At 37.4% G+C, this 132,470-nt stretch overlaps 1 protein-coding gene across 3 annotated transcripts; it reads left to right on the forward strand.

Moving 5' to 3' along the window:
• Positions 1 to 30,933: 30,933 nt before the first annotated feature.
• pdzrn3b (PDZ domain containing RING finger 3b) lies at positions 30,934 to 121,636 on the forward strand. 3 transcript variants are annotated; one of them, XM_079882529.1, is made up of 10 exons: positions 30,934 to 31,794; positions 35,448 to 35,534; positions 37,407 to 37,514; positions 112,913 to 113,166; positions 114,059 to 114,146; positions 115,679 to 115,777; positions 115,919 to 115,981; positions 116,065 to 116,166; positions 116,254 to 116,370; positions 117,490 to 121,636. In XM_079882529.1, the coding sequence occupies exons 1-10, from the start codon at positions 31,081 to 31,083 to the stop codon at positions 119,023 to 119,025; spliced, it is 3,168 nt and encodes a 1,055-aa protein (XP_079738655.1). In that variant the 5' UTR covers positions 30,934 to 31,080; the 3' UTR covers positions 119,026 to 121,636. The 3 variants fall into 3 exon arrangements, with proteins under 3 accessions (XP_079738655.1, XP_079738657.1, XP_079738656.1); XM_079882531.1 differs by lacking the exons at positions 30,934 to 31,794; positions 35,448 to 35,534; positions 37,407 to 37,514 and adding an exon at positions 71,903 to 71,952; XM_079882530.1 differs by lacking the exons at positions 30,934 to 31,794; positions 35,448 to 35,534; positions 37,407 to 37,514 and adding an exon at positions 99,376 to 99,699.
• Positions 121,637 to 132,470: the final 10,834 nt, after the last annotated feature.

Here is a 132,470-nt window from a genome sequence, read left to right on the forward strand (position 1 = left end):
TTTTTTTTTTTTACATCTTCCTCTTCTTCTTTGAATTGAGAAATTCTTACCAACATGAACTTAACTATATGCACTCTTTTAACATTCATGATTCTTTTTGCTCTGTGAAAAAAAGGACAATTGAACAATCATCAGGCCTTGAGACTAAAGGTTACCCTATTCCCTCATGAAAAGCGTTTTTTGATCAATATTACACAATGGCTCAAGTGAAGGAGAAATATTTATTTGCAGGTGTCCTTTCAGAGCGTTTGTGCCAAGTATGCAGAAGATTTTAATAAAATTTAAATAAAAAAAAATTATATTTCAGTTTTGCTTTTAAAGCTAAAAAGACAACCTTCAAGCTACACATTAAATGGCTTTCCCAACCTATTTACTTTTAAAATGTGCTTCAGAATGAAGCAGAATATTCAACAGAAAAAAGCAGGGTGGGACTTGAATGGATTGTGAAATATTCTCTATATGTGCTTGTGTAACTGAGGCCAGCTAGTAAGAGTTGTGCGAGTAAACCTCACTCCCCTGACCTCAAGAGACGCACTAGCGACTGACACGCGAGGCTACGGTCTTTAGCGTCCTTGCTAGTGCATCTGCCTCCCATGCTGGAGACGCCAGTTTGAATACCTTTTGGAGCAATGCGAGTGAAAAGGGGAGGGGAGGGGAGGGGAGGGGAGGGGAGGGGAGGGGAGGGGAGGGGAGGGGGGGGTTACTATAGGGGCTTTCGACCCGGAGGAATCTTTTTATATTTCCTAGAACTAATGTTGGAAGTACCCGCTTTTTTGCATGTCTGTAATTGTACGCTTATTGGCCGAAAGCACGCGAAACACCAGCACCCGCCATTTTTAAAAAAAGCTGTGTACATACACGGATTATAGCCCATATATTTACTCCTACACAAACTAACTCTACAAACATGGAAAACAGTGCTAGATGTTTTAGCATAAAGGTTGAGATGACCTCTCAACCTTTATGCTAAGCCAAGGAGAAAGCCCAAAGCAACTTTGAGGGGACCAAGCGAAACATGATTATGTATTTCTGCGACATTGGGCATCAACTACACGGCAAACGGAAAATACTTTTTTATCCACTGACTTTCTTTGCATAACAGTTCTGTCTAATAACGTATTAGACAGGACTGTTAAACAGATCGTAAACTAATGAAGAGGGAGAACTACCTAGAACCTAGTTCCTAGCACTACCCAGTGCGAAATGGGCTTTTGGTGCCGTGACCCAGATGGAAGTGAAGGCAATTGCTGTTAGCGTACCCACCTCCCATGCCAGAAACACAGATTCGAATCCTGCTCAGAGCGGTGAAAGTTTAAAAATAAAATAACTTAATGATGTCACTCAAAAAGAAAAGTTGTCTCAGATTTTGATGAAATATTACTGCACATTACTGCACAGGTGATTACTTTGGAATAACGTGCAATGAATTGTTCATATTAATACAAAGAACCTACATTAAACTATCCCTTTAAAAACATAAACAGACTTTAATCAGACCAAACTTTCTTTCTTTTTTTTTAATTTTTTTTTTTACATATACACCAATCAATTATTAGAAATCATCTGATAGCCTAATGATTACCAAGCTGATGAAAATCTTTGAGCACAAAGCATCATCCTCTGGATATAGGCTGAAACAGAACTGCTAGCAGAAGGAAAGGACAGTGAGGGCGCTCCCTGATGAGTGATGCATGATGCATGATTCTCATTTGACAACCTGCTGATTGCCCTCCCAGGGAACAAGCAGATAAATCTGAAGAAACTGCCTGCATAAGCAGATCAAGTGTTCTTATACTGCCCCCTTGTGGTTGAAATAAATGCAAGGTTGGGATTCACTCATAGATTTTGGAGCAAGGAACAGGACTGTGACCCATTCACAACTGAACTAAAAATGCCTTTTGAATTCTAATTCAATTCATGAAAAATTTTGAATTTAAAGAAAGTCATTTAACAGCTTCAGTTAGTGTATTTGTAAAAAATACTAATGAAACAAATAATAATACTAATACTACTAAAATATGATTTTCAGTTTGATTTACCTACAATGTTTATTGAATTAATTTGAATGTTTATGAAATATTAAAATATTAACAATAATACTACAGTAGTCAACATTTGAAGTGCATCAAAAAAGTTAATCAAAGTTGTCCTAAGACAAGAACGAGTATTGTTCAAAATGTATGTATAACTTTGATGAAAGGTTTTGATCCACTTCAAATGCTGACTACTGTGTGTATGTATACATACATACATGCATATACATACACACACACACACATACACATTACATACTTACTTACTAACTACTGGGTAGTTCCATCACAAATCCCAGTCTGGGAAACCCTGATTTTTGTCATATTTAATGCACTTTATTTTGTTAATAGCACAGAATGGAATACATTTTCTTTCTCTTTGTATTTTTATATCAATATGATACAAGAATATCCTCTTCAAATCAATGTGATAAACGAGTTAGGTCAAAAGTAATCAGATAACCTTAAATGCAAAATGTAATGGATTACGTTACTAACAAAAAAAAATGTTGTCAAGTAATTTGGAACCAGTAACTGACTACAGTTTGTAAGTAAAAACACACACACACTAATCATAGCATTCAATGGCCAATTCTATTTAAATTCCAAGTCATGAATTGAACAAGATCCAAATCTTCAATTCTGATTTTATCCCACGCAAGCCTCAACCAAACCAAACTAATCTAATTCCATCAGCAAAGCCATATTTATTTTCTCCTGGTTTGCCACATTACAACTGTAAATCAGAATCATCACAAATATGGAAACGGTCAGTTACGGTCTTGTATAATTTTGAAGACTGCAACTTAAATAAACACACCTAACCTTCATTTATAGCGTGGAAACTAATTGTAACATTTAAACTGAAAGTGTGGGGACTTGGGATTTGGTAAACCAGTCCCAGATGTGCTCGTGCAGCCCCGTCCAAACCAAATGCTCCTGGAATGCATACAGTAGATTGTTGCAGAGAGGTTCTGCAGCACAGCGCAGTTCAGCTGAGGTTAAGAAGATTATTAAGGGGGTTTCCTGGATGTGGACAAGGCGGCCAGGGACAGTCTAAATGCTGAGAGGTCAAACATGATTCTGGAAGTGAACTAGGAGCGCAGTGAGCAGTTCACCAGAGGGGGGCGATGTAGTGCTTTAGATGTTTTGATCTGTCTCATTCATGTGTTGGCCCTTTTTGCCATCATGTTTAAAAGAACATTACCCTGCATAATGCCTGCCCTGCCTTTAAGGGTTTGGGTTAAGGGCTCAGGCAATTTGCCCTGTGGGCTTTTGCCATCTCTATCTATGCTAACTGAATGAGACGGGAGGGCAATAAGCACTTCTGATAGTGCTTTAGTATTCGCCTCCGTTTGTTTGCTCTAATTTTCTTTTTAAATTACACCAGCCTTGTACCGAACAAATCCACCCTGATGTTTAAGGCATGAGAAACAAAATAAATATGGTGAGTTTGGAAACAGAACAGAGGAGAAAATGTCTCAGTCAGCTTAACCATATCCTCTACACGTCTAAATTTAACAATCTTGCACATTGATTATATATGTCATCTCTTTTTAATGAGAGCGGTTTTACACACACAAGCCCAAAGATACACAAATATACCAATACACACACATTCCGACTCACAGCCCAGCAATAACTACTTCATAAATCTGACTGAGGTTGAGCATTCAGATGTCTTGGCCAAGGACACAATCCTAGACATTCAGTTGACCCATATGCTAATTAAAAGATTCATACTCTCCAATCTGGGCTGTCCCACCAAACTAAACATGCCAGCCCATTTTCATTAACATCCAGAAGACTATCAAAACACATTTGTAGCCAATATATACTTAAAGGAGAGGCGAATTAAACCAAAGAGTGTTCTTTCCATGGTCTTTTTGAAAGAGAATCTGGTATAAAGTTCGGTGGGTGATTTATCTTATTAGCTCTTAAAAAGGTAAACTGAACCTCAAACTCTCTTTCCCTTTTTCTCTCTTCTTTTGTACTCGTCTGGGTTCAACAGGTGTTGTTCTGTTGACCTCAAATTCATTACAGCCCTTCACATCGTGACTTTAATCACATATATACAGAGAGAAGTGAACTATATATGTAACCACTCATTCATGACTATATCTGAGGCTTTTGGCACCGAGCAATAATCTTTTATGTTTTAGCCTGTTATTTTGAGGTTAAATGTCAAAATACGTTGTTAAATTAGGAACACATTTAAAAAAAAAAAAAAAAAACCTCAAATCCACTCTGACAGAACATCCCAGCTAAGATTCAGGACATTCATTTAATTTTGGGACCAGTGTCAAACAATCACTTGCACTGTAATTGATACCTAAAGGTTGATGTGCACTGAGTTTACTGACACCTATTGGTGTGAATGCAGATTCACAAAAAAGCAAAAGTATTCAGTTATTAATGTCATTATAGCATTTTTCAGTCTTTCACGACTGATCACAACTGTCGCTTATGCTCATCAAGGTTGCATTTATTTGATTAAAAAAAATGCAGTAAATGTAAAATAATGTCAAAAATTATCACAATTTCACTGTTTTTGTCGTACTGACCCCAAACTGTTAAACATTGCATAAACATTGCATTAACATGCTAAACTTTTCAACTGAAATGTCATACTAGGTTTTAATTTGGGATAATTTTCAGTCTATCATTTGCACAGTGCACTTTTTTGATAACTCAATTTCCTTGAAATTCAGCATTCCATGGGTCAAACTGAAGCCTCACTCAATCTCAGCTAGGTCCAGTGCACACACACACCTCTCAGATGAAAGTACTGCACCTGGTCTCCATCATCCAAAACCGACACAAAAGGCCAGATGACGCGTATCCTTTTAAAGGGTCATGTTTTAAGATATCTTTCCGCCCTCTGCTTTTTTTCCCCTCCGCCTGTACATGTGAAGAGGTGCTCTAGCACTTATGAAAAAAGTGGCAGTTAAGTGTTTGGGGAGACAAAGGCGCTTGTTGCACGAGTCTATTCACAGTGGGTGCAGTGTGAAAAGTAGAACGCGGAAGGAAAGAGAATGAGAGAGAGTTTAGCTGCGGTAAATGGAGCGGCGGTTCAGTGATGCTTAAACGTTATCTCTTTGGAGTTAGTCATGCATGCATGTTGAGAGACGCGAGGTAGAGAGGTGTGGCGTCAAGTTTTGAGTTGATTACAGGAAACAGGAATGAATGTGCTAATGAAGGGCTGTATGCTCTCCACGTACTTTTTTTCTCTCTCTCTCTCTCTATTTGATATGCTCAATCTGTCGCCCATTAAACTTCAAATATCTGTTCATGTAGCTCAATGCAATGCTCTGGCAACTCCAAGATTATCAGTTTGATTCCCAGGAAACACACTGATAAGCTGCATACCTTGAATGCAAGTATGTAAATATCTCATGATGTCACACACACTAGGTGGGACCAAAACCAGTGTCTTCGATTTGAGTCGTGGCTTGGTTGACGCATGTGCTTTTGATTTCCCTGTCCTGTATCTACTGTGCCTATCATCGAACACAAATTTGTATGTTGATATGTCACTGATAGACTCAAATCCAGATGTGACACCAAAATAATCACCTTACAAATACATTGCAAGAATATCTTCATTGTTTGTTCAGTTACTATTTGATAAACTAACAGCAATAAACTTTTCTATCGACCTTATGAACCGGAGAAACCAGCGCGCAGCCATCTTTAGAATTTTGTGTTTGAACTTCTGTTTTTGCGGTAGCTCTGTATATTTATTACTGTAATGAAAGTTATCATGAGCATTGTCATTTTTTAAGCAGATGTCATAGCAAATGTCAGTAGACTGGGAAGGTTTTAAAACAAGCGGTTCATTCAGCCACCAGATCTTACCTTCATGCTGTGGAAATGTAAACCGCAAAAGACAGAACACAACGAGCACAGCACTGAAAAGGGGCGGAGCTACATAAGGTCTACTTATTTTAAATGCGTTATAAAATTGCATTTCTTTCTTTCTTTCTAAAAAAAAAAAAAAAGAATAAAAAAAAGTAACTGATTGCATTAGTTTTGGCACACCAAAAGAGAAACAAATAAGCCTCAGGCTGAAGGAAATTCAAATTCACACCTGTCCTGTAGAGGGCGCAGCTCAAACAAACCTTTCAGCTGTGATGCCATTCTGGATCACAGAAGAATAGGACGGACACAGGAGAAGAAAGTTCAACACTCTTACTTCAGCAATAAAAACAAAAAATGAAACACAAATGTGATGTTTATCTAAAGTCATTTTTGCTTAATATTGTTGAACTGGAACATCGAAGGCCAGCAGCAAAGACACTGGTTAATAAAGTGAGAGTAAATACATAAAGTATATTTGTTAAATTTAACATATTTAATTATTGCTGGTTTGCATAATATTCTGAGTTTGCATTTCACTGCTTTTATTTTGTGCAAGTGAGATGAGTAAATGCATGCTCACATTTAGTCTAGAGCTACAATAACTATCATGTTCACACAGCGCACACAACACCTCTGCACTTACTCATGATTTCTCTCAACATGGGGACAGGAGAGGTGTCAGTCAACACATGGGAAAACAAAGTCACCTGCGTTACTTATTTAAAAAAGTAACTAAACACTTTACTTTAGTTACTTGTAATGCGTTACCCCAACAATGTCTATAAGTTTGTCAAAATGAAACACTCTATAAGGGTGTACTATAAACTAGGTAGAGAAAAGGATTCAGTTTGAATTTAAATGTTAGAAGAATATTAAAACTTAAAAAACACTGGAGAAGTAATTCACAAATATCAGCTCTAAAATGAAATAAGCTTCACATCTGTTAAAATCCCCTGACACATTTGATTTTGATTATTGGACGTCATACATTTCTCAAACCGGGAAACATCTGTAAGTAAATTTGGTCTAAATGCTAACTGTTGCTTCTGGGCTTTTTTGCAAATCTTCTGATACCTCCTTAAGTAAACAGCATGTAATTCCAGAACATCACCCTGTGGCTAACCATTTCCCATGTGCTTTATTTTGTTTGTTAGTCTGTAATATTCAGCATATAAATTATATCATTATAGGTCAGACCCTGCAGCTATTGGGGAGTGACACTCAAACCATGTACTTATTGGCTGGATGCTTCTTCCTACTTCTGTTCAGACATGCTTCCATTTCCTACACTGATCTGAATCTTTGTATTCAACCACATTCTTTTCACTCCAAATCCTGTGAAATTCCAGCATTCCTCAAAGTCATTCCTTCCCCTGTCTCTATCTGTCTCTCCAAGATTGTTCGTGCCAACACTATAGATCAACTTCAGCTTTACCATAGCTATCTCTTGGGAATTTTTTTGTGTGTCAAGTACAACTTTACAGCTCAAAACATGCATAGCACACAGATATATAATTATAAACTTCACATTTATTAGTCAAAAATATGATTGATTTGACTGCACTGACACTATCGGATGAGAAGAGAACTGAACTGGACGATAAATATACGATAGATAGATGAAATGAACTAATTTAATAATTGATTATCTTTACAACAGAACTGAATGAACACTGAACTGACTTCAGCTGAACAATGACAGTATTTTCTTTTGCTTAACAGTCAAAATGAACTCCGTTTGCATCATTGAATCATTTCAATCTCTGTAAAGCTGCTTTGAAACAATCTGTATTGTATAAAGTGCTAATAAAGGTGACTTGACTAGACATTTTGGCTTTTAAATCCTCCCCCATATTGGCCCCATTTACTTCCATTGTAAATGCCTCACCGTAACCTTGATTTTTTTTTAAAGACAATTTGAAATTAATTGTTGTAGTTATTAACAATATGCCAACAAATGCTGTCAATTTATCTTAAAGGGGTTATTTTTTATTATTATGTTCTTTGAGGCCCACTTATATAGTTGCAATAGTGACGCATGGTAAAATATTGTTACGCACACACGTGTCGGATCCAGTATAGTCGCCACTAAATCTTTTTTTTACTCTGTCTCTCTGAAAAGCAAACGTCGAACTGTGTCTTGTTTAAAAACGAATCCGCAGTAACATGAAGCGAACAAACTGTAATCCGGAACTTTGTAAATTGCAATCCTCACTCCTCAGAGGCATCTCTGTTGTTTTGTTGCTTTAGTAATCCTGTGTTTGCGCGTGAATTGATGGGCGGGGCTAAATATCTAGGCAAAGATGTAGCAGTAGGCGTTAATCTTCTTCTGCTCTGGTGGTCTTTCATTGCTATTTCATCATACTGAGACAAAATCCGAAACGAGTAATTTTGGGAGCTTGGTTTCAATAAAAGCTGTTTATGGACTAACGAGGAAGTATTGAGTTCTAAAACTTACAGGCTATTTTTTTATAGTACAATGACCTCTTATATGTCAAAAGATCAAGGAAAAATGTATTACTCAATTCATGACCGCTTTAAGTAAGACTTAAATACATTTTAAATGCACTTTCATAATTACTTATTGGTATAAGTGTAGTGCCAATACTGACAAGCTTTTATGCTAAACTAAATGTAATTTCTGTATGTCAAAAGTAAATGTTGATTTCTCAATTCATGATCCCTTTAACTTCCCAAGTGAAAAAAAAAAAAAAATGCTAAGTATACTTGCAGCCAGACTAATTATCGGTACACTTCAAGTGTGTTAATGATTAGTTAACTTGAAGTGTGCTATTTTGAAACAACTAATTTGTACCAAGTATATTTTAGTTGTAATAAAATTGTAATAAAGCATAACTTTAAGAGTATTAGTGTACTTTTGTGTACTAAATTGGACCAACTTCAAGTATACTTTAAGTATATGACTGTGTAGGGACTAATTACATGCTTGATTAGTGATTTTAAGGTGTACTTTATTTGTGTTATAAGTACATTACAAATTAATTATGAGTGTCTTCGAAACATACAAGCAATATACCATAAGTGTATTTACATTTATTTTTTGCGTTTTCACCTTTTATTAGGGTAGGACAGTAGCTAGACAGGAAGTGAGGTGGGAGAGAGAGAGGGACGGGATCAGGTGGTCCACGAGCCGCGACTCGAACTCGGGTCTCCTGAAGCACATGTCGGTGCACTTGCCCACGAGGCTAATACTACAAACTGCATACTTTGTCTTCAATAACAAATGTACAATATTAGACAAACAAAACTTAGCTATACTTTTACAAAATACTATTGTATAATGTATTTTGAAAGTATACTTCAATGCATTGTTACAATGATCATTTCCAGCATACAGTTAAAATATTTTCACTTTAAGTATAGTTTTCTAAAATATATTTTAAGAAAATTTACTAAAGTACAATTATTTTAAAGTGTGTTAAAGGTTGTATTGTGAAAATAGGTAAAATTGTGAATATACTTTTAATATATTTAAAGATAGTACAATTGTTGTTAGTATATTTGCAATGTACTATTGAAAAAGGGAATATATTTCAAATACAATAAAGTATATTTTTGTTTCACTAGGGTTGTACTGAACTTAAGATGTCATTTAAGCTGACTTAGCTAAGAGAGTTGTCCAGCAGCGAATCAGTGAAAAGACATGCTATCCATTCCCTTTTACAGTATTCAGTCCTCCTGCTGTCATTTCGCAATTATAGTTCTCAAAATGCCTCAACGCTAGCAGTTATCAGTCATCAGGAATACTTAGGCAGAATTTCAATGTTAAATAATTTATATCTATTTAGAAAGGAAAAGGTTTGTCAGGAGAAGCCTAGCCGCAAGCCACCTAGACAAATAAGAGGACATCTTTCTACCAGATGTGTGTTCATTTCCCCCATTTTTACATTATTGTTGTTTCATTTTTAGCCTAACTGACAGGTCTTGCTCATTCTATTGCATCTTAACGTTCAATTATTTGGTGCCGGGATGTCTCAGGCCTGCTTCAATTTGCTGATTTTCACATTTAGTCATATCGAGCCGCCTGGCGGACAGAGTATTAGCTGTATAATTTTGTGGTCTGCGGACTGATGGATTGCGCTATCTGATATCTCTAGAAGAGGGAGAATTTTTCAGGTCAATAAATGTTTATTTTGAGAACCCTCCAGACTGGATAACAATATAGAACAGTTTTGATGGTAAAGGATGATTAAGTGATCTTCGTTATTGAGAACGCTCTGTCTCTCTTCATGTCTAAGCTCCGTCTCCGTCTCCTCGTTTCACCCCTCATATCTCTCTGGTTTCCTTCACCCTGCACCTCTCGGCTCCATAGCTTACGGTTTCTCCTTCTGTCTCCCACTCAGATGAATGTTTTATCTGATAAGCTATTTCATAGCCTTGTAAATCTTCTATAGGCATTGTCAGACTCTCGCCATAAGGCCAAAGTGCCCACCCTCATAAGAAAGTGTACTCTTTGAACTTGGCCCGCCTGCTTGTTCGGCAGTGCGACTGCCGACTTTACGAGACAGAAATATTTGGAGCGCATGACGGCGAGAGACAGAGAGACTCCTGTAGGTTATGATTTTGGTCACTCCGTCAATACCTTCACGGTAACATCATGTAAGAAGCCGGGAGCTTGGAAATGATCTAGTTTAGAAACTGTTAAACACATTAACTGTTGAAATCAACTGCGCTGGATAACCTCCGCGCCACTAATTTTCGTCCAAGCTAACCACCAACTCCTCATCGCTCTTTCTCTGTTGGAGAGGGAAAGTCCCCTCAATGGTCTTTCAGTACAGCCTCAATGTTATCTGAAGTTTCTAATTAGTCTCAATGCAGTCCAAAGAGATGTTGGCGTAAAAAAAACAGACTTGGCTTGAATGTCTCCAAATGGCCTTTCATCATCAGAACACCAAAGCTTCTTTTAGTAAGCTTCTTTTTATTCTAAAACCTCAACAAAGGTTCCATAGACTTATTTAAGTAGAATGTAAAGAATGCAGCTGGTCTCACCAAACTTTATGTGTTTCCAGCAGTGCATGTTACATGCATGGGCTGAACATCTGCACAGCTGTAAATGGACCCTAAACTTTCATCAACTGCTCAGTTTCAAGCATTGGTAAAAAGTCATTGGGTTCAAGAGTTTTGTGGCAACTTCTGAACAGGAACGCCACGAGTCATTTAGCCCAGCTTTACCTCAATCTTGTAATCCTCAGGTCACTTTAGTTTAGGTTTTTGATGTGGACTTTAAAGGATGGAAATATTTTCAAAGTCCAAATCATTATAATGATTATATGGGGGGGGGGGGGGGGGGACTACAATTTTACAAACAGTGGCTTTCAATGTGTTTATTTCGGCGATAATTAAATAAATAAACAAACAAACAAGATGGGTTTATGCTCATTCATTGCAAATCTGTATTTTTTGATGAATCAATGTTTATTTTGAAAGTATTCACACTTAAAATGAATAGTTCAATTCAGATATCAAAGTTAGAACACAAAAAAGAAGAAATAGAACAAAATCTATCAGACTCATAATAGTTGGTGGCAAAACATTGCAAAAGACAAAATATTGCAAGAAACAAAATATAACACAAATAACGAAATATAATGTTAGCATTAATGCAACTAATAACATGGACAATCATTTTATAGCATTTGCTAATCTCAAATCATAATTTAATGTTGATTTTTTACACATTCCAACAGATTTTTTTTACATTTTAAGTACAATGAATACACATTAATATAACATTAATCTTGATTATAAACTGTAAAATTGTTGTTAATGTTTAGTACTTTATACTTAATTAATGTTAATGAACCTTACTGTAAACTGTTACTAAATGTTTTATGGTATCAAATAATGGTATCAATAATGGTATCAAAAGGCAATCAAAGCCTAAACTTACATTAAAAAAAAAAGATACAGATCCTGATATTAAATGGACAAATGCTTCTTGAAATAATCCAAGGATTAGTTTTACTGCGGTCATATGTTAAGGTCAGTTCACGGCACTCGGCTCAGTGAGGTGGACAGCTGATCGAATGTGCTTTCACTCACCCTGCACTAGGAAGCAGATGTGTCCTGAGGTTAATCTGAGGGAAAACAGGATCTTTAATCATTCAACCAATACCTGAGCTCTGTCTGTAGCCATCTGGTTCTTCAATTAACCCTAGCATTGTTCAAAAGTAAAAGTACAGGAGACGTGCTTTCACAAAAAAAAGTCTCCTCACCAAACTCAAACAGGCATGGAATGACTTCACTTGCACTGGACTTTAACACAAGCATCTGTAAAGAGTTACCACCTCAGGTTGTTGATTATAAATGGCACCTTTTCAAAATGGAGAGAGCCCACGTGTTTACAGTTAAAACACATAGTCTGGCTTGTGTGTCACTGGCCCCCTGTTTTTCAAAAGAGCCATCCATCTGTTTCGGATCATTCTGTATCACTCATTCTCTTTTGAAGGACATGTACTGTAGATTTCTCTTCATGCTGAAGAGTTGCGTTTCAGGTCATTTGTGTTGTGGCTAAAAAGCATAGGCTTTCTGAAAGTGATCTTAAGTGGAAAGCTAGATAACTGAGGTCTCTTTGCTTATCTAACCCAGCTGTCATCCTGAAGATGAAATGGTGACAAGCATAATAAAGGTTTATGACTCACAGTAGTGGGTGATCTTTATTTTATCTTCTTTTTTTTTTCCTCTTTTTTTTTTTTTACAAAACTATTTAATAAGTCATATCTAAAGGTTCAGAGAGCTACAGTTATTCATGAGACATTTTCTGTTACGCTGATTTATACTGTTACACAAGGCATGAATGTGTGGATATTTCTTGTGAGACATGGGAGGTTTTCATACTTAACAAAACGCAAATATTTGCCCTGTTGACCTCCATGGCTATGATTATAGGCCTTGTTCAGTAATTCTTCATATAGCTTCATTCCCTTTTTATTCTATGAAGCATACATAAAATCGTACATCTTCTTATTGACGCAGTTGCTTGCAATAGTAAGAATTGTAAACTTTGCTCTTTTGAATTGGTTACCTAACCACCTGCAACATTTTAGCAACCACAATGAAATGACCACAGAGAGTCAGGGCCTCTGTTTTAATGTCTCATCCAAAGGACGGTCTTTGACAGTATAGTGTCCCCATCACTATACTGGGATGTTAGGACCCACACAGACCACAGGGTGAGCGCCCCCTACTGGCCTCACTAACACCTCTTCCAGCGGCAAACTAGATTCCCCAGGAGGTCTCCCATCCAGGTATTAACCAGGCTCAACCCTGCTTAGCTTCAGTGGGCAACCAGTCTTGGGCTACAGGGTGATATGGCTGCTGGCTGCTAGCTTTTAGTTCCATTTAACACAGAAAGGGAAATATATAATTCCATATAAATCCAATCAGCAGACTTTCCCCTAAAATCATGCAGAAAAAGGCCTGCAGATTCCATCTGGGCCTGATAATGGTTGTGAGAAATCTGTACCACCTGTCTGCATAAAACCATCTGCGACGAGCTTCAACCTGACAGACTTCTTGTCTTCTCAATCTCAGAGCTTTTTCACCCCAGGTACAAGAGCGTACATGAGAATGTCCTCATTCCCCCGCATGCATCCCTGCATCTGTGTGTGTTTTTTTATGTGTGCGGCACACAGAAAATGAAGATGGGCCGTTTGATTCCTGCACAAAGAACAAGAGATCACTGATGCTTCTCATAACTCAGGCCTGATGGGGACCGACGATAACGTCTCCTCATTCCTGGACGTCTTCCCAAAGCTAAATCTGAATTCTTCCACAGGTCTACTGTTTTGCTTTATGGCTTGGCAGCATTTTTTTTTTTTTTTTTTTGCATTTTTCTTTGATTGCACTCTATGATACCATCACTGTCATCAATTCATATTTAAAGTCTTCTGACCAGAGTTTGTCAGGAGGCTGTAAGGGTGGATTCCTGCAGTGGTTCAAGCTGCAAGACAGCCGAATGACTAAAGAAACGTTATTAGCAAGATGGTAGAAAACTGCACATTTCTTGTCTATTCCACCCACTGCCACTTATACCAACGACGGAAATAAGTGCAGTTACAATAGCTTAATATGTGGGAGAGCGTTGCTATAGAGTGTGACGATATTGTACTACTAGGTAGCACTTCAAAGTCAATACCAAATCAAAACTAGTTAGCACATTAGTTGTAATTGAAAAGGTTTAATGACAAAATATGGTTATGGTTACACTAAAAATAGTTACAAAATAGATGTATGAGTGATGATAACTTATATTATTAATTATACCCAGCATATATGAAAAATGTTACCAGAGAGAGAGAGAGAGAGAGAGAGAGAGAGAGAGAGAGAGAGACCCAAGAAAGGGACCCAGAGAAGAAGAGAGCCAGAGCATCAAAAGAGACAGAGCAACAGATTCAATCTTCTTTTATCCTTTCCTGACCATGTGACTAAAACCCAGATGTGAGACATTCAAACTGACCAATCAGATAATTACACTGCCCACACTGTACTAAAGGTGTGACAATTCATCGACCCCCAAAGTACAAACATCTTGGCCTACAGGCCTAGATCACTATCAGAAACCTCTGTGCCTTTAGGAACTCCAAATGGTCCTTGTGAAAGAGGGGGTGGAAACAGTAAAGCAAATATCTTTGTTCATTTAAAATATATTGGATTATTTTCAATCCTACAAGGCAGTCACAAAAAATGACAAAACCACTTTGGAAATATTTCCAACCAGATAAAGATGGTGTGTGAACATGTAACTAATCAATCAATCAATCAATCAATCAATCAATCAATCAATCAATCAATCAATCAAGTGTGATTGCTTATAAACTAAAAACTGAACAAAAAACACTAAATAAAATTAATATAGAAAAATAATACAAATTATACACAAACTTTTATTTTGGATGCGACTGTATATATATATATAGTGCTGGGCACTATTAATCACATCCAAAATAAAAGTATGTGTGTGTACTGTGTATAATTATTTTGTATATATAAATACACACATATGCATGTATATACTGTGTATATATATATTTAAAAATAATTTATATTACATATAAATATAAATATTTTATATATAAATAACCCACCTTTAATCACCAAAAATCACAAATCTAATCACTTACGAAAGTAAAAGCAAACCTTTTCTCAACAAGCTGCACAATTTAAGGTATTGTTCATGCCTGTAGAACAAACAGTGCACAAAATTTTAACACTTAGAACAAAACCCTGATCCAAAGTATGAGCAAAAGCAGCTGTCACACATGCCGTAGAAAACAACAATTAATATTATGCAAGTGAAAGTCAAGAGAATATGGAGAGGGAGGGGGGGGGGGAAGCATCCATAATGTCTCTTACACTGAAACTCTCCATAAAAATACCACACTTAAAGTTTACATTCCAGTATGCTGTCTTTCTCTCTGTCTTCTCTTCAGTTTACATATCCCAGGGTTGTTCCAGATGTTGCAGATGATTAGAAGTATGCATTCTGATAAATGACTTAAAAAGCAGTTGTGTTGAAAGCTTTCATCAGTGACACACATCATTACAGATGATGTCTACAACTGTCAACATCAAGTCATTCTCTATGGGATGTCGTAAACAGAAACAGTTAACTGCTGTGGAAAGTTTTACAAATGCAGTTGCTTTCATTTGTTAGTAATTTGCTATCAAAACAGTGTTGTCACATCGCATTAATCCATGACCAAAATTTCCTGTCACATCGAACATCACTGTGTGTTACAGAATGTCAGAATGCGCATGTTAACATTGTAACTCTCAGTAGTTTAACCACAAAATCATAACGCAGGCCAAAATAAGAACTATTCATCATCTAAGGGAATTAAAAGTCCTCTACAAACAATTAATCATGAGTAAAAAGTGTTTTATGAAAGAAAGAGGCTGTCTCTGGACCTTCGCAAGCACATATTACTCTGCAAAACAGGGTGCCTGGCATCTGCCACATATTTAAAGATTCCAGGCTTGATTAAGACACAAATAATGATAATCGGACCACCCATAGTTTGGCGTGCTCAGTTTGTTGATATGTCTGATGCGGGGCAGACTAAAAGTCCTTACAAGATTTGGAAGGAGGCCACTTTGGTGGATATGACCTGATATGTTTGTCTGCTGCTGAAATGTATGTTACAGATAGGCTACTCTTTTCATATGAGGGAGGAAAAGTGTGATAAATAACACGAAACATTTTTCAATAAACATTCTCTTTGTACTTCCTTGTATTTGATTTTATGTGACTAACCAATCATACATTTATCATTTTTATTTCTTGTGCTCTTAATGGAAGGTTAAATGAGATTTATAAGCTAAAAGAGGAGAAAAAAACACAGATAATCAAAAATTACAGTAAATTATTCTTCTTCTTCTTCTAAATGGCTGTCATTAGAATAAAAATTGCTTAGTCTCTTCTGGAATTGGTTTAAGATGCGCGTGTAATTTGAGACCATGTGGTACCTCAGCCTTAACCAAGACGTTTCAACTGCCTCTTTTGAAAACGTTCACTTCTGTGGTAAATGATGATGGCTCCCTTTTTCTCTCTTCCGTCCACTGACAACTTTGATGGTCTATTATATTTAATAAACAGTTTTAGTGCTGAAATAAATCAATTTCAGGAGTGCCTAATCCTCAACTCAAGCAGACTGTAAAGCCACAAGTTCTGGAGAAATGTTTGAGACATCTAGTAATGGAACACATATGTCACATAGAGAGGGCCTTTGGGAACCCTGTATGTACCAGTACTTTACTTCAGATGGTGAGGCTTTAAAAAAAAAAAATCAAAGTGTCTCCGGTGTGAAAAGCCTTATACAGACATCTACTAGGATCCTCATCACTTTAGCTGTCTTTGGTATAAAATAAAACATCTTTGGTGCAGTGCCTCGCCTTTTGGCCAATCAGAATCAAGATAACAGCATCTTTTCCATAGATTAAGACAAATTTACTACAAAGTACTACAACAATTCTGAGGCAAGTTTGCTGCCAACATGTGATGCTTTTAAAGTAACTTAAAGGTGCTCTAAGTGATGTTGGGTGACGTCACTTCTTGTTGACGTTTAAAGTATTGTCAAACAAAATGGAGGCTAGCTAGACCCTCCCTCCTCCTCATCCGCACACTAACCCCCCAAACCCCACCCCAAATCCTTCTTTTCGGATATTGGCTGGAACAGTTTGTGTTTCGTGGTGCGGGTTAGCCCAGTTTGTTTTTCTTGCCGTTTGTGGAGCCTGGGGTGTCTACAGAGACCGCGTTTTTTTAGGGGACAGGTAGCTAGCGGATGGTGAGGAGATGTTTGCTGTATGTGACAAAAAATGTGTTGGCCTAAAAAACGTGTGACATCGCTTAGAGCACCTTTAACCTTACATTTTTCCTAACGTTAACCCATTAAACTTATCCCAACTTGTAAGCTTGTTAGCACATAAGCTAACATCAGTGTATTACAACGTCAGTTCAGAATGAATCAGAATACTTTTGCTGAGTTTAAGGCTTATTTTCTGATTTTAATGTCTGTCATTGTCAAAAGTTATGAGGGAAATAAAAATGTACACGTAATGAAACAAGATCCACTGTGTTTTAATGAGTGATTGTGTTGACCATGGTTACGTGTTTGCATGATCAGTGTTGTTTGCTAATTTAGCTAGGTAAAAGTAGTGAACCTTTTTTCTTCAGTTTCAATTTCAATGTCTGGAAACAACAATTGGTTGTTTATTATTTGCATATGAGCTTCACCTTGGTCATATATCATTTTATTAGCTGTAGCTACATTAGGTGTCATGTTGCATGAAATTAAATGTTGCAAGAAAGAGGCACATTGAAGAAGACTGAAGAAATAAACTTTTTGACCAGAGTTTGAGTTAATTAATGTTATTATATAAATGAATAAAATTATAATATGCATACATAAATAATGTCTGTATTTGAATCTGGATTCTGTTGCATGCTGCACAAACACACTCACACAAAAGTACATGTCTAAAAAAAAAAAAAATCACAGCAATAGCATGGCACTTTTTCTGTAAGTCATCCATGTATTGTGCCATCTGTGTCCAGGAAACTGTGTTCCAGGCCTGTTGTACGTACAGTAAGCATTGGGCTTTCTGATTAACCAGTCATCTCCTCATAGCCACCATCGTGTGTTCCAGCCGCATGTCTGAACTCATGCGGTAAAGAGGCTTTAGTTTACAAACTGTTGGGTTAGAGGTTTACTCCTCTCTGCCGCCTGGTTTAGCTGGAAAAACCCAAAGCTTCTTCTGGCACTTGTTCAATCGACAGCAGAGTCACTTTGAACAGTCTCAGTGGCACAGTTGCTTAATACAGAGAGTGTAGGATAAATACTGCACAAAGGTCAACCAGTTCAACTAAGACTTCTTTGCTAATATATGATCGTTTTTTGGGGGACTTGGTTTCCTGTTACGGCTGACTGGTATCTTTATCAACTCATGATTACAGAAGAGATCCAAAACCAACATACTGTAGTATAACAAAGTAAAAAAGAACAAGCTAAATTTGTCTTCTGAAATAATCAGGGCTGCCAATGGTGCCAATGGTTTCTACAATCCACTTAGGCTCACAATGCTTTTGGGAAACATAGCCCAGGCTGGTTGGCTTGGCTGTATCGTAAATAGCCATTTTTCTGGGTAAATCTGAAGATACTTGTAGAACTAGTTAACATGTCAAATAGTATATAATATATTGGACTTATATCTGCTCCTTCACCAAAGATAATATATCTGTTCTGTAATTAAGTGTATAGAAATGATATGCGAGCGCACCCACTTCCTGGACTGGCCTCATCCTCCCAAATGCCTTAATGATTTGAATGCTCTGTTTTGTATGGTTGGTTTTGCATCACTAAGCAACCGTGGAAATGTTCAGTTATTGCTGGGGAGCATCCAAGAGGTTAATGAGAAAGGGGTTGACCACTGGGCTTTGCGATCTTTCCTGCTTATCCTTTGTGGTTTACTGTCAAATGTCTTTAGCATGTTAAATACGGTGGAGGAGTCGGGATAAGATAATTTCACTGCCAAACTGGAGGACACTAAAGATTTTCCTTCTACAGTACCAGTCCTGGATAAATTATGTTTGTAATTAGACATTTGTGCTGTACTTTGTAATAAAAGTTTTTTTTTTAAAAAAAACATTCCTGGAATCAGTAGCTACAAAGACCAAGATTAACTACTACATATGAGCCCTGGCCAAATGCTTGCTTACCATATGTGTGATCCATAATAAAAAAATACAGCTGGTCTTGTTTAAACATTTTGGGCTTTCGGAAGTGTCCTTAAAAAGTTTTTCTTATTAATCTGGAAAATATTTTTTTCCTATCTATTGGTAGAATACAGAGAGGGATGTGGTTAGTATCCGTGTGATTTAAGGACACACGTGTATGGCAATATGAAGAGCCAGTCATTATTGTAAATCTTGATCTTATTTTACTGGCACTTGCCAAAATAAATAAATACGAGAAGTCATCCAAAAAACAAACAAAAAAAATAAAAAATCAGTCATCCTTTGCTTGCCCTCAAATCGTTTTTAAACCTGTATGAACTTAATTCATCCGCGGAACACAGAAGAATATATTTTGAGGAATGTTTGAGTCTAAACAACAGTGGAACCCCTTTGATTTTCATTGTATGGACAAGAACCCAGACAGCAACATAGTGTCTGCACAGATCCGGGCCACATCTGGTACACGTGGATTCAATGCGTACCAGATGTGGGCCGACGCTGTCTAGAAACACAAACATATTTTATATAAAGTATCTTCATTTGTGTTCCACAGAGGACAAATTCATACACATTTAGCAACATGAGTTCAATAAAAGATGGAGATATTACCCATTACTTTAGTGTCAGATGGATAATAAGCCATAATAAGTCATTGTAAGGACAATATCCCCCACTACAGAATCATACAGTAGTTCAATAGCAAGGCCCACTGCATACAGCAAAACACACTTATTTACACTCATTGACCATATGATTCCTTCTTTCAGTAATGAGTCTTACTGTGGCGAGCCATGTTAGCTGATTAGCACAGCTTTTATCCTTGTTGCTAAACTCCAAGCCTTTGATGTTTCATGCCCCAGATATTATGTCCCTAACCCCTGACATACACGCTAATCTCATTAATTCAAAAAAACTGTATAAATGCTTTAGTTGGGAGCTCAGCTGTTTTGCTTTTACTTTTATTATCATTGTGAGGAAGACTTTAATTGAAGACTCATTAAAACCGGAAAACGGTGGTATTTAATTCTTAAATTATTTATTGTGGTCCCGTTTTACGCGCAGACAGTACAGTTTTTCGCAATATTACACGTTATGACTTAATTAGCGCAGATCTTAAAAAAGCCTTTAATCTCTTAATTAGTCTTATTTAATCACTTGCGTTCACTCACAGCTGATGTTGTAGCCATTTTAATTCACCACAGATGTTATGCTTGAGTTACTTTACCATATGTCTGCATGTTTACATTTAAAAGCGTATGGGGCACATTAGTGGACAGATCTGAACGGGAGGAAAGCTTCCTGCAAGCAATATGAACACACTAAACAATATACCTGCATGTTTTATGTAAAGCGGTTTTAACCTCACGTCATAGAATTATTAGTTTCTATTGCTACAATTTAGCCTTACAATCAACATTTAATAGCCGTTCACCTCATAGCAACTAGCAGGAATGGCATTTCACTACTCACTAAAATGAGTAAATAAAACAAGAAAATAAGACGTCACGCAGGGAGGACATGCTTACATGCTGTTAATGTTTCCTGTTTATGTGGTCTGGAAAGGATGAACTACTTTTCTCTGAGCCCATGTGCTCGCCAGTGCTTTGCAAAAGGTGATGAGACGTCTGCCGCATTTGATCAGGAATATAAGAGGCAAGTCCATGTCACTCTGATTATCTGAGGCGAACTGAGGCTGTGTGACACTCTCGCACTTAAAGGCGAGTGGAAAGTTCAGATAGGCCCACAGGTGAAATCTTGAAAAGTGCAAAAGCTACCAAAACGGAGTAAAAATAACTCCGTAATCTGAGATTTTTGCATTATAGTAACATCCTGTGTGTGTCTGTATATACTATGGGGCTGAAGGCACACTTTAACAAAAATGTGCTTTTCACTACTCCCATAGTGTATGATTCCAGAAAAAAATATACATGTTTTTTATTGAACATTTATGGAGCACCAGATTTAGTCTGAAAATAAATCATAAACATAATTTCTTTTGTTTAAAAATCTTAAAATTAATGAGGTGGCAAGGTAGGCCTTTTACCCCACAAACAGAGTACTAAAATATGCAGAATATTACATGTTCTAATACTTTCATGCACGGTTAGCTTCTGAAGCGCCATCTGTGGGACACCCTTAGCTTGTTACCAGCGTTCAAAGTGGCAAATGAGAGTAAAAATCGGTGTTGAAATGGTGTCAGTTGCCTGGTAACTTTTTTTATTCATTTTGACAATGCGTGGTTGTGAAAATGTGACATGGCTTATGCAATCATCAAATCGTAAATATATAGTCTGACACACTGCATGTTTCAGAGTAAAGCCAAAAGCACAGCACTGTGTTCATTTTCAGTTTCGATTCACAGTAAACGCTACTCTGCAAGTGCTGTGTTTGAGTCGCTTATAATTTGCATTTGGGGACGTAAAGTGCGCCAAACATATATCCAAATTCATAATAAGAATCGTTTATAAATCGGTTGTTGTCAACAAATAGAAGTCTTAAGGTCTCCCTGTTGTTTTCTGCTAAAATAAAAGCTCAGTGGTTTAATGTTTAAAGGCAAAGAAATAAAGACAACCATAAATGTTAGTATTGTAATTTTACTGTTGTTCTGTAAAATGAAATAAAATACAATGATGATAATTAAAAACACGTATTGTATTATAATATAATATATGATTGTTATTATGATTATTAATTTTACAGTACAATAGTATGTATTATTGCAATAGTAAGATATTTCTTTATTCATTTTATAAAATAATATTTCTATAATTGCTGGGGGGTGGGGGGTTGTCAGGTTTTCCTTCTTTTTTGTCTTTAGCTGATACCTTAAATATGCATCTGTGGAATCTTACACTAAATGGCACACAAATGAAGAGAAATTAAGTTGTAGACAGACAGCAAAAGGAAACTCTCGTCATGTCTGGTATGTTGTTTGTTTTTGTGCTTTGTGCAGCACATTGAGGAAAGAATCACTATCTCTAGTCTCATCTGGTTTAACAGAAGGGGGCAGAGGTATGGCAAGAGGAAAGCAGAAGATGGAGTCCAGGTATTTGCCTCTGAGGCATCTTCCTTTAAGGAACTCTCCACTCATAGGCCGGATTGCTACTCTAAGCCACAATAGACCAAAAGTTCCCAGAATGCACTGCGGTGGTCACGACCTTGCAGCGTAGCTTGAAATTTACAGAGTATAGGAGGTCACTGACCACACCTAAAAAGGGAAAGTATACTTCAAGTGTGCTTTGAGAAGATATAGAGTTCAGATAATGACTAGAATAGAAAGAGGTAACCTGTGATGTGGTGTATACATAAGTTGTATAGAAGTCATTCTATGAAACAGGTGCTTTTTTTATTCGAAAATGGAATTTGAGTAAATTTCCATAGTCGTTCAAGAATTTTATCAGACAGAGGAGAAATTAATCCATTTAATATGTTGGAATCGAACTATTCCATTGGCTCTTTTAATAAAATGGACTTTTATTTATTGTTAGTGAGTGTGTGCGTGCGTGCGTGCGTGCGTGCGTGTGTGTGTGTGTGTGTGTGTGTGTGTGTTGCGTGCGTGCAACTGTACTGTAGATCATTTTAAGAAATAACATTAAAACTACAGGTAAACACACTGTGAATTGCTCAGTGGTGCCCTGTTTGAGAAGTGTTATCTACACAAAAATGTTTTCAGGTATCCTTAATTCAGGTAGACATATGTCAAAATACAGTGTAATGTATTTGTTGGTAGAGCCAATTTATATTTAGCCTGACCTGCCAGAGAATTCCCCTCAAGGGACAGTAACAATGGTCATGACTTCAGCTCGTTATTTTGGTAATGGATAATTAGAGCGGGGTTGTTTCCGATTAGCTCCTCATGTTACTGAGGCAGACTGTTGCCTTGTTTCCGTGCTGATTAAATTATACCGCTGTGAGCCACTACGACAGCACTGCAGCTGAGCATTACGCTTAATATTGCCCACTAGGACTTTAGTTAACTGCAAGCTTTTGTTTGCATGCTCTCAGAAGCCTTTGAGCCATTCGTGTTTGCTAACAGAATTCCTCTAAATTGCATAAACGTGACATTTATCTAATCACTAAAAAATAAAGGAACGCATCCTTTAGTGAATAGTCGTCAGGGTTTCTTTGAGATGCTGCATCAGTCCTGACAGTGTAAACATAATGAAATAAAGTCATCTTAAAGCTTTGTGGCTCCTCAGAGCCGAGTCACATGTAGCCTAAATAAATGCTCTTTGACAACTCAGTCCCTCCAGGACAAAACCAAGGACAACAAAGACAATGTTTGTGTTGTTTACATAAGATTGTTCTCGGTAGCTCAATGTCCTACAGGCAATGGTCCAAAGCTCATCGTGGAGAACTGGTTCGACTTGACGCTGATCCTGTTCTTCCCCCAACCCTTTTTGTGACTTTAGATTGAGCAATATTCTGACATATTAATTCACAGGGAGATGTTCTGTGTTTGATAGGCGCATATTCTCTGGATCTCCTTGCACAATATTTAAACCTGGAATTCTGGTCGGAGGAATGCCGGTAAAGAGAATTTCTAAAAGTAAATCATTCAGTCATTTTATTACATATTTCGATTTAACTGGCCTTCTAAATGCAACTTTAACCACTATAGGTAAAAAACTGCTGTCTTGGGTAAAAAGATGGACCTGTGAATTAATAAAAACATTAAGGCACTGCATCTGTTTCATAGATTATGTTTCAAGCATTAGGGACACAGTGAACATATGCCAAACTATTCAATATCAGACCTAATGGTTTTTGTCATTATTTATTTAACAAAGTCATCATTATTTAACAAATGTGATCCCAAGGGCAAAAAAAAAAAAAAAAAAAACGATGTGAAGATGCTTTATGAAGGTATTGTATCCCATAAGCACATAATGGTTTCCTCCAATTCAACACGAGCGCTTAGCAGAATGTGAGAGCTCAGCCTCCCTTTCGATTTCTCATCAGATATAACAGCTCAGCAACTTACAACAACTGGTCATCTCAACAGGCTGAGACACATCTCTAGTTCCAACACTGCTATCACCTTCTCTCAGGTCTCAGATGCTGCCAAACATCGGGATCAGCCTCCTACTGAAAAATCTCCAATTACCTGAGGTAGAACATGGAGATGATAATGATATCAGAAACATTGTGAGGGTCAGATCTGAAGGCTGAATGAGCAAAAAAGAAATAAGACATTAGAGGTTGTGCATTACAGTGCTTTTACCAGATTAAAGGGGTGATTTTAACATGGTGCACAGTCTCTTGTGACTTACTGAGTTCATAAAAAGGGGCAATGTTATGATATAAAACAAAGTTCAATATATAATTCTCACAATCACAATTAAACAATTTTTCCATTAATATAGTTCATTTGCCTAACTATAGGTGATTTATTTATTTATTTATTTTTTGGCTATTTTTGTTTTGCATACTTTAGCACAGTTTACATTACAAATGATATTATCAACATAACTTCAAGTGCAGAATCTTAAATACTTCTCATTCCATTTAAGCCATAACTTTGCATTTCAAAACACAAAAGCTTTTAAACTGTTTATTTCCAGGTTTAAATGAATAAGTCCCAGATTTTCAATGTGGTCTCAGACTTTTGGAGCCATTTGTATAATTTAATTCATGTGCAGTGACCGGCTATTTTACGACGGCATCAAATGTGGCTTGTCTAATCAGTTTTTAGACTCAGAACTATACTTTTTATAAAGTTTTTTAATAGCCGACTTCCAAAAAAAGCAATGGAACATTACTGCAAGCTTAGTTAACAGAACTTGTTTTTATTCAGGGTCAACTGAGTGTTTTGAATAATATGCTGAACTTTGAAATCAATTCAATCAAAAAGAAACAGATGCGAGACCACACAGTAAAACAAGCCTAATCAATTCTTTATGTTTCGTCTCTCAGGGATGTATCAAAACAATGTTCTTTAACACTGCAGTTTTCAGTTGTTTTTCTTATTTTGCTCTGTTTCGAGCAGTTGGGGTCATCCGCTTTGTAAAAGAAGTCATCTGTTTCTAATATTACACACTTGTTATTTGGGAAACTCTGTGGCTAATGCACTATGCTAGCTCAGTTGCCAAAAGCATCTAATACAAGATGGAATTCAGACCCACTCCGCTGATGAAAGATATTGCGGAGGAGGTCCCAGAGTTCCAGGACCTATTGTACTGTACATGTATTCCTGCATTACATCAACACTGAAGTCAACTAACGTAAGACTTATGTCATCTCTGTGTCTGACTTGAAGTTCATCGCTAAACTCTCTAAGGAATAAAGGATGCAGTTCATCTTTCCCTCTCATTCTTGTTTTCTAAAACACAGCTGTCTCCTAACCACCCTCTCCATCTGGTTAGTTCTGGATCAGTCTTCCCAGAAAGAATTTAATTTCCCTCTAGACTTGATTTTGCACTGTCAGCAAAGTCCGTCAGCAAGTGGTTTGCACAAAAGGTGCAGGCATAAAGTGGAATTGAATGTACCTTTGATCGTTCACATTACTAAATGTTCACAGATGTCCTAACAAATGGATTTTTTAAGGGTCTGTATTGTTGTTAGCCTTGATTGGATAGTCCCTAAAAGCTTTTTGAATCTTTTTGAATTTCTGTATAAATAATGTGTTGGTCACGCACTTGTGAGGTAAACTGAGATAAACAGTTTCCAGTTTCATCTGAAATACTGTAAAAGCAAAAGTATTATCCCTGAAAACCTCCTTAAGCTGAAGTGTCTACTTTCAATGCTACAGTATCTCACGACCAATTCGTATACGAGGTGGCTAATTCATACAAATTCACATGACCCCACTCGTACAAGTTTGTACGATTTGTCTAAACCCCAGCGATGGGTAGGTTTAGGTCTACGAATTGCCCAATTCATTCGAATTAGGCAATTTGTAAAAGATTTAGCAAAAATCGTACGAACTCGCACGAGTGAAGTCCTATGAATTAGTACGAATTAGCCACCTTGTATAATACGTACAAATTGCCATGAGATCGGGTTGCTACTTCTGCACCACTAATGTCACCCAACAGAACACTCCATCTCCCAATGGTTGCATAATCAGAAGGCCCTGTCCCAAACTCACGTCATTGGTTGAACAGCTGTTGCTGTACCAGACTGATTCACAGTGTTACATTTTTGGCTTACTTATATCTCAGCTTAATCCATTTGTGCCCAAATTTTTCTGAATGGTTTCATATAGTCATGTTAATAGTCCCAATTATTTTTATTGAAAATCATATTTGAATGTGCGGCAACTATAGTTGCCGGTGGGCAAATATGTTGTTTGCACCCCCTCAATGTCAAATATGAAAAGGAGGAGAACATTTGGCATCTATCTCAAAATAACTGCTTTCAACAGATCAATCTTTATACATTATTTATTATGTATAAAAGTCAAAGAACATTTGATGCAAACCCCAAAAAGCTGCATCTAGCTTATAATCTATTGAATATGAAAACACAACAAACAACAAATCTATTTGTCTTAAAGTGGTGGAACATAGTGCAGAACAAAGTGCAGCCATAACAGGGCATTGTGTATCATAAAGGTAAAAGAAAATAAATAAATACAAATAAATAGAATGAAGAAAAAAATCTATATAACAAACAAATAAAAAAAATGGCAAGTAACAAAAATAACAGTGCATACAGACAATTTATGAACAATGTCATTTAAAGGGTTAAGTTATTTTTATGCGCTAAACAAGACCAATAACCTTGATTTATTAACCTATTAACACAGTATACCCCATTTTCCCATGATATATGTACTTAAGGCATTTGCCCACTGGCAACTATAGTTGCCGCTTGGACTTTTGACTAAGTATACAAAAAACTAGATCACTTGTAAGATTTGTTTTGTTTGGATGATTCTAGAGACCTCCATGATTATATATTATATGTCAACAAAAAATACTTATTAGTAACATGAAAATGACCTTTCTTTGGGAGGGTTTGCCTTCGCCATGCTTCCTGGAAGTAGGGGTAGGAAGTTGACAGCCTCATGTGACAGGAAGGAAGTGAATACCTTTTTTTTTTTTTCTTGAAATCCTTTATTTGGTCGTTTGCTTGCATGTCATTGAGACATAAAACATGGATAACATCTAGAAAAATACTTACAAAAGGAAAATGACAACTATACACTGCGGCCACTTGGGTGGGCTTGCAGAGACGAGTATAAGTATTTTTAAACATTGAAAAAAGTGTTTGAACCTTTCTGACATTGTGTTTAAGTGCATATTTCCACATTTCTGTATATAAACATCGAAATGTATAGGTGAGCATTGAGCAATCTGATGTCATGAAGAGTTTTGCTCACACTGTCTGTCATCAACATCCTCCAGGAGACATGCGTGGCCTTGCATGTGCTGCATTAAGGCCCGTCCCCTTACCAGTTCACAAGAACAAGATCACAAGTTCACCATAAGATCCGCATGGACATGTCTAACTCCCACTGCAAAACACATACGAACCATAAAGACCCTAAATATGTCCATGAAGAATATAAAGGAATAGTTTACCCTAAACATGGTGAATCCTTTAAGTTACTGTTCTGATTCAAATGATACTCTGAATGACCAGGGTGACTGAAAAACTTCACAGACAATTGCCAGACATTTTATAATAACCCGCAACTGGTGCAAGAATATAAAGGAATGTCAAGGAAAAAGCAGCAGACTATGGGAAACATCTGTGCTTCAACCTCAGGTGGACTCAACATGGGCTCACCGCTAACAGTCTCTGATTGGGGTCAACGGCAGAGGGCCACAGACCTAATAAAATAAAACGAATGGATAACTAAGTCCAGTGGCTTTCAACTACATTTAACTGACTCGTATTCATGCAGGCTTGTGGAATAACATGCACATGTACATGCACATGCATGCTCTCATTTTCCTTTGATAGCAACTCTATTGCAATGCAGGATGCAAAGCAATTAGTCTTTACAAAATCCTACAATCCCGCATCGCCCTCATGGTCTTGACATATCTTCACTATAGCAGAGTGGTGATGACTGCAGTATGGCTGGCATCCAAGCTCCAAATGAAGCCCTCATCTAAAGCAGTGTAGACCTTTCTGTATCCCTCTCGCATTAACGATCACAAGCCTATAACTTTCTATACAAGGAATTTACTATATGGGCTTAGAAATTCAGTCTATTCCTGGACTCAAAATCATGAGCTTTGTTTCAAAAAGATATAAAAGGTTAAATATACAGTAGCAGCATGTGAATCTTAAATGATGTCTGAGCAGTTCATTTTCCTTCAACTCAAGGCAATGTTTTAATCACAGATTCGCAAAGCAAAAAACAACACAAAAAAACAATGCATTGCTTTATTGGCCCTATATATTTACTCTTCAGTATAACAAAAGCCCTCTAAAAAGACTCAAAAAAAGAAATATTTCTACATTATGAAAAGATGCATTGAACATATATTTTGATATTTTACAATATTTTTAACTGGCACTGCACAAACTGTCTCTCTATTTTGACTTAAATAGATGAGTTCATCTGATTCAGAAGGGTAGGGTGAAAGACTATATGTGAGCTAAGATGGAAGAAATGTAGAGCATGAGAAGTGGTTCAGGAACATCCAACACAGCCTGGAGTCTGAAAGCCAGATCAAGTCTTATCACAAATTATCTTTATTTTTAACCTTGCGTAGCTTGATCTAAGTCATTTGAGTTCTCTGCCACAGCCAACAAATAAACAAGTCTCAAGTTCTTTCCTAATTTACAAGGATTACGTTTTTGGGAAGTGCACTTCAGTGACTATCGTATATTTTGAATGTTTCGTATTACAACGTAATGATGTGTATCCAAACTCTGCATCTGTAATGTAATCATCTGATTGCACATGACCCGTTTAAATTATAGTTTGGCAGGTGTTTAAAGTAAGGCTGAGACGTTAATAACACTCCATGAAGGCTAATATCATATACTGATTTTGAAAGCAGCAGAAAAAAATCTTCTTGTTTTTCTATCTGTGAGATACTTGACAATTTACCAGTGCTGTTTTTCACAACCTCAAAAAAACAGAAATAAAATGAAAGATAAATTAATTTGTGTCTGCTTTACTTTTGAGAACGCAACATGCATGGTAACACTTTATGTTTCATCCATAATGCTGATTCAATATCTTTGACTTTGAAGTAATGATCGGATTACTTAAAGTTTCTGTCAGTGGCAATATCAAATTACAGAGCCACTTCTCTGACATTTGTTTTTCTGAACTACAGATTTCCATCTAAAGAGCAGAAAGAAGTCACAAATTTATGCGTGATTGCAAACATATCCTTTAGATTTTTCTACCCTGGAGTCAGTAACTTTGGGAGTTCTGTTATTTAATAATGCACATGTGAATTGTATCGCTTTGTTACAGCCTAGTGATGAAATTTGATTTCGCCGAATATTGGTGAGCAAAAGAAAAGAATTTCACATCTTCAGATCCGTCAAAAGCAGGAGAGATGGACGCTGTTCACAAAGGATAGTTAAGCTGCAGGCCTTTCTTGTCCCCTCACTCCACATAGCTGCCAGTGACCCTGTCTGTGGCTCTGTCATTTACAATTCAAATGCTTTTATGACTATGCTACTTCCAACCGAGATGGAAAATGTCATTATTTAAATGAGCCGTATTTAAACTCCAGGTTTCTCTATAGACAAACTACACTGGACACAAATACACATTTTTAGGCAAATCATACGCTCACAAGCTCCCATTTACTTATCAGAAAACTGTTCAGACAGATGATTATTTTCCCCCACGAGGCATCATTGGCCACTCATGCAAACCGAGGGAATGTGAGGGAGCATCTTTAGCTTTGGGGCTTTTAGAGTTTGAAATATGTAAGCTTCTCAACTGTTCTGCATATAAGCACACAAAACATGTATCTAACGCCAGCTTTATTTAGTGATTTATGCTTTTTTTTCCGGTAATGTGTTTTCTAAATCGGATCTTAAAGGGTAATCACTTAAAGATTTAAAGTTGGCATGAAATGGAAGTTGCGATAGTATTTTTTTTACTTCCCAATTGTGACAACATGAAGAAGAAAAAAAGTGGAGCGGGACTTGATTTTGTCCATCGGGAATTGACTGGATTTTTGGGTTGTTGTGATTTGCTATTGCAATCATTTTAATAAAGACTCCAATATCCCATTAAAAAAAATAGAATGAAATGAAATGAAGAATGAAAATTATGATATTGGAACACCCTCAAGTTGTTCCAAACCTGTATGCATTTGTTTCTTCTGCTGAACACAAAATAAGATATTTTGAAGAATATGTGTAAAGCAACAACTTGAGGGTGAGTAGCCTAAATTATGACAGAATTTTCATTTTAAGGTGAACTATCCCTTTAAGGCTGCAAAAAACAGTAATATAATACAATATAATTTATTTGTAAGCACTTTAAATACTATATTAAATAAATATAAATGTAATGACTTTCAAATAAATCTAACTGAAAAATATTTACTGTAGTAAATAGTTTGACAACTAGCTCTGTTCTAGCCTACTGTTTTATCAATCATTTAAACCTAAAACTTTTTGATGTAATGTTTCACTTGAAAAGTGTGCTTGCACTATATTTCTTTGTATAAATGCCACTTGCCAAATGCCATTTTGTTATCTAAGAAGTGAACAACAGTCATACATTTTAAGTTTGGCTTAAGAGTCAACTTTTTAGTCAACTTGTTGAGTGCGCAGTTCTTCAGATAGTTACGGTACCCAAATCTGCAACACTTCTCTCCCCCATAGGAAGTCTCAGGCAATTAGTTCAGTCAGTAGAAGTTCTCGTACTAGTCTACTCAGTTTCTCTGAGCTCTTCTAATGACTTAGTCCGAAGAGCGTTTAAACCCCTGTGCTATTCCGTGGGAGCCCCGGTTCTGCTTTTGGATCTTTATATATATATATCTATAAAAAAAAATGGGATTTGAATTGGATCGTTTCAAAGGGGCTGTGGACCCAGACTTCAAATGCAACTTGTGTAATAAAGTTTTGGAGGATCCGCTCACTACCCCGTGCGGTCACGTCTTCTGCGCCGGCTGTGTGCTGCCGTGGGTCGTTCAGCAGAGCAGCTGCCCGGTCAAATGCCAAAGGATCTCCACCAAAGAGCTCAACCACGTCCTTCCTCTCAAAAACTTAATATTAAAGTTGGACATTAAATGTGACAATCACGCGCGGGGCTGCGAGAAGATCGTCAAACTTCAGCATCTGGCGGAGCACGCGGAGATGTGCGATTATTCTCCTGCCAAATGTAGGAATAAGGGCTGCAGCGAGGTGCTGAACCTTAAAGATATGGATGCTCACATGCGTGAATCGTGTGATTTCAGAGCGGTCGGGATATGCGAGAGTGGATGCGGATTGATGCTCACTCATAAGGAGCAGAAGTTGGACAACCACTGCTGTTTGAAAGCCCTCAAAGTGCACAACGGCGCGCTGCAAGGGAAAGTTGTCAGCTTGGATAAGGAACTGAAGAAACAAGCTCTGAAATCGACTAAAAGAGAGAAATCACTTTTGGCGCAACTGTCGGCTGTTCATAACGAGCTTCAGATGACAGCGCTGAAGTATCAGAAGAAATTCACGGAATACAGCGCCAGGATTGACTCGCTGTCAAAGAGTCTCTCTCCACCGTGTAAGGTAAGAGAACAATCATGACAGCGCTTTAATAACACTCACAAATATTTATAGCAACCATATCCACTACTACAATAAAACTATGGTAAAACGTAGTATTGGCTACCATTAGCCAATACAAAAAGTCACAACACAAAAAGTCTGAAACGATTCTAAAAGCTTCTTGCACTGCGTGAATCTCTTAATAATTTATAGCGGTTTTACAGTAGCCTACATATTTTGGCAGAAACTTGTTGGTACATTTTAATGCTGTCCGTTTCCTTAACAAATGAGCTCTTTCTCTAGAAGCCTGATTTTTTTTTGTCCAATTTTCTCTCTCTCCAAAAAAAAAAAAAAAAAAAAAAAAAAAAAAAAAAAAAAAAAAAATTCACTGTGGTAGGTATAATTTTATATTTTACCTTCCTTTTTTTCTCTTCTCTTGTTTATTAAATGTTGGGACACCTATTTATTAATACTTTTATAGTCAGTGTTGTTTAGATTTAAACTCTTTATGGACTTCCATTTAGGCGATATCACTCGAGTGTACTGAAATCGGCTGTGAATGGGCGGTAGGCAAGATGCTGTGTAACTAATCACAGCCATGTTGATATAACTTGTCAATTGTGAGTGTGATATTGCTTTTATTGGTTTAGAAACATGCTTGGACAAGTAATTAATATCCAGTGACAGTGACAGTGACTTGTAACTCTCAAGCAATTATTGGGCAGTGACTTGGTATATTTCCTCTCCTCCAACGAAAAAAGTTCCAAAAGAGGAAAGCCAAGCTCCAAGCAAATCGCATACTTAAACCCTGGCCTGGAACAACGTTTATAACTGGAGCAAAAGGACGTTTTTCCATCAGCGCTCTACAAAACGCAAACTAGTTCAAAGTGCACATTTTTGAAAACAATACCATTTTCTCCATGTAAACTACAGAAATGCTAATTTGTGAAAACAGTAAAGTCATGCGTATTACGTGTTCAGTCTGTAGAATTTAGGTAGCTCTGCCCCTTTTCAGCGGTGCGCTTCTGTCCTCCGGTTTGTATTTCCACAGCATGAAGGTAAGATCTTACAGATTTATTAATGTACCGCTCATTTGAAATCTTCCCAGTCTACTGACATTTGTTACAACATCCGCTTCAAACATTACAATGCTCATGATAACTTTCGTTAACTCCGCAATAAGTAAATACACTTCACCAGCTAATTACTCTTCGACAGTGATGCCATAGAAATATACAGAGCTACCCCAAAAACGGAAGTTCAAACACAGTATTCCAAATATGGCTGCATGCTTGTTTCTCTGGCACATAAGGTGTATAGGTAGTGTTTCTTTACAAAGTGCAATCGCCAACTACTGGCCTGGCAGCAGAATACAGAGATTTTAGTCATTTTTACGGATCCGTGTGAACTGGGATCGCTTTGACATTATCGTCTGTCCGCAAAAAAAAAAACGCAAAGGAAAAGCTTTTATGTTTTTAGTACATCGTTGTTGTGTAAATTTACACTTAGAGACATTTTTTATTTACACTCTTTGGGGAATATCATGTTATTATTATTATTGCTTGTATATTAATGCAAGGCTGTTTGTTGTCATGCACATGGGGTGCATAAAGTATTTAATTTCGGGTGTTTGCTGTTTTTATGATTCCTTCCAAGTTCCAACCCTGAAAGATGCGTTACTAGCTGGCTTGCAATGTAGACTTCATTGGTTTTAATGGAACTTTCTAGTTTAGTATGGACTTTATAGTATAGAAAATATATTGTTATAACCTATAGTGTGCTACATTATTTTTAGGCGTTTAAAGACCTACATTACATTTTGTGTCCTTCAGTTGGGTAGTTAAGCTTTTCACTGAGGGAACACTCAATATAATTTCCAATGTAGGTACTATATTTGCACAATAAACTTAAAATGGTAGCATATTTAAAGTAAAATTACAGTAGTTTTATACATTGTTGTCAGTAGGCTACATCAGTACTTGAGAGGTAAAGTACATGCCAATGGTAAAGTGATGGTAATACTAAGGTACTTTGGTGTAGTCTAGGCACTAAAAAGATACATCATGCCCAAATAATGAAACAACGACCTTACTATGGCACTTCTTTTTTGTTAGTGCTTTACTGTATGTCCTTGCCATGCCTTAAATTAAGTACCATGACATCTTCTGGCATGTGTGATGCCCTTCAGATTAGCTATAATATATCCTCACCTCAGGACTCCATCAGAGCATGGAAAAAGTCTGTGAGTTACACTTGTGACAGATAACCTCCCTTGACCGCTCTATGAAGGAGCATGAGATCCTAAGGCAACCTCCCAGTGAGTGAACATGTTTATGGGCTCTGAATGATGCCTTAGTGCCAGTGACTGCCTTCCTGCAGGGGAATGAAGTCTCTCTTGCTGTTCCCATCACATGGTTCATCAGTCAAGTGAGTTGAAGCAGGGCTGGGAAAGGAAGGCGATGATGGGGAGCTGACATTTGCAGGATTGGGCCTGTCTGCTGAATGCTGGGCTGTTGATCCAGCTGCTCTGGAGGAAAAAAATGATATCACAAGAATTTTCGTATCACCACTAGAGCATTTCAACACTTTTTATGCATTATCTTTCTATATGTTTGTTTGTTTTTGCCATTCAAGAGAATTTATTCTTTAGATGAGTCATCCTCTGACATTATTTGCACATTTTTATTATATACAATTTAACAACAATGATGTGCATTTATATTAAGTGGTGCCGGACATTGTTTCTCATGGAATTATGGGACTTGTTCCCATGACCTGGTCCAGCGGGATACATTCCTTACTTGAGACGTACATTGCATACACTCAGCAAAGATAGTAAAGAGGACACTGTACATGCCTGCCATTGATGTCTGTATTATATTTAGACACTGTATTCTGTGGCACACAGAAATGACAGCTGCTTTAGTCTCTGATTCTATGCAGTGCACCCTAAGCGAGGAATAAAATGCTGACTCCACTTGTTTGTCCACGTTCCGCCATTCATCTGTCGAGAGAGCCGTTTGCTGCAAATGTATTAATATACTCGACCAAATGAGCAGGGAACAAGGCCTTAACCCTTAAAGCCACTGGCCACTTGACAGCTCCTTTTCCAAGATGCTTTAAGCTGAGATGACTTATGTATTTTGCATGATGTTTAGTGATTGTAACAGGTGCACTTCTGTACTTGTTTGGTCACGCACCACTTTTGGTCTCAGTCAAATGTAAATCGTGCTACCTACGGATGATTTAAGAGCTTGTGCTATAAAAACACACCCTGAAGGGTTATATTTGAAATAGGGATGTACTAGAATCCTAAATCCGAATTCGGAAAGGCACTGAAAATGAGTAACGCATTCTACGGAGCCCCTGAAGGGACACGGTTAGGCTTGCTGTGGTAGTCAGTTACATTGCAGTACATCAGATTTCACTTATCACTTGAAGATAGTAAGGAGAGACTGACATGATGATGTTGGAGGATTTAATGTGCAACAGATCTTGTAAAATGCCAGTCATTTCCTATCCAAACATAGTATTTGGCTTCAGGCACATCCCTAATTTGAAATATTTAGTTTGGAAGCTCAGATGTTTCTACTTTCCGAATAGAAATAAATACATGGTTTTTAAAGACGTATGTGTGAATTAATGGGCCATTTATACTGTTCCTTCTTTTTCAGGGCGGAGAGACCAAAAGTGTCATGGCTATACTCCATCGTGATTCTGGATCTTTAGGCTTCAATATCGTTGGAGGAAGGCCATGTGCGGTAAGTTCAGAAAGATTTACACCTCCATCTTATGTGTCTTTGGCTCATTGTATTTCCTGTTTCAGCCCATGATTGTCAAGGTTTGGTAAAGGAAATCAAGAGGGGTTTTGTGAAGGGTTTTCCCGAACAAAACTGTTTAGGAATCCCAGATCATGCATTTTTAAATATTTTTTACATATATTTTAAGGCCTTAGATTACCTCATGCCACATCTACAGTATTAGTTTCTCGATCTAGTCTTAACCAAAACAAATTATTATAATGATAAACAAAAAAATATATATGACACAGACACCTTTAATATCTGTCAGGTTATTTCAGAATCTCAGTGTGTCATTGGATGACTCAATTTAAGTGGGAAATTGCAACTGGGAAAATACAGACATAAATTATATCTTTTGTATACAGTGCCACTTTGGTACGTCAGTCCACCCTGAAGTGGTAGTTGTGGTATCCATATCAGTGTGAATGAGCACCAAACCCTTTAAAAAGTGTTTGTTTGTGGTTCGTCTGAAATAGAAATATGACGCACTTTGGTCTGAACTGGACTTTTGCAGAAAAACCTTCCAAAGAGGAAAACTATTACAAGAGCCAAGTTTCCAGGGCTTCTTCTAAGACCCAGATGTAGCCTCATCACAATGACGAGGCTTTATTTATTTATAAAAAATACACCACAGTTAAAGCATATAGCACAAATTGATATGGCTGAGTTAGTTTACCCTAAAGTAAGTGGAAGAGGTCGGTCACTAATGAATGACACAAATGGCTGCGTCTCTTAGCAACTGCACAACTACTTCAACGTGGCCATGACCCCTCCATAGCAAATGTTTGACATGCCAGCCATCCTGTCTGCTTGTAAGACCTTAGATCTGTTTCTAAAACTTAGTGAGCTGACCACTTGGGTTGCTTTTTAAAATGTCATAGTGGCAAAGGCTTGTCGGAAGCAAAATCTTTCGCAGCATCATTCGCAGAGTTGGGAATACCAGAATGCATTTCAATGAGCTCTGTCAATAATGTGAAAGAAATTGTAGTTTTAAATTTCAAATTTTAGTAGCCACCCAATATTTGTGTGGAATATTGGTGTATTTTTATTACATGGCTCTCTGATTCTAATTAATTAATCACTGAACTGAGGAGGCAATTTGTATATGTTGTATATTTAATTTAGTATATTTTGTATTTGAATATTACATATTTTCATAGTTTTTGGAGTATTGCATCTTTAGTTTAGCAACTATTTTTGTTCTGTTACTTAAATTTGGAACAGAGTTTATGTCGTTTTATTAGAAAAGAAAAGAAATATTATGTAGGAGTAGGATCCTCTGGCAAATAAAGATGTTGTTTTTGTCGTTGTAATGGGGAAGAGGGAAGGGCTTACAGTAATTAACTGCAGAGTTCACAGTTTGACTTCCTGCGGTTTCTTAAGTATTCCATTAAAAATTACAGCACAGTGTCACACAACATGGCACAGAGGTAATGTGGTTTGATGTGGTTGGGAGGTGGGTTCGACGATTTTGGCAGATGTTTTGCTATAACCTTCCTGTCCAGGTTATATTTTCATATAATGAATGGTGAGCATCTTTTTATTAATCTCTTAACACCTTAAATATCTCACAAACGCAATATGTTTTTCATTTGACAGTGTATTCGCAGAGAAGCTGAACAATGGAGCGCATTGCTTTGTACACCTGCAAACAATTATTTGTGTTTTGGATGCGTCTTTAAGGGAGTCTGTGTCTTTGTTAATCATTTTATTTATTTGCAGTAAAAGTGTTTTTGCATCAGTAATACTTACTAAAATGTTTTATTGGTTAGTAATTTTTTTTTAAATTCTTTTTTGGCTAAATATTGCTGCCTTGTTTTTGGATTGCAGGATAATAAAGATGGCACTTCGAATGAAGGAATCTTTGTGTCGAAGATTGTGGAGAATGGACCGGCGGATAAAGAAGGAGGTTTGCAGATCCATGACAGGATAATGGAGGTAATTGCCTCTGCTTTAAGCCTGATACCGTTGCCCTACCAAGGCACAATAAGAGCCAATCATAACATATTTTATATACGTATACAGTTTTGTGCATAACACATAACACAATGAGACAGATATCCTGTCCTATGTCGCAATTGTGGCTGATTAGGACAGAAACCTTTGTGTTGCGCCATGTTAGGACACTATTTTTGCCAATTATAGCTCATCCTGAAAGGAACAGTTGTACAAACTATGTTGAATAATATTTAAAATAATATTTAAAGCATGTTATACCTCGAAAATGGCTTTAATGTAACAGCTTTTGCAAGATTCTTGGTTAAAACGTTATCTTTGAGCCCTGATTATTTCAGAAAGTCTGCATTTGTAATTTGTTGGACGCTGTATATACCGACTTATAGGAATCCTTCCTGGCTGGCATCAAGTCAGAAGGCTCTCTTTTACCTTGGAACAAAATCTGGACTATTTAAAAGGCCAAAAGTTCCCAGTGGTCACTTTTGAGGGTGCATAGAAAGTCAGCCCTACAAAGGTTGCTTTTATAGCGGCATGAAACACAAGTATGGTACAACGGATGCTTTGAATTCGCTGTAGCGTGTTATAACTATGGCCTGGGTCTGTACAATTGTTTAGCTAAGTTAATGTAAATATTTTCACTTCGTGTAGTCGAATCATCATTCAACAAAATGGTAGCTTTCGCCGCAAGATTTTTTCCCCTCAGGAGTTAGTTAACAACATCACTTTTTGGTTTCAAGATTTATTCATTTGCGCTTGACGTCAGTATATGCGGTATGTTGGATGAGGAAGTCGTGTCTGCTCTTATACTAACTTTTAAGAGCAGCCAAATGCAGCGTGCTAGCCGTAAGTGTCTTAAACTCTCCTGTTCGTTTAGATATGCCATAAGCCCTTGAGACAATGGATAGATTGAGCCACCAAAGGCGACAGTAATGCATTCGGCGCCTGGTGACTTAAGACCACTAAACTGGCCCTGCTTTGGATGGGGAGGGGGGGGGGTATGAGTCCCAGATTGGTTAATGCATTGGGCGGAAATGTGCTAGTATGACTTACTTGGAGGAAGGGGCCAGGGTGAGGGGAAAAGCTTTGGATTGTGCTTAGCATGCCAACTGCTGCTTTGCCGTGATATCTGAGAGTGTTCCTTGTGGTTTTTGTGGATGTCACCTACATCTCTGCTTTTTCTTTTTCTTTTTTTTTTTTTAAAAGGACATCAACTTAACAATACATAGATATTTGAGAAGGGTTATCTGTGACTGGTTTAGTATTATCATTGTAGTGTACAGTAAGCTTTTTCAACAAGATATTTTGCTCTAGGATGGCAATAGACCTAGAAAGTCACTTTTTGTCTTTGTCTTTTGAATAATTAAGGTGAAACAGCATGCGTGCCAGAGGATGTAAATGCATAAGGAACATGAAGCACAAAGCCCTAGGTCAGTCTATTGAGTAAACCTTTAAAATTTATAGTCAGAAACTCTCTCCCACAATGCAAAGCTGTTCCCACCCTGTGCTGTCTATTTGGATCATGTGTACATGGGAATAACGTTTTCTGCTTCCTTCAGGAGATTTATCGGTGCTTTTAAAACTACTTTAATAATGTTTCTGCCTTTTGAAAAGGGTGTAATAATGCTTTTATGGCTATCGGTGACACCTGAGGTAATGTTGTGCTCTTTGAGATCGAAATATGGATTCTAGCTTTACGTCAGCACCTAAGGTGGTATCACATATTTAATTATGTTGACTTGAGAAATGATTTTCTGTAGAAATATAATCACAGGGGAAGAATTAATGCAAAATGGCTTACAGCAGTTTTGTTTCCATTGTAATTTCAGTTGTGTGTATCTAAACCAACACCCTGTAGTCCCATCCTTTATAGCCCATGAGAGTTAGACTCAGCTGGACTTCGCTGTTTAAAATATGTGCCTCTGGAACCCTCCAGGTTCCAGCACTCTTTTGTCTCTCTTGCTACATCAGCACGTTTTCATCCATCATATGGAGTATCCATTTATCTCCTTTTTCCCCCCCAGCTCATTTGGATCCACGTGTATTGCTTGGCGATTGTGCTCAGATGCTTTAAAGTCTGCATGAAACGGGAGTTACGATAGTTTTTTCTTGTTTGCTATTGCAGCGATCTCACATGAGTGACTGGTTATCCTGCCCTCGTGTCAGTAAACACGTCATCAGAGAAGAGATGAGATGTTTTTACATCTCATCTCTGAGATGGTGGGGAACTTATTTTGATTAAAGATTATAAAAGCACATGAATTTTTGTGCTCAGATAAATAATTTAAAATAATTTGCATCTTGCAGCATGTTGTTGATGTTACATTATGACATCAGTATTGGATAATTATTTGTGAATGATAATTTCATTTTTAATTTCAGATTACCTCTGCCGTTATCTATCATGTCATCACTCAATAACACTGTTAAATTTAAGCAAATCTAAACATTTATATAAATTTGACTGTAGATTATAATGTTGTGATGCCTTAATTTACTATTAGCGTGTAAAACTTATTTTGTGATTTATTTAGATGAAATCCTATTGAATTTTATTATCACCCATTCATTGACATGAACATAATTATTGGCTTGGTATATCGGCTAGTAGGTGTGACCTTTTTTTTTTTTCTTTGGCAAGGAAGTAACCACTTTTTCTTCAGAAAATGTAAAAATCTAGTAGTTTCCCAAATATACGCCAAAACCTCTTTAAGTCAATTGTATGCTGTTTACCATTCAAGCGAGAGACTCTTGGGTGACTAGCATCTACTGATCAGTACAATGAGTTCTTGAGTTGCGACAGCATCTCGGCTGAGAGCATCCAGGCGGAGCGTGTGAATTTGTATCATAGGGCGAGCAGGGCCATCACGGTATTCAACGGGCTTTGTGCACATGTTCCTGACAGCAGCAGTGATGGGTGACTCACTGAGCGATCATGAGAAATTCCAGCCAGGAACACACTGCACAGATCATCTGGCCCTTATGTAATAAATTTCACTAGAATGTTTTATGGTTCACGTCTTACTAAGAGTGAATTGGGAAAAATCACAAAATAGCCCCGTATTCTTCATATTCTCTTGGCTATGTTGGCTTCAAAGATGTCATGTGCACGTAAATGTCATGCTCATAAAGATCTAGAATCTCCCACGGTCGTCTGATGGAGGAGTGTCATGGCAGATGTCCCTGGTAAGCACCAGAGAGACAGGCTCAGATAATTCAGCGGATGAATAGCGCCTTGTTTGCCGGAGACATTTATTTTCTCATAAAAAAAGATGTAAAAAGGGAAGAAAAAACGGTGCTGTGTTTGCACTCCACACTGTTCGAAAATTTTCACACATAGTAGCCGAGTTTGCCTGCGACAGATTGATTTACGCATTGGATTTAACACAGCTCTTGTGTTTGGAAAAACATCTTATATTGTTTTTTTATTCTTTTTTTTTTTAACAGGGACAGTGCACATAAAGGAACATTTCAGTAAATGCTCCAGAGTTAGCCAGAGGCTATTTTTCATCTGTAGTATATATTTTAAAAAAGTAATTTGTGATACATTTTTGATGTACAATTTTTTTTTTTTAGAATTTTTTATTTTAAATAAAGTGTTTCATTTCTATACACACGCGTAACCTAATGGTGGGGGACAAAACAACTGCTATTTAAAGGTCCCATGGCATGGATTATTTTTATTATTTTATAATGTTTCCTGGGGTGCCCTTGTAATGTTAGTATGTTTTTTAGATCAAAAATTGTCATAATTTAGAAATAAAAGGCATTTTTCCTAACCTGATTTTAGCCTCTGATTTGAACACTCTGTTTGAAGGGGTGTGTCTGTGTGAGACTTCAGTGTAAACGCCCACTGCTGTGATTGGCTGACATGCTTGCATATGAAACAGCTGTTATACGTTTTTACTATTACAGCTATCGAGATTAACGAATTTAGATCTATTCCCATCACATAAAAGGTTGCAGTGATGAGCATTGAGCAGATGACAGTCTGTTGATCACATGAATGAAGATCTTATCATTGCAACGCAGTTTCTGCGCTCTCACTAATGCTTTCACCAATGCAAACATGATGTAAATACAGTAAGAGCTTTATGTTGTGCAGTGTAACAGCGTCATTGATTTCATAACGAGTTTTGGCAAGTGTCCAGATAAACTCGTGCTGTGTGATTGACAGCCTGGGCTATTGGAAAGGGATTGTTCTTTGATGACGACATAAGAGGAAGATTCCAGATTCGCCCATCTGAACTTTCATTTTCTCAAAGGCGAAGCAGGATACCCAGGGCTTGGTTTACACCTATCACAATTTCTAGCCACTGCCCATAGGCGGGCTAGGGGAACACATATTAATGTTAAAAAATGTTCATGCCATGGGACCTTTAAACTGGTTTTCCATACTGAAGCCCAGTCTGCCGTTGTATGGTAAAACAGGTAGTATTGCGCCACTCTCCATTGGTTGAACCAGAGGTTTACATTGCAGATCTCTCAAATAAACAGAGCAATGTTAAAGTGCTGCAGAGTCACAGTGTTTACACTAGTCTGGGGAATCAGTCCGCAAATGGCTTACTCATAGTTGTCTCTAAACATTTAGCTAGGATAGAAAGTATTTTAACCTCAACCAAATTACACGCACCACCTTTAAGAATGCTGTTTGATGCAGTTAACAATTTCATCTCAAACTAAGGGGTGTTGGGAACACAGTACATGGCTATAGTACCTTCAGCTTTCAATGTGTTTTTGTCACAAAACCATGGAAAACCCATGTGTCTTGATATCCAAGTGTAGATCATGGCTGTATTCAGGAGCATTGGATGTGTTGGGAGTAGGAAGAGGTCATGGAGATAGACCGGGTTGTAAATGTCACCTTGTAAAAGCCTGCAAACAGACAAAGGTCAGAGGTTGAACAACAACCAGACTTTAAAAAGCAGCTCCACTGAGAGGCCAGTGTTTGCCATCTGAAAGAAGCAAGAGCTCCAGCAGTAACAGAAGAGTAGTTCTCTTTAAATAAGAATTAAGTATGGCTGGAGAGATTTGAGATATATTTGCAATGATTTTGTTAATAATATTAGTATCAGTATATATTAAACATCACTTTTAATTAGCTATTATGTTTCCTAAAGATCATGCCAGAAAGCTAGTTTTGCGTTCACTTCTTTGTCACGAATATGAGTGTGCTTGGACAAATATATTTAAAGAGATCTTGACATGGATTTTTTTTTTTTTTTTTTTGCAAGCTGTTAAAACAGGATTTGTCAAAACTAACATTCTTTTATTCATCCATTTGAGTCAAGCATGTGGAATTTAAAAGACTGAACACCAACGGGCAGGGCATATGGTGCCATGTATAACGTAATGTATAATAGTCGATTTCTTGATCTAGAGGCAGTCATGTGTAATTTGCATGTATTTGCTCATGTGACGTCACAGATCCCATAATATCCAAGCTAACCATTTTTGGAACTTGGTTAAATAATTAATTTTCTTTATAATGAGGAAGATGTTTTAAACTGTGAAACTTGCGGGATGTTTTAATGGTACAAAATCCTATGTTAAAGGATCAAGGAAAATGTGATTTCTCATGTCATTGTTTTTATTATCCAGCTTTGTTGTCTTGTTATAATTTTGCATCAAATATGTATAATGCATGTGAATGTAACTTTAATATCAGCAGCTTCTAGTAACACCAGTGGTTCCTTATCTTTTTCTGTCTCCATATAGCTGTAAGGTTACCCACAGTCCACCACTTAACACCCAATGGTGCTTTGAGTTATTTTAGTGTGTGCTCGCTGTCAGATGTGGCGTTAAATGGTGTGAGGGGTGAGTGGCAACATGAAAAGAGTGGCAGCTTGAATAGATATGCTAAGGGTCTGGGGCCCATTGCTAGCATGCAGATGAGTCCTCAGCCCTTTTGAACTCAGGTTGTTAGCATTCTTGTCCATTGATGATTAAGAAGAACCTTGTGGATCAGACAGCTGTAATGAAGGACAGAGGAAGAAAACATGTACAATGTGCAGTTGGTTTTATAAAAAGGGAGATTTGGGATGTCCTGAGTTTTTGAGATGTCCTTGAGGGAAATTTATTTCAACCTCAAATAATGCAGTTTTTGGTCCGCGATGAATTTTTATTTTTTTTTTTTATTTTTTTTTTTTTTTGGTTGGAGTGGTTGTCCTTAATTCACCTGTCATTCTTTGATCTTAATTCATTTTAAGTGCTATTTGGGTAAATATAAAAACCTAAAAGTATATATATCTATATTTTTTTTGCAGAAGAAATTAAGTCTATTTTGTACCATTAAGATTGTTTTTGTTAAATTGTGCAATATTGTATATCTTTTGCACAACAAATTTCCCAACACAATTCTCATTATCGTAATGCATCTGGAGTCTAAACACTGATTTATTTATTGAAGTTTTTTTTTTTTTTTTGTAGTTTATTGATTATTCTCAATACAGTTAATACAATATTTAAACTAAATATTTATAATAAATATTGTTTTACTAAAATGAACTTAAATTAGAGACAGTACATATAATACTAATTTTTTTTTTTTTTTTTTTTTTTTTTGCAATACAGTTATGAAATTGTGTTGAAAAAAAATCTATTTTGTAATTTGGTTAACACCTCTGTAACTCATCCACTATACCCTCCATTAAAACAGGGCTTAACCTTAATCTGTCGCACTCGGACTTTATGACCAGCTTGGACATTTTTAAATCAGGAGACCCTGTTCTTAGTTTCCTCAGGGACATGAAGTCAGGTCAACCCAGCATGAGGCCGCCCTGCAACCTCCAGTCTTCACCTTTCTTCCACTGACAACTAAGATATCACAGCACATGTCATCTTTAGTTTGGAATGTGTCACAAGGTCTTGTGTTATTTCTGATTGAGTCCAACAGAGCAGTCCAGAGGTGGCAGTTAGTTCACTGTGGGCAGTATCACATGTTATTTGGCATCTGATTGCAAGAAGAAAGCCTTTGTCAAGGACTTTATTGGATTTGTGCCCCTGTCTTTTTTTCTAGATGGAAGTGAGCAGGGAGGAGGAGTATAGGCAAGTAAGACTGTTAGTCCCAGTGGTGAGTTGCTTTCCAGTTGACTGGAATGGCTGACTTGGCTATTACAGGACATTAAATCCAATGGAAGTTTTAAAAGGGATATAATAGGCTTCTGGTCTCAGCTTCTGTAATAGCAGCGCATGGTTAAAATGGACAGTCCTGTGGTGCATGTATGATGATATTTAATGTGCACCTAAAGTATACTTGCAATAGTTCCACTTTAGCACAATCAAATATACTTAAATATGTCTTTAGTTGGACCTCAGCACTATTTCCGGATAACTAAAGTGCATTAAGTACAAAATTAGTTGTTCCAATTTAGCAGACTTTAAATATATTACTTTAGTATACCAAAAGTACAATTGCAGGATATTTATCTTAAGTACATACATATGTAAATGTATTTGTAGTATACTTAGCATAAAATAAATGTATTTCAAGTACATCAATCAAATACACTGTCTTTATAATGACAAATAACTTGCATAACAACAACAACAATAATAATATTAGTTTTAGTAGTATTGTAACAATTTCTAAAACATCTGTTAACTGGCCACATACACTTTATCATAGTCCAATGCTGTTCATTTTAAATTGGGCCAAAAATAGGCAGATTAATCCAGTCAGATATCAGTCTATTACTATTCCTTTTAGCCCAATATAGAACTTCTTGATATTTGCTGTCAAGGATTTGCTTAGTCTGGCTTAGCCTACTGTAAATGTGTTGTGAATTCTGTTCAGCAGGCCTTTTCCCTATATATAGAAGCCATAGGTATAATTTATAGCATCTAAAATGTTTTTGGAGAGGGGAATAGGCAAGTATAATTTAGGTTAATTGTCTTTCCAATCAATCACCAGGCTTGTGTAAACATATCAGTAACAATAGTCTCAGGTTGCCTAGCTAGCTGCTCTCACAGTCAGACCCCATTAGCCCCCCACCTTCCATGCAAGCCACCCACCCCCATAGCCTCTCTAATTAACTACCCTCAATTAAACGCTAATAGGCTGATTAACAGACCCTCGGTCGTGAAGTAATAGGCAGTCGTTTCCTTGTAGTTGCCCTCAGTAATGCAGACCAGGCCCCGGGCCTGTTAATTACAGCCCACTTTGAGTGCCCTCAGCAGGACCTAAGAAAATGTAGCCTGTCCAAGTCTGGAAAGTGTGGTGGATGTTGAAAAAGAACATGTCTGCATTATGGATTGTTTCAGCCATCTGTAATTCAAAATGGGATCTAAGAAGAGAATGCTACCACAGAACACTTTCTGCGGTAAGGCCACTTGTTGACTTTCGCTAGGCTTTCAACTCTTGGCTCTGTATATCACAGTAAATCAGTAGTAATGGACAAATCATCATTTAATTTTATGCATATAAGGAAACTTGTAATTTTTTCAGTGGCTGGCTGGGTATCTGAGTTGACATCTTATCGTCTGTGATTTTCACCAAATATGGTATTAGGGAGTCAGATCAGTTATGATTCCATTCACTTTTATGAGTACACATGAACACAGTCTTCCTGTTTTAAGTCTTGGATGTAAATGTAATTTTCTTCTCACTACCTCTTTTTATGGGTGTACAGCCACAGTGATCTTGTAAATGTACTTATTGAATGTCTGTTCTGTAATTTAAGCTTGGTTTTCACCATATTTCAGCAGCTAGCTCATGATTAAAGTAAGCATGTCAAAGCTCAAGCCGAGAATTGAAGTCATATTTCCTGTCATAACTCACCAAAGTACAAGACTACTCTTCTTTGTCCCTCCTCCCAACAGATATATAGTTTTGCTGTGCTCAACATGACTATTTCAGTGCCAAAAACATATGCAGACTTGAATACTTGGCCAGTGCAATGCAAACATATGGCCTAGCTAGTGTGAATTGTTGTGTTTACTGCACCAGTAACAGTCACCAGTAGGGGCCTATTGATTTGATTTCCAATGCTTTAGACATTATACCAGGTGTGTACCATTCTGGTAGCTAGCTATACACATGTCAACAGTTTAACTAACTTTCCCAGCAAGATTCTTTTCACACTAATTCCGGCATGGCAGTAGTTGGCATGTAAACTGATCATAGAAGACAATTGAGGCAGTGATGAAATGTAGCAATGTAATCTACTTGCTTTGTGTTCCAAATTGCATTTTGGCACATTTTGTGAAACTGAATTGGCATAGCTAAAAACACACTTATTTGCATTGTTTGGGCCCAAGAATACTCTACTGTGAATATTGTAGCCTATGTCTCACATCAAGGTATTTTCCAGAATTTCACGGCAGATGAGATTCAGGAATTGTCCTGAACTCAAAAACCAGATATCTTGTCATTTTGGGGTGTTTCCAGCCTAATGTCTTGGCTCATGGACAAGTGAGGTCAATATTAGTCCATTTGAGTCTTCTCTTTGGCTACAATTGACACATGGTTGGTCTGAATTTGATGGTTTAGATCTTTGTATTAGCTGGCCTCACTAATCAAACTCCTTTTGAATTCAGCCAACATGGTTTGGTGTAGGATTCCTTCGTTTCTAGCCTGACAAGCTTTCTTTTCAAGAGTCGTTTAAGAAAGCAGTCTTTCACACACCAAACAAAGTGGAACCAGCAACCGCTGTGCACACTTCTCATGCAAATGAGCGCAAGTAGAAAACACTATTCCTAAGTCATGTTATTGTCCCTGTGGACCTACTGTGTGCGTCCCTGTTCCACTGAAAGAGATGTAGTCCTTTCACACGTACCTTCTCCATTTAATTGTAGACTTCCTACATCTTTCAGTCAACAGAGAAATTTGTTTTGACTTAATGCATCAAAGTTTGGGAAGACGTCCAATATATTCTTCTGTTGTGACAGTGACAGTATAAGTAGCCTTCTTTTTGTGTATTATAAATACACATTAAAGTTCTCCATCCTCAATAGCTGTTCAAACGTTTGCTCAACAAGAGGGATACACCATCAAGATAGTTGCCATGGACTACCAGCTGAGCTTCTTATGTCAAGACCAACTATCAAAGTTAAGATGGCAAAAGTATAATAATTTTAACACTCGGAATTTTGACTAGGTTTTAGCCAGAAACTAGGCAAGAAATCAGATGCATGGGCAAGTTCATGGTCCTGTTGTGTATTCTTGATGTGTGTTCTTTTGTTACTTACTGATAGACCTTCAAATGCAGGGGTGTCCATTTATTCCTGATCATGTAAAGCTACCTTCCTGAAGAGTTTAACTTTAACCTTTATTAAACTTGCCTGAACCAGCTACTCAATGTCTACAGAATTACTAGAAGCTTCCAGGCAGTTGTGTTGGAACAGAAGATAAACTCTGCTGAAAAGTTGACCTTCAGGAGCAGGACTGGGAGTTTGTAGGAGTAATGCCTTCTGTATTGGCCCTTGGACTGAGATTGCAAAACTTACTTGTTTACATTATGAATTGTGTTCTGATTTATTTAGAAATTCAACAATATATGAAGTAGACCTGCGCGATTAAATGTTAAAAGATCACAATCTTGATTCTGATTGATTGATCACAATCTATTAAACCTTTGACAAAATCACACCGGAACATTCAAATCTGCGTTGGCACTGCCACTGTCCCAGAGTTGTCATGAATGAAACCAGTAAACAAACAGTCTTTTCAACTACTCTATTTCTGTTACAAATATTCACATTATCACAGAAGTACTGGGATAAAAACACAATAGAGCAAACCACCTTTTGAAAGTAACTTGGCACTTCAAATAACGATAGTATCGTTTACATCGTTATGACATCAGATTCTGGATAAATTGAGAATCACAAAATTGTTTTGTTTCAAACAGAGATCACGATTCTCCCAACAGACAACTAAATAAAATAACATGGAATTTACTAGAAGTTCTGACAAAATGTTAATTGCTGGAGTCTATTTAAAATGCTTAATTAATGTGAATTATAAAAAATAAAAAAAAACTTGGGTTGAATGAATGATTCAATGACTCGTTTGTAAATACTTCATGTTTTATTACTGGATGGATTTTTATGAATCTCTTGAATGAATAGCATGAAGTTGAACTTGTGGCTTATAAGATGGGTAAAGGCTTTCATTTCAAGTTGGTTCAAGCCAGTTGCAGTTTTTTATAGCATACCAGACACTGCGTAATTGAGATGTGCAGCCTGGTGAAAGAGTGCATGTTTCTTGTGAACTGGTTATTTTAACCATTTTGGATTGTTCTGGAAATTAAAACGTGCAACCCAAGGGCAGTACTGTCCTCCAAGACCATTTCAGACAATGAGTCACTGTGGACCGCAGTTTAAACTTTCACCTGACCGCAGGCAAGTTTTAATTTATTAGTTTTCCAACAGAAATCTAGCCAAATCATTTCACTTTTATTCTTTCTTTTCCATTTGTCATCAACCTCATCTGTTACTCTTACTGTGTGAAAACAATCATTGCTGTGTTTGAGTTGGCAGCACATCAGAGCGATGTGGAACTGGATAAAGAACAGGAGAACTTCTGGACACATTGTGACTGGTTTTTGAGGGTCAAAGAGAGGCAAACAACAGAGGCTTTGGTCAAAGTCTTGTACTCTTTGGGCAAAGCTGTAAGGCCTCACACTGCAGACGGGCCTTTGTGATGGAGTTTGACAGTGTGATGGGGAGTCATATTGAGGGTCAGACCTTGGAGATGTAGAAGAAACGTTAGGTCAGACATGAAACAGATGGATGGATTGAATGGCTGCTGATTGCCATGGTGGGTTTAGTTGCTGTAGGAGAGGCGGTTTAGGGTGGAGTAGTATGAGAATGGATATAATGGATTCTGTTGGACTAGGTAGGTGGTGTTAAATAAACCTGGCCACATCTGCAGCAGGGCATCAGGTTTCTCACACGCCGGGCAGCTTGACAAGTGCTCCTTTGTAGACTCTCTCCCCTCACCTCACACTCTCTCCGCACCACTGTCCTTTTCTTCCCCTCTTTCTCCTGCACTGTCCCTTTCTCCTCCTCTCCTCTCTTTTCATCCTCAATATCCCTTTCTTTCTTTCTTTCTTTCTTTCTTTCTTTCGCTCTTTTTGACGCTGTTTCACTGATTTTCGCATGTAATTCCCATAGTTTTTCATTAAAGGAATCCTAACATATTTTTTATGACTTCCTATAGTCAGTGTTTTTCCAAACAGGTTATTAGCAGGAATATGATTTTAAGGAACGAACAGGAGAGGAACAAATCTCTGTAATCCAAATTGAGAGATGCCCACTTTAAATGCAGAATGAGACAGAGTGGAACTAATCCATGAATACCATAAACATCAATAGAAGAAATTAAGGCAAAATCCCTTTTTTATGAAACAGTGTGAGAGGAGGCATGACAAAATTGTCTTGCAAGATGAGTACTGTATGTGTGTTGATGTGTTCTTTCTTATAAAGTCAATATTGTTATAAGATATCCTATCCTAAGTAGAGTTTGAACTTTCACTTGATGTTGCCTGGAAATCAAAAATGCCAGTGTTTTTAATGTTAGTAGTCTTGTTTCAGATGAGACTTTACTTTATCAGGTGAACATTAAGAAAACCTTGCTACCTAACTATGTGAAACTGCTGCAAAAATTCCTTGATTTGGAGCCAGAAAAATGTAAATCCTCTTCCAGCTGTCTTCCGACTCTACGTCTGCTCTGGATCTAAGACAGAGCAGAAAAGCACAGGAAACAGCACCATGGATTGGAATTTTCTCTAATGCCTTGAGAAAGATCAGAATCTACTATTATAGATCTTAAAATGTGCTTAATCTTACAGGTAATGTGCTAGTTCCCTAAACATTTCTTCAGTTAGCACTTCATGTAAACTGGTTACGAGCCATTTGATTTGTTAGCGTTGTTAATATGACAAATGCTTGTCTGTACTTTTCCCTCTCGTTTAATTCCCCTTAAGTTTCCTGTTTTATTTTTAATGCGATTGGAATCCATCACTCTAATATTTTCAAACATTATCACTTTTACAGGGCTTATAAAATGAGAAACACATGTTTGGCCACATTCTGAAGGTAAAAAGTATGTGTGTTAAAGAAAAAGAGAGACCAAGACACTCGTTCTTCACAAACTTGTACCTTTCCTCAGCAGATTTGTCCACATTCCTCTCTGAAGGTCCTTGTTTCTGGTGGAATGTTTTTAATGTCGACAGATCTATAAGCGTCTGAGCTTTGACTTTCATGTCTTAACAGCAAAATCAAATTTTCATTCCACAAGCGGTGACCTAGGATGAATGTTAGGGCTTTGATTACTTTGACGTGTTAAAAAAAAAAAATGCAATGTACAGTAGGTTGTGACCTTTCCAATCAAAGCCAACTGGAAGGGGTTTTAGTCAGTGGTGGAAGGTATAACAGTAGTATTTATGGAACTGTTACCTTGCATAGTCCATCCATAACGAATCTGTTTTGGCAGATTGGAATCTGTCAATGACTGGTTTGTTTTCAGAGCATAGTTTTGTTTTATCTAACCATTATTACAAAACATCAATGTACAGTAGACTACCTCAGATAGACTTCTCGGAAGAGAGATGTTTTGGAAGCAGTCCAGCTATTCTTCAAGAATCATTGTCAGCACTTTCAAAGACCATAACATCTTGCATGTTCTGACTATCTCTATCTCTTCTGTTTTGGAAGAATTTGCACGGTCCTTAGAACGTCGGTCAATTTTTTTGTAAGCATTTGTAGTAGGAATGAGCAGATTTCTGTGTGATCATAAGGCTCTTTCATGTGTGACCTTCGGACGACTCTGCTCTCCAGGACGCCCTAACGAAGCTGAGGGTAATCAGATGACAAGGTGGGCGACTGGCCTTCGAATCATCAGCCTTTCAGATAGAACTCTGATTGAATGAAAAAAAAAAAAGTCTTGCCTGAATGCCAGGTTTCTAGAATCTAAAAACATACATGTCCCAAATGTTGGCTGATGTTTGATGTCTTATGGTTTCCTTAAGCATAACTCAAAATAAGTTTTTCTATTATTTGACTAGAAATGCACTTTATAGCAGAGGACTGTCCATTTTGGCTCATGTTAAACAACAATGTGCTATAAATGTGCAGTTTTTTTTACAAATTCATGCTAAAGGGTCCTGCAATGTGCTCAAAGGTTTAGTACTCCATATGATTGTATCAAACTTGGACTGTGTCGTGTTCAAAGGCACAAGTTGGTGTGCGAATTGCTTCACTTATTCCATTGTGGCAAAGTCTCTCTCCAGAATGTGTAATCCACCAGGTCATATATTTTCTTAGAATGGCTTAGGAGGACCACTGAAGTCCTTTAGAAATTTTTGGCAACCATAAGGAGGGTGAAACATGCTCTTGCAACTCCTGGAAATGTTTTGCTTGTGGTCGGACGGGCTCATTTATCATGAAGTCAATTAGATAGAAGGCCACAGACTGGCTTGGTAAGTAGAAGAGACTGTAATTTAGGAATATGAGAGGCAGTTCTTTGTCAAATGCTTGCGTTTAGGTAATTCTAGTCTAACTCTCTGGCCGCACAGTAGTATGTGGGTGCTGGCGGTGACGTGCGGTCGATGAATGAGATGACGTGATTCACGAGCTGTGGGGATCCAGACTCCTGACTCCAGTTTGGACCCAGTTCAGTCATATGCTGTGTGTTGCAACCGTATGGGGGGCCAGTGCAAATTTAAACATCATTTTTCCCATACATTTTTGTTTTTGCGTCTATGTGTGTCTTTGCATTCCAGTCTCTGAAATGGCCAGAGAATTCACTGACTCACCCAAAATGTCTTTCTTTCTCTCTTCTTTCTTCCTTTTTGGAAACTGTACTTTTGATTAATGAGGTAAGTTTCTGGAAGGAAATGTGCAACCTTGAAGTTCTCCGATTGAAAAGACCAAAAAAGATTGACCTAAATGCTACGTCTACAGAAACTAATGTCAGAAACCTCAAAGACCTCTGTTTTGACAATACTTTGTACTTTGTTTTGTAATGTCATGATTCATATTGAGTTGGTTGGTCTATTGTTACAAAAGAGAAAGTATTTCTGCTAGTTTTTGTCAAGTTGATTTTTTTTTTTTAAATGAATTGCTATCAGTCGATATCGGATACATACTCATTGATATTGGATATTTTATTATGCATGATGATTTCCCCTATTTTTATACTATTTTAAAAGAACAAACTATTTTAGAATACTTTTCAACTATCATCTAATGCTCACTTAAATTCAATCTTTACAAACACTTATAATTAAGTAGCACAGTTTAATATAATCTTTAGCTAATCTATTTTTCACACTGTACATTATAATATTGTGATAGCTAAATTCACTTTGATTGATCGTTTTTAGTTTCCAGAGTCTTAGTTTTGATTTATTTAGACAAAATTGTATTTTAATATATTAAGAATTTTAATATCAGTCAATAATTATGAAATAATTATTATGGTGTATATGAGCATATATTTGGCATGAACTAAAAGCCTAAAAACTTCAAATTGGGATTGAGATCTTCAATGCATCCTGTTCACTGCATACAATCCATTTATCTAAATTATGTGACTTTACTGAAGAATTATTGCCTGACCTAGCACAGGAATCAGCACACAGTTCTTTAATCCCACAAGGATGAACATGTTGCAGTGTATGCACATTACTTACGCTTACACATGCTCATCGAGTTGTTACATGATGAATTTCACATGTGGCTGCACTTCTGATGTGAACAGATCGCAGTACTCGGGGTCAGAGTGGGCATTTCTGTCATAACTGAACTTTTGTGCAAGGAGAGATTGTGTCTGTTTTCAGGTCAGCTTGTGGTGAGATGTTTGGGAATGCTTGTGTGTTCTCACAGCAGCTGCGTACAGCCCATATGGGCTTGTCGGTGTTGGCGCGAGTCTGTTGTGTAACTTCTGAGCAGGACTGCACGTGGATTGGCCACATTTGAAGGTTCTGTTTTCATTGGCACTGCTGTTGTTTCTGTGAAATCAGGTGGCACTTTTAAATTCCCAGATGACTGTGCATCCCTACCTTATTCACTCGCATACTAGAGACTTCTATTTTATGTTTTTTCTCAAGGTGTTTATGCTACAGGACAACAGTGCATCACAGCACAACTAGATACAAAAACCACTTGATAAAATATCATATATGCTAATTTCTCTTACATTTACATTACCTTTGCCGTCATTTCTCAGTTTAAGTTATTGATTGAAAACAGTAATAATTTAACACTAAGTGTTAATTTTAGCTAAATATTATTTATATTTAGAAATTAACATGAATTTGTATACTGTACTTTATGACTGTTGTGATGCCTTAATTCACTAGTAGCGTTTAACCTGATTGATTTCTTTTAATTCTTTTTTTTTTGGTGTTTTATTTTTTATTTATTCGGGTAAAATGCTATACAATTTTAATATTAGCTATTTATTCTTCAGTCATAAAATAAATAATGAATAAATACTTTAAAAAATACAATAAAAAAAAAACAATATCTGATATATTGTAAATATAAAATTTTTTTTTTTTTTTTCACGTTTCTTCTTTCTCCCAGCATATATTGCCATTCTGCCCAGCACTAGCACAAGTTCTTATATAAAATAATTTTAATTTTCTCTGTATTATTAACTTTCGTTATGCTGCATAGAAACAGTCTAGCCAGAGTTTACTAGCTAGGGTCAGAAAACACATGATGCACTGACTCAATTAAGGCCTTGTGAGTGCTTCTTTGTATATCCATCCCCATGATGCCTTCCCTTCATTCCTCGTTCATACCACAGATATGCTAATAGACAGATCTTGGTTTGATGAACACACCAGTCCCAAAGCTGCTGATCTCTGGGCACACACAAGAGTGGAAATAGAGGGAAAATGAGTTTTGGAACAAGCAAAGATGGAGAGAGCAAACTCTTGGGATAGAAGGGGCAGTGAACCAGTTACAACATCCTGACATTGGGACCATTTGGAGGGAGCTCATTAATTAAACAGATTTACAATACATCACACACACGAAAACACAATTACACTTTCTCTCGATTGTGAAGCACCTAAGGCATAGACTTGTGCCTAATGAGGCAGAATATTCCCCAGCTTTAACAATGAGACGAAACAAAGCTTCTTAAAGCCCCTGAACCGCTGCTAGTGATTAGCTCAGTACATTAAACTTAATCAGAAATCTGTCCTGTGCTTTCCCCACGGTGGAAGAAGGTGAAATCGTGTGTAATAGACTTATTTAAAGACATTATAGTGGAGGAATGTTAACTAGAAAATTCAGAGGATGTTTATTAGCTTTTTTAAAGGGATTTGGAGGATTGGATGATGCAAGTTTTAAGATATGCAACACTGAAACAACTTCTTTGTCTCTTTTTAATTTGTCTTTTTTCTTTCTCACCCCATTTTCTGTTAATTTGAATGTTTTACTAATAACAGTCAAAATTGTATTTATAAAAACTGACAGCGGGTCAGCGCAAATAAATGTTGAGCTTGTGTTCTGCACTAAGGATCATGTGTCACTGAAGTAATGGCTTTATAAATTCAGTATTGGCATCACAGGAATAAATTACGATAGTATATCAGATATTTACTAAAAATATTTTTGAAAATGCATCTCAAGACCCAAGTGTCCATTTTTTTCGTGCTCAAATTCCCTGATTGATCATTGGTGTGATTGATGAAACCTTGTTGATGAGAAAACCATTCAGGAATTCAAACTGAATGCTGGGAAAAGTCACTGGAAATACTTCCTCCATCACTGGGTAAATGATGAGTCAAACTGCCAACATGGCAACTTTTTTTTTTTTTTTAAGTGGATGGAGGAGAACCACAAGAATAGAGTGGAAAGGGGGAGAGGAAAAGCAAAAAGCAAGTTTCAAAGTCACTTTTCAAATTCTAAGTTTGGAGGCAGTGAAGAAGGGCATAGGGTAAGACACAGGCCAAAGTTCCTGTAAGGCAAGTCATTCTTCATGGTGGCGATCTTGGGAAAGCTTCTGGGCATTTTCATTGTAACTAATGGGTATAATGTACAACTTGGTATGTAATTAAATGGGGAAAGACTGAAATCTCCAAAACTCTTTTTCAGTATATAAAACAGTAATATAATTTGCTGCTGTGCTAATGTGCATGCTCATTTTTTTATTTTACAGTAAACTAGTCGCTTTTAGCAAGGAAATTGGCTTTTTTAGGAAGACGGGACTTCTATATAGAGCGCCATATTCAGTGTTATTTCTCCCATTCATTTGTATATAATTTTTAAAATATCAACTGTTAAGGTTTTGGTTTGGTTGCACACAGCTGTCTGGTTAGGTACATACAAAGTTTAAGCATAGACTAAAAACCATACCGTTGTCTTTTAGCATGAACTTTCTCTGTCTCTCTCTGTCTTTGTTTCAACTGTTTATAATGTTCTAAATATGCCTTTGTCCTTCAGCTTTGGATGAAGTACAAGGATTTCACTCCAGTTGTTTGATTGCTGTCAGATGTTTATCTCTAAAGGCATCACCACATGCAAAAACCCACAAAATGTAGCACGTTGAACCTTATAATGGAACACAATGAGAGTGATTGAGTCACAGTGAGGTTAATACTGCTCAGAAAGGGATAAATCATCATAATCACACCAGATGTCCTGATCCAGCCTCTACTGAACACCAGCCCAGCGTTCCTCTCAGCTGTTCCACTCAGCCCAGCCAAACTCTCTGTGCTTTGCTTATCTGCTCATATCGGATTCAGTTTTGAATCGCTGCTCACTTGAAGCCAAGCTCAGCTGCTATTCAGCTGACTGTGTGGTCCACGGTTACCACATTGACACGCAGCACAATAGACCCACCAGTGACAAGGAAAGATGCCCAACTCACTGCCAGCTAGTTGTTCCAACAGACAGAGGATAAAGTGTTTGAAGGACTGTTTGTTGCTATTGGATTTACAGCATTTCCATTTGATAGGAGAACTAATTGTAGTAAATCAGAGCCTGGGATGGCTGCAGATTGGAGTAATGGGAATGCCGAAAGGTACACAATGCTACAATAAAAAATCCGTGACAGTGATGTCTTAATTTTTGTCAAGAGGTATGCAAAATCAATGTCCATGTCTTTAATATGAAATATTAAATATGCATCCACTGTGAAAAAACAACTCTTGTACACTTCTGTACACTGGAAAAAAACATATGGATTATCATTTGTTTACTTCAAATTTCTTTAGAGAGTAGTATTATTTTTCCTATTTTTACCAAAAATAGGATGGAGTGAGCATTACTGAGCGCTAAACACGTCTGTTCCATTCATAAGCCGGAGGCTGCCCTTACGCTGAAAATCCAAATATGCCTCACAGAAGTAATATAGCTTTTAACATTCCAGGAAATCCTTAATATGTAGAAAAGGCATCATGTTATCGCTGTAGCTGAATAAAAAAAAGATTGAAACGCTGACTGAATAAACATGAAGACAATAATCACTAAAATCATCAAAAACTGTGACAATTTAGGGTTTATTTGAGTTCTTCAAGCCTTCTTGTTTATTTTCATAATAATAAATTAAATGTATAATGTAATGCTAATCGACACTGTATAGAATACTATAAAATATATTGTCTGCCTCATTCTATGATTAGAAGCCACATCAGCTCACAAAAGGAAGTTATTTCAAACACTCGATTAATGTTATGAAGTCAGTTTTGAATATATTCGTGTTATTAAATGTTATCTTTTGTTGGATAAAAGGTTTATAAACATGGATCTTCCGATGTTTGACGCGTGTTGATTTTTCAAATGCACGTTATAAGCGACTCAAACTCGCAGTGCTTTCAGAGATGGAGCCGCATTTACTACTGATCACAGAGCCGCTCTTCACTAACACCTTTCCAATACTCTGACCTGCTGATACCCACTCATGCATATTTGGTTGAGTGTTACTCGTACAAGCTGAAGTTCAGCCATGCAGTAATGTGTATGTGGTTTGTAGAGTTGTTTCTTAAGTTCACTAAACAGCGGCATTTCAATGCAAAAACCTGAAACCAGTTTTTCCAGATGCTAATTGCACTGAAATAATGCTAAATCATGAGTTTTTTCATTTCATCGCAAACACGCCTCTTTTATATGTTTATTGGCTCAGGATAGATTACTCCTCATTCTCCAAACTCATCACCATTTGCCTGGAGCAAACAGGCAGTAGACGCATATTTTTTTTTTTAAATTGATGTTTATGTGTGATGTTATGTAGTGATAATGGCAGTAATTCTTGAAATGATGATCAAAATATGGAAAACATATGCATTTTCAGCATTTTAAAGAGCTAGTTCAGATGTTTAAATTGCTGTTGTTGATATGGTATTTGCACCTTTAGATGATTTGCATTATTCCTATAGTGAATCTGTCACTCTTAACATGTAGAAAATGTGTGCAAATATAAACGACACTATCAGCAGGTGCAATTCATTCGTAATGAATTTTATGTTTTTATTACTAATTTATCTCCTACAAAGGAAAATGGTGGTTTGCTGTTTTTTCCCCATTACTTTGGCATAGGGACAGCTGGCACACTGCTAACATTTCCCCTCACAGCTGTGCTTCTCATATAGCCTAACAAGGGTTTGTTTTTAAATTGTTGTAAGGTAAAGCCAATATGAGATTGTCATTTGGTGCCTTGAGTATTCCATGTGGAAAGCATAGAGTAATGAATATAGTATTTTTACCCTAGCAAGTAGCAACTATCCTCTCAGAACAACCTCCACCCTCAAAGTCAACACCCTAGAATTGTGCTGTTTTGCATGGGTAAGCTCCACTTACATTTTTGGTCATAAAAGATTGCTAAACAGCTTGTTTATAGTCAGGCAACACAACATGTTTCCTTACAAATCTCTCTCTCTCTCTCTCTCTCTCTCTCTCTCTCTCTCTCTCTCTCTCTCTCTCTCTCTCTCTCTCTCTTTCTGGCTTTATTGCAGATTTGATTCATTTTTTTCTTCTGTTGGATTTATTACTGTTTGTTGCCTTTGGTAAGAATAAAGGTTGCGAAAGTTCGCTTACATGAATGGCTCAGACCAAATTGTGGAAAATAAGACTCGCATCACATGTCCCTTACTGAAAACTCTGTGGAAGATAGTGGGCCCCCTACACCACATCAGATGTCTTCAGCAGCTCAGATGCATGACAGGTCAGACACATAGGCCCTTGTACCAGCCATGTGTTGATTCACAGATAGCCTTTCTGTCCGACAGCTCAAAAAAGAGTCATACTTTGCATTCTTGCCCTTAGCCTCTGTTCTCTGAGGATGACCTTCAAGCTATCTGTCTATCAGAAGAGGTCTGAGTGCCAGCGACGGAGGGAGGGAGGAAGGGAGGTGGGGGGGGAGATGAAGGGGTAACTCGCTGACCTATGAGTCTTACTCATATCCCAGCCGTGAGCTGGTCACAAAGACTAGGAACAAGGAGAAAGGCTGAATGTTACTGATGTAAGGAAAAGTCTTGGGCATTAGGCATGGAGATGTCATTGAGTCTTGTCCCTATAGACTGGGCAGAGGTTCTCCAAGCCAAAGAGGAAGTGGTTTGAGGGAAAGGGAAAGCCTAGTGGGGCTGGGTCCACTTCAGAGACAAGCCTGGCCCCAATGGGACGTAGCAAGTCCGTTTGATGTTCTGCCACAAATGCAGGTTCTCATGAGCCTTGCTGCAAGCACACACTCACGCAAACAGCTGGATGGAAAATAAAGCAAACGGAAATGTTTCGAGCCATCAAGCGTAAAACTTCCACATATGCGCTCAGCATGTCATGTCCGGTTTATTAAATCAGACTCTTATCTCCATGCAAATAGAGCAAAAAACGAAGGATTATGCATCACCCTACATTTACAAAGCTGAGGGGCTCGGCTCCAAATGACTTATTGTGACGTTATCACATCTAAACAGTGGGAGTGGTAACTGAGCTTTCATGTAGGCTGTCTATCTCTCTTAGGAATCAAACCTCATTCCCTTCAAGGGATTTGGAAGGGAGGGAAGAAATTAGTCACTATTTCAGCTTATTTTGATTTCAGATATTAGTGAAGTATAATATAATTCTACATATAATTAAACATAATCTAATATAGTTATTCTATGGTTATGTATTTTTGTGTAATATTTATTTATTTTAGTTGTAAAAGCAGCTTCTTTTCAGATTCTTCAAGTTTATTCAAATTCTCTACCCCCCTTATTCTCGCCAAAGGCTTAGGTGTTCCTAGAGGTCTTGTAAACCCTGATTTGCTAACATGCTGCAGCTAATTGAGAGGGGCTTCTCTCCTTGTACACAATAACAGCTGAGGTCCAGAGATGTCATGCCTGCACTAATCAACATCAACTGCCTGCAAATTACCAACACATGCTGCTCACTTAGTGCTGGAGGTGGGACCCAAGCAAGTGGCTGTAAGTCACACAGAAGACTGTAAGACACCATAAAGTAATTGAACTGGAAAAGTGTGATTTCCATGTTGGTTCAGCCCTGAAGTAGGCCTAGAGGTTTTGAGAGTTAACAAGCTTGCGTTTTAGACAATATTTTCTATAAGTATACACTTTTGGAGTTTGGAGATTCAGTCCAAATATTTGTGAATTTTGGGATATCCCATTAAATATGCTTGATGAAAATGTGTAAAAAAATGTTCTGTTAGAGTACAGCTCACTGTTATTTGGATCTGTTAATGGCCCAGATGAGAATAGTACAGTCATCTCCAATGCACAATTCCTCCGCATTTGGCATAATGTTTGGGACCTTCAGCCTGCATTAGTGACCACAAAGCTGTACACAGTTAAGAAAAATAACATCCATTTCTGTTTTCCCAATTTGGACTGTTACAGTCATGATTTAGATTCATGCAAAAGTTCACCCATTCCCCCCATCAGGAACCCATAAATCTTGCTGAACAGCCCAGCCGTCAGTGTGAGGAAAAGAACATGAAGCATCGACTACTTCACACGCACAGATTACTGCCTTTAATTTCATTAGCAGACCAGCCTCCGCTCCGTCTGTTGCCGGCAGTCACAGCATGGACTGGAAACATAACATGTAAATTAAATATTCAGACTTTTTTTTCTTTCTCTCATTTAACAATTTTTACTCTTTTGATTTACGTATCTGCAGAGTTGACATCTCATGTGGTCTGACTTTGCCAGGCTCAGTGGAAGGCCTGAGTTATGACCGCAATAGTTTACGTCCAGCTGGAGCTAAGACAGCTCTTTGACGAGTCATTTTTAATAGGAGAAGCAGATGATCTTATTTTTGGCTTTGCTGTAGGTACATTAACATCATTTATTCCAGACTAGTTTTAAGCTTTTTTCTGGTGGGTGGCCTCTGTGTTTGAAGCCAAGTCATCTTGAACACCTAGAAACTGACCGACCACTCCACCCAGCAACTTGTTTTATATGAATTACATGCTATCTAAACCTAACTTAGGTCCGAGGATGTGTTGCGTATTATCCATGAAATCACTTTTGTGTTATTGTTGCTCTGTTTCTTGACCTACATTCATGGACACTTAAAGTTCATTTTGTTGAGTTTACAGCTGCAGGGGAAATCTGGTGACTTTTCTTTTTCTTCCCTAAATCAGATTTCTTTTGTTTTTTCTTTCTTTTTTGAAAAATACAAGTTACATGTGGCCAGATCTATTTTTTGTCACTTTTAGTCACTTTTGCTAGCACACGTTCCACATTTGTGAGACTTGATCATGATCATGAGGGCAGTATGCACATCTGAAATTGTGAACCATTCAGAATTAAACAGAATACCATTAAAATAGTTCAATTCAGTAGAATTAAAATGAATTGAAATACTATGAAATTCATGGCAAATTTTTAAGTAAAAAAAAAACATGGTTTGTCAAGACCTACTATGAATGCTGGCTTCTTGTTTGCAGGAATATGAAAAAAAGGACTGTATCTGCATGGATAGATGCATATAGGTAGAAATTGGATGGATGGATGCATGTTTGAAATGGCATCTATTTTGATTTAAATAATTTATTAGATTAAATATATTAACCACTGTGAACCTGGATGGAAGAACATTGGATTGGCCTTCATCATGTTTCCCCCCTGTTCAGACTATGTAAACTTAACAGATTTAAGGGAGAAAAAAAAGATTTTTGTTGCCTGTCTGAACAAGGCCTAATTTCTTGACTGTCAGGTTCTTGAGATGTTTAAATAGAGATGACATTTGAACTGAGGTTACAAGGTGGGCCCACAGGTCAATGTTTTATAGACGTTTCTTCCATTGCGTTTTCTCTTGTTGCTGCTGCATTTCAAACATTCAAACCCCCCACTGCAGCAGCGTCCATTTTAAATGGATGACAGAGAGTTATTTTGCCACTTACTAGCCTTGACATGAATTGTCAACCCATAAAAGCAGTGTTCCTATCTTTCAAAACATCAAATTTATCTGTTTTAGATGTGCAATTTCTATTAACTACTAGAACTACTTTTTAGTCCACACGTTAATATTTTGTTAAATCTAAAAAGAGATTTACTATGGTTTGATGTGTGGATATAAGGCTTGCTTGCAAGGCTCAGTTCTCATGTTCAGACAGAGCTCGATATTTGTTCGATCTAACCTGTGATCCCTCACAGTAGATTTCTGAGTGCCGTCATGTTCTTTGAAACCCCAGCTGGCATGTGCACTATTTCATCCACATTAACATATCAAGATTCTGAGATGTGTAATTTATTAGGCTTCAGGTCTTGTCATGGGAAACAAGCTACTCTACCTTCTCCCAGTCACCAACGCTAGAAAGCCAATACGTTTGAAGAGGGTACACTGGCACGCTGTGTAATATTATCTACATGCATGCCTTACTTTGTAGATTTATGCTGATAACCACCAATGACACGGTTCAGTCTTTTGGCATAGCTGATGCTGGTGAACATCTGAGAAGCTTGCTGACTGCTCATTAACAGATTTTATTATTAGCCGACCTCAGTTACTGGCATGTCTTCGGTGGGCCTGTGCTTTTGACATGTCTAAAAAATCGCCATCCTGTTGTTCTAGTAAATCCAATCGCATTGAATTGGAATGCATCTGCACAAATGCTTACAGCTGTTTTCGGAAAGTTTACTAAAGTGCAATCTTCTGGGAAAGGCTCAACAATGGTATAATGCGAAGAGCAGAGCGTCCACATGTTGCATCTGTCACTTTTCTGAACCCTTAGCTTCATTCTATGTGGTTAGCAGACCCTAGCTCAATGGCTCAATGTGTTTGTTTACAACATGTGTTCCTCACCAGCAACAGGCTGTTGCAAACCCCTAGCCTGCTGCTTGTGACATGGGGTTTTAATTATGGCCAAGTCTGTGAATGTTTTTTTTTTTAAATGTCCACATTCATGCTAGCCTGGAGCCTAGCAGACCCTAGCTCCTTATGGAGGCTCTGAACAGAGAGACTCTTGTGCGGCCCTGTGTGAGCGTGTTTGCTGTCATGGGAAAAAATGTGAGAAATGTCTCGGACTAAGAGTTAAGAGAGTTTTCTGCTAAGGACATTGTCTTACACTGTCAAAAAAGGTGCAAGAATTTTAGTTTTATTGGTACAACAGCTTGTCATTGTGGCAGTACCCTCAAAGGGACAACTTTGTACCTTATCTACCCCTACAAGGTGCATATTTGTACCCCTAGAGTAGTAAAATGTACTCTTAAAGTACTACCATGAACCTCTTAGGAGTAAATAAGATAAAGAAGTCCCTTTGAGTGTATTACCCCAGTGACAAGCTGTTGTACCCCTAAAGGTACAATTATTGCACATTTTTAATGAGAGCGTAGAGGAGAGAATGACAAAGTTTTTCATTAAAATATTTAGGTGGTCTCTGTAAAGCTGCTTTGAAACAATCTGCATTGTGTAAAGCGCTATATAAATAAAGGTGACTTGACTTTGAAAAGCAGTTCATTTATAGATTATCTTTTATTCATGGTGTTTCCCACCTAAACTACTATATCTCATACCTTTTAAAAGCTCAAAAGACCAGCCAAAGGACACAATGCATGTGGACCAAATGTGCTGGACATTCAATCTGCATACATATTGCCCACGATATGCTGTGCGATGAGATATTTACAAGTGTCAACGGGATTCTTTCTGGGGACATTTGATCCGTTTCCTTTCGGACAGATGTTGTCTTCACCTCATCAATGTCACACTGTTTTTAGGTCTTGTGTTCTGCTTTGGAATGGTGCTAATCAGAGACAGGTTAGTTTTATAGCTCTATTTCCCTGTAGTCTGCAAAAGGGATCAGCATGATCCCTCCCACCAAATCTGCAGATCCAGAGTGCCCATAAGTCACCTTAATGGCCGCATTTTACCCTAATCCATTGTCCGAATTGGATATTTTGTTAACTGACTGCTTGGTCAGACCTTAAAGAGAAGGCAAGAATGGAAGAGGCGGAGGGAGGAGTTTGGGGGGGAAATAAGAAGGATCAGCACAGCTGTATTTGCAGCTGAATGCTGTGCCGCAGCAGTCCACGGCCTTGATTGGCCACATCTGGCATCATTACGTCCACATTTAGACCACAAAAAGCGGACATCCTTTTGAGAATGCTCCTTTTGCCAATGTGTGAATCTAGCTCTCTTGTATCCATCAGAGCAGCTTGATCATTTCTAACCCTTCGTTCTGTAGTCAACCGTGCTGGTTATGTGATCCATATGTAGATAGTGGCCCTTTGCTAGCAATGCTAGATTTAACCAACACAACCTTCTTGTGACATGTGGGACCTGGTTTTCATTGCCCTTCAACCCTGTAAGCAAGCGCAAGTGTGAAATGTGATACCTCCCAGACAAAGCTTTTTTGGCCTGAACACTAGAATAACCTGGAAAGTCTGAGAAGATACAGAGACCGGATGATAAACTCTGGTCTCGACCTGGAGGTCAAAATGGGACTGAAGGAGATACATAGAGGCTTTTGAGAGAGGAAGAAACAGAGGTGTTTTGGGGAGAAAAGATTTTGGGAGTGCTCCATGGCTGTGGATCTGCACCCCTCCCCCCGGAGGAACAGCGTTTCCTGCCGCAGCTCTCGGCTGAAATCAGATTCCCAACCTTGCTCGGGCCTTGTTTTTCTTGGCACGAGCCATGCAGAGACACTCACAGAGAACTGCTGTCAGAGTCTTCACCCCTCGTTTTCTCTTTCTCCCTTTCCTCTTTTTCATCGCTGTCTCCTCCTTACCCACCTCCGTTTTTCTCATTCGTTTGAAAGAAACAGCATCCCCTCTACTCTCTCACCAGGTTTTTTTTTTTGTGTGTGTGTGTGTGTGTGTGTGTGTGGATGTAACCTGATCTGTCCTCACACTGCACACATTTTAATAACATTTAAACATCTCCAGATGCAATTCGAAAATAAAGTGGCACAAACGTTAGCTGGAGGCTTTGCGGTTTCACGCTCTCGTTTTTTGAACATCAGCTGTCGAGACATGTGAGATCTTTCTTCGTTCTCTGCTGGCACTTATCTTGATGTGTTTCGTTATTTAGATACAGGACCCAAAGGAAAACACAGTTCGTTCACAAATATTCACCATAACCTAAAAACACTGTAATATTTTCATTCTCCTAGGCAATGTTTGGATGTTACTTATGCAAGCATAGAAGCGTCTTTAGCTTAAACAAAGGGGTTTACTAACCAGCATGGCCCCATTAGCCCCTAATGGTAGCTGCTGTAACTACACCATCTGGTTATAAAAAAACATCTTTCACAATTGATGGATAATTCATAATTAGCTTTATGCTGACTAAAGATAGATTCTGTATATTATATTATATTATATTATATTATATTATATTATATTATATTATATTATATTATATTATATTATATTATATTATGATGTAATTATAATATAATATAATTTTATAATAGATTTATTATATTAATATTAATTAGTAAATCATGGTTTTATATAATTAATTTATATATTTATATTTTATATAAATGTGATAATTCCATTATAATATATTTGATCCTTTACCAGTGCCTTTTTTTTCCTTTTTTTTTTTTACGAATCAGATGTGTCATGTGGTTCCCATGAACAAAAATGGTAGATTTCAAACCGTTTTGTTTTAGTTCTTTTTCAACAACTTCCATTGAAATGAAAGGGAATGTTAAATTATATCTTTCTACAGGTATCCTATATGCTTTATCTTTGATTTGTACCAGTAAAAATGTTTAAGCAAATCCTTTTTTTTTGCATTGCATTGCATTGCAAACAGCAGTTTGCATACCAGTGGCCCCCTTTCAGCCTCTGGCTAGGAAAAATGACCACCTCTGTGTTTGCAGGGCCATAAAAAATGGTCTGTCTGTAGTTGTCTGTCAGTGTCTCACACTGTGGGTGCCTTATTGACTCTAAGGACTATGGAAGTGTAAGTATGTATGTGTTTCTTACTTTCTCGAGAGGAGGGGCCATTAAAACAGACTGAGCTCATCAGGACAGTTTAACAGTCCCACAGTTAAGGGAATTAGGAGAGAGAGACTTCTAGGCTAGGTTTAGTGTGTGTTTGTATGCTACTAACATGCCGCTAAGCTCCTAAAAAGACTTTTATCACATCACTGGGTATCTCTTCTTCTCTTACCTACAGCAGAGCCTCAAATTAACTCCATATGATGTTTGACGACGTTACAGAATCATAAAATTACACCAGCGTTTTACTTTGTGTCATACTCATGAAAAGTTTTCCATTGTTTTCCGAGAGTTTGGTTTAAACAGAGAGATGTCATGGGGGAGGTAGGGTTAATATAACCTCACATTATCCATTTAACTGAGTGATTATACTATTATGTCCATTTATAATTAGACAACAAAACCTTGTAAAACTATTTGCAGACCACATTCTCATTCCCAATCCCAAAGAACAGACAAAACAAAGATATTTTTGAATGGATAGAAAACCAGAAACAGTCGTTGGATGTGCAGCTGTCTGGTTTGACTTTAACAGCCCTCATTTTACAATCCCTAACGCATACAGCACAATTATTAACCGCTGCACCGGTTGAAGCTGTTGCTGTTTTGTTGTGCATGACTGTGCTATAGCTTTCTGTATGTGGGGGGTGTGGGGCTCTCAAGGCTTTGTGGGGGGTTGTAGTGTGTTATATGAGAAGGTAGGACAAACGTAACAAAACAAAACACGCACACACAGCAAGCAGAGTGCGTGTCTCTACAGCCCTGACCAAATTGAAAGCCTCTGTCCCTGCATTCAGTACCAATTAAATGCTCCCCTTTGTGGCCGGCCCGAAACAGCTGCAATGACTCCACTGAGTCTGTTAAGACCAGGCTAGAGCCAGGCCCCCTCTGCGCTCCAAAACACACACGCTCACATGCTGCGAGACCATGAGAGAGAGTGAAAAGAGAGCAACCAGCAAAGCTTAGATAAGAGGGGAAAATCACGTCCAAATGTTTACGCAAGAGGCAGCGTCGCTACTTCACTCGCCTTTATCTCATCTATATAATAATGTACAAGATAGAGATAGAGGCACACTGACAACGGGACGGTGCCGCAGGAAATGAGAAATGGCTAGTAAACAAACACTTCGGAGAGTGAACTTTGATGTAAAACTCATAAAGGCTGGGAGACACTGTTGTTAAAACTGACGTGGATTTCTCATGTAAAAAGACGTTATCACTTAGCAGGCATCTTGGCATGATTATACACAATTTTTAAATTTAGCTGAAACTTTCTTTGCCATTCAAAATGTTCATTTCATGTCTGGACATAATAACTGGATTTCTTCTTTTTTGCAAAGGAAAGGTTTGAAGTATAATTTGTCCAGTAGCGTCTCGTCCAGTGGAGATGATAATACTCCTTTCAAACGTCTGAGATAGACTGATCCAGGCTAAATTTAAACCCGTGGACAGACACGGCGCGCCAGCGGTGCATGTCTCCATTACACTCTCAGCTCACTATGTGACTCTGTACATTTCTATAGTCTTATGGTATGTTGCTTTGTGTAATATTACAGCAAGTTAAAGGTTCTTTTGCTCTCAGTTACAGTACGTAATGTGCTTACAATTAGGAGAATGAGGCAAAAACTTTTCGTGTTCCCGGACCTGTGCAGAGAGTAATTAACAGCACAAGTAAAGTAGGGGGGAAATGTCTGAGAAGAGGAATGGGGTTTTTTAAAAAGTATATTTATAAGTAATACAAATAAATAGATAAATGCATTATAGTATCAAACTGTGACAATATCAAATTTTCACATTACGATAATTTTTTCACGGTATACTGTATGATCACAATATTAAATTGAGTTACAAAAAAATGGTTTAATTACTTTTTTTCTTATAACAAAAAGACTTTGAACATTTAAATACAATAAAACAATACACAAAAATGTATGAAGTAAACAAATGTTTCACAGAACAAAATAACTATAAAGAACAATAATGTTTTAGTCCATATTAAAGTGTAAAAAAAAATTAAGTTTGAAAATAAACAGCTATTATTCTTGCACTTAAAATCTAAATAGTTCGTAATAAAGAATTATTGACAGTATTTTAAATTGCCCACTATAATAATACCGTGCATGTTAATTATTGTGAAATATCGAAATACCATATATCGGTACGTCTACTGTTTTCTAATGATTTTTTCTTTTTTGCATGTTATTGCATATTAAGTGTATATTATATTATATTATATTATATTATATTATATTATATTATATTATATTATATTATATTATATTATATTGAATATATTGAATATATAATTAATATATATTTTTATAGTGATTTTTTACTCTAAAAACTTGAATTGGCCTTTTATTAGTGCTGTTATAAAGTGATTTAAAAACATTTTTTAAAAGTATATATTATTATATTATTATTATTATTCTATATTATTAAATATATATTCTGTTTTCTAATTTCTATTTAAAAATATAATTATATTACTAAATATAATTATTACATATATTATATTATATTATATTATATTATATTATATTATATTATATTATATGCATTTGTGGCTGTACATTTTTATAGTTATATTTTAGTCAGAAATAGAATTATCCATTATCGAGGAATCATACGTAAAATTGAATTACTAGGCTACATTTAAATTTTTCAGTACTTCACCAGTTTGGAGTCATTTACTATAGTTATTGTACGTCTACCATAGGTGAACTATTTCCTCACGTGTGGAATAGTGTTGAAAGTCAGTTCAGTCATAGTTCAGAAGAGTTCAGTCAGTTCAGTCATAGTATAACTAGAGAACATGAACCGCTCTACCTCATTTCTTTGTCTCAGTCTCCATCTCTTTTTCTCTCTGTCTCTGCCTCTTCATTACGAGACCCCTAATCTGTCTTTGAAGATGACGGCAGGGATTAAAACAGAACCCTGTTGTTATAACATCAGTCAGTGTGTGTGTGTGTGTGTGTGTGTGTGTGTGTAGTCGGGAGTGAGTGGGACATATATCTAGATAGGCAGTAGCTTTTAAAAGTGAGCTTCACGAAACGTTACATTTACTGGACACTATTAATTTACTATTCTCAGGTTTTATGTTTGTCCTGTTGTTCTGATTCAACAGCCTTGAGACTGTCCCCCTTTCACTTTTGAAAAACATTACTTAAACGTGAAGTATGAATTAATTTTAATATTAAAATACTTCTATTATATCCTTTCCCAAACAATGGAAGACATAGTTAGTGTGTTTGAAAACTTGAAATGAGAAAAAGAAATAATAATAATTTGGTGCCGCAATTGAACACTTCACCTTTAAAAAGACCTATACAGTCTCTTTGTGCATTATTTGACTTTGGAAAAACTATATTTTACTAACAAAGGACACAACGGTTTAAGAGAGTACTGGTGACCTTATGTCTGTTAAACAAAAAGCTCAATAGTAATCTGCAATCACCGCATTGACCCGAACCAAGAGTGTTCCAGCGCTTTTATCGTCCTCATAGAGTTAGCTGTTAATGTGACATCTGCTGACACACTCCATTACATGTGCAGTCACCTGCCTCGGTGTGAGTGTGTACACCGGAATGCTAAAAGTAGACCTGCAAATTAATATAAGATTCTACATTGCGTGTTGTTAAACAGTGTTGATTCCCAGAGCAAAGTTTCGTGGCTCAGATTTTGCTCTTTCAAGACTAAAGAGACTCTTGAAAAAACAATGATGCTCATTGTTTTTCTAAGTATCGTATTTGCCTCAGATGTTTCTTCTTAAATTCTTCAGGAGAAATAAAAATATGCAGAGTTAAGGCAATTGTAGACATGAAGTAAGAGTATAGAGCAAGAAATTAAATGTAGACAGCATAGATCTAATAATGTGGTCTTTTATACAGTATATTAAATATATAAATTGAAAAATCTGGCTTTTACAGATGTTATCTTGACCAATCTGAGCACAGTTTGAAATCTCCTCTGAAACATTAAGGCGTCTTTTTCTCACGTCTGAGACTGAGTTGCAGGATACTTGAGCAAAGCCTCTGTTTGCTCTAAATGTCTCCTGAGAAATAGTTGGGACATTAAAAAGATCTCTTGAGATTTGTTTTTTTTCTTTCCTTTGGGATTTTTCACAGCATGTATATTTTATATTGTGCTGTGAGAGCAAGCAAAGAGCAGGTAGGAATTTCAGTGTAAGATTTACAATTGACAAATAGAAAACCTGAAAACCTCTGTATGTATGCACATGCCTTTCAGAGAAGTTTCCCTCGGCCAACTCTGTAAAGGCCAGTGTCCTTCATTAAACACAGCCAGTCATCCCCAAATAAGGCAAACACTGTGCCCTTCATACTCTTCCAGCCCCCTGCTGTACTGCCAACAAGCGTGCATTTAACACCAGCATAAAAACAGACCCTCCAAATACTGCAGCACTGTAATGCTTTACAGTCAAACTTCATCAAGAGAAAAGTGCCATTGTCAGTGCTGTTTGCTAAGGTGGCAAGATTAACTATTATTATTGAACATACTTAAGTTTAGTTAAATTAAGGGTTTGGATGTTTATAACAAATTCTTCATAAATATTGGCATTCGTTCATTGAAGTGAAAGTAGGGGTGGGCTATCTGACGAACAATATCGTGATCGATCTTGAAGACGTCCACGATTTACTTTTCAAGCGAATCGTAGAAATCGAAATCTTTTATATACTTGCAATAATGTTAAAATTCAGCAATGACTGCCAACTAGATGGCTGTTGTTCTTTCATTTGTTGGGAAGCATTTGAAAAACAATTCAAAAGCAGTATGGCTGTGCGATGAATCAAATTTTAGCTTCCAACGATCATTAAAACGTGATAAAATGATCATTGTGCCTTATGCCGTTTCTTTCCTTTAAAGCGGTGTGCTTTCGCCCCTCCTAAATCAGTCATTTTAAAAATATTATTAAAAGCACATTAAACTGCGAAAGAGACTGATCCCCACTAGCTTTCTGTGTGCTGGTTTCAGGCGCGAGGCTAAACGGTCAAATATACACAAAAAATATGTTGAAATGTCCGTCTTGGTGAGTATTTACATAAAGACAGTCTGTTATGTCTTAAGTGAATAAACAGTTGGGTAAGAAATCGGATGTGTGCCATTATATTAGATCCATGCATTAGGTCTTAAAGCCTAATGGAAATACCTGCTGCTGTCTGTGTCATTAATGTTAAACAAAAGACAAAGACAAAATCAGTCACTGCTCTTGACTGAATAACTTTAGTAGTTTTAATAAGAATCAATGTATATTTAATTCATAAAGTTTAACTCTGGGTTTGATGACTGTTTTGGCAACTGATTGTTTAGTGCAATACTGTGTTTTAAACTGTGTTTTAAAAGTCCATTGGCTTGTTCCAGTCTGGTTATTCTTGATAGTACATCTCAAAATTGGGAAGATTGTGATTCAGATCGTGGATCGTGATTGTGATTGTGATGGGAAATTTTGGGAAGACCGCTCACCACTTAGGGGTAGTAAGGCTAGATTTGAGACTACAAGGTGATTTAAAATTGACTTTGAGCTACATTTATCGATTGGTCAACATAATCAGAAACATTACGATGTTGACAAAATATTCATAATTTGCACATGTATTAAATGCAGAAGACTTTTTTTTTTCTGGTGTTGACTCATGCTTGTGACAGAAACTATAATTAGTTATACTTAATAAATAAAAATAATAAAAACTGTGAATCTCATTTGAGTATATGTGACCTTGCTGAACTGATATATGTAAGAAAATAGGTATATTTTCTAAATAAACCTTTTTCTATTTGCCATTTTAATTTAAGTGAAATATTGCATTCTTATATTGAGGACAGGTGGTTTTAGAGTGATGTAATGTCGTATTTGTACGGTCAACAGACTTGGAACTTTTACAGTTTGTCAGCCAATCAGAATCAAGCATTCAATAGTGCTGTGATATAAATGTGGTAATGCATTGCCATTTGTTTATTAATCTCTTTTTTCCTCTCTCTTTTTGTTTTTCTCTCCCCAGGTAAGACTTGAAATCTGAATCTTCTCACCTATAAAGTGTGCAATCCTCCATGTAAGTAGCAATTGAGTTTCTGTTGCACTTTATTCACCCTGCAGATATGTAATACTGTATACCCTGGATTATGTTGTTTTGACAAACCCTTGAGCAGTTATGTCTTTTGAAACATCGGGAGCTAAGCTTTCCCTCCCACCTCTCCACTATCTTGTAATCCTGCTGTCAGGCAAACAAAGCCCCTTTGCGGACGTGAGTTGATACCATCTTTTCTCTCTGTTCCTCTGCTTTTTGCAGAAAGGAGCCATTTAACCGCTTGCAATCTTTCCCGACCACCACTGGCATAGCCATAATAGATCCTCAACCTGTGTTGACCATCTCGTTTGCCTAATCGACGGTTAAAAAGCAACTTCCCAGGGTTTTTTTTTTTTTTTTTTTGTAATTGCTGTCAAAGTGATACGTTGGAGGTAATTTGTCAGGGGAATACTCAGGCTCAGTGAAAACGATGTGTCAGGATTTGAGGAATAAAAGAACGAGAGCAGGCCTTTTAGTCATGGCTTTGAGAGGGTAAGTGCGCTTCTCGTTTCTAGGGCCAAAAGAGGGAGAGAGTGAAAGCACTAGTTGTGTGCAAGCAACAGGTCACGAGGAGCATTATGTTGAGCACTTAACCTCAGACTCAGAGACCCTCGCCTCCGCATGCAGCTGCACACGCGCTCGCGGCCTGGCTAACGTTATCTCAACCAGACACTACCTGGGAAGACATGCTTGGCTGGGAAGCAAGAGAGATAAGAGGCCTTCAGAACAGGGAGGACAAAAAAAACACAGCGTGCTGCTGTCTGGAGTTGGACAGAAGAAAGAAAGGAAGGTGGTGATTGAGTGAGAGAGACTTAATGATCTAAAATTTCTCTTTGTTATTAACTAGTGCACAGTTACTTTCAACCATATTTACTTTTTAATGCACATTCCTGTCCATTACTGTGATCAGTTATATATATATATATATATATATATATATATATATATATATATATATATATATATATATATATATATATATATATATATAATATAGAGATATTAATATATATAAAAAAAAAATTTTTTGGAACATTTTCATCTTGAATCCCTATTTGAAACCCTATAACTACCGTGTAGACCACTTGCACTGTTCAATTCAATTTCCAATGGATAAAATCAAGTCCCATTCTTCATTTATTTATCTATAGACAGTCTATCCATCGATCTATCTATCAACCCCTCTCTCTCTCTCTCTCTCTCTCTCTCTCTCTTTGAATATCTTTCTTTTAAATGCATTACACAGTGGAAGATAAAATGGGTTACTTTGAATGCCATTTCATGTTGATTTTAACAGAAAATCCAATCTTGCTTTCTTCAATAGTGTTAAATTGTATTTTAGGAAAGTTAGTTTTGCCAAGTAGGATGTGCTCCTGGATCAACATCTTTTGTTAGTTCTGGAACTATATTCCTGTCAAACAAACATAGTCCTAACCATAACCAATAACTACTCTTTATACCAAATGATAGGTTGATAAGAATGTTGTTGAAGCCCAAACCTCAGCCTTAACCCTAACCCCAACCATAAAACCTAACCCTAAACTCTAAATTGATTAATGTTGTTCCAGGACCAACAAAGATGTTGATCCAGAAATGTGTCCTACTTGGTGAGGTCACTGTAGGCTTCAGGAAAGTTGTACTTCATTGTCTATTTTTCTGCTTAATTAGTTGGTTTTAGTTAGTTTTGCAATTAGCTACAACTAGCAGTTTGTTAAGGGTTGTTTACTAACTAAAGGGTTAGGGTTGTAGGACTAAAATCCTGCCAACTTCTTAACTTATTTAAATTCTTCTTTTTTCGTATTGTTTTATTGATGAAATCACCCACATCAATGAGCCACTTGGAACTTAATATTTGAATCTTGGATTAGAAAATGTTTTCCTGCTTACCAACGTCTTAATGCCACAAAACTATCACGCCTCGCCCAGACTTATTTTTCTTTCCAAACCAAAATGTGTCTATTCCAGACCATAAATGCTTTGTTAATTGCTGTGATTTTTCATTTTTGTTCCATTTTACCAACATATATATATATGTATGTATATATATATATTTTATAATTGTAGAATTGAATGCAGTCAACCCTTGCGAGTTTTCTCAAATGGAGCAATTCACCCAACAGTATTTAGAGACATTTTAGATTATTTGTTTAACTAAATGTTCTGAGAATAGTCACGGTCAGCCAGTTTGGCATAAACATCCTCACTGAGTAAAAACAGAACAGATGGTCACCTCACTTAATTGTGTTTATAATGTTTGGTCTGGGCCGTGACAGTGAGAATTATAGGTAAAAAATAAAATAGAATGGCCGAGCAAGAGCTCTAATGATGTAAGATAACTAGTGGCAGCTGAGCAGTAGTTTTTGGAACTGGTCTTGTTTTCTCAGAGAGCAGGGGTTGATGGGAGAGTGCATGAGTGACATGCATGTGGACTTCCTGCTTGCATGCTTCTCTAGATGTGGTGTTGAACTTTCAGTACTCTGGGTCGAGACAAACAGAAGGACGTGTCTGAAGCTTTGTGTAGAATTATGATGGATTGGGTTGGGTTTATTAAGAGGAGAACTCAAAGAACTTGAGGGTGAAAATAACAATTCATGGGGCGAACAAACGACCCTGCAAACTTCAGAGGAGTTTCAAAGCTCCAGGCAAAAGGCCAAAACAAGATGAATAGCAGGATAGAAGATGTGAGACTATATTTGTATGTAGTGAGAAGAGATTGAATAAGAGGTCTACTGGTGCACATAGTGAAGATAATTACGTTAACTCACTCCGTCCATAGCCATCTGCTGCCATGGTTGGCTCATATGAACTTCTAATTGTTCTCATTCTCTTTCTCTTTTTTGTAGTCAATGTAGTGCAGTAGTGATGGGCCAGTATAGTCGCCGTAAATATAGTAATATTGTGACGTATTATTACAATTCAAAATAACTGTTTTCTATTGTAATATATTTCAAAGTGCAACTTATTATTTCAAAGCTGATTTTTTTCAGCAAATTCAGCAAAGCTGAATTTTCAGCAGCCAATACATGAAGACAAAAAGGTTGAGATCCACTGTCTGCTTTAAAGGGTTAGTTCACCCAAATATGAAAATGATGCTTACTCTTAAGCTTATGCTACTCCTCATCCTATGTCATGCGTCTGGTCAGAGGTCACTCTTCCGCGGAAACTAGACTCGTCAACGGCCATTACCGGAATCATTAACCCCCTGGAGCTGTATGGATTACTTTTATGATGGATGGATGCATTTTTTGGAGCTTCGAAAACTCTTATTCACTCCCATTATAAAGCTTGGAAGAACCCAGGATATTTTTTAACATAACTCTGATTGTGTTTGGCTGAAGAAGAAAGTCATATACACCTAGGATGGCTTGAGGGTTGAGTAAATTATGTAATAATAATACTTTTTGGGTAAACTAACCCTTTAAGTGACAAAGACAAATAAACTCCAAATAAAACCAAGTCAAACTCCAATTCTAAGATGGAGCACTGCAATTTTAAGATGATTAAAAATAATAAAATATATATACAGTATATAAAAAAATAGAATCCCTGATGTGCTGCATATATCATATAAAACGTTTATTTCAGTCCTCCCTTGAAATAAAAACATAGTTCTTTTAGAAGTAAGTATATGCCTCAGGTCAGGTAATATTTTTACCCTTTTACTGTTGCTGGTTTGGACAGCGTTCATGGACAGTTTCTTCTCTGATTGACATGAAACTTAAGTCAGCTGGTTTCCCTTACGTTTTTTCCACTGTGCCCTCAATCCAGCTCTGCTCAGACCAGCACTTCTGATTTCCAAGAATGAGTCCTTAGCATCCATCCTGTTCTATTTCTGTACAAAGATGATAATTTACTGTGTACAGGAGCGTTTGGATTGAAGATTGTAAATGCAAAGAGAAACACAGAAACCGAGGATAGCATTGGTTGAGTGGAACATTGGGGACATTGGGGAGGCTCTTGATGTCTTTGGCTGAGCACTAATATCTCCCTATATTTTGCTTTATCTGTCCTTCTATCATGTTTGAGGAATCAACCCTGAACTGTGGCATTGAAATCTCTCAAGTTAATGGGACAGTTTATCCCAACATGAAAATTCTGTCATTGTTTACCCTCATGTCATTTCAAACCTGTATGCTATTTTTTTTTTTTTCACAACAAATTCAAGGATAAATTTAAAGAAATAAAAGAAACATGTCTACAACATCAAATGAGTGAGTTCTTGCTGTCTTGTGACCAAACGTCATGATGTCAAACCATAAGTACAACACGTGGAATATTTGCATACTGAGTTGCATGAATAATCTGATTTCAGAGAGACCAGTGATGTACATTTTTATCTGTTCAGAACAACTTTAGAAGACTTGGGGGTAAAAAATATATATAATTTAGACTTCTTTATTGTGCTTTTATGGTGTTCTTTTGAGCTTGACAGCCCAACTCAAGTCACCTTTATTTATATAGCTCTTTTTACAATACAGATTGTTTCAAAGCAGCTTTACCGTGATAATAATGCAACAGAGTTTGTTTCGGCTATACAGCAGATCTAGAAGAAAAGTGTCATTGTCCATTGTCATTAAATTTGGTGTTTATTCATTTCTGTTGTAAAAAAGTGATTAATTTAGTTCATTTATCTATACAGCTGCTCTGGAGAAAACTGTGATGTCATCGTCCAGCTCAGTTCAGTTCTCATAATGGTGTCAATGCAGGCAGATCAATAATATTGTTGAATATTAACCTTAAACAATATTAACTTTAATTTAACCTTTTAATATTAACCTAACATTAACCTTAAACTGAATATTTACTATAAACTGTCATTTTATTGAAAAAGTTTCTTCAAAATTCTTGAATTGTAGGTAAGTTTGGGGTGTTTTTAGGAAGAAGAAAAAGTAAAAATGGCACAGAACAGCTAAGGGCAATTTAATTTTAGACATGCATGAAGGTGAATGAGATTACTTTTTTAGGTGGCGGATATGATGCTTGACCTCTTCTGCAGACCGAGTGGTCGAGGCATATGGGCAATGCAGTCATTTGTGCATTAACGCAGCACAAATCTGCCTGTGTGTGCGCTGCGTCCAAGACAAGTACGCTTTGCAGGGAATGAGAACGGGACGGAATTTTTCCGAGTTTTCTTTGGAATCCCTGGTGGATTGTTTAAGGTTATTTAAGATGGTGTGCTAGTGTTACAATTTACATTTCCAGTGATATACTGGTTATGGGGTCTGTTCTATTACGGTGGTCTCTGTAGAGTCTTGAGTTTCCTTCTGTTTTTGTACTATTATGACCTTCATTCTGTGCTAGCTCTGGGCTCTGTTTAGGCTTTTTGATATTCCCCTCCTCCTTATATGTTCTCTCTCTACTTTAACCTTTCTTTTTCTCTCTGACCTTTATAAAAGAAGTTGGATGTCATCCAAGAAAAAATCTTCATTCAGAAATTCCTTTATGGGCACATCAAAGATCTTGAGATGTTCTAACATTAATTCAATTAAAAGCCGAGGTAGAGGGAGACGGGCAAACCGAGACGGCGAAATTAAGAGTTGCAGGGGGTGCAAAAGGATCCGCTAATCCCAGACGTGCCTTATCAGCCCTTGAGTCAGGTCTAGAGTCAGGCTCCTGCCCCCCTGGATCTCCTCCATCAGTGGGAATGCCTTTTATTCCACCCCACTGATCTGACTTCAAAGGCGGTATGAGGCCCGTGGTCCACCCCTGCTGTATACCCCAGCTTTCATTAGAAAGCAGATTAGCGCTAATCTGTTGGAGCACACCTGACGTTCCCCCTGCACTGCCGGATGGGAAACGGCTGTAGTATGGGTGTAAAGGGGGATTACTGTAATTGCAGAGGTCACAGCACCAACTGCACTCAAGACCTGATCAGAGATCAAGGTGCAAAGCGGTTAATTTGTTAATTGGACACATGGGGAATTAGGGAAAGGAGAATGGATAAGTAGCATTGTAAGATGCTGATAAGTACAGTATTAAAGTATCATTTTCAAAAGCTATCTACTGGGCATTACACAGATAGAAGGATTACCTCACTTGTTCTTTCACATTGCAGCTCTTTGCAGGAATGCATAATATAAAAGCAAGTGTCAGTATCGGCCTATTTTTTTACAGTCTATGGTATCGGCAGATAAATTTGACCATTGTAATCAGTGTATTCATTTTGTTTTATATTATTCTATTTGATTACTCAGAGCCTCATATATAAATATCTATTTTTTTATATTTTTGAAGCACATACATACTTTTAACAAGAATACATACTTTTTTTTTTTTCAAGAGATCAAATATCAACCATCGTATTGGTTATCGGCTTCAAGATATCTTTAATTATCACTTTATATTATCCAAAATGACTATATGCATGCGTCCTTAGCTATAACTGTTGCGTTTACATAAGATTTTTTTTTTAAATCCCTAAATATAAAAGTGAACCTTCAGTGTGAAGGATTTTTTTTTAGTCTGTTTCTCACGTGACTGACCATTTGGCCTGCATAACTAGAATCATTAGTGTCCACACATTTCCTGTTTCATGTCTCTGGGGTGATTTAGATCTGCGCTCTCTTTCACCGCGGCAGGCGCACTGGGCGTAATCTTGTGTTAAGACTTAACAGACTGATCTGGATCAGACATTGATCTTTGCCTCCTGCTCGTTACACTTATATGTGCTCACACATGTAATGATCCACGCCAACCTTTGACCCATGCCAGCTAGGGGCAATATAATCACTCAAAGCTGATGGACATGTATTTGAGGTGAACACTGCAAGAGCTGAAGTTTTGTGATTATTGAACTATTCAATGTTAATCAATCAACGCAGCAAGTGAAAAGTGTTTCCCTTTGAGAAACTTTTGGCTCATGAATTCTTGACTTTACCAAGAATGTGTCTTACTGAATTTACATCAAGCGCAGTGAAGTTGACAGAATTGTGATTTATTTATTTATTTTGTATGTTTTTTTGTGTTATCCAAATAAAAAGCCATCACTATTGGTTGATTTCTTGCATTTTATGGCTCTCTTCAAGTTTAGAGGGAGGTCTGTTGTCTGACTGCATGAGCTGCCCGTATTAACCTCCATCACTGTGCGAAATGACTAACATCAGAGCCTTTCTAGTTAGTGAAGTTATTATTCCAAGTTAAAATGTAACTTAGTCCAAAGCAAAGCAAAACATATAGGCAAACTGCAGAGAATATAATGCCTTGCATATGGTATACAAAGTCTTATTGTCTGAGGCTAAAATAATGAAGTAGATCTTTACATTTTATGAAGAAAATGTGGTGTTTGCCAATGCAAAATTCCACACAATGATTCTAGGGTGGTGTAAGTGGTTGTCAATGCAGTTTGTTGTGAGGTGGTTGCCCAAGTCTCTGTGATATCTTGGTCTTATTCTTCAGTGTCTGAGACTGATTTGTTTTCCCATTTAAATGTTCATGGGGTGAAAAAAAAGAAACTGACCTCTGAATTTTGAATCAATATGTCAACTCTTTGTTCTGGTGAAAGGAAACTTCTATCACGTGATTTATTTTGGACTTTCCCTGCCCCATACAGTCAACTGCAAACTCACAGTTGGATTGGATCTGCTTTCATCTAATCAACAGCCAATGAATAGAACTATCACTACTACATCACAACTTTAATTCTTAGGATTAGAGATTTGAACATACCTCAAACCATGAAGAATGGCAATATCATGCACCAATAATAAAGTTCTCTCAAAAGAGGTAGTGATGTCACTGTGTGGACTTTAATTTAGCAAAGAAAACATAGTTTTTCCAAACAGTCTTTACAGCACTTGGCTTCATCCGAGTGCCTCACACATGAGGGGTATTTTCAGAGACTGTGGTACCGAACTCTCTTCCAAGAAAGAGAAGTTTAGCAAAGCTAGGTCTTGTATACTTAGCCTCCCCCCTCACAGAAAGACGCAGTAACACACACACACACACAGCTCCGGTTGTCGTTGTAGATGCTGTTTTTCTATGCCACAGATGGCCTGTCTTCGAGTGGTGGGGATTACTGGTGTTTCTACAGGACTGTTTGGGAAAGAGCTGTTTACTGTAGGCTGCTGGACTCCATGCTGCCGTGGCCACATTTGGTTCCCTTTCCTGTCTCTGTGAGGCCAAGCCACACACCATACGGCAAGTAGGACACACTTATGCATAGACCCACACTTGTGCAGACTAGCATCAGCAGCGGCGGAGTTCTAATGCCGCACAGAGACAGAAGAAAAACAGGGATCATGGCATTTCAGCCTATTAAAGGAATAGGACACCCAGAAATGAAAATTGTGTTATATTTTACTCGCCCTCATGTCATTCTAGACCTGTATTCATTTATTTTTTTCAGAGCTGTTTAGCAGAATGATAAGGCTGCTCTTTTCCATACAATGAAAATCAATAGATAAGCTCCAAAAAAGACAAAGGCGCCATAAATGAGGCATAAAGGTTGTGCATATGACTTGTGTGCTAATAGTCCAAGTGTTTTGAAGCTTACTTTGGCTGTGTGTGGAATAGAGAAAAATGGAAAAAATAGCTGACTGAAAAGCCTTCCCTCTGTAGCTCTCAAATTTTGTTTGTGCATATTTAAAGATGGTGCCTGAAACTTCATTGGTTCTTGTGACTGATGTTGTTTGAATGTTTTGAAATGAATGTTAGCGTGAATGAGACTTGAGAGCACATCTTTGCTGGACTTTTCTTATTTACTCATGATTACAAATAATAGTATCTACCCCACTTCTTCCTTAAAGGGATAGTTCACCCATAAATGAAAATACTGTCATCATTTACTCGCCCTCATTTTGTTGCAAAAAATGTATGACACTGTTTCTTCTATTGAACATATATGTGATCTATACACTCTAAAAACTGCTGGGTTGTGTTAACCCAATTTTGGGTCAAATATGGTCTCACCCAACGTTGGGTTAAAAAATGCAATTTAAAAATGGACAAATTGCATTTTGGACAAAATCAAAAATGGACAAAAATGCAATTTTAAAATGGACAAATTGCATTGGTTACATTAAAAATGTAAACCAACGGCTGGGTTTGTCGATTTTTAAATTGAATTTTTAACCCAACGTTGGGTGAGACCATATTTGACCCAAAATTGGGTTAACACAACCCAGCAGTTTTTAGAGTGTACTGGCAAAATGAGCAAATTATCAAAAATGAGTTATTGTAATTTTCACATTCTCAAATGATGTATGATTTGTTGGAATCAGACAAAAAAATAAATGAGCTACACCTTTTTGAAGTCGATAAAGACAGCAAAGTCAGTTTTGAGAAAGTTTCCAAAACAAAATCACCTAGCAACCATACCGTAAAATCCCTGGTAATAACACCAAATTTGGCACACACCAAGTCAAACCCAAATATCTATAGGAAAAATCTATATTCAACTCTTTTTTTTTTTCTTTTTTTTTTTTTTTTTTTTTTTTTTCATGATTCAACAATTGTTTGATTAACGTGAATGAGACTGACAGACCTACTGTACTGCACGAATATAATATAATGTTACACATCAGATGTTTTCCCCCAATAGTTAACCAGATATTAATTTAAGACAGAACAGATCATTGTTGGGTGAATACTCACCAAGACAGATATTTTGAAATACTGTAATTCTGTGTATATCGGGATCGCACGTCTGATCCGTCTTTGTGCGCACGCTTCGTCTCTGTCAGTCAGTGCACGTTAAATCATTTTGCTTACATCAGCTTGAGTTTGAAAATCCCATTTCATTGATTCAAACTTGAGAATTCGCTATGAATATTGTGTATACCGTATGAATACCGTACTTGTGCTGAGGGAAAACGCCAGTCGTCGAGAAGCAAGCAGAGAAAAACTGCAATTTTCATAGGGAAAGAGTACTCTTTCAGAAAATGTACAAATAAAGGTACTTTTTTGTGAAAACCTACAATTCGACATTTTCCCTTGTTTTGCCTGTATCTCGTAATTAGCCTATGCGCATTTCCCACTCATTTTTCCTGCACGGCTCACGTATATTTGGTTGCCGGCATGCTTCAAAATATATATTTTTTTGTTCTGTAAAAGAAAGTCATACAGGTTTGGAATGACGAGGATGAATAAATGATGACAGAATCTTTGTTTTTTGGGTGAACTATCCCTTTACCGTAGAAAGACTGCAGGCCAAGTTTTTAAACACTGAATAGGTGTTTCTAACATCTGCATGTGGGTGGACATGGGAATGTTTTAATGTCTTATGTTTTTGCAACTTAGCTTCAGTAAAATGGTCTTTTTTCATTGGCTAGCAGGTTTTGAACTCTAACCCAGTTTTGGAGATTGCTTTAATAGTACTTCATACTGTTCTTTTTCTATCCATATTATAATTTGTCTTCTTGCTTAAATGCACAATCTGCTCTATATATGATAAGCTCCATAGGAGACGGAGCTGTTTCTGTGCTGCATGATGGGAGAGAGATGTTTGTGTGGTGTTGGATGGTAACTGTACACACATACACACAAACATTCTGCTAGAGCCCCTGCACCCAGCTGCTCTAGTCTTAAGGAAGAATGTAATAAACCTGAAATGAACTGAGATATAAGGATATTCATAGTCTCCCATCTGTCTTGGATACATTCAATATTCATATTTAAAGTTTGGGGTCAGTAAGATTTTTCTTTTCCTGAAAAAGATATTACTACTTTTTTTTAGCAAGGACACATTAAATTGATCAAAAGGGACAGTAAAGACATTTATAATCTTACAAAAGATTTCTATTTCAAATAAATGCTGTTCTTTTAAACTTTCTATTTATCAAAGAATCCTAAAAAAGATATCAGTTTCCACAAAAATATTAAGCTGTTGATGAGAATGATTTCTGAAGGATCGTGTGACACTGAAGACTGGAGTAATGTCTGCTGATATATATATATTTTATTTTTTTTCCATCACATGAATAAATTATAATTTTTTCTAAATTATGTAATATAGTTTTTTATAATATATAATTATGTAACATAACATTTCATAAAGTTACCATTTTTACTATATCTTTATTTTTGTTTAAAAGCATCCTTATAAGAGACTTATTAAAAACAATAAACATCTTTACAACCCCAATCTTTTGAGCGGTAGTGTCAATTATATAATATTCTGTGCTATTGCTTGGTCTCCAAGTCTTTTCCAGACTTGAACATAAAATGTGACTATTTTATGTAGAACAGACAGAAATGTATTTGTTTATTAAGTTAATAATGGTTTGACAACCTGATTGAATGTTTTGAATTGAACAAACTTTGAATGACATTTGAGAGCTCTTTTTCTCTCTTTCCATATGTTGTGTCAAATCAGTGACATCAGACTTGTCACAAGTTTATGTGTCTGGGTTCAAGGTCTTAAAATGCTCAAAGAATTTGTGTATCCTTGAACACAGCCATGAAGCTTCAGTCAAAAATGCTCATGCTTCATTCATATCACGCCTTTTTGCCTCATCTGTGCCAAAACACAAACACTAGTTAGTTTAAGCATTATGGTGGCAAATATTGCATTACCATGTGTATTTTCCAACAATCTGTACATTACACAACTGTTTCTGTCAGAGCGAGAGGATTTACAGGCTGTCAGGTGCCAGGTGTGCCGTTACTGTAAAATATTTATGTGCTCACTGAAAAATGTGCTTTGGCCTCTAAGTTGGGCTGTTGTCTGTTGAGGCAGGTCTCTGTTGACCTGTTACAATGTCTTGTTTTTAAGAGACTGAGAGAATGTGATGTTGTTTGCCCTGCCTTTTGCCAAGAGGCTGGCTGGATTCAACCATTCCACTTGAGATGAATTAGACCAGAGGAGAGGAGATCCCTCTAGTGGACAAATCAGTTTTTCAGCAACCTCAAACACTCACAGCACCCGTACATGCAGAATTCATTTTATTTTGTGGAGAATTCATTTACCTGAATTGTAATTGTAGTTTAATGGCCGATTCTTGGTTGAATAACCATATTGTAAAAAAAGTAGAGTTATCAAAATGTATGATAGTAATAAGTTACCATAGTAACTTACTAATATTATTTTATTTTAATATATATCTATTTTAGAAAGTGTTTTCAAATTTAAGACCAACCATTTATTTATTTAAGTGAGTGTTTAAAAGATATAAGACCTTACATTTGTATTTGCACTTACCAATTTGACTCTTTTGCAAATTGCCACTGGTTTGCTTTTGTCAACACTTATAATCGCTTTCCAATCAATTACTGTGGTATTGCCATGTTTTTCGGGGCAATGCTATTATAGTGATACTGTGGTGTTCTTTTGAATTACATTGGAGTACCATATAAATACCATTGCATATGAATGTGCAGTATATCATGATGATACCATCGTGTTATGAAATCACCGCATTACATTTTGTAAAGGTCACTACTACATTAAACTCTTAACTTCATCCGCTGGTGTATTCGCTAATATAGTTATCGTTATAGTTATCGTTCTTGGTGAGAACGGGCCTTAACAATTCAGTTCATCAATAACAAAGCTCATCACCACATACTTGGGGGAGTGAAACAGAACAGTTCAGTGCAGCTGTCATTGTAGTGACATGATTCACAAGGCTTTTATCTCTCTAGTCGCTGACTTTCTTTTCTGAGAGTCATTGTGTTTAATATAGGGTCTGTCTGTGTTTGAAGAGCTTGAATTGTCAGGCAGACTGTTTTGGTTTCTGACAGTGTTTGTTAAGTGTAATGTACAATTGTATGGCTTGAGGAATCTGAGGGTCAAGCTCAGAGCAGACACTGACATTTGTTCTGTATCTGACCCCAAACAACCAGCACACATCACAGAATGCTCTTTTGCTTGCCTCAAGGGCTGTGTTTAACTCAGCAAACAGTAAAGAGAAAGATCGGCCGTGCTTTTGTGGAGAGGAGCCCATTTGTTTTTGTCCAAAGATGTTTGAGAAGAATGCAGGCAGAAGTGATGGTTTTACAATTGTTTCTCTGTGAAGTTTTAGAACAAGGGAGAATATTCTGATTTATTCCTGATATCATTTTTAAATATAATCATGTTTAAGGTGATTTGATGTTTTTTTTGTGAGCTATGAACCTCTCTTACACCATATTTAGCACAATCCAATATTATTTCAATTGATTTTTATGCTTTTTGACTGTAAATGCTGATAACACAGCAGTTTGCCTTTGAACTGGTGTTGCTCCTGGTTGCCTTATGAAGAGATTCTGTGTTTGCAATGCAGACACACAAACACACTTACAGATTCTTATTGTTCTTACTGAGAGAGGTACAGTAGCTTTTGGGGAAAGTGAGTGTTAATGAGAGGAAGACCTGTTTGGATATTTGGCGGTCTGACATCTTCTGAGAGCAGAGTTACACACTGGATGATTCACACACTGTATGTCCAGATGGACTCAGAGGAGGTTCATGAGAACGAAATCTGAGAGAGATTCAGAGGAAGTGGAGTGGGTAGAGATGAGAAAAATCCTCCTAGCGAGGGGAGAAAGCACAACAGAACACCATAGAAAGAAAGAGTGCGAGAAAGACAAAAAGATCACAGACTTCGAGACAGGTAAAGAAAGAACCTTCAATGAAGATAAAGAGGGAATCACATGGGAGAGCAGGGAATAACAGACATCCGGAGTGTTGTGTGTGTTGTGATGAGTGCAGGGAAGATTTATGAGATGCTGTTGAATGTAGCAAGCAAACAGTAGAACTCCTCCACCTGCTCTCTCTTTCTTTCTCTCTCTATCTGTCTTTCTATGTCTGGGATTTGCTCTCTTGTTGATACTATTTGCACAGATTCTCAGTTTGCCATAAACTCCCGGACACTGTCAACTTTCCACTCTCTTTTCACAGACATACATTTTTCTCCCTCTCTCACCCTCTTTCACACCCAACATATTCACACCTATGATTCACCTTGGTTAGAAGAGGTTTAGTCAAATATATTTTTTTCCCCACAAGAAGCATTGTGTATATAGGCTATATTGAAAGAGGTTCTTCTATGGCATCACTGCGAAAATGAACTGGATTTAGGTGCTATTTTTTTATATGGTCAAATCAGGTCCTTAATGGTCTTTAGATGGTCTAAACTTATCAGTGATCAGCGATACCTGGTAGCAGTAGCAGCTCCTGACCATAAATTTAGGTAGGGCAGATTCTGGGTCTTAGTACTAGTTTATTATAAACATATTATAAATTATATTCTAATCACTGAAAACTCAGGCACCCACTAGTATCCCCGCTATCATGATACATGACTACCGAAGCCATAATATATCCTGCTCACTTTACGGCTGAAAATAGTCTAGAAAATCTGAAAATATTTGTTACAGAATGCTGAACACATTTACAGTTCATTATTGATTCAGTTTAGAGGTCTATGTTTTGGATGAATATTGGAGCCTGCCCTACAAACGAGCCACATCTGCATGGTCGACAATCCATATGGGGTGAATTCAGATTGATTGGGACACTTTTTGCCATTGAGATGGCTGGGGAAAAGTCCCAAATCAATCTAAATTCACCCCTATGTATTTATATAAAAACATACAATGGGTAAATAACCAGTAATGTTTTCACAATTTCTAATAACTTTTTAGGTAAATCTTAAAGGAGAACTCCGGTCAATTTTAACATTGAGCTCATTTTTTTGTACATTTGGAGTGCTGTCAATACAGAGAACAACATCCTGTTTTCGGTCGAAGTCCATAGTAATCGATTGTCGAGTTCACGCGCGTGATCATAGGTACTAAACCAATGCGCGTGAACTCGACAATCGATTACTATGGACTTCGACCGAAAACAGGATGTAAATACAGGTATTTGCGCTGGCTGAATAAACATCATTTTTATCCATTTCTTTCACATCTACTGCAGTCAGATTGACTCGCGTTCACTCCGAAGGAATCACTCACATTGGCTGGGCACTTGTAATGACACATCAAGGATGTTAAGAGGCTAAAAGCAGGTTTAAATATTGCCACATTGAAGTCAACAGGGTGCAAATTTTAAAAAGAGAATAACACGATGTAGGCAACACCGATTTTTGTCGTTGTTCTCTGTATTGACAGCACTCCAAATGTACAAAAAATTGACCGGAGTTCTCCTTTAAAGTTCGATAAACTTAAGGTTGAGCCACTGTAGTCACTTGGACTATTTTAACAATGTTTTTTACTAACTTTTCTGGACCGGCAGAATGAAATTACCTAGAAGCCTATGAAGGAGTGAGACAGCTTTCAGATTTAGTCAAAAATATCTTAATTTGTGTTCCGAAGATGAACGAAAGTCTTACGGGGTTGGAACAACATGAGGTTGAGTAATTTTTGGGCGAACTAACCCTTTAATATTATATTACATGAGTTAAAACTTTCTTTTTCCTTTTTTTCCCCTTCCCATTTTTTACTATTGGGGTTGTAGTTGCCCCAGTATTCACAATAGTGGTCAGTCAAATGTGTTTGTAATGACCCTTAACTTCCCAATCATGGATATTTGGTCACACCACTGTTTGTTGTGCTTGCTTGCTAAAGCTTGCTACCTATAGGGGGAGCTAAAACTTCAAAAATAAGTTCTTCTATCATTACTATCTATAAAGCTCTAATCTTAACACTTTAAAGTGATATATTGATCATAATTTGATTATGAACTAAAATTATATTTCCATGTATTCTGCATGAGCTTCTGTTTACATCGACAATTCATATATAAGTACTGATAATGACATGCCCATTCATCTTCTTTGTAGTTCATCTTATGTGAATGTTCATTGAGTGTGAAACCAAGATTTTTGTCAGGGTGAGATCGTTACTTTGACATTTAACAAGTCAGTTCTTAAGTTGTATGCATCACAACGTTCTAAGATTGCAGTACAGACAGAGCAGTGAATAAGATAAAAAGAAATGGATGCCTTAAATCACAGGTCACCCGATTGGATTTGTGATATAATCTTGAGTTAATCTCTGTTGTTCAGCTGAACCTCTTCTTTTGCTGATGCACTGGTCAGTTCATGATGGCTGAACCTGCCATTTTGCCTAACCTGGTTCTACAGTGAAGCCGTCATGATAATCGCATTACAGACCAACAAAAGGCCCACTTCACTTGAGCTCTGTCTCTCTCTCTCTCTATCTCTCTCTCTCCAAATACCCAGCGACATAAAGGCTGCTCTGAGGAAGTAATTTAAGCTCTCACTTGCATAAAGACCACAGTAGCAACAAGACTTTCTTTTAGTTAGGTTAGAGTTTGTTTGTTTTTTAGGTTAGAGGTACAGTATATGTTTTCTAGTTTAATTGAAGCCTTCATCATGTCATTTTTATGGTTCTATGGTTTTTCACTTGGTTTTGTTGGTGAACAGTGGAATATGTTGAGCAGGTTAAGAGCTGTGTGTGTGTGTGGAGAGAGAGAGAGATCACTGCACACCTGTTTGTCACATTAGGGGGCTGGTGTTTGGTGAGCTGTGAAGAAACATCAAGGCAGAGTTCTTAGTAATGAATCTCCATCATGCCCAAGACACTAATACAACTGAACAGAACAGCACTCCTCACTCCCCACTGGGAGAGAACGAGAAAAAACAAAGAAAGAAAGAGAGGATGAGGGAATTTGATTAAGCAAATGGATCAGGTTAGTTTAGGAGATTGTAAACACACTATATCCTTTCTGAATCAATAGTATGATGGATCCCATATTAAATGAAACAGGGCAATTCCACGCAAAACTGTCACATCCATAACGCCAGCACAATGCCATTGTATTTAATTGGCGTTATGGATGTGACAGTTTTGCGTGGAATTGCCCAACACCTGTTCTAGTCTAGTTTTGACTAGTCTCATTTATGGATAATATGCAGTATGCATAGATACATGTTTTGTTTGTTTTTTCATTGATCCTTGGGCATTATGATTTGAACCATTTACTTTTGCATCATCCATACCTTCTGGATAATTCAGACCATAGTTTAAGCAGTTTTTTGTAACATGGTAGCTGTTTTCTCATCCAAAGTGATATCCTTCTTCAAGATTGTCTACCAGGTCCACCTGTGGTACTGGTAGTCTCGCTGATCAACAACTTTAGACCAGATAAAGACCATTAACGACCTGATTTGACCAGTTAGAAACCATATAAAATTGGCTAGCTGGTTCTATTCTTAAAAATAAAGGTTCCAAAAGTGGGTTTTCACAGCAATTCCACAGAAGAACCTTATTTTTCTTGAGTGTGGAGAATATTAATGATATAAAGAATCTTTTTCCACTATAAAGACTGAAAGTTTTCATATATGTTAAAGGTTGTTCATTGAACTATGGATGTCAATAAAGAACATTTTTTTTAAGTGTCTAAAAACTCTTTTGTTTTAATGCCGAACTGTTTGGTTGCATGATGCATCAAACAAGATTTGAACAGGCCTGCACACTACAGTTAAATGATTGGTTCACTAATATAGCTTTAATTCATAAATACACCCCTGGAGCTAAATATACATTGGAGTAATTTGATTGGGGCATTTTAGCATGAGATGTGAATTATTTATTTAATATATCCGTCATCAATTATTGTATTTTGTGTGCTGTTCTGCTTCAGTATATGTGAGAGCTGTGGATCAGCTGCCAAGTGTGTGTCTTTTTTTAAAAGGCATGCTGTTTTAGAGGGCCACGGTCAAAGACCCTTTCTCTCCGCCCCATCACACATCTATACACACACCCTCGCATATAACACAACCCCTGAAGGCCCTGTGAGGTCCCAGTGTCAACATTTGAATGGCGGGTACAAAGTTAGAATTCATTGTTATGGTTTCTGGGAGAAAGATGCAGAACGGCCACTGTCACTCACCCGTTACGGTGACAATGAGGGGGGGGCTCCTCCTGCCCCTCTTCCCTTTGTGTCCTTATTGAATTATGGCACTGGTGCTCTTTGTGTGTTCTGGCAATAGTAATTGAAAACATGTGACAGAAAAAGCAGTCAGGAGAGAGAGGATATGCCTCACTGACTATGACTCCATTAGAAAAGGCAAATTCAGAGAGAGAAGCAGTGATTTATATTCCATAGAGACTGGGTTACGTGAGGAATCCTCTGTGTGTATGAGGTTCGGTCTTAAACCTGCCTTGAACTGAAAGTGTTTGATGGCTTATGGGTAAAAGTTGAGTGTGGTACGCTACGTTCAATTTTTCTCTCCGTCTGTTTCTCTGTCTCTACCCCTTCCAGTCCATTTTGTTAATATTAGTTTAGTTTAAAAAAAAAAAAATTATATTTGCATTCCCAATGTTTTGCAAAATTGCAACGAGATAAGTATAGAAAAAAACATAGCAAAATACATTAAATTAATATAGAACGTAAAATAAAATAATACAATAAATGTTCAATGATTTAATGATGATTTAATAAATAATACTGTTAAATATGATAATACATTACCTTTATTAATAATATAATATTTTATGTAAGAATTTAAATATATTACATTATTATATTATATTACATTATTACATTTTATTCAAATTTATTTTTATTTACATTTTCTTTTTATTATTAATTGTTGTATATTATTAATTTATATTTAACATATAATATTGTTTAGAATGCTTTATATAAATATATAGCCCATAGCACATGAAAATAATGAAATTTGATAGTTATGTGCTATTAATGTTTTTTATTAATTTAATTGTTAAAGTGTGTGTGTGTGTGTGTGTGTGTGTGTGTGTGTGTGTGTGTGTGTGTGTGTGTGTGTGTGTGAAATATAAATGTAATGAATTGTATTGTCTCCTCTCTTGTGTCTTTCATTTGATCGTTTATTGAAGTTAACAGCTAGATTGTATTCTTGAGGTAAATGTCTTCTCTAGTGTTTGTGTGTTAGAGGAGTGCATTGTGCATAAACCTGTATTTCACATAAACTGTTCCCTGTGATTCTTCAGACAACATAAAAACTGTCCTATCTTAACACTCATAAGGAGGCATCAGTCTGTTAGCACACACACAGAGAAAGGTGTTGTCTCCCCTTAGGCATTGAACTGTTTGTGTATGTGTTAGCAACTGTGTGGCACATATTGGCTGGTGGAGATGCTCATTTTTCTATTTGCAAAACACACTCTCTCTCACTCTTTGGCTCACTCACTCACTCACGTTCTTTCTTTGTCTGACAGCCGAAGGTTAAGACACTCCTCTGTTCCCCTGCTTAATGGAGTCTGATGCCCCTCTAACTGAGCCATAGTATTGTATGCCATAATGACAGCATTTGCAGAGTACTTCAGCACAAATGAAGTTTGAATTGGATGAAAATTATAGGAGCTGGGTCTTTTAAAAGCCTCATACAACCATTCCCCCCCATTCTCAGCCAGGAAAGAGGGGCTATGTGAAGACTAGGGTAAAATTATCTTCAAACAAACAGGCAGCTCTGTATGGGGACAACAGCTCTTAGGGAATTAGAGCCACGCTAATAACCCTGGAGTAAGGGAACACTGCGGCGTTCGCTAATGGGGAAACCGGCGCTTTGTTGCTGGTGGTTTTTCTTAAAGACATTTGAAAGAAACAACAAGTACACTCAAAAGCTCCCAAATGACAGTATTGATTAGCTTTTGTCGCTGTTCTTCTGCTTTTGAAAACGTCTTTAAAGCACTTGTTCGTTTTTACCACACACAGTTTCGCACAATTAGCACTCGTGAATTAATAAGGCTGTTTAATCTGAAGGTTTTTTTTTTTTAACAAAAACTTGACTCAACAAAAATCATTATCCTTTATCCCCCTTTTTCATGAATGTTCTTCAGAAGTCAATATTGGCTAACCTTTTGGAAAATAAGACATTGAATAATGGAAATTGTTACAAATGAATTTTTCATGAACGCTAAAATGATTAGAGACTGCAGTCTAAACCCCTAGACGACTGTGTTTCAATGCGGAGAAGCAAATCCGGGGTGAAGATTTGATAAATTGCACTTTGATTGTTATCTGATTACACTTTGACATGTTATCTAATTTGAAGCGACTCACTAACAAGATTTGTATTGTCTGAAGGGGATCTGTCTGGAGAAAAATACAAACAGGAAGTGCGATAGCACAAAGTGAGCGGACAGTGTAGACCCTGTTGGAGCAATTATGTTCAGTATGAATTTGATATTGTGATGTATACACTGCTTGGCCAAAAAAAAAAAAAAAGTTGTTGTTTGGATTTAAATGGGCAAATCATGAAATCATGAAGTCAATGATGAAATTACAGCATTTATTTCTATCTAGATGTGCGTCCATATTTGGTCAAGATCTTGTATTGACAAGGGGAGTCCAGCACTCTGTAAAGTCTCCTCCAGCAAAGACTTTCAATGAATTTAAGGTCTGGACTCAGAGGTGCCAATTCATATGTGAAAATTATTCTTCATGCTCCCGCTTATAACCATTCTTTCACAATTTGAGCCTGATGAATCTTGACATTGTCATCCTGGAATATAACCATGATGTGTACACACTCCATCAGTTAGGGTTAGAACTGTTGCCAAACATATAATATGCAAGAAACATTAATATTACTGCAATAATGATCCAATCATTGACTCTTAAGCATTTGCCTATTTAAATCCAAGCAGAATTAAAATCCAAAATTATTTTCTATATACTTCACTGAATTAAAAATTAAACTCCTGGTAAGACCACAGTTAAAATATGCAGTTTTTATGGTGTTACTATTTTATGTTATTGCAAACATAATTTCAAAAAATTGATTCAAATTAATTTTCTGGCTAGCAACTAGTAGCTGTCATGCATAAAATGGTATTTAAATGAATTGTTCGCCAAAAAATGTAAGTACAATACCACCATTTGAAAAATAGTTCTGTGCTACCAGTACTCTGAGGCTTGGGTACCACTACAGATTAGTTTTTGTTGTTGCTGCTGTTTTTTATAGTGGTGCCCTCAAAGTCATATAAAGGTGAAAATAGTACATTATTGTAAGTAGACATGGCTCAGCATCACGATCACCCATAGAGCTCATAAAAGACAACATCTTGCAACTTTTTTTTTTTTAAATCCTATATATAAGTAATCAGAATAGAAATGTACAGGGCATGTCAGAGGTAATCCCAAAAGCCTGTAGTAGAGGACATATCTCCTAAAAATTCCCTGATCGGATTGCAGTGCATAAATGCTTGGAAGACTAAACAGATTATTTTCTACTTCTTTTTTCTATATAATCATCTCTGACTTTTTTTTCTTTCTTTTTTCCAGATGTTGACAAGGTTTTTGTGTAACCTCAATGGCCCCTGCTGTCCTGTTTGGGATATTTAAACAATGATTTCTAACTTAATGATAAATGGCTTGTATTTTTGCTTATTTCTAAATCACTTTGGGTAAAAACACATGTTAAATGAAGACAGCAGATTCTATCTAATGAGGACCACTGATTGTCATGCCAAGGTCTAAATTCATAAATCACCTCATTCAACAACTACAGATCATGCCTGTGCTAATTTAAGATCAGATGTTGTTGATTCTGCATATAATCAGATTAAGTGACTCTAAAATACTGCAAAACTGATCGAGAAGCAACGTTGCTTTTGTGAAACGCTTGATAAAACTCGCTCCCAGCGCATTAAGAGCCACGAGCTGAATATCAAATCTTTTAATATCCTGTCTAATAGTGGTGGTGACAAGCACTGGGAGTTAGGAATGTCATGGCATTTAGATAATGAACCGTAAATATTGTTTTATTAGGGTTGGGTTTGCAAGAGAGGAGGTTTTATTGTGGCAAAGGTTAGACCCTGATTTTAATGCCCTTATTATAGTCGTTAATTCCGCTTTGTGCCGGCGAGGGCGAATGACTGCTCGCTGGAATCCAGCCATGGCCGAAGACATATTAGATGTGCCAGTCAGAGGCTGAGAATGAACTTACCTCAGTTAAGTCCCACCTCTGTCATCACCTCTGCCAATTTATTCACATCTAAATCCGTTTTTATCCTTTCAGCGTGGAGTCTGACAGCTTTTCACTATCAGTTCTTCATTTATTATGAGTCCTCAACCCCATTTTAGGACTTTTTCTGGCTTTGTCACTGGAAAAATCCTTCCAAATGGTTGCCGGTGTCTTAATAGTTTCAGGTGTGTGCTTTTGTGCCTCGGTTGTGAGATATCTTGATGGCTTCTGAAGATAGTATTTGCTTTCTCTCTCTCTCTCTCTCTCTCTCTCTCTCTCTCTCTCTCTCTCTCTCTCTCTCTCTCTCTCTCTCTCTCTATTGGGTGTGTGTGTGTGTATATATATATATTCTGTATTTTTTTCTACATCATCTTGGTGACATCAGCAAATTTTGCAACAATTGTTAACGCTAACATAGACATTGTTTTATCAAAATTACTAAAGTTACTTTTGATAAAAGCATCAGCAAGAATGTGTTAAGCTACAAATCCATCATCCATCAATCAATCAATTTTGAATTGCAATGTTTTTTATGAATGTATGGAGTAGTTTTGTTGTAAAATAAAAAAAAAATATTTAAAAAGCAAACATTTATAAAAATAAATATATTTTAATAAATTAATAAAAAGTTAATAAAGCAACAAAAAAAATTTATATTTCTATTAAGGAAATATCGTCACCTTGTATCTTCAAAAATGCTACTTTTCATGAAAAAACACTGCATTTCTTTTAAATAATTAAACACAGTGTTGTCAAAGTTGACATTAAGGCTTTATACTGTATGTAGGCAGACACTTGCAAGTGTCATCAGATCATTAACATTTGACCTAAATCAAGCTCAAATGGAGAATTTTGTACGTTTTCATCAATTTCCAGGTTATTAAGTTTATTGTGCTATATGTAATTGTTTTTGTCATTTGGCAAATCTCATGTTATTAAAACTGAAGTGCTACACACAGGCTATTTAAGACGGTATTGACTTTGATTCGACGACAGATTCCAGACTAAGACACTCTTCTCCGCTTCTCAAATGCATAACACATTAGCCTTTATATAGTGTTTTTAGAGTTAAGAAATGCTATACTTATTCAAATAACCAGTTCTTCATTTACCCTTGCATTGCAAACAAGCAAAGACTGTTAAAACTGAATGAGGTACTTCATTCAAGGTAGAAGTGTCAGTTCAATGTCATATTATCTTAAAATAATATTTTTTGTGCAGTTCTTTTTATTTGGTCAAGGTTTATTTTCCGATAATGACCGGCTGGTACTTGATGATACTGAAATATAATTTATTTATATATAAAATGATACTTTATTCTGCATCATTGAAACACAAGCTTGCGTCATTCAAACTTTCAGAAACTGTTAAAATGCTCCCTGAGTGATATGGTGCTGAGATTTCTCTTTCTCTTTGTTTATCGTGTTCTCATCATCTTGTGTTTGTCCATCACTGCAGTGCCCTCTCCTCCCCCACCATGTATCTTGCTCTTTAAACTCTACCCCGCTATAAAAGTGTGATGAGCACCTTTGAATCTCTCTTTCTTCCTCGCAGAGCTTAAACTGTCCGGTAGGGAGAGTGATAGTGTGACATTTAGCCTAGTGGTACGTCAGAAATGCCAGGGCACGGCTCCATTAACTCCAAACCAAACCTGGGCTGAACTCTGATCTCCAACTCAAGTTGCAGGGAGATACAGCTTGTCATGTATTGTCACTGAGAAACAAGGGGTTGTTCCAGACTAGTTTAGTAGACTTTTTGAGTTTATAAGATATATTAATTACTTTGAATCAACTTAAACACATGTTAGACCAACAATTTTTCCAATTCCCCCATTAGTCTAATAGAGTGTGAACAATTCCATATTGAGCATTGTTGCTGATTTGTTAAAGGTTTGAGAGTTACCTGCATGCAAATTATGTTACATACCAGGACATTATGGGGTTACTAGGGCGGGCATTGACACAATTTTCACAATTCGGTTCATTTCAGTTGGATTCAATATCGATTAATTGGGGCCTATCAGGTACAGTACATGGCAAATTTCCTCAAGGAAAAAACAATCTCTCTCAACTAATGTTGTAAAGTACACTGGGAACCTCACTTGATTTTGCACATAAGGAAGTTTTTATTGTAATACATTTATTATAATTATAATAATAAATTTTTAATGACATAATTATGTTTCTACTTATTTTTGATGGATTTAAGGTTAAGGTTTAAGATACAGTGAATATGTATTAAAGTGTATATATTTAGCTAAAATAATTTTTCTTGCTGACTAACAAGTTTTGAATGGTTATTCTGAGGTAAATGTAACGTGACTTTTTTTTACAAGCTTGTTTATTGTTGTCTTTTGGCAGTGTACAGATTTCGGTAAATTGTACTTTATCTTTCAACATACCTTCTGATGTTCATTGAAGTTTATTTTGTGCTGTAACTAGTAGTAAAGGGACAGAGATTATCGGTTCACGTGCGCTTTGTGCTGCCGCTTTGTTTGATCAGCGATCTGTCATGTCACATTATAGAGCGCCAAAACGGTATTTATCATTTGAAATTCGTAATAAAATTGAGAGAATTTGAAAGTTGTTTTATATCAGACGCAACAAAGCACAAAGCTCACTGATATCTACAATTTTGTTCATTCATCAACTGAAAACAGCATAGACTGAAAGATTGATTCTTAGGATTAAAGAATCGATATCGGTTCTTCAAAATGAGAATCGATTAAAGTCGAGTAATCTGTATATTTAACCCAGTCCTAGTGGTTACTGTTATATGATAATTGTTTTGCTGTTATTTATACCAATATAAAGATATATATAAAAATATTGAAGAGTTCTCTTTATTTTAAATGTCATATAAAACTATATAAAAAGAATACAATAATGACTGATGTAAAAATTCAACCTGAAATTAATGCAAGTACCTCCTTAGAGTTGGATTCAAAGTGTGGTTTTTAAACAAAGAATCCTTGCCCCCCTGTTGTGGCTGTTAAAACATCAACAGAGACAACTGTTAAACCGGGTCCAATGGGGCCACAGCGAGACATCTGGAGGAACAGGCGATGAATATAAATGTTTGCATCAGAGCTTAAACCCCGGGCAGGACGGCAGTGCTCTCCCAGTGCCGGTGTTGTCTTAATTAAAGTGGGGGTGATGTAGCCGCCGCCACCTCCTGTCAACTCACCTCCTCTCTGGCCCTTCCTCCACCTCCCATGTGGCTCGTGACACCCCGAGAAACATCATTATCTGGGACTTGGGCTGCCTCTTTTGTTTGGCTCAGGCAACAGGAGTCCTACTTTCACTAATGGCCATTTTTTTTTATATTTTTCTTTTGTCTTTTTTTTCTTTCTTTTTCAGAATTTAAAGATCAAGAGTCTGGTAAAAAATAAGTTCCCTAGGGAAAGAGGCGAAGTGTTCTGCTGGCAAAATAGCATATATATTTATATATATGCTATTTATTATTGTCGTTCTTGTCACTGGCGTTATTCTGTGAGTGCAAGTGTATAAGTTTGAATGTATGAGAGTCGTGCCTATATTGCAATCTTCTTGCTGGAGGTGAGATCAGTCGAGAGTCTGTAAATCTCTTCGATCATTTCAGCCTTAAGCAGGTCAGAGGTTAATCCATACACGCTTCTATCAAGGCCAAACAATACCTCTAAGGATGGAAGATAGAAAAATGAAGATGATAAAAAGAAAGAATGACATTCAAATGATGGTACCGTGCCTTCAAATAAACCAAACCCTTATTATCTGCTCGGCATGATGCTTCTCGCAGTCCTTTGTTTTCTCCAGGAGCTTTTATAACAAATCATTTGATCTCAAGCATTCAGGGCTGTCAATCATTCCAAAACCAGAGATGTTGGAAGGGGATTATGCTTGCATTGAGAGAGGACAACAGGACGGTCCAGGAATGATGTAAACATTGGAAGTGGAATAATCCTATGGAGCTAGACTGTGAAATGGCAGGAAACCGGGAGAGTTAAGTATCATATGGAAACATCTGGTCAGAGGAAATCCCACCACCAGATTAAACATAAACATACATAGAAACACTTCAGTTCTCATCCTAGTTCCTCTCTCAGAGACTGGTAGGAAAGGATGGTCCATGCCAACTACCTTCCTGTGCTGCTCCCTCATGACATTCCCGGTCAATGAGATGATGGCTCAAACAGGGCAGAGGCAGCTTAAACTCGCGTCTGAAATAATATTTTCTTATCTGATAACCCTGAATATACAACAAGGCAAGCCATTTTTGATATCTTTGGACTGCAAAACGTGTTAATGAAAATACAAAGACACATGTGGAATGTGGACAGACATTCAGCTGTCATGCCATGAAGTATTAACATGCTCTCTTTATTCCTCTATATATTGCATTCGAAATACCCATTGATATCAACTCTTGTTGTTTCTTGACTTCTATGTTGTATTACCACTAGAGATGCACATCGGCCAGTGTTGAATGATGTTGAATATTTAATTGTGCAAATGCATTTAGATGATCTTTGTGTCATTGCTTAAATTTTATTTTTTAAAACAGTAAGTTAATAACACTGATAAATTAAATATTTATTAAATCATGCTGTAATGCCTAAATTCATGTGTATCATTTTAAAATGAATGATTTATTTATTTTGTATAGATAGGTTTGTGTTCTTTGGATTAAGGGGCGCACTTGGCAGTAGTCATTCAATCATTCAATCATTCATTCAATCAGAATTGGCAACATGATTGACAAAGTTGAGGATGCAAATTATCTCTTTGTCAAGTAAGAGTGCCTACTAGCAACCTGTAGTACAGCAATGCCCCATTAGTGAATGAAATTATATCTTAGTTCCCCTTGCGTGAATAAGGAACACTGCCCCAGCACAGTTCAACATTCTTCTAATTGGCACTTATGTTTGGTTGGTTGAGTGGCACCACAGTGTTGGACATGGCCGATGCCAGGTCTGCACTGCCCTATTGTCAGCTATGGTGCCGTAAAGGGCAACTCACACATTAGCATGGAACCAAAAGCACAGTGTCGTTTTGCATCAGTCACCTCAGCCTGGTCGTTGAGGTGAAAGGAAACATTCGGTCTTTAGATTTGTTTGCTTGGCCGTTAGCCCACTTATTAAAAACCCCCAAGGATTGCCCCGATTATTTTTTATAGTCCTCATGCATGATGTATACCAAAGGTCACAGAAATAAAGACAAAACTGAATGTTTACTCTGCTCATTGTTTTTTATAATTTATTGAAAAATTATATTAGTGGAGAAAAGAAAATCTTACTTGAGTGCTTCTCTTTTGTTGCATTAACAATTGTTGTCTCAAATTAATTCAATTTGCATAATTATCAGACCCCATTCGGCAGTCGTTGTTGTTGGCATAATGCCTTTGCGTTTACACATCAGGTGGAACGAGTAATAAATTAATCTTGAGCAGACTTAAATGCACCCAAATCACCATTTACACACAGCAGCACTGTAGGACAGCCCCCCTATGAATATTCAATGAGGTGGTGCTTAATATGCATGAGTGGGCGTGCATAAGTAGTAGAGTGTTGCCGATGTAAGCAGACCGATCCAGAGAGGGGGACTGACTCAGACCTTCATGCACACACTCATACTGAATGATAAAGCTTGCTGGAGAGCTTGTGCAAATCTTACAGAATAAAGGAAGTGAGAAACACTGACAAAGGAGGAGGAAGAGAAAAGACAAGGTGTATGGTCAAGAGGGCAGCCACATGTGACAGAGAAAGAGAGAGAGAGCCAGAGGGAGGGAGCGCACTGAGTTCCTGCTCTCCTCCAAGAGAAAAATTAGATGGTCTGATCTGTCCATGATGGGGTGCAGAGTCTGTACTCTACAGAAGCCTCAAGAGCAATACAAACTCCTGTATGAAGTATGCCAGGTAACTGATCTCTTTTTTTCTCTCACAGGAAGTTGTTCGTTGGAATTAATCTCAATCATTTTATGAATAATGCATGATAACTTCAAGGTGGCGCCATGCATGAATCTTAGTGGACTTTTATTTCATGGTCATGTTGAGTTGTTTTTGATAATCAATCATTTTTTTAATAATATACAAACATTTAATTCATATTTATGAAAGTATTTTCTGACAGAATGAAGAGTGATGATGTGACACTGTGTAGTCCATATTCTTGAGTTATGTGACTGTGGTTGGGATAGCTTGAATTGAGTGTGACAGACAGTTTATGATTCGTCATGTTACAGGGTTGATGTGTGGATAGATCTCAGTCCATCTTCTCTATTTAAAGCAGCTAACTTTTCCATTCTTGGGCTGATTGTCACTGTTGTTTAATCGCTGACCATCTATTTGGCGTGGTTAGATTTGAGCCAAATACAAAAATGACTGTTGCTTTTGTTTCTTGTTATGTGTTTGGTATAATAAGTATAAAGTGGGTTATTGGCAGATTATTGATACATGCATATATATAAATTGTAATAACAACATGGGTGTCTGGAATTTTTATTGGTGAGCTCATTAATGTATTCGTCAGATATTTCTGAACCTGTGCCATGTCGTGCATCATGTATGAACTGTGTCCTTGTGAGCAGTGTGTTATTGTTTGACATTGTTGTCAGCTCTGATTTAATTTCCTGTGGTTTTTTTTATCCTGACGCTTACAGCTTTAGGATGTCTGACACAATATCGCCGGGAGGCTGTAGATGCAAGCCAGTAGGGGGCCTCTGAGAACACGGCAGGACACATGCTCTTACTTATACTTATGTAAATGTGCACCCATAAACACATTATCACAGAAATTGACAGTTATCAACAAATTTTAACCTGAATTATATGTTCCAAATTGGGGGCTTCTTGTTGATTTAAAAAGCTCACACAAAATAAAACATGTTAATTTATTCAATTCCTGATAAAAGAACCCTAGAATCGCTACTTCTTGTGGATCTCAGGCATGAAAGCATCCAAGAAGATTGTACAACCACATGTTTAGCACTTCCTCGCCTACTAAGGGATGCATTCTTGGTGTCTGTATGGTGTGTAAGGTGCTTTCAGTAAATCTAATGAGTGGCCTGGCCACTTCGTCTTCTCCTTTCACTATATTCCACAGTGGCTGTTTCTCTGCATTAGCTGTTGATGACAGAGCAGTCACTATTGTGAAAGACTTCGCTTTGATCATACAGACTGTGTGAAAGCGGGACTAAAAGCTTTTTCTCCCGCTAAGGGCCGAGCAAATATATACGTGTATTTGTGTGAGCACTACAACAATAAATGGTCTCTGTTTGTTAACAACCCAACAGCCGATGTTGGGCTTCAAAGGAAGCGTCAGCCTTTTCAAATCACTCCCTGTTGAAAAAAAAACCCAAAATACCCTGAATGAAATTAGAAAAGAGACAAAGACATATTGGGCCCATCATATGAGCTCTTTATTCGACCCACTCCTCCATTCGACTGCATCTGTCATGCTGCAGTCAATTACTTTTGATTGACAGGCTGTTAGTTAAGAGAACCATACCGGTTTCTCTATTGGTACTTTCATTTTGTCAGTTACTCGAAGCCGGATCATCACATGCCTGAGAAAAGATTTGTCAGACAAAGATGCTCATCCATGTTTAACATCAGATGGCGTTCGTTACACCTCACATAATGTTGATGTGTCATCTGAGAAGATTTGATATTACTGTTATCTGTACTGGTTGTAGATGTTGCAGCTGTTTTTGCCATTTTTGTCTGGGGTAATACGTCAAAGAGAGACACCATTTTTCTGTGCTGAATGAGACATTGTGACATTGCTGAAATTAGATATGATGAGCAGTTGACTTTTACCAAAACAAGCATCAAACAGAGACATATCAGAAGAGAGAAGACGTCCCTGCTGAAAGCAACAGCATAGGACGCGTTCTTTTGTTCCTAACACAGGACGCGTTTAAAACCAGGTAGACAGAGCACCGCTGAATCGTTCAATCTCTATCCCAGGCTTTCCAGGACTAATATAGTTTCATGTTTGATAACTGTTATACAGAACCGATTAATAATTATTGTTGAGTTTTTACAACATTACACAACAAGAAAAAATATGCATTATGAAAATGTATAATGATGATATTAATGTTAATACAATTTATATATTTATAGTATATTTAAGCAATTTTATATATATATATATATATATATATATATATATATAAATTATCAGTTTTTAACCTGGAAATAACCTTGAAATTTCTAATCCTTTTCCAGAAATCAACTTAAAAAGGTCATGGCAAATCATATAACTGTGTTCAAAAAGTGCAGCAACCACAAACAGCATTAAATTGTATATATTCTGTATGTTATTCTATTTATATACATACAGTATATTATTGCCTGTATGTTGTAATATTATAAAATCAACAATCGTGATGGGAAAGTATATTGTTCATGTATACTGCAAAGGTATACCACAGGCAGATAATGGAGTCTTTGTGATGTCCGATCGGTCCGTCTCACACAGACAGTAGGTGCCTGGAGAAGTATGTGGCAGAGGGGGTTGTTGTTTCGTGGGGTAATGTTGAGAGTGCTTTTGGCTGGCGTCGGGGTCATTCACAATTAAGGCCTGTGAGTGGCGGCAGGATGTCGCTGGGCTTTAATGAATAGAGTGAAAGACTCATTTGAAGTGTGAAAGTGATCTGTTGACTCATCCTTTCCCAGGCGCCCGCTTACCCATGTGTCCGGCTGACCTCTCCAAGCATGTGTGTAAACACACGTGTGTTGTAGATTGTGACATGGAATTGCGTTATTGCAATGGATTGATATTGGTCTTGGGGATTTAAACAGCTTTTCTGGAAATTAGATGTTATTGGGGAGATCTGGAGATTTGTCAGAATGTGTGTGGTTCATTGGATGGCATATAGAGGGGATCAGGCTTCTGACTGGGCCCATCCCCAGATAATACACACAGATCCTCTTCATTAGGGTGTCTGGCACTCTCTCTCTTTCTCTTGCTGTCTCTCTCTCTCTCTCTCTCTTTTAGAGCTCCTCAGAGGCTAACTGATAGAGAGGGATGCCTCCTCCTCCTCACATAAACACATACTCATTCATATACCTATTCATGGGCACCCAGAAATATTTACACAGGCCGTGTGCTCCAGGATACACTACAAATAACTCTAGACATGGGAATCTGAAATTAACACATGCATTGCTTTTATATGTATGACCATAAATGACGGAGTATTGTAAGTCGAAAAAAAAGAAAAAATCCTCCAAAACGCACCGGCACGTCAACCCCAGAGGGTTAATCATGCTCTTCAACCTGTGTGTAAATTCTGTTAGAAGGAATTCTGATATCATGGGAGCAATTCAAGCATAAAGCTTTGTCTAAGTGCAAGTATTGACATATGTGATTAATTTGATTATTTAATCAATTGGCAGCCCAAAATTTACTGTTTCTTTCTAATTATAGTGCCGTTTATTATTACAAATCTCTTGCGTTGGACATGGTGAAAGGAATAAATTCAAACTGATAACACATGACATGTTTGACTAATTCGTTCAAAAGAATCAGTTCATGAGATTACTTTTATTTGTGAATCAGACTACACTGGTTGCTGTATGCTTATTCCTATTGTTTTCTATGTGGTCTTTGTATTTTTTCATGTTTTACCGCTGAATAGTGCAATGAAGTAGTGAAGTAGTGCACTGTCAAAGTATTTTTATGATATTCTGTTTTACTCTGATATTCTATTTCAAATAATTGCTGTTCTTTTGAACTTTGTTTATCAAAGAATTCTGAAACAAGGTATCACGGTTTCCACAAAAAAATATTAAGCAGGAAAAAGAAACTGTTTCCAACATTAAGGTGAGACACTTCAAGTAAAATGCATCGGTTTATGCATCAGTCAATTTAGAAATGTTGGGCTATTTGGCATTTCATAAAGTGTTGTTAACATCCAAAATACACTTTTAAGTGTTGCTTTTCAGAAGTCTCCAATTCAGTAGCACTTACATATACCAAGCTTTACAGTTTTATTCCTATTTATATTCTGAAGGTTTTTACTGAGGGGGTTGTTTATATATAAGTCACCAGATTTTAGACAAAATTGTATTCCTAAAACAAATGGTGATTAAAGTGATAAAAAGAGATCTCCAAAATCCCCTCTGTAAAAATTGTATAGTGAACTGTAATATGTCAACAAAATGAAGCAAAACTGTTGAACCATTTTAGTTTTTTAGTGGCAAGCATTCATCTTGGAAGAGCAGCTTAGCTTCCACTGTGCTTTTATGTTGTATTCTGGCAACATTTGCCAAAATTCTGTGTTTAAAACCAGGTTCAGTTGGCCTATTGATTTCAGTGTAGCGGCCCCATTTAACAAAACCGCTCACAGGAAAAGAGAATTAGTCCCTGTGAAGCTACAGGTCGAAAGAAGGTCATTTTCCCCTTCAGTTAAGATAATTAGAACCGAGAGAGGACGCAGCGAGCTTGCCTCGCCATCCCCGAGTAAACTTGATCTCTCTCTTACTGTGCTGAACTCGGTGCTTCAAACAGGAAAGGTATGCACCATGTGGCGATCTAGTCTCCTTTGTCCCTGATGGGCCCATGTTGGCCCATCATGTTGGTGGAGACTGTGTTTGACAGCTCCATGGCTCCTAATCTCCCTAGAAGTGGCCTGTAATGGCCATGGCGCCTGTCTGCACCTCGTGTAAGACCTTCGTTTTAATTAAAGTATCAAAACAGTCAGACTGTTGAAGCTCGGACACAGATTAGGTTTGTATTGGATGAGTGCTAGCTAATGCATTTTTGCTAGTAACTTTACACACTTTGGCAGACTTTTCACGTTCTTCAAAATGTTTGCAGAAATTAAACGTCCCCCAAAGCAAGGCACGTTTATTTATATAGCACATTTCATACACAATGGTAATTCAAAGTGCTCTACATAAAAAGGAATTCAAAATAATCATAACAGATTATTAAGAAATAAAATCAACAATAAAAAGTCACTGAGATCAAACAATAAAAATATTGATTTATATAACTTTTATATATACGAGCTTAATAAAAATGATCATTCTATAAGAAAATTTCAGATGGCACTTAGAGGCTTTTGCATCTGAACTCTTCATATATTAAATATGAATTAAATATATCATGCCATCCATCCATGTCAATGTCGATGGATGGATGGATGGATGGATGGATGGATGGATGGATGGATGGATGGATGGATGGATGGATGGATGGATGAATGGATGGATGGATGGTGGGACTTCAAATACAGAACATACATCCATATGAAATTTTTAATTTGGCATCAGACTGTAATAATTCTGTTACAAAGGATTAATTTGCAAATATTTTGTTCATGTTTGTGTTGCATCGTCTTTTCTAAACTGCTTCCACTATCACAATCCTTCTCGCTATCCCCCTCTTCCCCTAATAAGTCTTTACATTGATGGGATGGAAAACGCTCGTTGCTGTGGGGAAATAGACTGAGCGTAGTCTAGTTATCTTAATCAGGGACAGGTCCTCCCCACAGCGCTTCCACAGCTGCTTCACGCTGTAGCAGGTGGCCAACAGTCTGCTGGCTTACATGCTAACACTTTCCTCTACTGCCATTGATGGGTAGACAAAGCATGGACAGAACATGACAAAGACATACACAAAGTGACATGAAACAGATGGAATGAGACAAATGGGCAGATGAAATACAGACATAACATGTCAATATTGACATGTCATTGACAGTGCTGTAGACGATATTAATTAGCAAAGTAAGGACTTAAGATGAACTGTTTAAGCTGCTCACAGACCCAGTTTGACTAAACATGTTAAGGTACAGACAAAACATATTCAGCATGAAGAAGCAGAAGTTCTGTTTGAAAGCTTAGTGACGTGCCTTGCTGTCTACTGCCTACATAGGAAGCTGCCTTCTTAGACAGTAGCCTAACTGAATTGTAACCTCATAAATGACTGATTTGAAATACTTTCTTAAGCGCAAAAGTTTGTAAGACAAAAAAGCTTTGCCAATTGGGTAAATATAATGAACTTAATTAAAGATAATGTAAATTCTCTGAAAATTTGTATTAACTAACACTAAGAAAATAAACTGTTCTAGAGTTTGCTGTAATATAATTAATAATATATGCAAATGTGTACAAGCAAATGCAATTCTGACCATAAAAAACTCAAAACAAACACAAATATCAGATAGAATTTGAAAAAAATTTCCAATGCATCTTGAGATTTTTGATTTTGCTGTGTATTTTATTTTATTTTATTTTTACAGGGAGACGATACATAGTTTGCAGTAGATTCTCAGTGGAGAATATGAATAGATGAGCATTGTTTTGCCATTAGTCTCCATAAGTCTGGCGCAGACATGATTATGCATGGTGATGGACAAACACAGGTGTGCCCACACGTTTTTATGGACAGCTTTATTTGCACAGATGCATCAGATTCTTTGCAATTAAAATGAAATATGACCAGATTAAGCGTCCCAACTGTCTTTATTTTCACTCGTGATGTTACGTCTGCCATTTGTTCTGTCTAATGCTAGGGGTCAAATATTTTTGCCATCCGTTTTTTAATTACACACAAGGAAATATTAAAAGCAAAGCATGTCAACCTTTATCCATTCTAACCAAAGAAATGACTTAATTCTGAATAATTTATATTAATAGACCCAATTCTGAGAAGCTAAACTGCTGTTAACATTTCCATCATCAGAGAACAGACTTCCACTTCAGAGACTTTTTATTCTTTAGAATGTGATAAGACACAATTTAACAGCATACAATCGAGCGCATGCATGTTGGGGGGAATGGTGACATGCTTCCCTGGTGTCCATGCTGAGTCATGAATAAAACATGCTAACAGAGAAGTTTGAACTCTCTAGACTAGAGCAGTAGGCTGATGAATGCTGATGATGGAGCTATTATATATCATTTATATTCAGAATGAGCACTCTCATAGTGGCTAAATACAAATTGCTGTGCGGCTCACTTTAAAAATATTGGGGCTGCTGTGTCTTAAAGAAGTGCTTTACACATTCATGGGCACTAAAAGCTTGTTGTGCAAGAGTGTGAAGATGGTATTGTCAGCATTTCTAGTGTTAGCTCTCTTTGCCCAGATGGCATCATTTGTCAAATATATGTTTTGTAACATTATATATTCCCCACAGTCCCCACAGATAACATTTAACTAGAACATAAGAGTGTGTGAGTGTCAGCAATTTTGCATACATCTCAATTGTCTGCATGATATTATTATTTTATTTTATATTTTAACCATAACTGCTTTATGTGGGGTCGCAGTGATGCTATTATTAATTTATTTTTATGTATTTATTTATCTTATTCTTGCACTTGCATCAAAAAACCCATATTACTTTATTACTGCTCTGTACCACTGCAACTTATTGGTCTGTTAAATTTTATGTGAGTAGAATAAAATAACTTCAAACCTTGGTTGTAACGTCCTTAGACATTGAGCAAATTTCAATATTAAGATTATTCATATCCGTTGTGCGATGAGGAATTTTTCATTTTTCCTCACTGATCGCATATATTTGGTTACATGATTCTTGTATAAACAGGATTATCTGCAGATTGGCTCTAGATGAGCACAAGCTCAAGAGTGAAAGCAAACTAAACAACAGTGATTAGAAGGCAGTAACTAATTATGCACAGGTGTACTCTTTGACAGTAATTAACATTAAAAGATGAGTCCATGCAGGTGCCACAGAGAGGCAGATGTTTCTGAAGTTCTCGGTTCTGCACTTCTTCTTTACCACATGTAAACCAGCTTTCTCTTCATCTCCACCACTTTGCATTCTCACAAATTCTGGATGTTCACTAATAACTTCCATATGTCTTTACTGTATTTTTCCATAGGAATTGATTTCTTGTTTACCAGACCAGGTTAGGACCAGGCCCAGAAGGGATCTGGACTTTTTCCACATTTTGTTGCACTGATTTTACTGGGGACAATTGCATTATTCCTCAAGCATATTCAAGTACCCAAAATATGGCCTTAAATTCTGCAGAAAGTTCAGTGGGAGATGATTTCATGTGAGCCTGGTTATAACCTCAAACTGCTAGTAAGGTAAGGAACTAGGTGGTAGAGTTTGGGAAACTGTATTTCCTCAAACGGAAAGTAGCAGACAACTCATTATAGGAGACAGGAAGCTTGAAGGAAGTGATTTAGCCTCCTACTATTGATCCTCTGTGGATAACAGAAGGTCTCATGCTTAAACAGGATTAAGAGCAAGTAAACAGCGGCGTCTTTTAGCAGGCGTCCATGCTTATCAGGGGCATTAGTTTCCCTCTGTTTGCTGCTTAATCCACACTGAGATGGCATGCCGCAGCGTATAAAGGTTGCTGTGTTTCAAGTCAGTCAGAACTGTAAGAAGGTTTCCTCATTCTGAATGACATAACACACACACAGACATACACATCTTCTAGACCATATCAAACCCTGCCAGATTGCAAACCCCCCTCCCCCATTTTTTCTTTAAGACTGTTATGTTTGGAAGAAAAGAGGAATTAAGTCCCTGGACAGAACTAACACATGGTGAGAATGTTCTTTCAGGGATTCTGGGAATAAAGCCTTAAAGTGTTCGTTCACCCAAGAAATGAAAATTCTGTCATCATTTACTCCCCTCATGTCGTTCCAAACTCGTAAGACTTTCGTTCATCTTCAGAAAACAAATGTAGATATGTTTAATGAAATCGGAGAGATTTCTGTCCCTCTGTTGACAATTTGCCACTTTGACATTTCAAAAAGTTAATAAAGAGATTGTAAAACTATCCATATGAATTGAGCTGTTTAGTCCAAATTTTCTGAAGAGACTCGATCGCTTTATATGATGAACAGATTGAATTTAGACATTTATTCACATATAAACATTTATCAACTCACACGTCAGTTGTGGTAAACGCAAGCTCAAGCATGTTCTCTTAATATGCAAGAACCAATGAGCTTCATTCCTGTGTGTTACGCAGCATGTTTGAGCTTCTGCAAGAACCAATGAGGTTCATTCATGTGTGTTACGCAGCATGTTTGAGCTTCTGCAAGAACCAATGAGGTTCATTCATGTGTGTTACACAGCATGTTTGAGCTTCAGCAAGAACCAATGAGGTTCATTCCTGTGTGTTACGCAGCATGTTTGAGCTTCAGCAAGAACCAGTGAGGTTCATTCTCACACGTCAAGCAGGATCGGTTGAGCTTCTATTTATGTTCGCTAATCAACGTTTATATGTGAATAAAAAGCCTAAATTAAGTATGTTCATCATATAAAGTGATCGTCTCTCTTCAGAAGATTTGGACTAAACTGCTCAGTTCATATGGATTAGTTTTACTATCTCTTTATGAACTTTTTGAAGCGTCAAATTGGTAGTTGCATAGCTGTCAATGGAGGGACAGAAATCGTTAAGATTTAATTAAAAAGATCTTCATTTGTGTTCCGAAGATGAATGAAAGTCATACAGGTTTGGAACAACATGAAGGGTGTGTAATTGATGACATAATTTTTGGGTGAACTAACCCTTTTAAGCTGTCTGTCACATTTTTTATGATGTTCTTCTTAAACTCATACACCTGGTTTCACAGACAGGGCTTAGATTAAGCCAGGATTAGGCCTTAGTTCAATTAGGACATTTAAGTAGCTTTTATATACTGCCTTAGAAAAAAAAAATGACTGGTGTGCATGTTGGGACAAAACAATGGCACTGGCATATTTTAAGATATTTTAAGATATGTCAGAGTAACTTGCTTTCATTTAAAACAGCTCAAACATGCATTTTAGTCTGAGACTAGGCTTAAGCCTTGTCTGTGAAACCGGGGGATAATGTGTAGAATGTAAAACATCCACCTAACTAGAGAAAACTATATCATGGGAAAATCAGAGTTTGATTTGGTATTTGTGAAGCAGACATTGATAATGAAGTTGGAATTGTTTTCCAAGTGAAATGCTCCAGCTGATCTAGTTTTGCATCTGATATTTCTGTGTTGTTGAGTAGTGTTTCCCAATGCATGTTTAATTTGACATTTCATTAAGTTTATTGATATTTACAAGTAGCGGGAAAAAGGTCCAATCCACCTCACATCAGAAAGGATTGACTTGTTTTATAATTCTGGTACTAACTAGAGTTGGAGTAATGACATGAATTCATTCAGAGCCTTGAATTCCTTATGAATTACCTATAATGGTAAATATACCACGCAAATTTGTGATTTAGGTTAGTAGGGCATTTAGTATATTAGAAATAGACTGTAGTCTTGTTTAAGGCCATAATCCAAGACCTAGATCTAGATCAAGACTAAGGATATGTTTAGCTACACTACCATTCAAAACTTTGGGGTCAGTAAGATATAAACAAAAATATTAAGCAGCATGTGAAGTTTATATTTTAGATTTAACTTTTCATATTGTGTCAGTATGAATATTTTTTCTGTATGAATTGTCTAATGCAACTGTATGTCATCCGTGAGTGGTCGTTCCACTGGGTCTGTGTTAAACAGAGTGTGAGGAGGCTCAGTTTTCACTATTCTGGTGTGTATTCCTCAGTGAGACGGTGTCAGAGGTGAGCTGTGTGAATGGGGGTCCCGGTTCCCCCCTTCCCTTTGCTGAAGGGGCAGTGAGGCAGAACGTTTCCAGGGTTGAGGCTTTGTCTCGGGGTCGTGGGCTTCGAGGAGGAGAGGGATTCCTAAACACTTAAGTCTTACCGTGAACCAGACGGACACACAAAAAGGGATGATTGTGTTATTGACCTAGCTGATGGAGAAAGAGAGAGGAAAAGAAAATCTATACAGAATTGAATACAAGGAGTTAACAGTTGAAAGGTAAAATAAAGAAAAAAAGATTTGCCATCTTCTGTAACAAAAAAAGTAAAAAAAAAAAAAAAAAAGTACCTTGGTGTGTTTTTTTCCGACATGTACCATTGTACTGATACGGTTTTATTTCTAGGTTAGCATTTACTAATTAGTTCCTTTTCAAAAATATATACCATGGGACTACCATGTGGTTTTGAAATGTACCATGGTATGAGATGGTTATGTTGTGGTACTTTGAAATATACTTTGGTACTGAAATTAGTTTATAATGGAAGTACCATGTTATCATGTCCAATAAAACATACCTTTGAATTTTTTTATTTTTTTTTTGTAAGTATTTAAATAATGTTGGAAGTACCACAAACTGTAATTACCATAATCATTCAAGGACCATACTATCTGTAAAATGTATGTACCATGGTTTAACCATCTTATACACCTCACTGCACTATTAAACCTCCATACTTTTTAAAGTTAATACTGAATATTGGTTAAAAAAAAATGTAAAAGGCTCTTTTAGTGTTCATTTATGAAGATGGTGAATCTTTGTTTTTTTCTGTTTCGGAAGTTTCAGAGTTTGGATTCATATTGGATGTTCCAATTATCCCTCTAGCTGGGATTAGTTTTAATCCTCTTGGTTATTAGTTAACATATTCCCTCTTCAAAGCTGAAGTGCTCCGGTCCTGCCTGTTTGAAAATCCGAGAATTGGATCCAGCAGCTTGTGAATTAGACTCTATATATTTCTCACAAGTGATTTATTTATTTATAAAGGGAATGGAATGCACAGTGGATTTCAGTGGATACATTTCTAAAAGCTGTGTGAGAGGTGTGATTCTGCGGACAAGTTGCAGAAATGTTTGATGTAAAAGAATATGGCATACAACTAGAGAAATCCATCCATGGCTCAGAAAATTAAGGCTAAACCATTATTTTTAGCCATTATAATATAACCAGTATTTGTATGTAAAAATATGTGTGCCTGCATTTGGAGATATTCACTTTGTGTGCACTAATAAGATGTTTGTGCATTCTCAAACATTGCATCACCCAATTTATTGTGTTTTTTTTTCCCTTGAATTTCATCACACCCTTGTGCTAGTGTGTGTGTGTGTGTGTGTGTGTGTGTGTGTGTGTGTGTGTGTGTGTGTGTGTGTGTGTGTGTGTGTGTGTGTGTGTGTGTGTGTGTGGGGTGTGTTGCATACGAGGCTGTGAATGCCTCAAGCAAAGATCCTATCAAAGCTGTCTCGTCTAGAAATCAAGAATGAACAAATGGGAATGCTGTGTTTGTTGAGACGGGAACATGGGGAAAATCTCTATAAGCTCTGAGATAAGAAAGACGGTTCCACCCAAGGTCAAACACCCTGTTAGCAAACACACTAACAGAAACTGTCATGCTTTTGCAACCTAATGAAGGTGTGCTAGCTGTTCAGTTTAGCTTGACATCACATCAGCCCATACAGGACACTTTTTGGAAATAAATTATGCAATACAACAGCAATAAAATGTATACTTTTTACCACTTTGACAGCATGTTTTTGGACATGTGTTTGTCATTTGATTTAAGCAATTAATTTGTTCTCAGTTATATATTATATAGCCTAAATTTATTTATTTATTTATTTTATTCATATCTGCATTAGAAATTATTAAAAGAATATGGTAATAAGTAATAACTCTTACAAGGTATACATCAAAGTACTAGCATCACTGTGTTGCCTCCATATTGCTTCTTTGTAAGGGTAGCAAGAATCAGTAGGCCTACTGTACAAATCCGTTTTGAAATTTCCCTTTATGCGTGCAGCTCAGACCCCATCTGGCCTTGGTTCTCTGCACTAAAAGATTGCTTTGAACCTCTTCTTTCTCATTTCTTTTCAGCCCTCATCAGCAGTTGCTCTGCTCTTGATTGGTGTGTCATGCTTTGGCCCTGAAGCTCGCATTCATTTCCTCTTGTACAGCTCCCACATCATCTTCCAGGGGGGCCCTCGTCTTCAAATTACTTAGCTAAATTCGTTTCCCCTGGTTCAGTTTGTTTAATGACCCTGATTAATTAGCAAGAGAGAGCTTTCTAATTTATGTTGTTGTTTTGCTGAGTCTATCTTTGACCCCCGAGAGCTGCGAGAGGCACTACAGACGCTTTGTTCTGTTGCAACGGTTGTTTTTATTGCTTTGCTCCCTTGAATTTGTCATCTCAGAGCAGCTCTACTGTTTATAATGGAGTAGTTTGTGTTATGCAGCCTGCTCAGTCATATTCAAAACTCCACACACATTAATGCTTAAACGATTTTTAACATCAGTGCTGTTATGTTTGTCCGTTTCAACAGGTCAATGGAAAGGACTTGTCCAAGGCGACGCACGACCAGGCAGTTGAGGCCTTCCGTATGGCTAAAGAGCCTATCATGGTCCAGGTGCTACGCCGTGCTCCCAGACCCAAACCTACAGGCCCAACTGGGGAAGCGCAGGTAGTGGACATCTGCACCCAGACGGACATCACCTTCCAACATATCATGGCCCTCAGTAAGCTACCTACGTCCTCCCCGCCTGGGGATGTGCTTGAACAGTACCTGCTCCCAGAGGGGTGAGTCTCAACCTCTGGACCAATCAGAATGCATATCACAGATTTCAGTTATGACTGACTCCTAACTAGTGAAGATGGTGCTGTTTATAGCAAAGAGAGTGCTGAGACGAATTGGAAATGTAGCATTTACGTGCCATTGCACATAATTCAGAAGTTGCTCAACCAACCCAACTAGAGTTTAATATACTTGTCACACTAACAGTGTTTTGGCCCAGGGCACAAGATGAAATTAAGTTGCTCTCATTTATTTGGATTTGCATTGTCCTCTCACATCTCACTGCATGTGTCCTCTGGGTTTGTCTCTCACATGTTACTGACAGGAACTTGGTAGCCAAGAGAAAATAATTGAATTGATTTTTTTTCCAAATACGCCAAAATTAAAAAAATAATTTGCTGATATCTAATTTCTGCAGATGCTTGTTTTTATCTTATTAATTATTTTACTATTAAAAGATATGGGTTGAGTTGTCAAAATAGATTATGACCGGTGTTGTTCAACATCATTTTATAAAGTTGATAGTTACAGATCTAAAATCGATTGGATGAGCCATTTAAAAAAAAAAATTATTTGTCTAAAGAATGTTTTTATCATTATTATTATTATTATTATAATAATAAATGAAAATATTTATTGAACATTGCTATTTTTATCACTATTTAGGTTGTTTTATAAAGCAATTATCCACAAGAAACCACATATTCCAATGATTTACTAAGAGTAAAATCCCTTAGACGTGAGATGTGAAATTGGCACCTCCGCCAGCCTTGTAGCATTTCATAGAACGTATGTATTAATCAGCCATCTAAAACTTGAATACAGGGTTCATTTGATAAGCGCCTCTATATTATTGTTCTTTACAGTATGATATGGTTTTGGTTTTGTGTTTTCTAGACACTCTCCTGCTCATGAATACTTCGACCCCAATGATTTCCTCGAGGGAATGCAGCATGAGATGGAAAGAGAGGAGCTAGAGTATGAGGTGATGCCACAGAATCTCTCTCTCTTTACTCCATCTTCTGTCGTCCCTGAAATGTGAATTAAGACATGCTGACGCCAGGCCTGATGCAAACTGTGTCCACTGATCTATTGGTGAATTGACTAACCATACCCTCCATTACCTCACACAGACATTGAAGTGGTCAGCTGTACCGATATCAAGTAGCCTTTTTAGCCTTGTTCCCTTGAACAGATGCGAGACAAGGATTGCATTATTTACTTTTGTCATTGACTTATATATCGGTGATTAGACTGGCGTGATTGATCTGAATGTACAATGAGCATAGACAGATTACACTGTAATGAGAGTGGTAGGCAGTGAGTCATGAGGGGTCACCAGTGAGTTCATAAAGAGATGAAGTTCACAGACTTGTAACAGCAGATGCTCTGCACATAGCCCTCTTAACGACCTCTCATTGGCCTCTGAGGGCCTCCAGGTGCCGCACTGGGGGCCCAGCAGACAGAGATCAACGACCAGGATGGGGCCAATCTGAATGCCCAACAACACCACCACCCACCTGCCTTGTTTATTAATGCTCTCCATTGCACTTAAAGGACAAAGGAAAGATAGTTTTAGATGCTGTGAGGTAGAAATGGATTAATGCATTAAATGTTTTGGGGTCTTTTCATACCATAGTGTAGTGTTGGGAAACATTTGTAATCATGTTATGTAATGAACTAACCAGCTTATCAAATACTTCATCAGCATGGGCACGAGCAAATCCATACTCTAAGAAAAGTCTGAGAGATTTATAATGGACAATTATTGCTTGGCCAAATCTCATGAAACTTGTCAAGAATGATATGATTATATTTCACCCCAAAATAAAATAATAGGAAATAATATGGAAATAATAAGTAAGGAGTTATATTTTTTTCAGTTATATTTAAAAACTAATTAAGTCTATGTTTTGGACCATGAAGATTTTACATTGTGACATTTCTACCACCTATTATCATTACCACAATACAAAAAAAGTCTTATTCTCAGTACTATCATGGAAAAAAGAACTTTATTAAAAAAAAAAATCTTACCAACCCTACATTTTTTGAAGAATAGCATATACATATGTTTCCTTGCCTGGGCATGTATTCATGCGAGTCACCTATTTACATTGACGGAGACTGATGGTGGAGCATTTGTTGGTTGGTGTAGTAGATTACAGAGGATTTTTTGTAGTGAACTGTTTGATTGCTCAGTAACAGCTTCATTCACCCTCTTCCTTCATGTCTGCTGTGATACCCGCCCCATGAGAGCTGTGATCTCCATATGTATCTTGTAGATTACAGGTGTTGACACAAGATGAACGAGTCTCTGTTCATGTACATGTTTGTGGCAGTATGCCGTTCTGTCGCGGCACTCTTAAATCTGGGCCAATTATTCAAATGTGTAGATCAAGACAACAGATTGTGTACATTTGTCTGATTAAACTGCTTTGTTTACACTGTTCGGCAAGTCAACTTACAAATGACTTCTATTTTTCTGTGCATTAAAATATCACTCTCTTCTTTCAGGAAGTGGATTTATACAGAACTAATGTCCATGATAAATTGGGGTTTACTGTGTGCTACAGGACCGATGATGAGGATGAGACAGGGATATATGTCAGTGAGGTGAGTTGCATCATGAAAATAGCCATATTTGTGATTGTGAATGTCTGAGGCACGTTCTTAAAATATCTGTGGTTTCAGTTGTGAATCACTTTTTTTTTATCGGGTTTATAGTCTTGGTCACCAATTTTTCTCATTGTGCAGATTGATCCGAACAGCATTGCTGCAAGAGATGGACGAATTCGAGAGGGAGATCGAATCATCCAGGTTTGCTTTATTTAATTTATGTAATTCATCTTATTTCATCATTTTCAGGCATTGTCTAAAAAAATCTCCACTTCACAATTCAGATCAATGGTATTGAGATCCAGAACCGTGAGGAAGCAGTGGCTCTTTTAACCAGTGAAGAACATCCAAATGTGTGCCTGCTATTGGCTCGACCAGAGATACAGGTCAGAGACTCAGGTCAGAGACCAAGCTTCTCTACTTTCAAGGACAGCTGATAGCTGATAGCTTTTCTCTTGTCCTTTTTGTTTTAGCTGGATGAAGGCTGGATGGATGATGACAGAAACGACTACCTGGATGACCTCCACATGGATATGTTGGAGCAACAACACCATCAGGCGATGCAGTTCACCGCAAGCATGCTCCAGCAGGTACAGTAAATTCATCACAAAGTCACTCGTGGAGTCCGTCAGGAGGCATATCAGTCAATCATATCTCAGCCTGTCATTGCATGACATCTAACATATCAATCATAAATTCTGTGTCCGTCACTGAGCTGGAGATAAAGCAGGCAAGCCAGGACTTTGGTTTAAATAAAGCATGACTAGTTTAGGCCCCATTTGCACCTGGTATTAACATCTGTTTCAGGTAATTCGATCTGAAGTGGACTGTGCAATTTACATGTGTAAACAGGGTCAAATGCATCTTGATCAGGTGTCAGATCTCTTATGGCTACATTAAATTTAGTAATGTAAGCACTAATATGTCCTGATGCATCCCAAACATTAATGAATGATTGTTTACTCTTGCTTACTCTTATAATATGTATGCCAAAACTAGAAACTTTGCCAGTTCACCTAAGGTTCCAAAAAACATCCTCTAAAAAATCTGGAAAAGCCTGTAGATCTTGACCAAAAAATGATTCACCTCTTGATAGAAATAAATGTTGTGATGTTATTTCCATCCAGAGGTGCATCCATATTTGGTCAAGATCTTGTATTGAGAATGCAAGAGTCCAGCACTCTTTAAAGTCTACTCCAGCACATCCCAAAGACTTTCAATGAATTTAAGGTCTGGACTCAGAGGTGCCAATTCATATGTGAAAATGAATCTTCATGCCCCTCTTACCCCTCTTAACCATTCTTTCAAAATTTGAGCCTGATGAATCTTGGCATTGTCATCCTGGAATATGGCCATTATGTGTCTTCATTCATGATTGTTTAAGAAACGAAAAGCTACACACTCCAGCAAATGGGGTTTGAAGAACTGTAACATATAACATGCTAGAAACATAATAATCACTACAATAATGATCCAATCATTGACCCTTAAGCATCTGCCTACTTAAATCCAAACACCGACTTTTTTTTGGGCCGGGCAGTGTATGCACAAGATATATTTTGATGGGGATGCACCAATATGGATATATTTGATATGATAACTGATAATTATTCATATTTAATATTAATATGAAGCTGACTGACATCAAATTTGCAGTATGTAGTTACACATATCAGAGTAATGACATTCCCTGACTTGTTTTCTTTCAGAAGAAGCATGAGGAAGATGAAGGTACAACAGACACTGCCACGCTGCTCTCCCACCACCATGAGAAGGACAGTGGAGTGGGCCGCACTGACGACAGCACTCGTAACGATGAGAGTTCTGAGCAGGAGAATCTTGCAGACGACCAAACCAGCGCCTCCACCACGCTAGGCAGTCGCCGCATGCTCGCCTACAGTCAGGACACCCTAGGTAGTGGCGACCTCCCCTTCAGCAGCGAGTCTTTCATTTCCGCAGACTATGGGGATGCAGACTTCTTGGGTGACTTTCCTGCTGACGAATGTGAACGGTTTCGCGAGCTTTTGGAGCTCAAGTGCCAGATACAGAGCACAGGCAGCAGTGGTACACCAGAGCAGAGTTTGTTCTGGCCCAGTGGCAGTGTAGGTGGAGGACAGGGTGGCGTCGGCGAGGAGGGCGTAGACAAAGAGCTGGAGCTTCTGAACGAGGAGCTCCGCAGCATTGAGCTTGAGTGCCTGAGCATAGTCCGAGCGCACCGCATGCAGCAGTTGCGCGAGCAGTGCCGCGAACAGTCCTGGATGCTGCACAACAGCGGCTTCCGCAACTACAACACGAGCGTGGATGCAAGACGCCACGAGCTGGCGGACATCAGCGAACTCCCAGAAAAGTCCGACAAGGACAGCTCCAGCGCGTACAACACAGGAGAAAGTTGCCGTAGCACACCACTCACTCTAGAGCTCTCCCCGGACAACTCCTTGCGGCGTGGAAATGAAAATCAGGCGGAGGCAGGGGCAAGCAGCGGTACATCGGGTGGGAGCAGAGTTCTTAAACCTCTGCTATCGCCCGTCCAAGAGGCTTGCAGCCCCACCAGGGGTCGCCCAACCTTATTGAAAGAGTCTGAAGCTGGAATCCAGCCCGAAGTCCGAGAGCGCAAAGTAGGTCGTCATGCCCAGCCCCAATCTCCCTACAAACACGCACACATCCCGGCCCACGCCCAGCACTACCAGAGCTACATGCAACTGATCCAGCAAAAATCAGTGGAGTACGCCCAAAGCCAGATGAGCCTAGTCAGCATGTGCCGGGACCCCGTTGCTTCTGCTGACTTGGGACCCAAGATGGAATGGAAAGTGAAGATCCGGAGTGACGGTACACGCTACATTACCAAGCGGCCCGTCCGGGACAAGCTCCTGAAAGAGCGAGCCATTCGGATCCGAGAGGAGCGCAGCGGGATGACTACAGATGACGATGCCATCAGCGAAATGAAGATGGGTCGCTACTGGAGCAAAGAGGAGCGCAAGCAACACGCCGTTCGTGCCAAAGAGCAGCGCCAGCGCAGGGAGTTTATGAAGCAGAGCCGTATTGACTGTCTGAAGGAGCAAGGAGGGAGCGCTGAAGACAAGAAGGAGCTCAACATCATTGAACTGAGTCACAAAAAGATGATGAAGAAGCGGAACAAGAAAATCTTCGACAATTGGATGACTATCCAGGAACTGTTGACCCATGGTACAAAGTCCCCCGATGGGACACGAGTGTACAACTCCCTACTATCAGTGACCACGGTGTAGGCTCTGTAACGTTCTGTAAATAGGACACTACCGATTGGGGTAGACAATCCTGCCTCGTTCAATGCGGCAATATTTGTAAATAGGAAATATGAATGCCTTGTTTGAAGGAACTTTGCCATTTGCCAAGAGTAGGTACAATGAGAGTCTCAGAGATTGAATAGAACGATGGATTTATACAAATGATTTCTTATTTGCTCTGTTCGTTTCTATATTGAGCTTGTGGTTTGAAATATTATATTAAGGAACTGATTCATGACCATTCAGCCTCTTTAAAAGTTTTGGAAAACAATACAAGGACCATAAACAACCATCAGCAAGTAACTAACAGTCAGCAGTATTGTACTTTTGTATGCATACATATTGCTTATTAAAGTAATGCAGATATTTAGCTTCATGGTCATCACAGAATATTTGGCATGTGTCATTATATACTTTGCAGTCATTATGACAGGGTTTTACAACAAAAACGATAACTTTGCTTTACAGATTTTAAAGAAAAGGTGCTGTTATTCCTAAAGTTCATACTTCACTCAGCTACTGTTACATTAGACATGCATCAAAGTGAAACCATTTATTAAAATCTAAATCTGTTCATATTATTGTTGATATCAATGTTTGTTGTAGACAAAAAGCCTTTTGTATAGGTTTCCATTCTATTACAGCAAGATAATACAGTTTAACAAATCATTAGTTAGAAATGCAATTTGATGTCTTGTAAAATGAGAGAAATAATAAATTATTGTTTTATATTTGATGAGCTTTCAAAATATTGTTGTGAATTTTTTTTTTTTTTTTTTTTTTTCAGTACATTTTTACTAAAAGGATGTTTCTGTTTGCCGCCACAATAAGTTGGGTTTTTCTTCAAACCAATTGAAATGACTGCAAGAAAGGGTTCTGCAGATATGCGTGAGTTTCTGTTCGTGTCAAAGTCTGTTAGGGGGGTTATGGGTGGATGATGTCCACACTTCAGTGACCACTCGACCTCAGGGCCACTGACCCAGCCAAGCCCCTGTTTCTGCTTATCTGTCCCCAGCTGTGTGTAGCTCTGAAATGTAGAGCTCAGGTCAGTGAACAGACCTCTATCTCATTACAATCACACTGAAAGGTCTGCGATGCCACAGCTGCAGTGAGCGGCGCAGACTTCTGTTCCTAACACACTTACTAGCTCAGTCTTTCTCTGGCAAACTTTGTATTTGCATTTGATAACAAAATATCAAATCGAGTGCAAACAAATGATGCTCGAACTTTTCTCAGAACTTTTTTCTTAGTTAATCATGTAGTTTGTTTTAATCAACAGATGTCAAAGTCTTTTTAGTGGAGGGATGTTCATAAAGTTGATTATATTATATAACCAGAAAGTTTTCAAATATTTTATATTAAAATTTATCTTCATCTTTGTGTGTGTGTGTGCGTGTACACGTGTGTGTGTGTGTGTGTGTGTGTATTTTTTTTTTTGGCTTGAAAGGTGTGCCATCTTGCCATCAATAAGTGCCACATATTTTATTGTCCATTACAATAACATTCATATATTTTTAAACATGGCTTAAGTGAATACTTTGTGAGGGCATTGTGTATGGAGCAAATAGGCTTTTTAGGCATTTACGATTTACCACTGTAATATCTAAAGACTTTGTTAATACAAATGTAGCCGAAAATACCTGTTTCTTCCCTTGACATCCTCCCCCCACACACCCCAAAAATAACACACAACCACAGTTATGAGCGTATAAAGATTCGAAGCCACTTATTTGTCTCTTTCTATGTTATTTAAATATACAGTAGGCTATATATATTTATAATCTACAAAAAATCCCATACCATTGTGTATCTTTGTGCAAACGTTAAGGGAATAATTATGTTAATAAGGGAGGAGAAGGAACATGCTGTCACCCTCCTCCTCTCTGTCTGTTTGTATGTAATTGATTGCCTTTCTGCTTGCCTAAAGGAGGACTGCTTATGTGATTTATGTCCACAGAGATCTCTTCACACACACTCTTTTAATAGGAGATAACAGCGTTCTATGCAAAGACAAACAAAAAGAAGCAACAGCAATCAATTCTGAGTTGTTCCCTTCCCGGGCCAGGAAGAGGGGCGAAGTGGAGATTGCTTTGATCACACTCTCTGGTTTGTTTTTATATTGGTAATGAATGAAGGTGGGCAGCGTGTGATACGGCCGGCCGTCCTCCACTGTTAGTTTTGGAGCTCCTCTCATTTGTCTAAATGCCACAGCAAAAGAAAAGGAGTAGCTCTAGAGTAAATCGGCTGTTGACCGATAAGACCACTGTTTGCGTCCTTGGCTCTTGTTCAGCTTTGTGAGAGGAAACCGTGTCGGGATGGGTTTAGTGTTAAGAATGAGAATGAACCCCAGTGGGCCTTCTCCGCTTGGGAGATCGGCAATAGTGAGCTTATTGTTTTGTTTTTGTTTTACCACTTTTAATTGTGGTAAAATCACTGTAAGACAAGGTATTGAGGTGGCAACAGCAATATGGTGAAAATCACTCTATGTATAATCAGTCTTACTTTTCAGATTCAAATTAACCAATCAAAATAAACCAATCAAAATAAACCAATCTACCTCGCCGCCCCATTTTCGCGCTCAACACACTGGACCGCAGACAAAAAAAAAAAAAGACTGGCAAAAATGCACACTTGTCATTGAATATTGTCACTTTGTGGTAGTCACCACTTAGTACTATACATTATTTAAGGTTAACAAGCAACAGCAACTTGGCGCATTAATAGTGCCATGTAGAATGCTGTCATAAGTGTGTTTATTTACAACCACTTCAAACATGGTTGGTCCTATCAGAAAGTTTATAATAATATAGGCTGTCAATTAAAAAACATTCAACCCTGAATAATTGGTCATTTTTCCGTTAAAATTAATAGTTTGTTCACGTTTCAAACCCCGTATGGTTTTCTATTTCACACTTCTCCAAGTCCCAAAAAGGTCACGGTACAAGATGCAAATGTGAAAACGTAGTGAATGTTAATTAACTTAAGCCTACTCATTTTTACATTGGTGTAGGCAACTGCACTTATGTCATGTTTGGTTTCTTTTTGTCTGTTGTTAATTATTTGACTTACCAAAGCTAGCTTACCATTCTTTGTTGGCAAATATACATCGAATGCAACGTCACTGGCATGTCATCAAAACAGCACAATGGACCAGGCATATCAGAAGAATGAAAAAAAAACATGTATGTAAATATATGATGCCATAAACTATATCATTTCTCATTTTATGCAGGTGAAATGGCATCAGACATAACAATGACTGATAGCAGGAATGTAGACTCCCATCTGATCATTCATCATATAAAACTCCCACAGACGCTCCAACTAGATGATGTCAGAGAAAACATGAAGTATGCACCCAATTCAATTAACCCCCCTCAGCTGGGCTGTGCGTTTCACCAGATCCATGAATTCTGAATAGAGACATCTCATTATTTTTAAGATGATGTAGTTTATAAAAAAGCAATCAATGTTCAGCTGTCAATGTACTGAAACACTTCAATCAGTTGAAACGTGCGACAAGAGTTTATGTGTAATTTCCAGAGTGCATTGATAGAAGACAGTATAGGAATGCAAGAGACAATTTCAGAGTCTCAGTTCAAAGCAACATAGAATAATACCTAGCCTGGAAATCCAGACCCAAATCCGAAAGATTAAGTGTCTGGCATTAAGTAATAAAAATCGCCCAACTCGAGGGGCGGCACCAAGCATGCATTTGAAAATCTCACTCAATTGGATAACACTACGACCAATCACAACAATAAGCCCCATACGCTTAGCTACCAGCGGAGCTAACTGGTAGATTATACTCTTGCCGTATCCAAACAGCAAAAACGTCCTTCTTGCAAAGGAACGATTCGAGCGCCGTCTTCTGTTCCTCTTTTAGATAAAAAGCCACGTCTAACTCGTTCATTGTAGCGGCCAAAGCCGTTTCAAACAACTGGTGTTCATCCATAGCCATCTTGCAATGTTTACTAATGACTTCGACGTCGCAGCGATGTCGTCATCTGTTTAGCTCGCCTCTGGCCCGCCTATATCAGATAACCCGATGTGATTGGTGCAGCTCGGCTACAAGGGCATAGTTACTGAGCATCATTACTCAATGCCAGAGTGACTTGCTTAACAAATTCAAATTGTGCTCTCGCAAGATCTCTGGATTTCCAGGGTAAATAAAAGTATTTTTTATGTGAGCACCCATTCTTCCATAGTTTTAATAGATTTCTAATACGCTGTCTTGGTGTGCTGGGGGGATAAAAAAAAAACTGTTTATTTGATTAAAAACATAAGAATAATTCACTGAATCGAACTTTAGTTATGGGTTGATGGTGCAAGACGCACATTCGAAGTAGGACTGAATGAGCCAATGAGCATGTAGCCTAGATGGGTTATTGAACCAAAGAACTGATTCAGAATGAACCAATAAAAAAACAGACTCAAAAAGAAACAAATGAGCTGGTTCTGTCAGAAGTTGGTTCTTCAACTGCCTGTAGGTTTGATTTCTACATTTCAAAATGTCAAAGTTCTTTGGTTGGATAACTCTTCTGGACATGCTCACTGGCTCATTCAGTGCTGCACAAGGAGAATGTGCATCTTGAGTCATCAACTCGGAACTAAAGTTTGAATCAGTTTGATCCTGTGAACCGCCTCGACAGGTTACAGGCTTAAAAGAATGATTTATATTCTAATACAAAAGTCATCACTGCATTGGTAGGACTGCCACCCATAGTCTCAATCATTCTATTCTGTTCTCTAGTTATGGTATGATGTTCTTACACTAGTTCTGCTAAACTATAGAAATAGTAGAAATCTCTAAAGTCTTCAAAATCAGATCTGCCACTCTTCAAAAAACTTCAGTCAAACTGACCTTTTCATTATCCATACATTCCTCACACAGCTTATTATCCTTCAGACTCTGGGCAGTAGATGCAATTGGACCAGTGATTTGAACACCAGGAAGTGTGGAGGACAGCTGTAGCCTACAGCAACACATCCAACAAAAAGTGAGATCTGGTGTTTGTTTCTATGTTTTAACGAGAAGATCTATTGACTATGATGACAGAATTTGAAAAAGATGATAGGGTTGATGGTAATTGAATCACTTTGATTCTCATTTTGAAGAAACATGCCTGCCACCAATTCATTTAGCGTTGTTTGAGACAAGTACTTCGGGGAATTGCGCTCAATAGTGATGCATTGCATTTATGCAATCATTTTTCAGCAGCCTACTTGTCACAGAGTGCTTTCTCCCATTTGACTACAGGGAATGAATGGTAGTGGTTTCAAAAGCAAGAAATCAACACAAGCATCACAGTTCATTTTTTTGTTTGCCTGGTGGATGATGGTTTTGTTGCAATATATTATACCTCAAATGCAGTTGTGACTTTCACATCAGTCCTAAATTAAAATGAGGCCAAGTCAGAAAATATGCAATTCATGCATTTGTTATGTGAACACACAAATGGTGAAGAATGGCCTTGACCCTGTGCATGGCCGCAAGCAAAATTTACCCTCACTAGTCACCTGACCCTTGAACTTAGCATGGACTTGTTAGGTTCAAAGGTCTGTTTAGCCATGTTGTTTATGGCTTAGTATTGCAGCAACTCATAGTGCAATTTTCCCTATAGGGCTGCAGAAGAGCTCTATTCCCATGATCCCATCATTAAAAAGGCCTATTAAATCAGTACATCATTGAGAAAAAAAAAAATACTAGTAACACTTTACGATAAGGTCTTATTTGTTAACATTAGTTAATGCATCCACACCTGTTGGTAAATATCAAAATATTGGACGTGAGAGCAGTGGTGCACCTCCTGGTGTTCCTGTCACTGTTGTCTGCCGTGTCGGAACTGTCAATGAGGTGAGAGTCACTCTGCTCTCCCCTGGCAGTAGCAACTTTACAGCATTGTTCCATTATGTTTACGCTGAGTACCTCGAGGCATCGATCCAAGACCTGTTTCTTCAACATTCTCCCTCTATTTGAGAAGCTAAACATCATGTTGAACCTCAGATGCACAGTGCTTAGTATGCCTTTTCTTTGTGTTGCTATAAGAATTGTATTGTAGATCCTTCAGATTTTTTTTCCCCCATTGCAAATGACTTATGCACGCCTTGGTGGGCCATAATTGAGTTTTGATGAGCTGTGCCAAACAAATTTCAGTTTTGTTAAGCAAGTCAGCAAGCCAACATATTATATGATGATGCATAATACATTTTAGTAATTATTTACCCATTTAATTTAAATTTAGTGATGGGTAACATAATGGAATCCAAAATAAATACGGCAGATAAAAGTCACTAGCATGAAGTTTCCAAAATTGCGAAATGTTTTAAATCGATACATTTAGATGCTTTAAATGGAAGAAAACATGCTGAATGCCCTTACTGCTACAAAAAGAAGTGACTTATGTTAAAAGGTCTTTGACAGTGTAACAATGTGGTGTTGCATCTCATTTAATTTAATTTACTACCCCTCTTTTCGTATGTTAGAGTGAAAGTGCTGTAGATTTACTGCCTTTGAGTGTGTTGGGAAAGAATGGAATTCTAAGGATTCAGTGGAATGTTGTGCCTTTGAAAGAGCAAGATCATTTTGAGCACTTGCTACGGGATTCCGTGCTGTTTGCTAAAACCTAGATTTTGTTTTTGCGCTTTATTCAAATATTTTAAGATATGCCAGTGCAAGTTGCTTTCAGTTAAAACAGCTCAAAAATGCATTTTAGTCTGGGACTAGGCTAAAGCCTTGTCTGTAAAACGGGGGTAAAAATACATTATTTTACAAAAATATCTGCCTGAGTTATTTATTTTATGTTATTAAGAAATATCTTTACACTAGAGACTTTCACATTTGGTGGCCTGGATCAGTGTAGCGACAGTGAGTCACTCACACATTATATGTCATGGGAGATTTGGTTTATTGACCATCAGAACTAATAATAGCTCCCTCGGGGGATGATGCAGTGCTGATGGCAACACAGCGGTTCAAAGACCAGCTTAACAGCAGCACAAGCCCTAAATCCGCTAGCTTTCTCAAAATCAATTCACTCACTGTATTTAGACGTTATTGATTTTATTGGTTTTCACTTGTCAGGTCATTTAATACCTGCCAACCTCTATTATGATGAATCTGCTATTTCACATATAGCTGTAATAGTGATGATTACATCATATAATAACCTCTGCTCATATGTAGCTTGTTTAGTCACAGTATGAGCCGCTATGCAATCACACTGGGAAATTGATTGAATGCATGAGGGATTCAAAGACTTGTCCACATGATTGTGCACTCGCTGCAATAATCAGCTCTAACTATTGCACATGCTGAAATTGGATGTCAAGATCAGTCAATTGACCTGTTGTGTACCTTGACAGTATGGGGTTTAATTTCTCCATTGCTAAATTACAACACACTGAAAGGTTTGCTGTTACTTTTCTAAAATATTGGACTTATGATTGTAAAACAGACAAAAAATAAAACTAAATGTGCATTAAAGGTGGTACACAGAATATCATAGAGATTTTGACTTTAAAAATCAATTTTTTACATATCTATTACATATGTTGTATGTTGCACAAACACAAAACAAAATGTTCCCCAACATTTCTCAAGTCCTCATGAAAATACACTCAGAGACATGCACCTTTGTTCCTGTTATATCAGGGGCAAAATTGCTCAAATTGCGCCTTTATTAGTCTCCCATTTACACTTTTAACAGCCTTTTGCAAAAAGCAGTATTCCCTGCACAAAATGGCTGCTAAAAGCCTAGCTGTGTAGTAAACCAGGCCCTCAGCTGCTATTAGCCTGAGAGGCCGAGGGTACATCTATAAATGGAGCGATGATGGAACATCCTCCACACAAGTCAATTAAAGCACTTCATTAGACTGCAATTCTCCAACAGAGGCCACAGGCCCACGAACCCAGCAATGATGCCAATCAATGTGTGTATTACTCAGAATTAGCCACCAGCTGTCTGAAGCAGGGCTAAATCTTAATGCTACGATGAATAATGAGCCAGAAAGTATGGCAAAATATGAAGTGAGTTTTATGTTTGAAAGGTAGTGTCAGACTACGCAAAGGCTAAACCCTTACAAAAAAAGTATGTGTGCTATTAGTCATAGCCTGCTTATAGACTAAAATAGGAAAGTATTTTCAGACTACTTTTTATGTACTTCTCAGAAATATACTTAAAATTACACTTATGTATACTTGACTTACAGTTGTAGTCAAAATTATTCAACCCCCATTGCAAATCAGGTTTATTAGCAATTTCAGCTGTTTGATCAAATTAAACAAAAGTCATTGAAATAGCTCAACACAAAAGTTTCAAGTGGTTTCCCCAAATTCAACTGAAAATGCAACTTATGCAGTCTCAAAATTATTCAACCCCTTCTTTAGTACTTAGTAGAACATCCTCTTGCTGTTATGACCTGCTACAAACGAGATGTAGAACCAGATACCAGCTTCTGGTAGCGTTTCTGAGGAATCTTATAGCCACTCATTCCTCATAAGCAATGGTCTCCAGTTCAGTAATATTATTGGGTTTGCATGCTGCTACCGCCTTCTTCAAATCCCACCAGAGATCTTCTATGGTTAAGTCAGGTGACTATGATGCCATGTGTAGAATCATCCAGGACTTATTCTGCAACCAAGCCTTGGTGGAATTTGAGGTATGCTTGGGATCATTGTCCTGTTGGAAGGTCCAATGACTCCCAAGCTTCAGTTTCCTTACTGATAGCATGACGTTTTCTCCTAGGATTTCCTGATACTACAATGAATCTACAATTAATCCATCTTGCCTTCCACATGCTGCAGTTTTCCGGTGCCAGAGGATGCAAAGCAGCTCCTGAGCATCACCGAGCCACAACATGCTTAACTGTAGGCAGAGTGTTCTTTTCAGCAAATGCTTCATTCTTCTTTCTCCAGACATACCGCTGATCCAGAGGGTCGAGAAGTTCATCGCTCCACATAACAGAATCCCAAAACATCTGTGGCATTTTGAGCAAATTGGAGCCGACTTTTCTTGTGCTTTTGGGTCAGTAGTGATGTACGTCTTGTAGTTCTGGCATGCGTTTAGTACGCTCCTTACTATGCAAGCTGAAACCTCAGTGTCTGTTGCCACCATGTCTTGATGCAGGTCTTTTGCAGTCACTCAAGGGTTTTTCTGAACTTGCCTTCTGAGAAATCTGGTTGTTTCCTTTTCATGCCCCATCCAGGTAGTGTAACCACTGTTCCTTTAATCCTAACCCTAACCCTAACTTTCAAATTGCAAACTATGCTTCCAACAGTGTCTCTAGGAACATTTAGTGCCTTCGCTATCTTTTTGTATCCTGTTCGTTGTTTGTGAAGGGTGATGATATCTTCTCTTAACTTTTTGGACCATTCTTTTGACTAACATGCAGTCAAACGTGACATTCAATAAGCCTAGCCAGTTCAGATATTACATATGTTCCAACTCAAGCACACCTGGTGCAACTAATTAAGCCCTTGATTAGTTGCACCAGGTGTGCTTGAGACGACACCTGTTTTGCAGATTTGTGCTGTTCAGGGGGTTAAGTCATTAAAAGTTGCATTTTCAGTTGAATTTGGGGAAACCACTTGAAACATTTGTTGTGTTGAGCTATTTCAATTACATGTGTTCTAATTGTTCATTGCAAACATGCGTTTTTACGCATCTTCTGAAAGAGGTGCAGGTATAGAAGATATTTTTTGATATATTGCATTTTCTGATATTCATTAAACAAATTATTCTGGGGACCATAAAAGTTTTGTGAATATGATCAAAAACACTGGCTGGCAACTTTAAAAAAAAATGCTTCAGGGAAAAGAGTACATTTAAAGGTATAAATCAAGTATAAAAATTAATACCTAAAAAGGAACATAGTAATATACATAAAGTGAAAAAATAATATATATAAATAGTAAACTATGATGTTAAGTTCACGTAACAAAACTTACAAGTATACTTGCAGTATAAAACTACTAAACTAGAAACTAATGAGAGTATACTTCAAAGTGTACTTTCATAAACTAAAAAATGTGCTACAAGTATAAATCATTGCGCCTGCTGCACCCATGATACGGCAGCAAAGTTCCTTGATTATTACACAGGAATGAGAGTATAGTTCCTAGCCATATCGGCCTAGAAAATAGCAACTTTTCATTTTCCGTCGGTCTTAGTACACGATGTAACTACAGAAGAGTCAAGTTTTAAATAACAAAAATACCGAAACTCTTTGGTCATTTTTTTTTAGAGAGATGCTAACGATCTAATCAGATTCAATGATCTATGCTAAGCTATGCTAAAAGTGCTACCGGCAGACCCGGAGATCGGCTGAATGGATTCGAAAACGGTAAAACTGTTTAACTCCAAGGATCTAGAAGTTTTTTTTATTTCCAAAAAAAAGTGGAGTGTTCCTTAGAATAATTCAGTCCAAGTGTGAGATTACACCTGTAAATATAAAAAGTACTGCCAGTAACTTACCATGATAACAAGATTCTGTCAAAATAAGTCACTACAGTTATCTGATATAACTGTAAAACTGTATAACATATTATCGACAAAATATAATGACAGAATGAAAGATTCTGAAATATTATATTTGTGGAAGACCCCCTTCTTTTATTTATTTAGTCAGAAACTATGGTTACAATGGTAAATTTTTGTAAGGGTTTATCCAATAGGACCATGCATAATAGGCAGGGGACTTTACATGACAGGCATTTTGCCACCGATTCCATCTCGTAACTACCCTGTAAAGAGTTGAGCCAAGAAAATGGGCTTGGCAGACTGTGTTCAATATGTTCCCTCACCTGTTTATGTGGAGAAAACAGATGGCAAAAAGCAGATGTCGGATGCATTTTGCAATATGAAAGCAGTAATTTTCTTGTAATTTCTCTGGCCAAGCTTCATTTCAAGTCTCAGTAGAAATTACAAATAGCACACGTGGGAAGATTTGTAAGTTATTTTCCCATTTAATGATATATCTTTAGATACTAAAAGCTCATCCATTGGCTCTGCCTCATCCTTGGATATGAAGTTCAGAACGGTCATGGTCAATGCCTGTCTGACAAGTCAGTGGTAGTTCAAATAACATTTGCCTGAGAGCAGTGTATTTTTTCCATCACACCTCTTCAACAGTCTGGCAATTCCAAGACTTCAAGCTTTGTTGGGGAACTGCACTTGACAACTCATCCCTCCACACGCCCGGTATAAAAAAGAATGATGCTGCTCAAACAAATGAATATTCAGCAAGAGGTTAAAATGTCTCGCATAAATACTAGAACTGCCATACGCAAACACATTTCGCTCCACTATCCGGCTGCCCTTTGCCAATTGTCATTCATGTGCTGAATATGACACACATTAAAAAAATCCCATTCATCAAGATTAAATGTAATGTAAAAATGTACTATATAACTGACCATTCTTTGACTGGTCACTTTGCATGCTGCTCAAACAGTCTCTTGCTATTTAATTGGTGTTTTTTGTCCAGGATCAATTGGAAAGTGGAACAGACTTTACTTAGTCTAAAGTCTGGCTACACACCCTTTATCCTTTAACCAAGTTCAAAAAGTCACTAAATTTTTAGAGTTTGCAATTGCTCCCTCATTTCAGCTTTCACATACTTTAAACAGCTCTTTAAGCTGATGGCCACGTGGGAGTCTCAGCTGACGGTTGCATTGGACACGGTGCCCACAGCATTTGAGCAGTCATCGAGACTTCATGCCAGGGAGAAGGATAAAGGGGAAGCGGAACAGAGGACGATGGCATCCCATATCTACAGCCCCGGGGCTGTCAGTCGGTCTCCTCGTTCTGGGGAGGGGTAAACCTGTTAGGCCTGGCTGGGAGACTAAACACTACCCTCTATTGGATGACACAGAGATTGTGCATGGTGAGGTTTGACCCTCGCTTGAACCATGGTAAGGTTTACAGCAATGAGAACAGTGACCAAGCAGTGAACTTCCAATCTGATCCGATCCAAGTCAATCCAAAATGCGATAATGCGCATGAAGGACATAAGCTACTTTTCATTTTGGAATGAAATTATACAGGATGGGTTTAGAATTCTTCAAACTTGTTTGCTTACATCATGTTCTTGTTCTTCCATTCTTAAATACAGATTTTGAGGTCAACATGAATTGCCGTTTGCAGTTTTACATGCAGAAGTTGACATTTCTTAGTGAAACAGACTATATGATGAGGGGAAAAATGAACAATTGGCACTTGATTTTATCTATCCTGAATTAACTGAATCGTGAATTAGGCATAGCAGTCCAGGCTGAATTTGAGTTTGCTAAGCCAATGCGTATATATATATATATATATATATATATATATATATATATATATATATATATATATATATATATATATTCAATTACATATTATTTAGACATTTATTTAATAGATAAGTGATGAAACTTTTGTACTTTTTGTACTTTTGTACAAATGTTACATTTGTTAGGTTGATTGGGACACTTTTTCCCATTGAGATGACTGGGAATTGTTCACAATTAGACCAAAAACCTGCATTAAGAAAGCAAATATTTAATATAAAGGACTATAAATTCAAAGAACTGTGGACATCAACTAACAGCCCGATGCATTCATGATTTTGCATTTATTCTTTGGTCCTCATTTCTGGATAATGGCTTCTGCTTTAGAATAGGAGATGTGCAGGACCACTTCACCACAATGACCTGTTTCGAACTTTTGAACACTTTTCGTCTTCTCTAAGTCTCAGACACTTTTAACATGTCCTCTGTTGGGGATAAAAAATTAGACATGCCTCTTATGAAGCCCACATGGTAACTGCAAATTATGACTTCAGATCAGAGACGGTCTCCTTGGTTACTTCAGTACCAAAGACACCAGTGAGTGAATTATTAAGGGCTGTAAACCCTAATGCTCAAAATAATCAATTGGTTTCAGTAGGGTTAACTTAAATGAAACTAATTAACTTTTAGGAGTATTTAGAGCTTTCTTTTTCTTTCAAGTTCACAAAATTTACACATTTTAAGTAATCTAAATTGTTTCATTATTTTGAATTGTATGAACTTGTTTCTTTTAATTAGACTAACTTAAATTGAACAAAAACTGGTCTGGGATTCTTATTTCCCAGCATGCTTTGCCATGACACTCTAAAGGGAGAGTAAATGCTAAAATTAATGTGAAGTGGGAGATTTAGTACTGTTTAATGTTTTGCTATGATAATTTAAAAGAGTTTCTGTTATGTTTACCATCATGGTGATGAGTTTGGTTTGAGAACAGATATATGTTAAATATTCTATATTGCCTTAGCATTAGCAAAGCATAGCAATTGCTGGATGAGTATTAAAGCATTGTGTTACCAATTAGCAAGTTAACATTTACTGAATTAGCAAGTTAAAGCTAGCCAAGTTTCCATTACTAAAAATATTTAAATTGAGATTA

Source organism: Squalius cephalus (assembly GCF_949319135.1).
Source record: "Squalius cephalus genome assembly, chromosome: 10".
Taxonomy (NCBI): Eukaryota; Metazoa; Chordata; class Actinopteri; order Cypriniformes; family Leuciscidae; genus Squalius; species Squalius cephalus.

Coding starts and splice junctions, on each gene's coding strand:
- pdzrn3b (XM_079882529.1), top strand. CDS start 31,081: ATGGGATTTGAATTGGATCGTTTCAAAGGGGCTGTGGACCCAGACTTC. Junction 31,795..35,447: donor GTCTCTCTCCACCGTGTAAG/GTAAGAGAACAA, acceptor CTTCTTTTTCAG/GGCGGAGAGACCAAAAGTGT. Junction 35,535..37,406: donor TTGGAGGAAGGCCATGTGCG/GTAAGTTCAGAA, acceptor TTTGGATTGCAG/GATAATAAAGATGGCACTTC.